Source organism: Camelina sativa, chromosome 1, assembly GCF_030686135.1.
Source record: "Camelina sativa cultivar CO46 ecotype springtype chromosome 1, ASM3068613v1".
NCBI lineage: Eukaryota > Viridiplantae > Streptophyta > Magnoliopsida > Brassicales > Brassicaceae > Camelina > Camelina sativa.
In genome coordinates, this window is record NC_141880.1 from 17,929,349 (window position 1) to 18,043,609 (window position 114,261).

At 37.2% G+C, this 114,261-nt stretch overlaps 10 protein-coding genes, 1 long non-coding RNA gene, 1 other non-coding gene and 4 pseudogenes across 16 annotated transcripts; 7 read left to right on the forward strand and 9 right to left on the reverse strand.

The window, feature by feature from the left end:
* The first annotated feature begins 4,418 nt into the window (after window positions 1-4,418).
* LOC104699236 (GCN5-related N-acetyltransferase 6, chloroplastic-like) lies at window positions 4,419-6,034 on the forward strand. Of its 2 annotated transcripts, XM_087460539.1 has the most exons (5): window positions 4,419-4,806; window positions 4,900-4,952; window positions 5,187-5,223; window positions 5,337-5,672; window positions 5,753-6,034. In XM_087460539.1, the coding sequence occupies exons 1-4, from the start codon at window positions 4,486-4,488 to the stop codon at window positions 5,475-5,477; spliced, it is 552 nt and encodes a 183-aa protein (XP_087316665.1). In that variant the 5' UTR covers window positions 4,419-4,485; the 3' UTR covers window positions 5,478-5,672; window positions 5,753-6,034. The 2 variants fall into 2 exon arrangements, with proteins under 2 accessions (XP_087316665.1, XP_087316672.1); XM_087460546.1 differs by lacking the exons at window positions 5,187-5,223; window positions 5,753-6,034 and having other exon boundaries at window positions 4,429-4,806; window positions 5,337-5,405.
* A 172-nt stretch (window positions 6,035-6,206) lies between these two features.
* Window positions 6,207-9,661, reverse strand: LOC104699259 (uncharacterized). Its single transcript, XM_087460554.1, has 6 exons — window positions 8,102-9,661; window positions 7,364-7,797; window positions 7,122-7,283; window positions 6,859-6,934; window positions 6,620-6,775; window positions 6,207-6,529 (listed from the first exon to the last, which is right to left on the reverse strand). The coding sequence occupies exons 1-6, from the start codon at window positions 9,461-9,463 to the stop codon at window positions 6,422-6,424; spliced, it is 2,298 nt and encodes a 765-aa protein (XP_087316680.1). The 5' UTR covers window positions 9,464-9,661; the 3' UTR covers window positions 6,207-6,421.
* A 12,030-nt stretch (window positions 9,662-21,691) lies between these two features.
* LOC104737602 (uncharacterized) lies at window positions 21,692-23,160 on the reverse strand. The gene is made up of 2 exons (XM_087512168.1): window positions 22,023-23,160; window positions 21,692-21,735 (listed from the first exon to the last, which is right to left on the reverse strand). The coding sequence occupies exons 1-2, from the start codon at window positions 23,158-23,160 to the stop codon at window positions 21,692-21,694; spliced, it is 1,182 nt and encodes a 393-aa protein (XP_087368294.1).
* Window positions 23,161-36,159: 12,999 nt separating this feature from the next.
* On the forward strand, window positions 36,160-38,669 carry LOC104699268 (12-oxophytodienoate reductase 3). Its single transcript, XM_010414599.2, has 5 exons — window positions 36,160-36,390; window positions 36,542-36,630; window positions 36,714-36,854; window positions 37,527-37,657; window positions 37,735-38,669. Exons 2-5 carry the CDS (start codon window positions 36,554-36,556, stop codon window positions 38,556-38,558), a joined length of 1,173 nt encoding a protein of 390 aa, XP_010412901.1. The 5' UTR covers window positions 36,160-36,390; window positions 36,542-36,553; the 3' UTR covers window positions 38,559-38,669.
* A 4,386-nt stretch (window positions 38,670-43,055) lies between these two features.
* LOC104699276 (growth-regulating factor 6-like) lies at window positions 43,056-44,382 on the forward strand. Its single transcript, XM_010414605.3, has 3 exons — window positions 43,056-43,438; window positions 43,559-43,793; window positions 43,884-44,382. Exons 1-3 carry the CDS (start codon window positions 43,102-43,104, stop codon window positions 44,200-44,202), a joined length of 891 nt encoding a protein of 296 aa, XP_010412907.2. The 5' UTR covers window positions 43,056-43,101; the 3' UTR covers window positions 44,203-44,382.
* A 999-nt stretch (window positions 44,383-45,381) lies between these two features.
* Window positions 45,382-53,957, reverse strand: LOC104699286 (protein CTR9 homolog). Its single transcript, XM_087460582.1, has 24 exons — window positions 53,461-53,957; window positions 53,246-53,312; window positions 52,972-53,166; window positions 52,618-52,718; window positions 52,175-52,228; window positions 51,942-52,058; window positions 51,780-51,843; window positions 51,458-51,672; window positions 51,081-51,168; window positions 50,807-50,907; window positions 50,603-50,695; window positions 50,179-50,247; window positions 49,964-50,056; window positions 49,629-49,889; window positions 49,068-49,148; window positions 48,821-48,979; window positions 48,267-48,362; window positions 47,639-47,740; window positions 47,453-47,560; window positions 47,130-47,354; window positions 46,563-46,829; window positions 46,373-46,444; window positions 45,850-46,173; window positions 45,382-45,769 (listed from the first exon to the last, which is right to left on the reverse strand). Exons 1-24 carry the CDS (start codon window positions 53,599-53,601, stop codon window positions 45,602-45,604), a joined length of 3,261 nt encoding a protein of 1,086 aa, XP_087316708.1. The 5' UTR covers window positions 53,602-53,957; the 3' UTR covers window positions 45,382-45,601.
* A 2,924-nt stretch (window positions 53,958-56,881) lies between these two features.
* LOC104699300 (protein ELF4-LIKE 3) lies at window positions 56,882-59,096 on the forward strand. Its single transcript, XM_010414627.2, has 2 exons — window positions 56,882-57,018; window positions 58,600-59,096. The coding sequence occupies exon 2, from the start codon at window positions 58,610-58,612 to the stop codon at window positions 58,931-58,933; it is 324 nt and encodes a 107-aa protein (XP_010412929.1). The 5' UTR covers window positions 56,882-57,018; window positions 58,600-58,609; the 3' UTR covers window positions 58,934-59,096.
* A 1,344-nt stretch (window positions 59,097-60,440) lies between these two features.
* Window positions 60,441-64,095, forward strand: LOC109124862 (replication protein A 70 kDa DNA-binding subunit A). The gene is made up of 3 exons (XM_087460591.1): window positions 60,441-60,624; window positions 60,729-61,036; window positions 61,764-64,095. The coding sequence occupies exons 2-3, from the start codon at window positions 60,765-60,767 to the stop codon at window positions 63,412-63,414; spliced, it is 1,923 nt and encodes a 640-aa protein (XP_087316717.1). The 5' UTR covers window positions 60,441-60,624; window positions 60,729-60,764; the 3' UTR covers window positions 63,415-64,095.
* Window positions 63,538-64,124, reverse strand: LOC104699329 (uncharacterized). Its single transcript, XM_010414650.3, has one exon. The coding sequence runs from the start codon at window positions 64,033-64,035 to the stop codon at window positions 63,685-63,687; it is 351 nt and encodes a 116-aa protein (XP_010412952.1). The 5' UTR covers window positions 64,036-64,124; the 3' UTR covers window positions 63,538-63,684.
* Window positions 64,125-64,472: 348 nt separating this feature from the next.
* On the reverse strand, window positions 64,473-66,582 carry LOC104699338 (vacuolar protein sorting-associated protein 2 homolog 1). The gene is made up of 5 exons (XM_010414659.2): window positions 66,225-66,582; window positions 65,682-65,812; window positions 65,315-65,419; window positions 64,941-65,201; window positions 64,473-64,776 (listed from the first exon to the last, which is right to left on the reverse strand). Exons 1-5 carry the CDS (start codon window positions 66,262-66,264, stop codon window positions 64,636-64,638), a joined length of 678 nt encoding a protein of 225 aa, XP_010412961.1. The 5' UTR covers window positions 66,265-66,582; the 3' UTR covers window positions 64,473-64,635.
* Window positions 66,583-67,767: 1,185 nt separating this feature from the next.
* Window positions 67,768-72,698, forward strand: LOC147950065 (uncharacterized; annotated as a pseudogene).
* Window positions 72,699-82,887: 10,189 nt separating this feature from the next.
* On the reverse strand, window positions 82,888-83,868 carry LOC147950066 (uncharacterized; annotated as a pseudogene).
* A 5,823-nt stretch (window positions 83,869-89,691) lies between these two features.
* On the forward strand, window positions 89,692-90,897 carry LOC147950067 (uncharacterized; annotated as a pseudogene).
* Window positions 90,898-96,878: 5,981 nt separating this feature from the next.
* Window positions 96,879-99,064, reverse strand: LOC104699348 (uncharacterized). 4 transcript variants are annotated; one of them, XR_753359.2, is made up of 5 exons: window positions 98,716-99,064; window positions 98,175-98,393; window positions 97,973-98,095; window positions 97,615-97,899; window positions 96,879-97,541 (listed from the first exon to the last, which is right to left on the reverse strand). It is a non-coding gene; the product is annotated as an uncharacterized LOC104699348 (long non-coding RNA). The 4 variants fall into 4 exon arrangements; XR_753358.3 differs by having other exon boundaries at window positions 97,649-97,899; window positions 98,716-98,975; XR_015563245.1 differs by having other exon boundaries at window positions 97,649-97,864; window positions 98,716-98,927.
* A 798-nt stretch (window positions 99,065-99,862) lies between these two features.
* LOC147950068 (uncharacterized) lies at window positions 99,863-113,651 on the reverse strand (annotated as a pseudogene).
* LOC147950069 (small nucleolar RNA R71) lies at window positions 104,816-104,922 on the reverse strand. The gene has a single exon (XR_015565774.1). It is a non-coding gene; the product is annotated as a small nucleolar RNA R71 (small nucleolar RNA).
* Window positions 113,652-114,261: the final 610 nt, after the last annotated feature.

Genomic DNA, 114,261 nt, shown 5'->3' on the forward strand with positions numbered 1-114,261 from the left:
CAAGACGCTCTTCTTTACTAAGGCAGATCAGAGATCCATATACTGTAATTCATGAAGTAGAGGTATCTTCCAAATCAACCAGTTACAATACATATCACACCCATGCTTTTCTTGAAACTCCTCCTGAACCTCAAGCAATATACAGACCAGAGATTTAGTACAAAACCACACACACACACTAGTTGCTTGCACAACCGAAAAGACATCATGGCCATAAAAATATTCTTCACCTTAAGAGTAATGTTGAGATAAATCCAGATGAATATACCTTGAGGCAACCTTTAAACAACATCTTTTGATCCCAACAGTGAACCAGTGAATAAGATAGACGATTGCAACTTCTGTAGCAGTTGTTGTTTCAGTATTTGGAACATCCATCTTCAACACACAAAAGAAGAACCTCATAAACAATCCTCAGATTTTAAAACTAGAGCAGCAACAATTTCTTGAATTTCAAAAGCGATGTCCCAACTTTCACTGACAAGACACTTCAGCTTCCTAGGTTACAACATAATCGGTTTTACTCAACTCAGAGTATTCTACCTCAGATTGATCCCAAACAACATCTCCTTGCAGATGTCACTTACGCTAACCTTGCAGAACTGAACCGGAGTTACACAACTCTGAGTATTCTACCTCAGATTGATCCCGACCATCTTATACTACTAGTGAAAGTGAATCCTTCTTTTAAACTTTAATAATTGAGCGCTCTTATTCTTCTCTTCTAACACCCAGAGGTCTTCTTGAATATTCTTTGAGGTAGTGACATAGAGGTGAATGTCTGCCTTGAACACTTCAGACTTTGGTGCAAGATATTCACCTTCAGATCAGATGACTTTCCACACTTCTTCACAAACAACTTCGTCTTACTCACTAATGGAACTTAATACTTTGATTGTGATTACCAGACCTAGGAACATTAAGAACTTCTGTTTCTTTTTACAACCATGAGGTCTTACACTGAGCTTCTTCTCCTGCATTGATGCAGAGCCTGTCTTGATGCAGAGCCTAGATGAAAAAACAAAACAGCCCAGAAAATTCCAAAATGTTGTGGGATAATCAAGGACAACAATATGAAACCACAGGAGAAAGCATATCACAATTTGGATTTACAGATTGAAAGTTAAGACCAAATTCCCAAAGCATATCCAAAATGCTAAACACCAGCGAACATCTAACTTTGGGGACAGTTTCTCATCAAATGACAAGGAACTAGAAAGATATCTCTATATCATTGGAAATATCTCGCAGTAAGGTTTCCAGAACAACTTTCAGAGTTGAAAACTGAAATCAGTAGACACCGAGAAAGCTCCACCAACCTTGAGAAAGAATCATAGCCATGACGCCCAACATCTTTAACTAGTGATTGAAGCGGATGAAGACATTTTTCACAGAACTTTGAGTCTTCATAACGGTGACATGATTCATAAGCAAACAAATTGAGTTCAACCTCACCAAGAGCTCCTTCTCTATTGAATCAACACTAATGCCAAGTTCCAATGTTTTCCATATCACATCCACCGAAACGAGAGATTTTCTTCCACTTTCTTGATCAAGGATCCAAACTTGCAAATTATTGGTTCAAGAGAAGTAGACCAGTCACAAATAAACTAACTTCCTTCATCAAACCCAGATCCATACGGCAAGAGAGATTTCCCTTTTTCTTCATCGGAGAAACACCATAAAGGCTCGACCAAAACCAACCTCACGTGAAATGAAGTACACACCAAGAAGAAATAAGTCTCAATCTCAATAGAGAAAATAAAGCTCCAATCACAGACTTTCATTCAGACGACAACACGAGATTGTTGATTTAAGAAACCCAAAAACAATCCACTTCTTCTCTGTAGAACACAACACCAACAATAACACCAACTTTGCTGCTCAACCTAAATCACCACAATTTTCAACTGACTAACCTCAGCTTCACTGCTTTTCCTTCCCTTATTCCTGAATTTCAAGTCTCGAAACAATGAATTCCTGAATTCCTTCTTTTCTTTGTCAGTGAAGGCTACCAACTAAAACCTTTTCCTCATCAGCTTCAACAAAATCATAAAACAGAAAACCCAAAACCACTCAAGTGAAATCCCTCTCAACGTAAAGCCAACTTCTTCATAAGAGACATAGACCCAGAACAACGATTTTTTTTCATTTTGAACCAGATTTCTTTGACAAAAGAATTCACACTTTCCATCAATTTCTTCTTCGTGATTCGTCGTTCTATGTTTGAGACTTTCCACAAATGTTCAACAAATTTCATATCAACCTTAACAGCCTCTGATTTGTGTAGATGCTTCAGCATGCTTGTACCCATCAACCAACTTCAAACGATCGAAGCTCATCTCTTCACATCAAAAGTAAACAATCGATTTCTTCCTCAACTGACACTACAACACCAGCTCGGAGAAACATAATACAACATCCAATCGATCTCAATGCATTTTCTGGTGAGATCTACACCCTTAAGGTCGATTCTAAGAAGCCCAGATTCTGAAAACACCGCTGGCTAAATTCTCTCTATCAACAGAACTATGATGAACAAAGAAAAAGACTCTCTATTGCACACGTGTCTAAAACTACCAAAACGACCCAAAGAAATCCTCTTTTCTTTAATGGATGTTCTGAATAATTCACACTATACTCCATAATGGGCTTTGATGGGCCTGAAATGATTCATAAAAATTAGGTCAAAAGTTTAAACCTGACCCATGTCGAAAACTCATCTTTCTTCATCCTCTTAGATACTCGACGGCAAGAAGCTTCCCAGAGACTTTCCTGAGAATTCGGGTGGACTAAACTGACAAATCCATGGACTTGACATCAATTGAGACATCAATATCTTTCTATGTTTTCTTCGTTTCTTCAATTTCACCAAACTTAAGAAAGACTCTGAAATTCCTGCTCAAACGATACAAAGCTTCTCTTCTCTCTTATCTAGCAACACATCCAAGATCTAACCTGTTAGAGATAGTAATCTCAGATCAGTTTCCCGCTCTGATACCAATTGAAATAATGAGATGCGTGCTAGATCTACAGACTTGTATGACAGATCTCTATGTGCGATGCTTAACAGAGAGATGAAAGGATATTGAAGAGACGATACAAGAGATTTGTTAACAGGGTTCGGATAACCTACATCCCCGGGACCAAGTCCAGAATCATTCAATAGAATTAGAACGCAAAAGTCACATTTGCCAATGGTATCTAGCACACACTTGTGCCTACCACTCTAATCTACATGAACTAAAGGAACCACCACTCTTTGTCTTTTCCGACGAGTGTGAACCTCTACAAAAACCACCAGCAGATTCTCTATCTTACTGGTGGGACAACACCACACACAACATGTGTGCTTCTATCAATTTTAGGTCTAGGGTGCGTAAGCTTCTCCTTGTTACCACCTCTTCCTTTTATACCTCTTAGAGTTCTCCACAAACCATAGGTTCCACAAGCTTCTTCCTCTTGCCTTTTGGGTAAAAGCTTGTTCTCTTTTTGTCAACTTGACCCATACTTTTGTTCCTGTCGTACCTAACACAAGCATGCTTCTCTGACACAGCTGTTCCACTGTTTGCTGCAACTTGACGCTTTTCCTCTCTGTTGCACTACACAACCTCTTCACGAGGTTTACCTTGTTTCCAGCTCTGTTGCACTACACAGCCACTACAGGTAGTATGCTCTGTTTTCATCTCTGTTGCACTTCAAGTATAATCAACTGCTAAAACATATTTCTGCTCTGTTGTGCTTTCAGGTTTACGCAACTGCTAATGGAAGACTTGTTCTCATGAGCTTAAAGCATGACTGGTTGTGCTCTCACTTCTTGGATCTTCTCGATAAGACTCCAAGGTGCAGCATGTCACTTCGTTCCATGTGACTTCACATTGAGCTGTCTTGGCTGAGCTAGTATTCTCTGATTCTCTTCATGAGGAATCATTTCGTCTGTGTCTGTAGCTGGTTACACATGCTCCATCTTGTTCACTGCTTCTATGTCTGAACATGTGTTTGTATCAGACTTGTTCATTGCAACGTTCAATAAATCTATGTCTATACTCTTAGTTGTATCAGGTTTACTCATTGCTTTTTGATCATCTCTCTTATATTGTATAACCAGTAATAACACCAATATATCTTTAGTTGTAGCTGTCTTTTTTGATATATATATATATATATAAAACAGACTTTCGAAAAGAAAAAAATGAAATGAGACGTCGGCAACGTTTTAGTTTATTTTCTAATTCACACTATTGATCTGTTCTTTTTAAAAATACTGTATGTGGAGGAAAAAAAAATAATGACAATTGTCAAATCAATCTACGCCTTTCCAATTAGCCAAGTCACACAATTAGGACCGTTCGATACAAACGCGGCAACTTGTCTACATGTTAAAAATGACGATCTTGCCCTTAATCGTTATCTGTCTTTTTATCCATTTTGTCTCTCTTTTCTTCTCTCTTCCGGTGGTTTAACTTCTGGGTACGGCGGCGATCGATGTCGACGATTTCGATTCATCGGAATGAGCTGCTTCGAATCACGCACAGTCGATCTCGAATTTTCCGGCAGAGATTTCGCAGAGCTACTATCCCTCTGTGGAAATCAACTACGATCAATTCGAGATCTTCTGATACGTCTAAGAAGGAAGAGCTATCTGTGAAGATATCAAAACCACCTCCTCAAGTTGATCATCAATTAAGACCTGATGGTTTGAGATTCGATCGTTTGCAGCCTGCTGAGCCAGAGTTTGGCCATGAAGATAGATTTGAATTTGGTAAATTCGTTGCAAGAGAGGCCATGCTTGATGAAGAGTATTGGGTAAGGTCTTGACCTCAGAGTCAAGTCAGTTTCGTTTATGGTTTGTTTCTTCTTCTTAATTATATTGATTTTTGTGTGTTTGGTTCGAGTTAGACTGCAGCTTGGCTTCGTGCAGAGAGCCATTGGGAAGATCGTTCCAGTGAAAGGTTAGCTTAGCCATTTTAAGAATCAGAGTTAGGAGTAATCTTAGTTGTTAAGCAAACAAAGGAATAGGTTTAAGAAATGATCTGTATTGACTATAGAGTTGATAGTAGTAGTCTTTTAGAGCCTCTAGGATGCGACTGAATGATATGCTGTAGGAAGTATTGAATAGTTTAGATTGAGTGGAGATGATTGGTATATCTGATTAATTGTTGTTCTTTTTGTAAAAAAAAACACAGATATATTGATAACTACAAAAGGAAATTTGCAGAGCAGGTAGAAAGCTAATATCAGTTTCATTTTTTTAGCTCTTTCCTTAAATGGAGTGGAGGAAGCTTTCTTCAAAGTAATGATGATATCCCCAATTACTGTCTTTTTTTACGTTTCAGGAGTTTAATGCTATAAAAAGAAGGTGTAAAGGGATGCAAGGGCAAACATGTTCCTGTATTGTTGCGGTATTATTCTACTGTTTGCACTTAATAGTGAAAACTAGAACTGAGAACGAGTTTGAAAAATTGAGTGGTAAATAATATTGACGGAAAAGAGAAAAGGCCGTCCTTGTAATGATTGTATCGAAGCCGTTAAATTAACTTTGAACATTTGTACAGAAGGGGATCTAAAACCATGTGTGGATTGTATTGGTTGCAGGAGTTGAACAAGTGTATGTTCATGTACATAAAACCAATTCAGTTGCTCAGGAGTTATACCAGAAGACCGGTTTCGAGGTAAAAAACCTCAAATTCATTACTCTAAAATTTGATAATTGATTATCTGACCTGACGCATATGTTGCGTTATTGGACCAGATCGTCGAAACTGGTAAACTTGAATCATTAGATGATACATACTTGCTCCAGTACACAAGATAACACACAAGCAACAATCTTGGTTCTCTCTGCCTTTCCTCGATTGTTTTTGTTTTTGAGAATGGGAGAGAAGAATCAAGACACAAAAGAGTGATTACTGATTATATGGCTCACTTGTTATTGCATTTGTTTGTTATGTAAAAGTACAGTGAAATGTCTTGAAGACTGTTCTGTAAAGTATAGTGAAGTGTGTGTATCAATCTTTAGTTTCCATGTACAAAATGTGCGTGCTTTGCGAAAAAGTATATATATGGTTTTGGATTCATACCTCAAACAACCAAACACGCCATGGACTTCAGAGAATTGCATAGTTCATCAGAACCCAAGATGAATAGTTTATTCGAAACCAACCGGAATGAGTCAAATGACTGATCCAAAAGCCAAACCAATATGATTTGCATTCAAAATTTGTTTTTCATTCATTATTAAAACATTTTAACCTCTAAATTCATTCGAACTCAAAAACAGAAGTAAACTTGGATTTTCGATCTTGTCGATTTAATAAATACTAGATTAGGTATCAACCAAAAACATATGTTTGGACAATTAGTAGACTCTCTCTGCTCTTCTCCAAAACCAAACAAAGCAGAGGGAGATATTGGGTTTCTTTCAGTAATCAGCAAGGTTCTTTGTAAGGTGACCCAAGAAGGGAACCATCTTCAAACCTAAGATCTTCACCGTAGGGTTTGAGTGACCTTTAACGAATACATCCGTCACCTGCAAAAGAGATAAAACAGGTTTCTTTTTCAGGGTTTGTCTGTTTCTTTGGAAAGGGGAGGATGGGATCTTGGGTTTTCAATATTTTACCTGAGTGCATCCAAAGACCTTCAACACTTTCAGAGATGAACAGTTATCGACGATGTAGCCTAATAAATCGTCTGACATATCTCGGCACCAGGATACATCCAAAATCTGCAGCTTTTCTGAATGTTTGGCAATTGCTAGGGCCGTGTTGTGGCCAACCTGAACATAAAACAAATGTGCTAGTGTCTGACTTGAGCATGACTCTGTGGATTGATGGCAAAGTGGGAAAGAGATCCATTTACCTTCTTAACATTGTTTAGTGATAGCTCCTCCAGACAATGGCCTGCAGTTTCTACAAATGCAGCTACAGCTTCATCACTACAGAGAGACATATGAAGCGTTTGTTAACTTTGACATTCAACACAACCATCACAGTTTCTCACACATAACGGGAAATAAGAAAATCATGGATCAACCTTGTGTGGTTGTACCAATATAGCATGACCATTTAAATGAGATAGTAACTTTCCAGTAAGCATGAATACATATGGGTATAGAGACTTGCCTAAAAGAGTTGCGACAAAAAATCAATTTCTCCAGAGCTTGACAGCCATTTGCAAGGTAGCCCAGAGAAGAATCCGTCAACTTACATACGTTAGCCAGGTCAAGCACGGTTAAATTGGGACAGTTTTCAGAGATGATTTTAATAGAAGAATCAGATAACTTCCTGCACCAAATTCCCAAAGCCAAATAAGAAAATAGTGACCGGATCAAAAAGGGAGAAACAAGGAAATTCATTAGGCATACCCAGAGTTGGTCAAAATTAGCTGCTTCAGGGTTTGTCCTCTAGCAGTAACAAACTCCTTCAAGAACTGACCCTTGACTGAAGGAAGATCCGCAAGGGACAATACTTCCAACTTCTCAAACTTTTTTAATGCTGGTAGAATAAGCTTCATATCAATGTTTTGGCACTCGTTGATATACAATTCCCTTAAAACTGACCCCAATGAATAAGATAACATATCAATGCTAGATGATGTTAAAAGAGAGCATTGGCTGAGGTTAATAGATGTAATCGTAGGAGCAGCAGAAACAAGTGCCTCTAGCCCCACATCGGAGAGCCGGCATGCACCACTTAAGGATAAAGAAGATAGCACCGGCAACTGTTTTGGTGACCTTGCTAAGGTAAGGTGTAGTACATAATCTGGCATACAACGTCCACACTGGTCGAGTTGAAGAACCTGTTTCAGAAAGGGGAAATGTGGACTTTAGTTACAATGTACACCTAAAAGCTCATCTTGCGAACTAAGAACTTTATCTCAAGTATGACCAGATGTTTATCATAGGATAAATCATGATTCATTCCGTTCAGTATAATCATTTTCCAGTAACGGTCAGCGAACCTCACATACGGTTCAATATAACTATAAGAATAAAATGATGCAGAAAATGCTGTCCTGACAGAATAAAAATATATATACATTCACCTAAATGCAACATATGATGCTGTAGTAAAGTAAAAATAAAACTGTAAGAGTAAGTTACCATCAAATTGCTGGTGTCACAGTTCTTAAAACATTCAGTGAATTGTTCCTCGGTCAGCCATGAGCAATCTGGAACACAAATTTCTGTTGGAGATCCACGGACAAGAAGATCAAGAAAGTGTACGTCCATTCTCCTAGAATCACATAGCGATTGACAAAGTTTAACCCTTAGTGCGTCCGGAACATAGTCAAGCGAAACGATGGCATCAGCATTCTTGACAAGAATTTGCAAAGACAGCTCTTGCAGAGATGGAGCTTTTCGAGGGGCAGAAGTATAGTTTATTCTAGGAACCCAAATAGTTGGTGAAGATCTTTCTTTGTTGGAGACACCAATACCAAAATACGAAGTCGTGTTTTCTTCCCGGTCCTTAATTATTTTCATGGCAGTGGAGAAAGGGCCAGGCCAATCTTCGACCTGTTGTTCACCCTCTCTATCAGACAAGTCCTCTTCTTCCTCCATTCGAGCATCAAAATGAGCAAATCTGGAAGCATTTCTCCTGGCAATGTCGCGAAAGTGCCGACTTCTTGAACCGTTTCCAGTTTCATTACTATTATGATTCTGCGTTGGTTCTGCATTAACTGTCGTCGCAGAAAATTCTGGTACAGAGGCATCAGGAGGATTCTCATTCTCTTTCTCAATCTCCATTTCTTCTTCATCAACTTCGACAATATCAACCGTGATTGGAGAAGAGACATTCTCCACCTGAATACCCTTTCCCTTCTCCTCCCGAGTATATCTTCTCCTAGTACCCATAGAGCTACTTAGCATCTCGTAACTCTCAACACAAATCACTTGCACATCATTCAATCCAGAGGAATCTTCCAATACACCCTTTCCTTTGTTCTTGCTCTCATTTTCTTCAGCACAATCCTCCGGTAAAGAGTCATTACCACTAGTATATCCCATCTCCTCATTAACCATTCTTCCAGACTGTGAATTGAAATCTACATTAACCACTCCATAATCTCCAGAAATCCCACTATTCTCTGATTCCTTTCTCACAATATTATTATCTTCAACCAAATCAACACAAACCTTCTTGCGTTTACTGACCCCACTCTCCAATAATACATCAAATTGGGTATCGAAATCAAATCTCCTAGACTCAATTGTTTCAATGCCATGTTCTTCAATTCCCCTCTTAGCAACTTTCTTCCCTGACCGCAAACTCAAAAACTTAACATCTAAATTATTGGACATGCTCTCGCCACAAACTGAAACACTAACCGCTTTCTCAGTGACACAGTCATCGCCGACGTCGTCGCATTGGTGTGCAAGACGAAGACTACGCCTCCGGGTGGGTTCAACAGCATGATCCGATTCGGGAGCCGAAGGGATTTTACGAGATCGAAGAATCGTCATGGAAATCAAAACTAGAGGAAAAGGGTTTATGTGGTGGGTTTAGAGGTGTGGAAGAAGAAGCGTCGGTTTGGGATAAATTAGGGTTTATTGCCCGATGTTCGCGCCAACCGATGCAATGTGTGTTTTCTTAGTAACCATCTCCTCTGCTCAAAGTGCACGAACCATTTTTTATTTTTATTTTTTAATGGAGATTTTCCCGTTTCTTTTTTTTTCCTTTGACCACTGAATTTTCCCGTTTCTTTTTTTTTTTTTTATCAAATTTTAGTAATACTATTTTACTATTTACATAATTATTTGTCAAAAAAAAAAAATATTTATACTATTAAATAGGGAACACATTTGGAATAAAACAAAAAACATGACATATATCCATGTTGCCAAACAGACCAACTTACTTACATAATTAAAAAAAAAAAAAACTTCCCTAAAACAATGGTAACAATTATTAATGAACTAATTGATTAAATTTTTTTATAATTCAAAATATTCCAGTATTTTAGGAAACTATATTAACTATAAATGATACATAAAAATACAGCCAATAAGATTACAAAATGAAAATATTAAATATTATAATAAAACGAAATTATTTATATTAACAGTTTCCTGAATTTTATATAGTTATTAAAATTGTATAAAATAATAAGAGATTTCCACAATTAATAAAACTTATCATTTAAGATTTCCATAACAACTGTATCTAATTAAATTCAAATAGTATGTATGAAAATAACTTAACTTTAATTTAAACAGATGATTTATTTCAAGATTTCTTGAAATAAATCAGTAATTAGTTTACCAAATATCTAAAATTTAGGGATTATTTCTAAAACTAATTTTATATATTTTAAATATATATAAAATATTTGGAAAGCACACTATGGGATAAAAAAAACAAAATGAAATTCCATATAAAAGGGTAATGGCAACTAATTAACCAGTCAACGAGAGCTCAAAGAATTTTAATCTATTACGCGATTGTGTGCTAACTTCTGGGAACATAATTTGAGAAAACGGGATGGAACCGGATGAGACCAAAAAATAATTAAAAAAAAAACATAGTCCAAGTTCATATTACAATTAAAATAAACTAATGCTTCCAATTTTCTATGTAACAATTTTCAATTTCTCTAACATAAAAAATGTTCAAAAAATAAAGAAGGACACAAAACTATGTTCTTTAATAGTTAACAGATTGAACAATAAAGAAATGTAATCCAATATAAATTAATCATTTGTCAAATAATAATAATAAGAAGTACTCTAATTTTGTAAAAAAAATTTATGATATGATATGCCAAGATATATAAATCTATACTATGAATTATATTTGTGTTTTTTCATCATCTGTTTGAGAGGTTTTTTATTTTTGACAGTTTTTTCTCCAGTTTGATAGATCAAAGGTTTAATAAAAAAAATTAACCCATCACTAATTGCCATGGCGATCTAAATTTTATAGAGCATTTCCAACTTCACTCAATTTTATTGTCAAAACTCTATTATAGAGTAACATTTGCTGCAACCATATTTTATATTTTACTCTTAAATAGAGGAAATGATAGGATTACTTTATATGTAAAGTAACTCTATTTTTTTACACTAATTCTATTTTATAGTCAAAAATAAAATGATACATTGAAGGATAACTATGCTCTATTGTAGAATTATTCTATTTTTAGAGTTAAAAATAGAGATTTACATTGGAGTTGGTCTAAAAATGATTACGACAACAGGTCCTTCAAAAAATAAAAACATTATTTAACTTATTTGTTTTATTAAAATGGGAAAAAGGTAACAAGAGGAGATCATAAAATTTGGATTAAATCTTAATTTCAACTTTGAAATATCAAATAATGGATACATGAACATGAGATTTAAATTGATAAATTTAATTTCAATATTCCCTATTTATTTCAAATATCGTGACATGAAATAATGCGTACGGGTAATTCAAAAAACAAAAAACAATATCTAAATTGTTTTATATAAAATACGGGTTGATAATTTTGGGTAACGTGAATTCGAGCATGATAATTGAGGACACAATGGAACAAGCTTTTTGTGGATCAAAATATTTTAATAAGTTACGTGGAAGGCACACAAAGTGGGTTTGACCCGCTTGATTCAAATATTTAGACCATCCGGTTCATGAAGTTTTAATATTTTTTGTTGTTTTTACATGGTCTGATAGTTCACAAGTTTAATATAGCTGATTACTAATCCAGTTTACACTAGATTCAGATCTTCTATAAAATTTATGGAGAAACGATTATTATTTCATTCACAAACTTGATGAAAGCAAACCAATATAAAGTTATGTTATATATGTTATACCAAATAAATATATCTACAAATAAAACCGGCGGATGTGAAACACTTACCTATTTTCTTATCTGTTGGAATAAAATATACAATATGAAATGAGTAAATTTATAATTAAAACCATAATTATGAGATTAAAAAGTTATATCTGAAACGAGACATATCACATTTCTTTTACTATTTTCTGTCCCAAATAGACATATCACTATCTCTCACAATTTTTTAATATAGTTGTCTTTTTTTTTTAATTATTAAGAGGTTCGGGGTCTACGTCTGTACATCCTCTCGCGCCAGGGACCAAAGCATTTTATATGGTCCTCCCAAGCGTCGTCCCTCAAACCAACGAACTTTAGAATTTTGCCTTTACATCTAACAAACAACAAATTTGATCATTCTTTTCTCTAAACTGAATTAAAGACAAATCGAATACTAAATTAGTATGAGTTTGAAATATGTATGTTAAGATTCCTAAAAGATAAACATAAACCTAAGTGAATATATAACCTACAGAAAAGTGAGCTAATCCAACCAATCTTGCTTGCATGATTGAAAGAGCTATTGGTTTATCTATATATACGTAATATATTATAAACATGATAATAAACTTAGTTTTTGAAATTAACCCCGCACGTACGTGCGGGTCCGAACCTAGTATATATATAATTATTGAAAACCACATATATGTTATAAAATAAGTGTGAGTATCCATCACAACAAGTGTTTCTCCTCATGTACTCTATAACAACAAGTATCTCTCCTATTGCAATGCATGTAACACTTGTTCACCACTCGTTACCAACCTCTCTATACTTTTTTAATAGGTAGTAACCCGTGCTACAACACGGGCAAAATATTTTTATATAATTGTATTATTTTAAATATCTAATTTAAGTTTGGTTTTACTTTGGATTATTACATGTATATAACCTTGAGGAACGGGAAACATGTCCCTGTCTCGTTTTATCATGTCCCGTTCCATCTCCTCTCGTCCCATATCCATGAGAATTTTTCTATCTTATTGTAACGCTCTGATCATCACCTTGCTTAGTGGGCCCACCCATGTCTATTCCCGGTCCATGGGCCCACCTCTTTTAGTGGGCTCACTTCCATTCCTGGCCAGTGGCCCATCCATATCCAACGGCCGATTTGTTATGTTTAGGAGGCTTTAAAGATTTGTTTACCATCCCTACAAATCACCACATGATCTTTCCATGTGTTTTGTCTCCACTCGCGTAGTTCCGACAATCACTTCCTAGACGGTCACCCATCCTGAAACTACTCCAGCTCTAACATGCTCAAATCTAGAGTTCTCTCAGGACCTTTTACCGAAAAGAAAACTGCACTTTGGTGACATAGGTGACCAAATCAATTTTTGTAAACCTTTCCGCAAACCGGGATGTCACAATTATGATCGTTCTCTTTTAAATAATTACTTCGTTGGCAATATTTTTAATAAAGATTGGGTAAGAAATTTAGACGGGATATCCATATTCTTCTTGAATATTTAATTTTTTATCGTTTGTACTATCCAAAAAATTACAATTTTAACAAACTATCTAATTGTTTTAAAAAAATAGTAAAATTTTGAAGTTACGTGTTCCAAAGTGGAGAATTACTTCACGAAATATATAAAGTCTCCATTTGAATATTTAATTTATATAGTTAGTGGAAATAATACTTCTCAAAACCTCTCAAAATATTTACAAAAATATCCAAAATTCTCAAAATATCCATTCATATTAGTTCTTAATATGCCACATAGTGAATTATTTAAGAAAATTGTTTAAGTGCAATCTTTTCTATTATATAAATTACCCCTTTCCATTGGACATCCACTATTTCTCATTGTAATACCTTAAATACCCCGGACTTAGTCATAATTTCATTTACATAATACATCAAATTTTTTAGTTTTATATGTTTTTTGTTTAATAGCACACAAAAAAAAGGTTTTTCTTTATTAGCTGTTTACAATAATGATTTCTCATGAAATGTAATTTATTGCATATTGGCTTTCAACAAAGAGAGTGATGATGAATCAAAAAAAAAATTAATCATGGACTGCTGATGGTGAAACAATAAGAGACTTATTTGTCATTTTTTTTTTGGTCATGAGATAGAAACGAAAATAGTTTGAGAACTGAAAGTAACCAAGAACAATAATAAACATCAACGACATTATTCCTCAACATGCACGTGACACTATTCGCGATAGCAACCGTCACTTTATTCGCCGGAACAGCAACCTTATGAAAGTCTCTAGAATTGAAGCCATCCAGCCAGCTTATTCTCAAATTTGTTTATGGTTTTGTTTTTTTCTTCTTTCAAAATTTCGATAAACATTAATAACATGATGTCATGGTTTTTTTTAATTTAAACTCTTTCATATACATTAATTTAGTATTAAATGTTCTCATATAAATTTTAAATTTGAAAAAATGAGTTAGAATCTTATTATTTTATATATATAAAACGGATTGTACAATATTGATAATAAATCTAAATATTGGATTTCAATTCGGTTTTAGATTGAATTATTGTTCATATATAATTCAGACGTATCTACTTTGTAATAAGAAACATTTCCCGTCACGTTCCATCCCATCCCGTTCCAATATGTCCCGTCTTGTCTTTCTCTCTTTATCCATCATAATTTTTTTGTCCTATGATCGTTCTCTTTCAATAACTACTCGTTAAGCAATGTTTATTAATATGTATTCAGGAAGATATTTAGACATTGATACTCGAATTCTTTTTTAGTTAGTTAGTAAAATTATCCAAAAACAAATTATAATTCTCAAAAACATCTAATTATTCTGATTAGAACTATATTAGTGTAAGTTTAGATGAAAACAGAGTTTAACTTGTTTGAGTGGTTTATGGTAGCAAAGTGTAGAGGAGCTTAAAGTGTAGTAGAGAGAATAGTGTAGAAGAAGAATTCTTACTTCTTACACGATATAAAGCCTAGATACAAACTAAATATAGACACCTTTAACAGAGAATATTCTATACAAGATGCTGCACATTTATTCTAGTATGAGAATTACCTAAGAGAACATGTGAGTAGAGGTTGACTTTCAGCTTCCCACTTGCTTGAGATCACTAACGGTTAGAATAGAAGGATCTAGAGAATATGACTCTGCTTCACATGAGCCTTGTGAAGTTTTTGTGGGCTTTCTATCTTGAGTAGCTGAGTTGTACGGACGGCCCCTTTCATGAGACTGTACGGACAGTTAGGTGATCATGGTGACAACTTATACTCCCCTTCAAGCTTAATCGTCGAACATCAAAGATTAAGCTTGCAACAATGATTACCTACCTCATTAAAAACCTCAGTATAGAAAAACCACTTGGGAAAAACTATACTTAAGGGAAAAAGAGTGTAGGAGTCTTGTTTAAAAGGGAGAGACCATGGTTTGGTGAGATCCATGAGCCCAAGTTTTGAGTGTATATATTAACACACCGGTGGACTCGCAGCTTTAGTAAAGATGTCCGCTAGTTGTTCGGAGCTTGGGGTGTGATAGGGGAGAGTGACGCCAGGTTGGATTTGTTCTCGAACCTTATGAAAATCCACCTCAATATGTTTTGTCCTTTCGTGAAAAACTGAGTTAGTGGCTATATGAATGACTGCTTCATTATCACAATGCATTGTGATAGGCTTCGGTGTCTCTACTCCAAGGTCCTTCAGTAATGCTTTTAGCCACATCAGTTCAGTAGTCAGTTTCCTCATGGCCCTATACTCGACTTCTGCGCTTGATAGTGACACCACCTTTTTTTTCTTGCTTTTCCATGTGACAAGGATGCCTTTGGTGACTTTAACGATGTCTTCTAGGAGGAGCAGAGAGAGGACGAGCTTCGACCGCTGTTGAGGAGTCTCTGATCGTCTCTAGGACTGCTTCTGGAGGCGTGGATGAAGAACTAAGAGGCAAAAAGGAAGCACACCCTGAAACCCTAGGTCTTGAAGAATATTTATAGGGTTTTGTCTTTGATTAGGGTTTGTAAGAATAAAAGCGTATTTTCTTCTTGAGTGCAGGACAAGGGACAAAGGGGGGGGGGGGCGAAAGAGGCTTCTGGACCGTGGTGGAGGCTTGGAATGGGACGTTGTCATGGTCGATGGTCAGGCCTTCAATAAAAGCCCATCGGCTGGATGGTTCTCTTTATGTCGGTTTATAACGTGTCTCGGTAAATCGGGGATATATTCTGTATGACTGAACGGATTGACTTGATTCTACTTCGAGGAGAAATATGACTCTTTCAGATTTCCATAGAAACCAAGTTTGATATAATTTGAGTTCTGGAAGTTCTTCAAAAGTGGCCCGTACTGTAAAGATCTTGATCTGTTCAAAAGTAGAAAAGTAAACTGAAAGCATTCACGCTACTCTGTTCCCGTCACTCCCCTACCCAACTCTCGTTGGAGAAACATGGCCAAGCAGGCATTACAAACCGATTCATTATTGTCAATAAACTCCTTACACATCTAATCTCATAGGATAAGTGAGTAAATCTCTAGCATTGATTAATTCAAGCATTTCAACAACATCTTTCGATGCCAAAACACCCTAGATCTAGTATCAACCTCTCGGTCTGATAATAGCATTAAGAACATCAATCTAGAAGGAAAATTATATAAAGTAAACATTTGAGCTAAGATATCCTAACTGATCAAGAACACTGTTTGTCTATCCCATCCCTAGAAACTTTATTTCACTACTCCGATCTCATGATAGAAAGCATATAAACACAAATGAAAGAAACTTACATTGTATTGAAAATGGGATAAAAGTAGTAGAGTTCAGAATCGAAAACTAGAAAAAATAGCAAAAGAAACAAAAACAAATCCTAACAAAGTGGAAAAAGTGTCTGAGTCGCTCAATCTCTCTCTCAGAAGCTCTCGCTCTCTGTTTTTTTGTGTGTCTGCGGAGTGCTAGGGTGAGAGGAAGAAGAGGGGGGTTTATATATGGAAACACTTTTAACCTAGCTGCTCAGTCCTGCCAGAGGGTCTGCTTGAGGCGGTGCACGAGGTTCAAGTTGGGTAGTTCCTCGGGTAGGTCATTGGGTTGTTCTTCCGGCTCTTAGATCCTCTTTGATCGGGTTGAGGTTCAGACTGTTCTTCCGGCACAATCGCTCCTTCGGGTACATGCTAGGGTTTGACCTCGTTTTCCCCATTTTAGGCTCTAAAGCGCTTGTCTTCATCCAAAATGCACAAATGCAACAATGCAGCACCCTAAATGGCCTAAAGGCAAATTCCTATAGTAAAGGACCTAAAAATGCTAAGGTTAGAGTATATATAATGCAAAATATAGACAATAAAGGGTGTCTAAAACATGTAAATTAGAGAGTTATCAGCAAACGAACAGTAGAAAAATATGCATGCAGATATAATTTTACCAATGCATTAAGGATTTTTTTTAGTAATATAGGTACCGACCTAGGACCTGCTTTGGTTGATTTGGAAACTAGAGCAGGTTCATACTTTCTCCGAAGAAAAAATGATATTTTTAGCCCTACAATTTCATCAATTGGTATCTTCCTCTAAATTTCTCTATGCTTTGAGATGTATCCATTTCTAGCTGGCTCAATATTGTTTCTTAACTTCTTGCTGTTATAAGTTTGTTCACTGGTCTTTCGAGCAAAGTTTGTTGTATGAACCTCTCTTTTGACTAGTTTAGGCAGTGTCTTCGTTTTTAATCAGGAAGATATATATTGTTTTTAGGATGTTTTTACTTGTTTTTTTAATGAATGTGAAATTATATTCAAATCAAAAAAATCTTTGTACGGACAGCAGCCTGAAAAACGAGCTGAAGAAGATAGCGTGTAGTCCCTTGGAAAGTTGAAACAGAGAGTAGAGATAGTATATGTGCAAAAATATTCGTATAATGGTGCCTAAAGAGGTTGTAGGTTAACGCTGACTAAATCCGAGAAGTGCAAACACAACCAAAGAAGAGATGTTCTAGTGTTTCCACTGGAGCTTGGTAAAACTCACAGGATGGATTTACCCCTCTATTCCACGCAATCATACGAGCACCCGTTGTGAGTCTGTTCCTTGCAGTAAGCCAGAGCATGAACGAGAACTTTGGGACAGAATCGGAGAACTAGATAGCCTTAGACCAGGTAACCTGTGGCTTACCGTGACGTAGATGCATCCATGTATCCGAAGAGGAGAAACAGGGTCAAAACTAAGTATTTACTTGGCGCCACAAAACGACATCTACCTTGAGAGAATGTTCCCGGCCCCAGAGTTTGTCAAGCTCATCTTCAACATGATTTAACAAAGCTTCCTTATGACGACACCTACGGTGAGTAGAAAATACTTCAGCTACAAAAGATGACGATGGAATACCAAAAGCAATAAACCCATAATGGCCTAAAACATCATATAATTGCCCCAACTCCGACCAATGATCATGCCAAAAGAATGTATGCAGTCCACTTTTAACCTCTACTAATGAGAAAACCTTTGCTTGGTCTCTGTATTTCAATAATTTCTTCCACATCCAACTACCATGGCTAGTAGTAGCACTGCCTGACCAGAAGAAAACAGAGTGAAGAAGTTCTCATTGGATCCAGTTAACCCACAAAGAATTTTTACCTAAGAGAAACCGCCAAATAAGCTTAAAACAGCTGACCTTGTTAACCTCGTCAAGGGATCGTAACCCAAGTCCACCCTCAGACTTAGGGAGGCATACATCCTGACACACCATCTTTTCTTTCTTGGTATTGATCTCTGGTCCAGACCATAAGAAAGCTGGGCAGATTTTCTCTACTTCCCGAACACAAACACTCGAAAGATGTAAAGAAGAATAGAATAATTTTGTGTGTGTATTCATCGAGGTTTGTACAAGGTATTTATACAACTTTGGTAAACCCTAAGACAAATATTGCTGACCAAGCAACTATACAAGTTGGCTAACTATCGAGGCCTTGTATACATCGGCCTAATACTCCCCCTCAAGATGGAGCGTGCAGATCACAAACGCCCATCTTGGACATCAGATTAATGAATTGAGGCTTACCCAACGCCTTAGTTAAAACATCCGCTAACTGCTCTTTAGTACCAACATGTGCTGTAGTGAGAACTCCACCTTTAATGGCATCACGTACCCGATGACAATCAATCTCGATATGCTTCGTTCTTTCGTGAAACACGGGATTAGCGGCAATATAAAGTGCAGACTTACTATCACAGAACAGGCGAGCCGGTGTCGATGATGGGAAACCCAAATCCGTAAAGAGTTGTCTTAACCACAATATCTCGCGTGTAGCAGTCGACATTGCATGATACTCAGCTTCACAAGAAGAATGCGACACTACTTTTTGTTTCTTAGTTTTCCAAGATATCGGAGACCCACCAAGCAACGCAACATAGGCTGTTAAAGATCTTCGTGACAACGGACACGTACCCCAATCAGCATCGCAATACACGGAGAGTTGTAAATCGGAACGAGACCTAAGCAAGATACCTTGCCCTGCCGTCCCTTTAAGATACGTCACTACTCGTAACGCTGCCGCCATAAGCCTTTCACGTGGCTTCTGCATGAACTGCGACAAAATGTGAACAGAGTACGAAATATCAGGACGAGTGTTAGCCAAATAAATAAGTCGTCCTACGAGTCTTCGATACGAAGCTGGTTCAGGAAGAAGAGGACTCGTATCCGAAGCAAGGTGATGATTCTGCTCCATTGGTGTTTCAGCTGGCCGTAAACCAAGAAGACCAGTTTCTTGTACTATATCCAAAGTATATTTTCTCTGTGTCAACATAAAACCTTCCTCATTACGGGCTATTTCAATACCCAAAAAATATTTGAGCTTGCCCAAATCCTTCATACGGAAACACTCGGCCATATATGTCTTGAATTTGCGGATTGCCTCACTATCATTTCCACAAACAATAAGATCATCAACATAAACTAAAACACGAATCTCGACACTCCCACGGGTATAGGTAAATAAGGAGTAATCAGAGTAAGACTGAACAAATCCGGCTTTAGTAAGAGCGGTAGAAAGCTTCTCATACCAACAGCAAGGTGCTTGTCGGAGCCCGTAAAGTGATTTATGGAGGCGACACACTTTATTTGGTTCAGGATGTGTAAAACCTTGCGGAAGCTTTATATACACTTCTTCATGAAGATCACCGTGAAAAAAAGCGTTGTGGACGTCCATTTGATGCACTTCCCAATTATTTGCAGCCACAAGACGTAACAAACTTCGAACAGTTGTCATTTTTGCCACCAGTGCAAACGTTTCAGCAAAATCTTGACCCGCAACTTGTCGATTTCCTAGCACCACAAGGCTTGCCTTATACCGTTCTATACTTCCATCAGAGTGAAACTTGATTATAAACCCACATTGTGTCAAGAGCCACTTTTCCCGGAGGTAAATCGACATAACTAAACATGTTAGTTTCCTCAAGAGCACCAACTTCTTTACCCATAGCATTCGTCCACTGTTTGTCTTGAATATCCTCTTTGTAACTTCGTGGCTCCACTGATGCACTAACCGCTGCAAGAAAAGCTTTGTGGCGGGTCGAAAAACGTGCATCAGTGATAAAATCGGTGAGTGGGTATAGTGAAGTACCTTGGACCGTGACGAGAGAATCGCAGATGGAGTGATCGGGAAGAACGTGATTAGATGGAGTGCTTGCCACAGTATTATACAACATGTAATCTTGCAATCGAACAGACGGTATCTTCGTACGCTTACCCTGTCCTAATTCAGCTTTGACGGTACTAGGATCATCATTCACAACACTAGCAGGAGAAGTTCTAGGCGACACAATGGGTCCAACTTCTAGAATTGCAACATCAAGATCAGCAGGACTAACTTCACGAACCTCTGTTTCGACAACTTTGTCCGGGGAGTCCGTCTCACTCGTAGAACCCACGACACTCCCCTTGTTTTCAATATTTCCCGATACGTCAAGAAGCCAATCAAAATCACAATTGTCTACAACACAGCTAGAGGGTTCGGATTCCAACTGAGAAGAGAAAGGAAATTCAGTTTCCTTGAATATCACATGACGAGACACAAAGAACTCATTTGTGTCCAAATCGTATAAGTTCCAGCCTTTCTTACCGTACGGGTAACCAACGAAAACACATTTTCTACTTCGTGAGACAAACTTGTCTTTGTCTCGTATCTGTTTGTGAGCATAACACAAAGAACCGAACACTCTCAGCTCATCATACGAAGGTTGTTGTCCAAACAACACCTCATGAGGACACTTATGACGTAGAAACTTTGTTGGTGTTAAATTAATAACATGAGCTGCAGTCAATACCGCTTCTCCCCAAAATTTGGTAGGCATATTTGCTTGAAATAACAACGATCTTGCAACATTTAAGAGATGACGATGCTTTCTTTCCACTCTACCATTTTGTTGCGGTGTTCCCACACAAGTGGTTTGATGTACAATACCCTTTTCTCGGAAGAAAGATGACAAACACAAGAATTCTGTTCCATTATCACTTCGAACCATTTTAACCGCCTTACCAAATTGTTTTTCTGAATAAGCACAAAAATTTTGAAGAACACTCTTAACTTCTGATTTTTCTAACAGCAAAAATGTCCACACATTACGAGAAAAATCATCCAAAATTGTCAAAAAAATATGATGCTCCGTTAGACGCTTTGATACGATAGGGACCCCAAACACCAACATGGATTAAGGCAAAACACTCACTTGTTTTATTAATACTTTCCGAAAAAGAATCTCTAGTTTGCTTAGCCCGAAAACATGTGTCACACGGACTTGGACTAGCAGAAACAGAAACACCAGAAAACAAAGGCATAGTAGCTAATACTGAAAACGAGGGATGACCTAACCGCTGATGCCACAACTGTTCATCAACCTTCCGAACTGTCTTGTTTACTCGAGCAGTTTTGTCATCCGCAAAATAATAAACTCCATCACGTTCTTTCCCGGCTCCAATCAACGTCCTCGAAAACCGGTCCTGTAAAACACACACCGCGTCGGTGAAAAACGCAAAACAATTAGAATCCTTCAAGAGTTTTGATACCGAGACTAAAGATCAATTCAAATCTGGTACATATAAAACATCATATAAACTAATACGATCCGACAAACGGAACACGCCAGTTTGTCGTGATGATGTTGTACTTCCATCTGCAAAACCAATCGTATAAGGTGATGTATCTTTGAGATTTGAAAGAACAGACAAATCTCCCGTCATGTGATGAGAAGCTCCTCTATCAAGAATCACATCTCCACATATCTTACCAATCAATTTGTCACCACCTCCACTTGATTTTTCTTTCAACATCTGAGAAAGCGCACGTAACATTTGTTCTGGAGTGAGATTAGTAGAACCCGCAACATTCGGATTGACACTTGTTGCATAGGCAATATTAACTTGTCCTCTTCCTCTTCCACCAGAAAAACCACCACGACCACCGCCTCGGTTTGAACCACGTCCTCCTCTACCATTCCTCTCGGAGAACCACTCTGGATATCCTACAATCTGCCAACATGAGTTCTTCTCATGACCAGCTCTCCCACAGTTGGAATAGAGTCGATCACGTCCTCTGTTTCCACCGAAACTTTGACCCCCAAAATTACTTTCTTCACGAGAATCACGTCGAGCTGTATTTGCATCACCACTCCCTTGTTCACGACGAGCTAGAAATCCAACAGCTTCATGTTGTTGTTCACGTACCTTTGCTGAATTCAGCCTGTCTTCTTCTCGAATCACTTTGTTGTACACTTTCCTGAGATCAGGCAACGCATCAGCCTCAATAATTGCAGTCACCACATGTCCGAATCTCGACTCGTCGAGACCCATCACGAGCTGATGAACTCTTTCATCTTCTCTCTCCTTCTCATATGCTGCTGCCGCAGAACACGTACAAGCCGGTGGTGGCCTATACGTTTGCAGCTCCTCCCACATCTTGGCAAGCCGTCCATAGTAATCAATCACCGCTTGCCCTTCTTGTCTACATGAAGCTAACTTAGCCATTAGTTGATGCACACGTACTTTATTCCCAACTGAGAAACGTTCTCGCAAATTGTCCCACAACTTGTGAGCATCGGTGATAAACGTCACCGTTGATCTAACACGTGGCTCAATCGATGTTCGCAGCCACCCAACGATCATGGAGTTCACACTAAGCCAAGATTCCAAATCAGCATGACCCTCCGGTGGTTTCGGCAAAGACCCGTCAATGAATCCAGTCTTCCTCTTGGCTTGAAGTGCGTTCAACATCTCCGTAGCCCACTCATTGTAGTTATCTCCTTTCAGCTGCACCGATGTGATCAACGCCCCTAGGTTGTCGGACGCGAACACAGAGTAAGGGGTTACGGCTACCGCTTTCTCTACAGACCCACTGGTCGCAACAGTTTTCTTATCATCTTCCCCCATCTCACCGAACGAGAGAAAGAAACAATGAACAAAGAAAAGAAACTAAGATAATTAAAAGAATCAGAAACTCAAATCGTTTAGAAAGATCGATGCTCTGATACCATGTAAAGAAGAATAGAATAATTTTGTGTGTGTATTCATCGAGGTTTGTACAAGGTATTTATACAACTTTGGTAAACCCTAAGACAAAGATTGCTGACCAAGCAACTATACAAGTCGGCTAACTATCGAGGCCTTGTATACATCGGCCCAATAAAAGACGTAAAGCCGAAATCCAAAAATTGGTGAGGCTAAAGATCATGAAACTCAATAATTGCAAACGACATGCAGATGATTGGAAATGACTCTTCCAAGAGCTGATCCGGTGCCTTATGTTCTCAATCAAAGGGAGACAATCATCAAGAGACATCCTCTTGGTGAGCAAAGGCAATCCCAAGTAATGAACTGGCACTGGCAATGAGCCACTCGTAAAAGGAAACCGAGACAGGACAGCATGCCGAGAAGAAGCAGAGACACCAGCCAAGAATAAAATTGATTTTTCCAAGCTGATACTAAGCCCCGAGAATGCTTCTAAGTCCCTGAAAACCTCTAAAATCCCCTCAAAGTAGATGTTTCTACTTGTTTCTCCCAGGGAAATTACATTGTTCAATGCGGACTAAAAAATGGAGCCATTGTGTCTCTTGATCTACGTGAGAGATCAAGGATAACTAGACACAAGATAAGACATCATCAATCATCGAGTAAAGCTGGTCAAACTACTACACATAAACTAAACAGTGGTTCGAGGTACTTCTAAGATACATCTTTTTCATATCTCTCTCTTGAGAATTCCTCACAAAAATTATGGTGATACTTATTTCTAACTATATATTACTTTTGGTAGCTCCAAGGAAACATAAATCTGTCTCACCTAATCTACATGCCCTCATCTATTACATGGTTGCGAAACGATTGAAACCATGTAGGCAACTTCTCTTTACTTTTTTTTCTTTTTCTTTTTTTGTGACTCTTTATTTCACTCATTGCTTCTCTATAGCCTGAAGATGCTGAAAACTTATGATCAGTATTTAATATATGGCAAGCTCCATAGATGGAACAATGAGTACTACCCTTACTAGCTCTAGCTTCTGCATATAGCCCCACCAATTATCTAAAGAGCAGACTTTTCTCTTATCATATATCAGGCTATACGATCAACTAATGGTAGCTATACAAACATATGAAGGATACGTAAATTCTCATACTCGTATCAAATTTGACATCGACCGTCAGAAAAATTTCTTATATCAAGTAGTAAATGGGAACCATATATGTTCGGAAGACAGAATTGTGATGTTGAATTCAATAAGATGATTTGAGTTTCCTTATTTTTGTTTGTCTTGTGTTGTTTGTTTCAGGAGGATATGACTGCTATACTCGCATTTGGAGTATCAAATCTGGTCAACTTCTGTCGGAAAACAAATTCTCCAACTCTGTCCCTTCAGTTGTGAGTTGGTCTACTGTTGCAAGTACTTGCTTTATTGATCTTTAATCCTGCTTCTTGACTTCTTTTCCTCTTTATCTCTAGTGGGAACTGAAACTTGAATTGTTGTATTTTCAGGGAAGGAGACTGGAATGCTAGAATTGTTCTGTTAAGGTTTAACTTACACAAAACTCACTCAAACCCATAAATAAGAAATAGAGGCAAAGGAAAATCAAAATTGCTTTTTAGATTGAAGATCGCTGAAAAGGGAAACAAGAAAGTAACGATTTTCAAGTAGATATTGGTTATACAACGAAACTCAGGTAGATCTCATAGCGATCACCTCCTCAAGCTCGCAGGCTTGTTCACCACACAAAGCAACAAAAAACATAAAAGGAAAAAGGCGTGAGCTTCCTCACTTCAATAGACTTCTCTTCACCTTGAAAACCTCTTAGGGAAAACAAGGCTTTTGACTCTGACTCTTTAAGTCAGACCCTCTCCTTCGTTCTGAGTCTCTTCCTTAGCGTTGGTTGACTCTCCCTCTTCAATGTTAACTTTCTTAGCACTGGTAAACCTTATCATGTTCACGAGGCATGGCTTGGATCGAGTGCAGCAATAATCGAAGTGTTTTATTAACATACAAAAGATAAGAGTAATTTAGACATAATTGAAAATTTAGTAATTTTTTTTTTTGATTTCATTAATTAATACCTTATAATTACCAACCATTTACTCGAATCAAATATCTCATCAAACAACAACAATAACTAGCGAAAAACAAACGAACAATCTTAACCAATGAAGAACTAATTATTAGATTTTCTAGGGGTACAGATTGATATTACTAATTAATAAGATTTTATAATTAAAATAAATTGAATTATACCCAACTAAAACACTCTTTCCACGAGTTCGAGTCACAATACTAAACAAAAAATTATAATACACTTCAGTTCAAAAACAAAATTATATCCAACTAAACAAATAATTTGTTTATAATTATAGGTTAGAAAATGGTTAATATCTCCTTTTAATCTAAATTCAAGAAACAAATGCTAACACAATCACAAAATCAATGAAAACACACAAAAAGTAGACACAAATAAAAAATTCATAAGCAAGAAAATATTAAATGCACAAAAAATAAATGGGCAATCTATCATTTGTTAAAGATAGTTTTTTTGGTTTTTTGATAACTCATGACCATTTGTTACCAATGCTACTCGATCCTAAGTGACAGGACTTTTCTCCCTTTACCACTGGACCATTTGTTAAAGATAATCTTCATAACACATAGTAATTTTTTTTTATCTCAACAAATTATAATATTGACATTAAGCATCCACAACCAATATCTTATCTTGCACCTGAAAAAAATATATTTCCATGTGAGTATTTGTAAAGTGCGTGCACCGATTTCTGGTTTTGAAGCTTGGTGTCAGTTGGCACTAAGGGGATGTTGCTCGACACCAAACAGTGTAAAGGTTATAGTTTCAGTTAATCTCAGGTCCAATGTGGTTTAGCGGTTTTAAAGAAACTCTACACTTACCCTATAAAAAGAGAACATTGTCTTCATGTGAGGGGTTCCTTCCCCTAGTCGTTTTCCTGCCCTAAAGAAGAGAAGGGAGATTTAGGGATCTCTGGATGTTAGGGAGGTAAAGTGAAGAGATGATTTGGTCGACCTAACACCCACATACGGACAATGTAGAATGGTCCAGAATGGCTACTTTGAGGCAACATTTGGAGGATGAAACGAAATCCGTTTTGGCTGAAATTTGGTGGAGAGCTTCGCGGTGCTACAAATGAACGGTTGGTTTCTGATTTAGTCAAGTGTTTTTATTACGGTCAGGCATAGACTATTTTGTGGTAAGGTTGGGGTGTCGAGCGACACCAAGGTGGTGTCCGTCAACATCAGCATGTTGTTGTGGTTTCAGATCGCTGGAGTTAGGTTTGGATGTGAGATTTTTGAATGAGGTGATGTCGTGGGCATCAGTGTCTGCCGACAGTAGGAGAGTGTCGATCGACACCATGTGTGTTGGATCGCAGGTGGTGCGATGGGTGAAGATCAACACTAGATGGAGGTGTCGATTGAAACTGGAGAAGTTGTTTGTGAATTGGAGTATTCCTGGGGAAGTGTTTTCCGTGGCTGGACGAAATCAATTATTCCAGCCCACCTTTCTTGTTACTCGGTCGCTAGGAGTGGTTGATTGTGCGATTCAGTAACTAGATGAGGTGGGGTTTGGTGTACTTGTAGGAGTTCTTGTAAAGAGTGATTTCTATGCTGGTTTTCTTGTTGGAATTATGGGGTTTCGGTGAGATCGTTTCTCGTGGATCCTGTGTGAGGAATAAGAATCCGGGTGCGATCATCTCAGTTTGATATTAGAGCGTATACGGTTCTAGGACAGACTCTATAATGGTTATAGACTTGTTTAGGTCGTTTAGATTCGTTAAATGCTACGAAAATTCATAGAGGAGTTGTTGAGATATTTGATCCAGATGTGACAAGTGAGAAAGAAATTGTTCGGATAAGGTCATCTGAGAACGGTGTTCGTGAAGTTAAGTTGGGAACTTACTTCATCGGAATGGTTTTAAGTACCTTAGGATAGCAGGACAGGAATTTCATGCAGCTTAAGAGGGGGTGTGAGAGTGTGGCTAGTGTGGGTTTCTATTCAATTGGTCTTGTGAGTGTGGCAGCAGGTTGCTCAGGCCCAATTGACCATATTGCGAATTTTCTGATAATGCTGGTGGGAGAGGATTTAATAAGATGATTAGTTCTTATGGATTTTTTGTCTGTGTTGGAGTCTAATGATTATGCGGTTCTGGAAATAGGAAATTTTTATGATAAGTTAGAACTATTCCATTTAGAGATAAGGCATGTGTAAACACCCAGAGTAGCTGGGATGTTAAGAGGTTAACCTGATGAGTGGTCATGGTTGTGTTGATATTCCAGTGAGGAAATATGGTAGTTGGTAAGACATTGCAATGTTTTATGCAAACCACGATAGTGACAAGATGTAGACCTCGGAGGTTGGGAGTGGTCTCCAATTTTTGTTGTACTAGCCAGTGGGGTCAGAGTGTTGTGGACTGTTGGGTTGGGTTGTGGTGTGAACCATTGCGATAGTGGAAATGTTTTGCAGTTGATTGCGGTGTTGTCATATTCGAGGACGAATCTATTATTAGAAGGGGAGAATTGTATCGCCCGTGAACCGAGTTCCGGTTTTGGAGCTTGGTGTCGACTAAACCAAGGGGGTGTCGCTCGACACCAAACAGTTTAAAGGTTACGGTTTGGTTAATCTCTGGTCTAATGTGGTTTAGCGATGTTAGAGAAATTCTAAACTTTCCCTATAAAATAATGCTCTCTTCATGTCAGGGGTTCCTTCCCCCAATCGTTTTCTTGCCCTACAGAGGAGAAGAGATATTTGGGAATCTATAGATGTTAGGGAGGTGAGGAGATGGTTTTGGGGATGGGAATGAAGGGGAGTGGTGATGTTATGGCACAAAGGAGGAAGGGGAAGCTCTGCTAGTAGTGAGGTGTTGCTCTTGTCTCAGATTCATCCCTAATCCAAGGTAACTGGTTGACGTTAGGCTTATCTAGGGTTTTGGGATGATTGTGGTGGTTTTGTGATGGGTAAGATGGTTTGAGAAGAATCCATGTGTTGTATTTATGGTTGTTGTCCTTGTAAATACATTGGTATGTGCTTAATTGTTGGGGAAAACGTATTGGTCGTGGAGTTAGGTTTTGGTGGACGAGAGGCGCTTAAAATTGACTACGGGTCGTATTTCAGGTGTTATTTCGATCGACACCATAGTGGTTTCGGTTGACACCAACACCCATATACGGACAATGTGGACTGGTCCATGATGGTTTCTTCAGGCCAACGTTTAGAGGATGAAACGAAGTCCGTTTTGACTGAAATTTGGTGGGGAGCTTCATGGTGCTACAAGCTCCATATCCAACGGTGGGTTTGTGAAATGAATGGTTGGTTTAGGATTTATTCAAGTGTTTATATTGCGGTCTGGCATAGACGGTTTTGTGGTAAGATTGGGGCGTAGAGCGACACCAAGGTGTTTTCGGTTGACACCAGCATGTTATTGTGGTTTCGGGTCATAGGAGAACGAGTGGAGTTAGGTTTGGATGAGAAAATTTTGACTGAGGTGATGTCGTAGCATCAGTGTCGACCGACACTAGAAGAGTGTCGATCGAAAACATGTGTGTTGGATCGCACCTGGTGCGATAGGTCAAAATCGGTACCAGGGAGAGGTGTCTAGGGATGGTTGGAGTGTAGAGCGACACCAAGGTGAGCTAAACGAGCTCAACGAGCTCGATGAACAAGCTAGGTCAGCTGAGCTGAGCTACACCAGCTGGAATGCTGACTAGCTCAGTTGGACGAGCTGGCCGACAGCTCAACGTAGCTCAGTGAACTGATCCGGTGTTGACCCAGCTGGGTGGTCCGGTCAGCTTACACTCGAGCTGGAGGAGTGTGGTAGCTTGGTAGTCACCATCGAAAGGGTGTGACTCTTCAAATAGACGCGACCCATCGAAAAGGGGCGAGGAATGGGCGTGTCCTTTCATGGAACACACCCATTGCGGTCCTATATAAGGGATGGACTCCCAGCCCATTCAACACACCATCATCCATCCAATTGTTCATCTTTTCCTAAGAAGAAAAGAGGGTGCGGCTCGGCGAGTACTTCGATACTCGTCCGAACTGATGCGCATGCTACCTCTCTATCGAAGGTATGATGAAACAAGCGACGTTTCGGCAATCAGGCCGACCTGATCGAAGGATAAGTTACGGTTCGATCATGGACTCGAACTTGTCAAAGGATGATCGACGGTTCAATCATAGCGTCGAACTGATCAAAAGGTCATCAACGATCTGCGCCAATGGATAGATCGATCGAGGGTTAACCGGTGATTCAATCGCTAGTCGGATCAGGTGATCAAATGATCAACGATATTAACCGTAGGTTAGATTTATCGGTCGGGTTGTTGACAAGTCGTTCGGAAGTATTGGTCTGGTCGGTGGATGATCAGCAGTTAAATTATTGGATTGGATCGTTCGATCAGACCTGGCTCTAATACCAAGACCGGTAAGTCGATGGAGTTCAATGGTATGACTGATGGGTCAACTAACGGTACGTCCAGTGCTAAGCTTCGGGGACATGAGTGATTCGGGAAGCCAATAGCGCAATCGATCACTGTGAACCAAATGGACTATAAGTCCCATCTCTAATGTGCTAAGCCTATGGGGTAGGTTGGTTGTTTGGTTAAGTGACAAAGAGATGGGTCAAGGGTAAAGTTACATTCTGTTGCGTATAAGGTTTACAAAGCAAGGCCGCAAGCCAAAGCTAAGTAAACGTGTGAAATCAATGGATGTTCGGCCGGGAATGGGGCCGAACAGAAGCCGTGATCACGGACGCTGGGACGTCCATGTCGGGGTCTTTCAATTAGGGTTTGGTGGATGAGAGGCACTTAAAATCGACTATGGGTCATACTTCAGGTGTTGTTTTGATAGACACCATAGTGGTTTTGGTTGACACCAACACCGAAATACGGACAATGTGGACTGGTTCATGAAGGTTACTTAAGGGCAACGTTTGGGGCTGAAACATAATCCGATTTTACTGAAATTTGGTGGGGAGCTTCACGGTGCTAAAAGCTCTATATCCAACAGTGGGTTTGTGAAATGAACGGTTGGTTTGGGATTTATTCAAGTGTTTATATTGTGGTCTGGCATAGACGGTTTTGTGGTAAGGTTGGGGCGTAGAGCGACACCAAGGTGTTTTCGGTTGACACCAGCATGTTATTGTGGTTTCGGGTCGTAAGAGAACGAGTGGAGTTAGGTTTGGATGAGAAAAGTTTGATTGAGGTGATGTCATAGGCATCAGTGTCGACTAACACTAGGAGAGTGTCGATTGATACCATGTGTGTTGGATCGCAGCTGGTGCGATAGGTGAAGATCGGTACCAAGTAGAGGTGTCAATCGAAACTGGAGAAGTTTTTTGTGAATTGGAGTATTCGTGGGAAAGAGTTAGCCATGGCTGAGGGAATCAAATATTCCATCCCAACTTTCTTGTTACTCAGTCGGTAGGGATGGTTGGAGTGTAGAGCGACACCAAGGTGATTTCAGTCGATACCAGCATGTTATTGTGGTTTCGGGTCGTAGGAGAACGGGTGGACTTAGGTTTGGATGAAAAAAGTTTGAATGAGGAGATGTCGTGGGCATCAATGTCGACCAACACTAGGAGATTGTCGACCAACACTAGGAGAGTGTTGATCCACACCATGTGTGTTAGATCGCAGTTGGTGCGATGGGTGAATATCGGCACCAGGTGGAGGTGTCAATCGACACTGGAGAAGTTGTTTGTAAATCGGAGTATTCGTGGAAAAGTGTTAGCCATGGCTGGAGGGAATGTAATATTAAGCCCACCTTTCTTGTTACTCGGTCGGTCGGGATGGTTGGTTGTGAGATTCTGTAACTAGATGAGGTGGGGTTTGGTGTATTTATGGAAATTTTTTGTAAGAAGAGATTTCTACACCGGTTGTGTATGGGGTTCCGGTGAGTTCGTTTCCCATGGATTCTGTGTGAGAATTAGAAATCCGGGTGTGGTCGTTTCAGTAATACTCCCTAATATCTATTTATATGTAAGGATGTTGAGGAAGTACATGAGCTTCCTACCATTCCTTATGATTTATGATTACTTAAAAACATTATCCGTAATATCTCAACTTTGTTAGATACCTTTGATTCTTTTTCTTTCATTTTAAATGAACAGTTTGTACCAAAATTTTGATAAAATGAGATTGGGTTCTCCAAAAAAAATATCCAAGTATAGAAAGCATGCAAACTCTCAAATCATATATGATTAATCATTTTCTTATCTCCTTATACCTACCTCTAGAGTTAACTATATTCATTCATATTTCCGGTTTACATTTATTTTTACTATTTTTTTGTATTCAGTGGTGTTTTTATTATGCTTGGTTCCATTCAGTGTCCCAATTGATTTTCTTGTACTTTAGAAGTCTTATAGCATATATTTATATCGCAAGAAAAATGAAGTCTTGTAGTATATTTGTGTGTTTTTGGTTTTGTATGTTTTATTTAGGTTTCTGTTTTTTTTTGTTCATTTGATGTCTACATATTGGAGGACACATCTTTTGATTAACAAAAAAGAGGATAATGTCGAATAAGTAGTTAAGTTCTATAAAAATTGATTCGAACGAAGGCCTTCTCATGATAGGATCAAGCTCAAATTTAGACAAAACATAGGATATTGAGTTAGCTTTTTTATTAGTGGTGGTCTAAGATCATTCAACAGTTATGGCCAATTTATTGGAAACGTATCAATCTGAAGCGCAGAAGAAGCTTGACCAAAAATTTCATCCAAAATTACATCGACCAAGTGTAGCGACAAAACTATTCTGCTGCAGCTCCAAAAAAAAGTTATTTTTTCTTCACTCCGACTCGATTTGTCACCATCATTAAAGTATAAAATCTTTTTCAAATCAAAAGGCATACCGATTTTGTAGAATTGTGAAATTCATTTCGGTTTAAATAGAAAAAACTTTGATAACAAAAGTAGTAGAGCTTTTCCATTTCAAGAGAAACTCCATCTTATTAAGGATCAATCATGATACATGATTTATTCAATCACATATTCAGAATCAATCATATCTTCTAATCATGATACATGATTTATTCAATCACATATTCAGAATCAATCATATCTTCTAATTATGTAAATAAGATTCTATAATTACTTACATTAGAATAGTCTAGAAATATATCTGTGTGTATATATAGGTACTCCATTGTACTCAATAAAATCATCCATTACATTAAACATTTACATGGTATCACATCCATATATGATCTCTGAGAAAAGAATTTTTTTTTGATAATGGAGGTGAGTGCATTGCCTTACGAAGCTACTTATCGTCTCATGGTATTACGCATTATACGACGCCACTTCACACACCGGAGCATAATGGTATCTCGGAGCGCAAGCATCACCACATTGTTGAAACAGGTCTCACACTCTTGTCTCGTGCTTCCATGCCTACCAAGTACTGGTCCTATGCATTTGCAACAACAGTGTATCTTATTAATCGCTTACCGACGCCAGTCCTTCACAATATCTCTCCGTATCAACGATTGTTCAACAACACGCCAAATTATCAAAAACTATGAATCTTTGGTTGTGCCTGCTTTCCTTGGTTGCATCCATATGCTTCTCATAAGCTTGAAATAAGGTCCAAACAGTGTGCTTTTCTTGGATACTCACAAACATAGAGTGCTTACTATTGCCTTGAAATTGATTATGGTCAGATTGACATGTGAAATTTCTTGAAGATAAATTCCCGTTCAAAGCACCATCAAGATTTTCGGTGTCACTGAACTCCACTGATCCCATGATGTCATCGGATTCTGCTTCTCCACTCATACATTCATTCTCCCCGGGCGAGGTCCTTCACCCTCATCCGCCGTCAATTCCATCACAACCTCTTACTCCTCCACAAGCACCACTCTCGTCGGTGCTCACCTCACCCTCCACGACGGCCTCTGCTACCTTTGATGCCTCTTGTTCCCCACAATTGACATCCTCTCAAGTAAGTTCTCACGATTCCCTCTCTTCTTCCTCTTCGTCTTCCCCCATCTTCCTCTGAGCCCACTGCTCCTACTCAAAATGGGCCGCAACCCACGACCCAGTCCAACAAACCTCCTCCCAAATCATTCCAACATCCGAATAACCCTCACCAGGCCCAAACGGAATATAATCCAACAAGAAAACTTAAGCCCAAATACACAAACCACAAACCAATCAGTTTCTCGATCGGGTGATACTACTTCATCTTCCACCTCCGCCTCCGTTCAACCCCTGCCAATAAAGCCGGTGCCTCCACCAAATCCGGCGAACACTCATTCCATGTCCACTCGTGCCAAGAGTGGTATTGCCAAACCAAACAAGCGATATCTACTCACGGCTATCATTGCCTCGTCTCCTACATCCGAACCTCGTACGGCCATTCAAGCAGTCAAAGATGACCAGTGGAGGCGCGCTTGCAGGGAAGAAATCAATGCCTAAATTTGTGAGCATACTTTGGATCTTGTTCCTCCACCTCCGAATAATGTCACCATTGTTGGCTGTCGTTGGATCTTTATGACCAAGTTTAATGCGGATGGTTCGATCAACCGGTACAAAGCTCGTTTAGTTGCCAAGGGATACAACCAACAGCCTGGTATTGACTATGCAGAGACCTTTAGTCATTTTATCAAGACAATGATGATCAGGGTTGTTCTTAATGTTGCTGGTTATTGTGGCTGGCTGATTCGTCAATTGGATGTCAACAACGCTTTCTTGCAAGGTACGCTAACTGATCAGGTATATATGGCCCAATCTCTTGGTTTTATTGATAAATACAGACCTCATTATGTGTGTGAACTACGAAAGGACATCTATGGGCTCAAACAAGCACCTCGAGCCTGGTACTCTGAGTTGCGGACATATCTTCTAGCAATCGGCTTTTCCAACTCCATGGCTGAGACATCATTATTTATCTCGCGTTAAGGCTGGTCCATTGTTTACATGTTAGTATACGTGGATGATATTATTGTCATAGGTAATGACAATTTTCTTCTCACTCGCACCCTTGATGCCTTGGCCACCAGATCCTCCGTCAAAGCTCAAGAAGACTTGTCTTATTTTCTGGGAATTGAAGCTACGCTTACGGTCACAGGTTTACATCTCAATCAACGCAAATATATACTTGATCTTCTAGGGCGCACCAACATGTTACAGGCTAAATCGGTCTCTACACCAATGGCGATCACACCAAAACTTACTCGTTACTTGGGCACTCGACTCTCAGACCCCACTGAATATCGGAGCACGGTTGGCAGTCTTCAGTAGTTGGTGTTCACTCGTCCGGATATTTCATATGCATTCAATCGTTTGTCACAGTTCATGCATGCTCCTACATCAACTCATTGGCAGGCGGTTAAATGGGTTTTCCGGTATCTACGGGGCACATACACGCATGGCATTTTCCTTAAGTGGAATAACCCTAACACTCTCAATGCATATTCAGATTCAGATTGGGCAGGAGATTCAGATGATTATGTCTCCACCAATGCATATGTTGTCTACCTTAGTCACAATCTGATATCATGGTCATCTAAAAAGCAGAAGGGTGTGGTGCGTTCTTCCACAGAGGCAGAGTATTGTTCGATCGCTAACACCTCTTCGGAGCTCACCTGGATATGTTCGTTACTTCAAGAACTTGGCATTGCTTTATCAACGATTCCAATAATATATTGTGATAATATGGGAGCCACATATCTATGTGCAAATATGGTGTTCCACTCGAGGATGAAACAAATAGCTTTGGTTACCACTTCATATGTGGTCAGGTTCAGTCTGGAGCTCTTTGTGTTGTACATGTCTCCACCAAGGATCAACTGGTAGATGCGTTAACCAAACCCTTGTCCCGTGTATCGTTTCTTCATATGTTTAGCAAGATTGGAGTTACACCGAGTCCCTCTATCTTGAATGGGCGTATTAAAGATCAATCATGATACTGTACACGATTTATTCAATCACATATTCAGAATCAATCATATTTTCTAATTATGTATTCAGAATCAATCATATCTTCTAATTATGTAAATAAGATTCTGTAATTACTTACATTAAAATAGTCTAGAAATATCCCTATGTGTATATATATATCAGTACTCGATTTTACTCAATAAAATCATCCATTACATTAAACATTTACACATCTGACTACAAAATGCTCGAAGAGAACTAAATTATCCACGTTTGACCACCCTGCAAGATAAATTGTCTAAGGGGGTGTATTAAAACCATGATTTTGGAGAATTTGATGGGATTTAAGAAATTTGAAATTTTGATAGATTTTAAGGAAGTAGATATGATTTTCTGTAAAATTCTTTCAAATCCCACATAAAAACATGAGATTTGGATTTCTGTATTTTTAACTAAACAAAGACTCTAAAATCTTCCAAAATTCCTAAAAGTCATTAAAATCCAAATCCAAATCCACAAACTTTTTTGAATAACAGTGGATTTTAAAGTAGATTTTTAAATAATCAGTTCAATAACAATAGATTTTAAAGTAGATTTTTAAATCATCAGTTCAATAACAGTAAATTTTAATAGATTTTTTAAAATTCATGATTGAATAACATAGGATTTGTAAATTTTATACAAATCATTTAAAATGTCAACTTGAATATATCCCCTAAATATTGTGTAATGATTTAAATATGGCTTACACACGTAGGTTTAAAATTTCACAATATTAATAATTTCATAATGATCGTTAAGTTTCATGTTTCAAAAAAAAAAAAAATCATGTTTCATTCCACGAACAAAATAAAGTATATTTAAATGAGATGTATTTTTTAATAAATAAATCGAAAAATTTAACATCTAAAAAAGTAGATGCCTATTTTTTGGATTTTTTTCCCCTACATATCCACCAATGGGACTGATATTTTAATTTCACGAAGCAAATATAGGAAGAAATAAATATCTCACGCGGACCAAATTTATCATAAAAATAAATAAGCACGTGAAAGTAATGGTCGGTTCGGTCTAAAAGATGCGTAGAACGTTCCTCCCCCAGTCCATCATCACCCACAACTTTTTTTTGGGTATAAAATTTAGCAACACAACAATATAATACATCCATCCACTCCAAACTTTCAATTTCCAAATAAACAACACACAAAACGGTAAACTCCTTAAGAGACTTTGTTTTAGTTTTGTGTTTTTGTCCTTATTGTGTAATGAATGTTTTTTTTTTTGGTTAACCGTTGATTTCTCAGATCTGATTTTGTCTTTTAAAAAAAAATTGTAATCCTTATTGGCCTCTTCTTCTCCCAGATCGGCGGAGACATGACGGCGGCACAAGGGAACTCCAACGAGACTCTTTTCTCTTCTTACAAGATGGGAAGATTCGATCTCTCTCATCGGTGAGTTCAGCTGAATTGATTTTTTGATGGTCTATTTAAGTGTTTGTTGTAATCTCATCACACGATTGCGTTTGCGTTTTCAGAGTGGTTCTGGCGCCGATGACGCGGTGCAGGGCGTTGAACGGAGTTCCAAATGCGGCGTTGGCGGAGTATTATGCTCAACGCACCACTCCCGGCGGCTTTCTCATCACCGAAGGCACTATGGTCTCTCCCGGATCTGCAGGGTAAGCTCGTCTTTTCAATCTTTCCTTTTCTTTCTTATTAATTTTAAGACCAAAACTTATGTACCGTCAACGACGAGATAACGTCAACTATCTATGAGATGACGTCAACTAACTGTACTGTTCGATAACATTAGTTTATGTTGTAGTTTAGAAAACAATCTGATTGTTATTATAATATTAAATCAACTCATATTATTTTTATTTGTTTATTTGGTATTTGATTTGTTTTATCATATTAGTAGTGTAATAATTCTACACGTAAAATAAAAAGGATCTGGTTTTGGATTAGAACTCTGTGATCTTTTAGTATACTATGATCTCTATTTTAATGACTTTTGCTTGTCTCGCTTTTAAAGGATATCATTTATCAGTTTTTCCACTATAAAAGAAACGTGTGCCTTTTGAATTATTTTGACATGTCATTACAAGTTATGTGTGAGTGACAGGACCCACCAATAGTTGTGTGGCGTGATTAAGAAAGGAGATTTTTAGATCTATCAGCCACATATAAAGAGAAGCAAATAAAAAGAATCATGTTATATATGAACATATTCAAAGAGCAAATGTTTCTTTGTATCTCTTAAAACAATAACTGATATATATAATGTTGCAAGGAATGAACCTTGTAATGTTGTTGTAAGGAACAAAACTGATACAAATAAAATTTTGTAGGTTCCCACATGTGCCTGGAATCTATTCGGATGAACAAGTAGAGGCATGGAAGCAAGTTGTGGAAGCAGTTCACGCTAAGGGAGGTTTCATCTTCTGTCAGTTATGGCATGTTGGACGTGCTTCTCATCCAGGTTTATATCTCTACTCATTAACCACTCCTAATTTTTTAAGGAATAGGGTAATTATAACATTTTGAGGTTTTGTACAGTGTATCAAGTTAATGGAGGGTCGCCAATATCGTCAACAAACACACCCATCTCCGAAAGGTGGCGAGTTCTTTTGCCTGATGGGTCACACGGGAAATACCCGAAACCCCGAGCATTAGAAGCTTCCGAGGTACGTCAAGTGGTGGAGGATTATAGCCGCTCTGCTCTTAATGCGATCCGAGCTGGTTTCGACGGGATTGAGATCCACGGGGCGCATGGTTACCTCATTGATCAATTTTTGAAAGATGGGATCAATGACCGTACTGACCAATACGGAGGCTCCATTGCAAACCGTTGTAGATTCTTACAAGAAGTAGTGGAAGGTGTGGTTTCAGCCATAGGAGCTAGTAAAGTTGCCGTGAGGGTCTCTCCGGCAATAGACCACATGGACGCAACTGATTCTGACCCGTTATCCCTCGGGCTAGCCGTTGTTGATTTACTCAATAAGTTACAAGTAGCTAATGGCTCGAAGCTCGCTTACCTTCATGTAACACAACCTCGCTACCACGCCTACGGCCAAACTGAGTCTGGAAGGCAAGGCAGTGATGAGGAAGAAGCTAAGCTAATGAAGAGCTTACGAACGGCTTACAATGGAACCTTTATGTCTAGTGGAGGATTCAACAAGGAACTAGGCATGCAAGCTATTCAACAAGGTGCTGCGGATTTGGTTTCATATGGCAGGCTGTTTATTGCAAACCCGGATTTGGTTTCGCGGTTCAAGATTGATGGAAAGTTGAATAAATATAATCGGAAGACGTTTTACACTCAAGATCCAGTCGTTGGTTACACGGATTATCCTTTCTTGGCTCCTTTTTCCCGCCTCTGAGTTTTATTATCGATGTTGTAAAGAGAACAATATATTGTATTATGTAAGATGACATGTGTAACATTTCGAATTTTAATATACCAGATAGTCTCTATTTGATTTAATGAAAAAGCTTAATTAGAACACGCAATACGAGTTGCATACATAATATTTATTATTATATTTTTGAAACTTCTAAAAATAAAATATTTTTCTTTTTTCTATTAACAATAACATAATCAGACAAAAAAAAATTCTTCTACAATATGAATCTCAAAATTTCTTATAGCAATGATGTGCAAGTTAAACCCTACACTTTTGGCAACATTTTTAAGTATTGTTATATATTATACAAAAATTAAAATATATAAAATGTTCTATAGAACAAAAATTAACAAATACTACAAAAAAAATTATTACCAAATTGATAAGCTATATTAATATAACTAGTAATATATATTTAAAATTTTTCCTAATATGAGTGAATCTATGTTTATCATGTTTTCTAGAGGCTAATTGTTTTAAAGAGTTTTTCTTAGTGTCATTGCAAACATAAAATTGTAGTATAGTAAAATTGAATCAAATAAAATAATCAAAAAATAACTATATATAAAAGTATTTTTTTACAAAATATTCCTCATTTCAAAGTTTAAAGCAATATAAATAGAAGATACATACATATATATATATATATATGTTTGTGTGTGTGACTATAAGTTTATCTAACCAAAAATAATAATAAAATATTAAAATTTAACCAAAACTATTTTCTCTTGAAAGATAAATAAATTAGTGGGAAGAATGAATGTAAAATTCTTAGATAGAAGTTACATTTGAGTTAAATTTAGAATTATACATGATTTTAAATATGAGTTAATTACAAATAAATATTTTAATTTGTTTTGACTTAAAAGAAAAGGAATACCAAGTGGCCTAATCAAAATTTAAACTTACAAATGTTTTGGTTGTTTGTTGATATAAACACAACACTCACACATAATAATTCAAATTCATATTATTTTTGAAGTGACAAACTAAATTAGTTTTCTTATAAAATTATATGAATTTCAATCTAAAGATTTTTTAAAACCACAAGGATAATTTCTATGTTTTTGGTTTTTTTTTTTCACTCATCAATTTAATTTACTATGCTAGATTTCATACTAATGATTTCATCTTTAGAGGATTTAATTAAATGATACTTTTAAAAATTATATTATTTTCTGAAACGATCCGACATTTTTTTGTTTTTAATTTAATATTAAACTAGTTATCCCAAACTCACTAACAACTTAACCCCTAATCATACCAAACAGTAGAAATAACCAACATTAAACCAATTAATTAAATAACCAATAACGAATAAAAAAAATAACATCTAACCAATAATGCTAATAACATAAATCAAATCATAGAACAAGGAACCAGCAACCTAAACATCCGTTCTAGATCACTACATTCCATTCTAGCAACCTATCAGCATCATAGAAAAAAACAATCGAGTCTCTAAAACATCCGCCTTTTCATTGCTTGATTCCACGATCACACTTTGCCTTTACCTGCACCACAACACAAATGAGATGCGTGAGTATTATCATAAATACTTTGTGAGGCGATCCTCCCATCTATTAGGTTATACACAAAAGCGAACAAACAATCACAAACAATACACAAAGGAAAACAAGCAAACCAGACAACTCTGAACAAGCGCGTTGACTCTACGCACTTGTATCAACCGACGCACACCTTGCGTCGATCGATGCAACATCCTTGCGTCGACCGATGCAACATCCTTGCGTCGACCGATGCAACATCCTTGCATCGACCGATGCAACATCCTTGCGTCGATCGATAAATCCTCCAAATCCCTAACTGCATAGATCGATGCACTCCTTGCATCGACTGCAATCCCAAACGTCTCCGTCAAATCCCTAATTGCATCGACCAATGCACACCTTGCATCGACCAATGCACACCTTGCATCGATCAATGCAGTCGTGCGTTGCAACGCTTCTCACAATCTCCTCCGTCTCTTCTCGACTCCAAGATGTTGAAACCAACGCCAAAGGCCACATAAACTCACAGCAAACATCCACATACAAGCACAAAAGCAAACAACACCAAAAAAAACAAAACACAATCAAACATCTAATCGCTTAGATCAGCTCATGGTCACTCACTCACCTTATCAAACTGATTATAACAACAAATACAACCAGTTGAGACTCTCCTAACATCTGCAACAGCCCAACAACGCCCTACAACAAGCCACACAACCAAAAACGACTTTATAGCAAAACTAGACAGAAACATCATAAAAGAATAGTCTCAAAGACAAAACCCTAAAATAAAAACCAACCGTTAACTATCAAATCTCTCCGGTGAAAAGCTAGCCATAGACGTCACGAAGCTTCCCACAAAATCTCGTGTCGATCAGAAATCAGACGAGACCACGATCTCAGTTACAATCCCTGATGGTCCCAACTCGCGTATAAGAAAACCTGTCTCACGAAACTGCCAATAAGTTTAAATCCAAATCAACTTGTTTTAAAAGGAGAATGATGATGAAAGGCTTGAGAATAACTCTACCACATTTTGTTACCTTTGACAACGATTTGATATGTCGAAACTGTTTCCTCCCAAACCCTAACGATTCGGTTCCTTCTGCTTCTCTCTAACACAAAGCTTTGTTGATTTCTTTCTCCTTCTCCTTCACAACAAATCGACCAAGAGCTCTCTCTTTCTCTGAGCGACCAGTGTCGACAATCACAAAAAGGAAGGAGGCGTCCTCTTAATAACAAAAAGGGGTTTTGGTTTAATTATATTAAACTGTGATTTAACTAAACCAGAATTAATTAAACCATATTTTGATTTAATTAATAAATCGATCAGCTTAGTAAACCAACCGGAAACTAAACCGACTCCACTCCAACTCTCGATGTAAACTCCAATATTTCATATTTTTTTTGGGACACGGGCGTTATACTAAAAAAAAATAACACCCAAAATTAAATTTTTATATTATATTTCTAACTTAATTATATAACTTAATTATATTTTTCATAAAATCTTTAGAATAAATTATAAGAACTTTCGGTCTTTATGGTGTGATAATAGAAAATTGATATTTTAATGATTTATACGAGTTAAATTTTAATTATTATATAAACATTTTATATATTCAAATAAAACTAAAAATATATATACTACAGAAAATTTTTAAAATTTCAAATAATATTTTTTCAATAAGTATAATAGATTTTTTTTAATAAAATTAAAATTAAAATTATTTAATAATTATTTTACTCTGTATATAGTGAAGGTTGTTTATCTAGTATGCTTTATTTCTGGATAACTAAAATGGTATTTAGAAAAACTCAAAACTACAAAAATTGGAGAAAGAGATGTGGCATGAGTGTAGTGATGGGTGTGTATGGGAGTGAGTGAGAGCTGTGAAAGGGAAGAGTCGCAGAGGGTGCAGAAGTTATCAGAGTTTGCAGACTCACTCATTATTTGCTCTCTGACTCATCCACCTCTCTCTCTCTCTCTCACTCTCACATACTTTTTTTTCTTAAAATTTTCTCATAAATTATTTAACACAAGTGGACCGTGTACACTTAATTTTATAACTGTCTATGTGTTTTCAAGTACCACGAGTCCTCTTCCTAAGTCCTAACCAAAGGATATCTAGTTCCATTACACGATATACATAAACTTAAGACAATATTAATTAATTTATAAACTTATTACAACTTTCACAAAGAAGTAATTTCTTTTAATCTTGTTTTCTTTCTCACCTATTTTATAAAGTTTTGAGGTATATAAGTTAAGACACAAAAACGAAATCAATACAATCCAATATTAGAACTTATTTCTAATTAATCTTATGGGATTACTGCTGAAATTGCCATTTTGTTTCCCACAAAATTTTAGATTTGTCATTTGCTTAATGCCTTTGTAAAAATTGTCAATTTTGCCTACCTGAAAAAACTATATTTTTGTGATTTTTTTTGATAAAATACATATTTAATAACAAATACTATAAACCCTAAAGAATGGAACCAAGAAAATCCAAAACATTATATGTAATTTGTTAAAAAAAAAACAAAACTTTAAAACGAACAAATCTTAAGTATATAAATCAAAATGATAAAATCTACAAATGCCATTTAAAAAAAAAAAGAATTTTTCCTAATTATTTCTAATTTTATATCTTGCTACACTTTTTGCCGCTTAGGTTCATAACTTGTTAGATTCTCGTTTCCGTTACCAATTTTCTCGTGTTTCAATAAAAAGTTTCTCGTAACAAAATCCAAAGTTACAAAACATCTGAATATAATACATAATAGATTAATTCATGGGAAGAGATAAACTTAAGTTACATACATACACATGCCCCTTGTCACAAAATCTAGCTTTAAGAAAGGGAAAAAAAAAACCTGAAATGGTGCTTAAGATGGAACCAAAACTAAGGTGAAAAGAAATTTAAAAGAAAAAAATAAAAAGGAATAATAAACAAGAAGAGGACATGAAGCACAGAGATTCTGCAGACTGCAGGTGACCAATGGACAACTTTATCAATAAAAACATACCTACTACTCTCTTACACTTTCAATTTTCCAATACAACCCCAATCTTTAATCTTTCTTCTTCTTCTTCTTCTTTTTCATATCTCTCTCTCTCTCTCTTCATGACAACTAGGATTCCATTCACAAAGTCACAGTGGGAAGAGCTTGAAAACCAAGCTCTTGTGTTCAAGTACTTAGCTGCAAATGTTCCAGTTCCACCTCATCTTCTTTTCCTCATCAAAAGACCTTTTCTCTTCTCTTCTTCTTCTTCTTCTTCTTCTTCTTCTTCCCCTTCACCGTCAAGCTTCTTCTCTCCCACTCTTTCTCCACACTGTAAGCAACCTTTTTTATCTTCTTTATTTTGAATTGTATGATGGTTTCTTGTTATATGAGAGTTATCAATTCTAGTATCTTTACGGTTTGGTGCTGATGTAATGAGTTTGAGTTTGGTAGTTGGGTGGAACGTGTACGAGATGGGAATGGGACGAAAGATAGATGCAGAGCCAGGAAGATGTAGAAGAACTGATGGCAAGAAATGGAGATGCTCCAAAGAAGCTTTTCCTGACTCCAAGTACTGTGAGAGGCATATGCACAGAGGCAAGAACCGTTCATCCTCAAGAAAGCCTCTTCCACTTACTCCTCAACTCACGCCAAATCTCTTTCTCGAGTCTTCTCTCTCTTCTTCCAGGTTTCAAACTCGCCTTCCTCCTCTGTTTTACTCTTAATGGCAACACAAAAATTGACCCTTTTCCTCTGAAAAAAAAAACAATGTTTGAAGGGTAAGTAGAAGAAGAAGAAGTGGATACATGGATGATTTCTTCTCCATAGAACCTTCCGGATCAATCAAAAGCTGCTCTGGCTCAGCGATGGAAGATGATGAAGGCTCATGTAGGGAGAAGCAGCCGGATCGACATTGCTTCATCCTTGGTACTGACTTGCGGACGCGTGAGAGACCATTGATGCTTGATGAGGAGAAGTTGAAACAAAGAGGCGATGATGATGAAGACGAAGAAGAGCAAAGGAGCAAGAGGCTTTATAGGTTTCTTGATGAATGGCCTTCTTCTAAGTCTTCTGTTTCTACTTCGCTCTTCATTTGATGATCATCTATTGGTAATGCAAATTTCTCTGTTTCTTTTTCTAAGTAATTAGGAGTTTTTTGTGTGTTCCATTCATAGATTCCCCCCCCCCCCTTACCATGCAATATATTAGCATAAAATATTTTAACTTGTGTAAAGTAGTTAAATTAGTATGATTTCAATGCTTATATTGTTTATACTCGTCTCTTGTTAGAAAAAGAAAGAAAAAAACACTAATGCTTATCTAAAGAAAACTGTCAACACATGTGAATAGGGGTAAAAACTTTTAGTTGGTATTAGTTATGTTGCTAACTAAAACTATATACAGATAGATTAGTGACGTGAGATGTTTTTATTTGCTTGTTAATTTTTAACCGAATAAGTAACTAAGTCATGGATTAGCAACAAATATATGGATTCAAGTTTCTATCATATATTTCTTGTAGATTTGTCAAAAACTTGTTCTTTAAACCTAATCTTTTGATTTTTTTTTAAAATATATATACAGCACTGTAGATAGTAAATAAGTAGTTTTTGTGTTGGTTAAACAGTAAATTTATTTTCTTAATGTTTATGTAACAAAAGATAAATGAAAAAAAAATGAGGAAAAATGATGAGAGAAGAGTGATGAGAAAAGACAGGTTTTGCATTCGAGTTGAGTTGAGTTCTGTTCCCTGACTGACTTTGGTCAGGTCTGAAAAAGCCACACACCCAATCAAAAGCTTTCTGCTCTGACTCAGTGAGAGAGAAAGACGACTTCTCATTCTCATCAAACTGAATTATTATTACTGCTTTAGATTTGCAATCACTTACACTCACCACAAAGCAAAATTATGTATATACTTTGTGTGTTTGTAATTTTGTTTATAAAAACAATTGTAGTCAATATGTTCTGAAAAGTTGAAAGAGATCCTTACAGTCTACAGTAGAGAGAGCAACATGAAACCTAAAAACACAAAAATTAAAGCAAAAGGGAACAGAAGAAACTGCAGAAACAGTATCAAATCCTTCAAGACCACACACCCACGTTTCTGACTCTTCCACTTCCTTCTGACAACACTCTTCTGTATTTTTTATTTCTTTATACTTATTTATTTTAAGTTACTACTACTATTTGCTTTTTCTAATTGATTTCTCTTCTTCACATACAACTGTCTATTCTAACCATTCACTATGTGTCATGTTGTTTGTATCTCTATGTTACAACCAAAACAAACAATATTACTTTTCCATTAACGATAACAATAAAAAACAAGGCTCAATATCCAGAAAGCCCAAAATTCATACTGATCATATCCTTGGCCTGTGAATGTAATTTGTCCTCACACTCTGACTTCTAGAAAAATTGAATCAATGGAATCTTTGTCACTAAAGTTACACAACACACAAGAGAGATCTGTTCGTCATGTATTGAAAGATCTCAACTGGCCTCTTCCTCCTCTTCTTCCTCCATGTTAGCACCTTCTTCTTCCCTAATGCTCTCTTCTTTCTCTCTCTGGGGGCTTGAATTTGGCTGATCCTCCATCAATTCACCTTCTTCATCTGATGATGATAGCGCCCTTCTTCGTCTCACAACCGAAGCAGGCACCTGTACCCACCAAAACAGACAGTTTGAAGACAGTTTCTTTTGCGTTTGTTCCATGATTTGGATCACAGTTTATGTATTACCTCATCATCATCAACATCAGGATCTTCGAGACCAGCAGCTGCTAGAGCATCATCATCCACAGGTTCCTCAGTTTCTTGATTCGCCATCTCATCTTCCCTGTTATAATTAGTGTTACCATCTTCATCTTCCACTTCATTGTGATCATCCATAGTAACAGCTTCTTCTTCATCATCCTCGTAGTGCCGAGCCCTTGAGCCTTTGTCCTTCTTTCTTCTCTTTCCGCCTTTCTTTCTTCTCCTCTCACTGGGCTTACCTTCCCCATCATCATCTTCCACTCTATCCTTCCGCTTATGAGATCCAGGAGTGGAGGTTTTCCATTGTTCCTAGCGCATCAATTATTACAAAACAAAATCAGTATGTCATCTTAAACATCTCTCAAGACACCATCTTGACAAAAGCACATACCCTTAAAAATAACCAAATTCAATGGATCAAAGAGTATTTTTTCCTTGACACTACACAGAAACTTTGAGAAATCTGATAATGTATATACATTGTAATGAAAAGCAAGAGACCTCCCACCTTTATACGTTGAAATTTTTCTTCTTCTTGCTTTAGGCGTCTCAGCTCATCCTCCTGTTTTCGTTTCTCCAACTGCCCAAGAGAAAGAACCCATAAAGGCATATCAATGATTTGAAAACCTTCCATAGAAATCACCATCACCAAAACAATCTTGTTGCTGCAAATGGTTAACTTGCAAGTCTATAGTTACCTGGTATTTCCTTTGTTCTTCAGCTTTACGGCGTGCTTCTTCTGCCAAAGCAGCCTGACGAGCAACTTCTAGTCTCTGTCGGTTCTGCAGCTCCTCACGCTCAGCTGCTTCACGGTGAACTTTTGCTGCTTCCAGCAGGTGCGAGCAATACTGAACGTGGGTTTGTATTTTTTTGCTATCAAACCCATGAACATGGAGGTCTGAAGCAGCAGACAATTGAGTGAATACACGAACAGCATTCTCTGCTTCTGCAACTGTTGAGCGTACCTGCGGAGTCATCAAGCAGATTCCCTTGTCAGGTGGAAATCAATTAGCATAAAACAAATTAATAGTCTAAATATCTCCTCATAAACAAATCCTAGTATCACTTCTAAGGTTTCAAAGGTTAGCCATTACTTAGCAAGGATGACCAGCACACTATGCTACTAGCGTTATCGTGAAAAGTTCTAGATACACAAGCTGTAGAAGCAAGCTCGTAATCTGATTAATTCTCAATCTAAAGGCTAGAGTTCGAAAGAAGCCAGGGAAGATATCAGTCGCTTGGAAAAAGATGATCTTTTGGCTAACCTCGTCAGCTGTTCTTTTTTTCTTTTGCAGTGTGGAAGATGATGATTTCTGCATTACAGCACCCAAATCAAATCTGAATGTGTAATTTGAAGGAGTCAAGTGAATGGCCCTTAATAGTGTCTTTTTGCACTCTTGCCACTGCTCAGCCTCATAATGGGTACGGGCTAAGTAAAGAAGAATTTGAGAGTCTGTGTTGTAAAAGAACTTCCGCAAGCAGTTTTGATACTGCCAAACAACGTAGTTAATGAACAGAATACATTAGCAAAACAAAGAAATCAACCCCAAAAAAAAAATGTATATATATATATATATATATGACAAACCATTTTCACGGCTAAGGCAAAATTCCCTTGAGCAAAGTAGACATGAGCCAGATTCACCCATACATCAGGCATCTGAAGAAATACACTTCCGCTTGCAGCTTCTTGAACCTAAAACATTCACAAAGTTTCAATAAATTGAAGAATGTAGCTAACCTAAACCATGAACAGTAAATGATAAAAGCTGACCTGAGTAAAAACATCCTTGGCAATATCAAATTGGCCTTTCTCTGCCAATACAATGCCAGAGCCGTTGGCAGCATACATGTTGGAATTATGTTGAGTCAGGACCTGTAAATTCCAACGATCAACAATGAGGAAGAAGATCAACATTGATCGAAAGATAACATCGCCTGTTTGAGAATGCAGTGCTACTAGCATAGAAAATTCCAACAATAAATTTCAGGTTTCTCCAGGCATTTTATCAAAAAGATAACTGAATTAATAGGAACCTACAGCAGATCACTTGACTCATATGGTCAGCTGACTTTTCATTGAAAGGTTGTTCATTATCTCACTCTATTTATTAAATGCACTGTGCTAGCCCAGAACTTCCTGTCCTCGAGAATTAACTAAAACACACATGTAATTTATTTCTACAACCTACACTTGACGAAATTTAATAGTAACAAAGAAGACACCTAGTGTAACAGATATGCTTTAAAATATCAGACAGCAGGAACATCGTAATTACTCTATGAAAATAATATTAAAATGTCCACCATCCACTCAACACACCCATACGCACATTTATCAGGAGATATTTTCAAATTACTACTAATGAGAAGAGAGAAAGGAAAGAATTAATATATCATACTTTTGTATAGAGTTCCTTGGCCTTCTCCAGATGTGTAGCTTCTAATTTTGGATTTCTTTTCTCATTGCGCATTGCCGCGAAATAATTCCAGTTCCCCTAAACCATTCCAGGATGAAATATTACACACACAAAAACACACATATATACATATATAACTTGAAGAATAATAGTTCCAATCATCTAAGGCCCCGCCACACTAGGTTATCAAGACAGAATCCAGTCCAAGGTAGTTTGGTATCTATCTGCTAGACAAACAGCTCTCACCAGGCTGCTGGTAAAGGAAACATACAGAATGAAGGGCTGGTCTTCCATACATATATTAAAAAGAACCCTATTGTTATCTTGACTGAAGTGTTGTACAAGAGATCCCAGATCACAGTTATAGCTGATTAGATTGGACCCACAGAAAAGGCATGGGACAACCATTTTTGGGTGTGAGGTGCTCATATAAATCGATATGTGAATATGATGTGTTTTGAACAACCCAAAAGGAACTTAATCTGATTCTTATTTATTCTGAAACGCTAAAGAAAAGTGGAACTATAGGTATATACCAGTGAAAGAATAGCATATGAGTCCTTCCCATCAGTTGCATCACTAGCAGCTCGAAAGGTTTCCTTTGCCTTAACCCAATCATCATTCTTAAGCTCCAATTCACCCAGCAGAGACAACGCATTTGGATTCTTATCGTCCACTTTCAGAGCTTCATTCACCTATAGGAGAAAGTAGGAAAACTCGGTCAGAAAGAGAAAGCAAGCTGATACAGATAAGATAAAATTAATGCTGAAGATGGTAGAACACCAGTTCAATGGCCAGAGGAAGATTGTTCTGAGCTTTTGCACTCGCAGCAAGCCTCAAATAAGCATCTATGTAGCCAGGATACTGCACCGGATAGGCAGTCAGATCAAGAGTCAGCATCAGATGTTCGTAAGAAAAAACAAAAAGATAAAGCATACATCAGAGTGGGCATTGAAGCATATTATGTAAGACATGGTAAATGTATCCAAAAACTATAGATACAGAAGAAACATAAAGCTGAAAATTATATGGCACATGTACCAAACGATGCTTTGAACTCAAACGAGCAGAAACCAGTACACTAAAACCACGGAAGTCATGCTGCCGACTCGATGTTCTCATTTTTGTATTTTTTAGTACATGAAATAACAACAAACCCCGGGAAAGAAGGGCTTAACAGAAACAAACTATTTTTGAGAAAACTCAAAATTATCTATTGAATACAAAATATCAGGAAAACGGCTCCTCACATTTTTTCCTCTTTTCTCCTCATGTCAACCTCTAGAAAATTCATCATAAAGTGAAATAGAAAATAATATCGAAATAAAGTTGTAGGAAATAAACCTTGAAAAGTACCAGCCGATACAGAAAAGTCGCTGCTTCTGTTTTGTGTAGCTGCTCAAGTAATCTAGCCAGGTTAAACAAAGTTGTAACTTTATTCCAAGGTACATCGACAGAGTGACCACTTTCAATCAGCCTATGGAAAATGCCAGTATCCTTGTATCCTAGAACAGATACACCCAACTGTTCTAAATTTTCTTTTTGATCAAGGAAGCTAATCCATATTCCATCACCCAGAGCCTCCTTAAAATTATCAAGCGCAGACTGCAAGGAAAAAGGGTATTGTAGCCAATAGTAAAAACTCAAAGCAAACAAGCAGGAACAACCTCATTACAAACCTCAAATTCTTCTCTCTCAAAATGTAAAGCACCAATATCATTTAGGACTTCTATAGGCACTTCTTGGCCTCCCTTTTTCATGAGGGTTCGTGCCTGAAAATTTTCATTTATGGTTCTCAGAAAAAAGTTACGTCTTTCTTTAATAATGTACAATAGGCTATTATGCACTAGAACATAAAATACAATTATCAATATCACACTTTAAGTAGACTTACCATTTTGAAGGCGTCAAGTGCAGCCCCTGTGTCAGACGGTATCAGCAGCTCACCAAGGCCAACAAATGCCTACAAGACCAACGTAGCATGTAAAAATAAGACAAAACAGTAACTCACGGAAGAATGGATTGCAGTAGTCAGCAGATGATCCATAGCCCAATTAAATCTTCAACCACACTTATGAGCTGTGAGTGACAAAAACACACAAGGTGTTCTAAAGATATATGGCAGAAATGTTTGCTACAATGTTTTTTCTTCCTTACTAAGGCTAAACGTGCTCGTGTTACAGGCAACAAAAGTAGAAGTGTCACTCGAAGGTGATCCACAGTAAGGCAACGGAGATCATGATTACTACTAAAAGACTTCAGGCAAGTATCAACACCTTTCGAAAGATCAGGCTTAACAATATGTAAACCAAACTAACCTGGGCATCACGTGGATCGAGTTTTGTGGCCTTCCGCATGTACTCAAGGGCCTTCTCAGTTTGTCCAAGCTGGGTGTATAAGTGTCCTAGAGCCTAAAGAAAGAAAAGAAACATGCGCATGAAGCGTTTTTCAATTTTTTTTTTTTAAATACAACAAAATACAAAATGAAAGATCAACAATGAAAACGCCTGTAGTCATTTAACCTTCAGCGTCTCGCAGTTATCAGGATAGACTTCTAATACTTTCTCAAAGTTAAATACAGATCCTTTAAGCTCCCCCAACTTTAGTTGTACTTGACCCAAACCTGCAACATCAATAAAAAGCAAATTAAATGACCATACAGGATAACTTTGCACATATAAGATCATCAATCCAAACTGAGCTACACTGGAAACTCAGGCTTTTTCATTGCTAATGACAGATGGTAACATACGAAGAATTAAGAGAAACTCAGTAGAACAGTGAAGGAAAATTTACCAAAGTAAGGAAATACAAATTCTTGTGGCTTATTATTAGTTTCTTTGATGGCTGCCATATAGTACATCCCAGCCTTTTCATAGTCCCCCTACAACAAGACCATCATCAGACATCGACAGGGAGGTTACAGAAAGGAAATAGAAAAAGATATGTTCTTCTATAACAGCCCATCGAAGAAAAAAACCATCAGATATATCTCTACTCAAATTAAATATTTCCGCATACTTCACTCAATTTTTCCTCCACTTCCTTTTCAAGGCAAGCTCATAGGTTTTTCACCCTAACGTGTACTAGGGCAGACCAGAAAGTTCTTCGCCGTACTTATCTTCGAGACAACATACGAATGGAATATACAAGAGAGGATAAAAATGTCAAACCTTGCTATGATATGACCGTGCTAAATTGTAAAAAGAATGTGACTTTGTTGGGCCATGAGTTGTGACGGCTAATGCCGTTTCAGTCAGCTGCTCAACAAGAAAATGCTGGCCGGTGAAAAAAAAGTGATTGGCCAAATAATTTAGGGCTGATGCGCAATAAGGATAAATCTCAAATGCTTGCTGCATTCTCTCCATTCCTTTCCTCATTCCTATAGCTATACATAATGTAACATCATCAGCAAAGCCCAAAAAGAAGTTTAGTTTATAGAATTTCTTCACCATACAGGCATTAACAGAAGATTTAGAACTGAGTTACACTTACAATCATTTGCTTGCAAATCCATGATCCCAAGTGCCACAAGAGCCTCAACATTATCAGGATCTAGCTGCAGATACAGAATATGGTAAATAGCACACTATTTGTTGAATCACTCAGTCTGCTGTGTAATAAGAAAGATGAGATAAACATCCCAGTCCCACTTGCCTGCAGAACACGATCAAACGCTTGCCGTGCTTTATCTAGTTGCCCCAACTTATAACGACAAAGACCAATTCCCAATCTCACAGCTGCAGGACACCCGGGAAATACTTGCAAGGCCCTCTTAAGACAGTCGATACATAGAAAAATTAAAATATTATCAATTTGTTTCATAAATAGACTAGACTGTATTATAGAAGAAGTGACAGAAAAATAGAAGGTTATAAGGAGAAGCATACCTTGTATAGTTGTAATGACTCGGAAAAACGTCCCCGGTTAAATTCTACAGAAGCCTGTATATGTGATAAGAAAAGTAAATAACAAGCTATTACTGTCTCAGGCTAGGTGGTTGGTAAGAGGGAAAGCATCAGAACCAAATTCTAATTACCATAAAATCTGATATAGCTAACCCGCTTCCAAGACATACTTAATTGTGCTTCAAGAACTAACAACGTTAAAATACATAACTGCTCCCAAAATTTTGAGTTCCTAAATTTTGACCCAGAGCTTTCTCAAGCACAATTACGCTCCAAGAAACTTGGCAAACATATATATGCTTCAAGACATTTAAGAAAATTTGATGAAATGGCCTATGGCTAAGAATTGAGATGCTGTTTATAGAATCCAACTACCTATAAATATTAAGCTAAGTGGCAGAAAATGAGAGCACAAATCGTTATACCTGACCCAGAAGAGCAGGAACATTATCAGGGGCAGTGTCTAACACAATCTTAAAAGCCTGAAGTGCATTATCTATTTCACCCTTAGCCAGTAAGAGCTGACCTGTAAAGCAGACAAATACTTGTCAGGATTCTGTATATAGTAAACATAGAGCACCACCTCCTTCAAATACTTAATGCGACATTTGTACAGAGAGAAACGGAAACGATAGGTTTTCTTTCTAAAGAATATGAAGATCATAAGTCTATTAGTAGGTCTTGCAATCAGTAAAAAAACGAGTTTTTGTTAATTATGGATCACTATAAAACGAAAATAACGAGCATTAAAACAAAACAAAGAAAGAATCTGGAAGTACCTTTCCCAACCCAAGTGGAAGGTTCATGCATATCGATTCTGGATGCTTTGTTATAATATTGTGTTGCCAAGATAAATTGCTCCTCTTTTTCTCTGTGTTTGGTCTCAGTTTTACCCAGGTAGCTGTAATACGCACCTAGAGCGTTCAAGATTGCTATTCTCTCGTACTTAACATCAGCATAGTACTCGTCAATTTCTAGCCAAGAAGGAAACAATAAAATGAGTTTCTTACTCAATTCCAAAAAAAGCAGCAAACATCTAATAATTGTGCGTACCAGAACTTGACCCTTCCTCTAGTATTTGGCGGAACTGTTCAATTTTTCCTTGCTTGAAGTACTCTCTCTGAAACCAACCAAAAAATCAGAAGAAATAGTTAAAAAAAAAAAAAAAAAAAAAAAAAACACATTGAACAGTCAAGCTCGTAGACCCTAAATAGAAAAAGCTGGAAGAAAATTCAAAATTGAGAGAAGAAGAAAAAAGAAGAACGGACCGCGATGATGAGCCAGAGATCGAGAGGAGCTTGTTCGGCTTTAAGGATATCAAGGATATCAGAAGCGTCTCGAGGGAGCTGATCAAGAACAACCCTAACTTCCTCTTCCGAATTCTGAACAGGTATGTACACACTCGCCATTGCTGGCTGGCTGGCAAGCGAAGAAACCCTAGATTTGTAAACCGACGAGAGCTCTAATGTTTGCAGTGGCAATTTTCTCGAATAAAGTATTTTATGTGTGTCTGTGTGCGCGAGCGAGAGAGAGAGAGAGAGAGAGAGAGAGACAAGCCGACGTCGCGACGATGAACTTCCGCTAAGTAAAAAAATCTTTCTTTCTTTCACCTTCGCGAAAAACCCAAAAACGATTCTCAATATTTGTTTACTTTTCTAATTTCTTCCATTTTTTTTTCGGCCAATGTTTTAATTTGGATTACATTTTTAATACTCCGCCGCGCAATATTGGAGATTGGATAAATTCTTTTTAAACGAATGTTGTTAAATTTTATTTCACAAAAATTGCGGTTATATACAGTACTTTGGCTGATATATACATAGAGCTACAGATTTGGCGTTCCAAAAAACAACATTATATAAATTTATGCAATACAAAGTATAGGAAAAAAGATGGCTAACTACACGAAGTATAGGAGAATACATGGTCATACATCCCAAGTATACTATTATATTCTCAACTATACGAAATATATGTATTACATGGTCACATGCATGAACTATATGACGTTATATGGTCAACATCATAAACATACAATCCGATACACCGGTCAATTGACTCCGGCGAAGACCGACGTTGACTAAAAAAATTGTATTCTAAATTTTAAAAAAATATATATATATTAAATCATTAATAGTTTTTCATGATTAAAAACATATTCAATTCAATATATTAATATTTTTATATATCTCTAATGTATTCATTCTTATAATTAGTTAATTTTTATTTTTAAAACATAAACTAATAGTTAAATAGAAATCATTGATAATTATTTTCAAGATGTAATATAAAGGTATTTGCAAAAATATTCTTATTTTATACCTTTTTGCAAACATACCCTCTATATTGTTTAGCTAAAATCAATTTGTTGTATGTTTATCTTTTATATATTAGAAGTAAATATTGTGAATTTATTTTGTTGTTGTATACATGTTATTAAGAGTATGCAAATTTTATAGTAAAAGTATCTAAAATTTTATACAACATTTACTATGAAAACTATAAAGTAAAGAGTCATATTCTCAATCTTTTGCATATTATTTTTATAATGAAAGTAGTTGAATTTGATTTTATGATTTTGTAGTATTTAAATAATTTTATTATCAAAGATATATATATATAGAGATATCTTGAAAATAATTATTAATCATTTATAATTAATAATTATTTTAGCTTTAAAAATAAAAATTAACTAATTATAAGAATGAATAAGTTAGAGATATATAAAAATATTTAGATATTGAATTGAATATATTTTTTAATCATGAAAAACAAACATGTTTATATATAATATTTCTTATTTTTGATTTTTAATATAAAAAAATTAATACATTTTTTTGTCAACGTCGGTTTTCGCCGGAGTCAGTCGACCGGTATACCGGATTGTATGTTTATGGTGTTGACCACATAACGTCATATAGTTCATGCATGTGGCCATATAATACATATATTTTGTGTAGTTAAGGATACAATAGTATACTTGGTATGTGTGACCATGTATTCTCCTATACTTCGTGTAATTAGCTATCTTTTTTCCTAAAGTATAGTATCAATCAACCAAATTGAATCCAACATGTATTCTATTACTTAATTTTTTTTTATTTTAACCAAATATTAATTAGAAAAATAGTTCATTAATGGTAGTTAAGTTTAAAGAGAAAACGTTAACAAGATTTTCATAAATAAATTTTAAAAATTCTAACCAAACAATCAGTCTTAATATTACAAGATCGGCTATACTGATTGAAAAAAAAGAAAAGGATCGACTATAGACTATAGTACTGCTGTCCTGAGCATTTGTTTTTAAACACATCACAATCACACGATTCTTTTATATTCTGGTTTTGTAGAAATTTACTAATATTTTATGCAAAACCCTCCTTATGAACCGTATTTACAACAACAAAACAAAAAAAAAATGACATAAATCAACATTTTACATTTTTCTACAAGGTTTTATTGTTTCTTTTGTTTTAAAAAACTAGCACTCAGTTATTTTTGTTTTAGTTAAATCAAATTTTGGTACCGCAAACTAAACTTAAATATAAATATTTTTATAGATGGAGGGTTAAATTTATTAACAGTTTTGTTTTCGATTTATTAATAATTTTTAATTATAGATTTAATTTACCAACAAAATAGTTGAGAGTTTAAAAATAGATCCGACCAATGTTGAGGAGTTGATCTTGTTAAATATTCTCAAAAAAGAACCAGCAAGTGACTAACTATTTTCTTAACAGCTAATAGTATTTTATTAATCTATCTTTTTGGTAATTATCACTTAATAAAGCTTATTGTTTCATCTACAAAAAAAATCGGAGAAATTAAACTATACACACACTCAACTTGCAGTAGCTAGCTAGCTAATATTCTTAATTAACGAATCCTTATAGAGAACTTGCTCGAGAACTTGCTCGAGAACATGCAAGTTAATGAGAAAACCAAAAGAAGATAATGCTTGTTTATATGACCTAACGTTGAGAATGAGACATATTTTGTCGCACTATCTTAGAGTTAGAGAAAGAAAGAAAAAAACAAAAAAAAACATATAATTCACGTTTCTCATCATATAGTATCTCAATGTAAACACAACTTATGTTACGTATGGTTAGGAAATAAGTCACGTATATTTCATGTGTGGCTGATAACGAAAACTACATATTTTCCCCCACTATTAATGTTTTATTTTTACAATAAATAATTCCAAGAAAAAAAGTCAATAGTTGTGATTGGTAATCCCATGTTGCTATGATATAAGGTTTACAAAAATGATAGTAAAATCGATATGCACTATTTAAAATATTTTCTTAAAAAATTGTAATGTTTTGCGTTACTGTTCGGAACCAAATATTTTAAATGAGCCAAAACGTTTTTTGTCATTGTAGGAATATCTGAAATAATAATATTATTGTTTTATAAGAAGTCGGCTAGAAAGAAAAGAACAATAATTTATATAAAATGGGATAGAATTAGAATTAAAAAAAAAAAAGAAGAAGTAAGAATTATTTAAGAATATGAAATAAATTTAAACTAGTATAGATAGAACAACTATAGAAGAGGTTGGATATATATTCCATCTTTAAGACAGTGAGGGTCCTCTTTTGCGTGACTGTCAAATCTCATTCTCTTCTCTTTCCTCTCATCATCTCTCCTCTCCTCTGTGAGAAAGAAAGAGAAAGAAAATCTGAGTTTCCGAGAAAATTTTTAAAAGGAAAATATCAAAGATTCCTCCGATCGATCTATTTTCTCGAGAAAATTCTTCTCTTTCTCTATATATATATATCATCATCATATACTAAAGACTAAGACTCTTCTTGTTGCTGCAGGTATCGTAGTTTTTCTCTTCTTTCGTCTTTCATATATATCATCATTACACACTATTCTTCATTGTTTCTAATTCTATTGTGATTTATGAGTATTTTTTTATAGCTTTGTTCTTCTATTAAATTACTCAGTGTTGAAACTTAACACAAAGATTATTATACGAGTTTGTTAATGTTTTTATCTTTTGTTGTTTGTTTTGAGTCTTCTTCTTTTTTTTTTTTCTTTTTCTTAAGTTGAATCGTCGGTATTTGTTGATTTGTTCTTATAGCCTTTTGTTTGATTTCTTTTTCCTTTTTCACTTAAATTGGTGTTTTTTTTTTTGAAGTTGGTCATTCTTATGAATAATATATATGTATATGGATATTTGTAGAATAATAGTATATTTGTTTTCAGTTTCAGATGCAAAAGTTTTCGTTTGAGGCTTTGAGCTATAAAAAAACCTTTAAAAGATAACCTTAAAAAAAATGGAAGTGTGGGTTTAATCCCTTTTGACATTTCTATATAATTCCATTTCAAATAAATAATTTAAAATCTTACATATTTCTGTCATGTTTGCGCTGAAATTTTTATATATTTCAAATAATTTTACCATAAATTAAGTTTATGATTAAATTACACTAATATTTACTAATAAAATCAAGAAAACTCTAGAATGTAAAGTATTTTGAAAGAATGATTAGTTTTTCTTGATCCAATAACATATCTGGTGACCAAAAAAACAAACCAAAAAGAATTAACCCTTGATCCAACATCACACATCTGATTTACATAATTACTTTATATGTCTAATCAATACCACTATAATTATAAAGAAAACTACTACATACATATTTAATTATTTTATTTTATTCAGTAATTCTTAATATAGTTTCAAGCTTGAAAACTAACATCAACCATTAAAAAAAATGGCCGTGATAAAATTAATATTTTTTGTCGTCAATAATATAATAATTTGAATATGTCTATATGTAAGAAATATTTTTTTTTTAATTGAATGGAGGTTCTGAAAATGAAAATGTATTAATTAAATGGTTGTTCTGTTTTCATGGTTTGGTGGGTTGTGAATAGTAATGAGGTCTGTATGAAGCAAGTAGCAGAACCCACAAATGTCTCATCCTCCCTGCTAAACATTGACTGCTAACTTTGGATCATCAGATTCTTCTTTTGGTCCCAAGGATAAAATCACAGACCCTTTTTGCTATTCTTTTTATTATTATTATAGTCCAAAATGGTCCACCAATTTTTTAAAAATGGATATTATTCTAGTTTCTGTCTTGGTTTTGTGGATAACAGTCGAGTAAATACTAAATAGTAAAAAAAAAAACCATTTTATTTGTCAAGAAAAAACACACACACCGTACCATTTTGTGTTCTTATGGGTTTTTTACAAAGAGATTTTTTTTAATTGTTTGGTTTAAGCTTTTTTTATTATGTTACTAAACCCAAGAAAAGTTGCTCTTTGTAGAAATAGTCTAATACCGTTATTTTTGTCTGCACATGACAATAATATCAATATATCATGTATATCTTCTCACAACTCTTGAGTTTGTGAATCTTATCCAATTGATAAATTTGTTTGATAGGTATCTAATAATGGAGGGAGACACAATCTCTGGGATGATGGGAAATGGAGCTGAGATGGATGGGAAGATTCTTCAAACGTTTCAGAAAAGTTTTGTTCAAGTGCAAAACATATTGGACCACAACCGATTGCTTATAAACGAGATAAACCAAAACCATGAATCCAAAATCCCAGGCAACCTAGGACGAAACGTCGGTCTGATCCGAGAATTGAACAATAACGTGAGAAAGGTTGCACATCTTTATGTTGATCTTTCCAACAACTTCTCCAAATCCATGGAAGCTTCTTCCGAAGGAGACTCAGCAGGTGGCCACAGGAGAATCAGGCCTGCTTGAAGTTGAATGAGTTTAGTTTTTTTGTGGCTTTAAATAAAAAGAAAAGTTATTGTCAAAAAAAAGAAAAAAAGTCATAGTCTGGGGGATCATAGACTAGTAGAGATCATATTTTGCTACTATCTCTTAAGTATTTTATGTACTATCTGAATTTTTCTTTCGTTTACTTTTGTTGTCAAATGTTAGATTATCTCCACTTATGCCAAGATTAGCAGCAACCATGATTTCATTGAACAACCTACTGAAAAATATTAATGATTAAGAAACATAAAAATAGTTTTAGCCACTAATTAATGATAATTATAACACTATTTTAACAATATTTCTTCACAGTTTAACAATCATTAAGTGTTATAACAATTTTTTTTGTTTATATTCATGTTGTTCAAGGATTAAGTGGTGGACATGAGATGGATAGACATAAAGTAATCTTATGATGGATATTTAACTATAGTTTAAAAATAGTTATCTACTTTATAAACAATAAAATCATTTCAGTTTTTAAGGATAATTATGAAATGTTCAAGATATAACTGATTTAGTTTTTAATTATTAGTTTGCATTTTCCTTAATAAAATACAATGATTATTCTCTATGCAAACATATATTTAACTGGTTAATCAATGTATGTTTAACAAAAAATGTCATAATACCATTACTTATGACTTAAATCATTGTAACAATTTTGTCACTGTTTGTGAAAACTTTTTGTCATAAATTAATCCATAACCGTAGTAATATGACCAAACAATTACGAACTTGTTACAATTTTTTTCCCCCAATAAAATATCAAAAAAGTCACAAATGTGTGACAAATAATTTTGTCTCAAATAGACATCACTATTTGTGACTACATAACTGTAATAAAACCGTCACACTTATTACAATTAATAAATATCGACACCATTTAGTCGCGATTTAATTCGTAATAATATTGTCACAAAACAATTACGAATTTATGACTAAAAAATGTCACAACATAGTATCTAAAATGACCTTTTTTTTCTGAAGTGATTGTTATATAGAAAAGAAGAATTAGATATTAGAGATAAATTGTTATAGAAAACAAGAATTAGAGATTAGAGACAGTGTCCTAATAAGAAATCTAGGTTTATTGTTCCATAAGTATAGGCTATAGCTCTGGTGGTTTGAAGGAACATAAAGTGAGGAACTGAGGATGAGACCATTTTATAGGAGTATTAACTAAAAACAAAGTTGTTTAACATTAGACTTGCTTAAAGGAGAAAAGGTACTATAATTCCGAGCATGTAAATTTTGTACTTTAATAAACAACAGAAATTCATTTTATACTAATTGATAATGTTGTTCTCCAAACAAAATAAATATAAGTTGTTTGACATATTTGAGGAATACAATTAAAAATCCTATATTCCTTTACTGTAAAAATAGTAATATAATTATTGCGTCATCGCTATTCGTTGAATACTTGAGAATGTATATATATATATATATATATATTTTTTTAAAGTCGGTCACAGTTACGAGTCAAGGGCAAACTAGTCATTTTGAACTGAATAGCAAAAGTTTCAAAATTGAAAAAATAAATGCTCATGAACTGTTTTGCCCGACCCGCAACCGCAACAACAACATCTTTTTTTTAAGCTTCTCCCGCAAAATTCAGCGAAGCTCTCAGAGGAATCATCTCTTAACACCACCACACCACCACCGTCTAGGTTCAAAATCTCCGTCTTCCTCACGCTCTGTTTCGCCGTATGTTTATTTCCTAATTCCTTTTCTCGGTTCATTCATCGATTTGGTTTTCTCCATTTTTTTCTAGGGTTTCGCGCCGGGATCTGAAAATTAACATTTCATTATGCCGGTGAGTTTGACTCCGAACGCAATCAAGGCGATAAACGCCGGCGACGTCAATTTGAAGCCGTTGTTGCAGGTTTTAGATATCAAAATGATAGGGAGAAGCCAAGAGAGAAGCCAGGAGAGGTATCGTTTCCTCATTTCTGATGGTGTTTCAGCTCAACATGCTATGGTCGCGGTTCAGCTTAATGATCGGGTCAAGTCTGGACAAGTTGATAAAGGATCTATCGTTCAGCTTATTGATTACATTTGCAGCGATGTCAAAGGCCGCAAGTAATTTTTTCTCCTCTCTGGCTAGATCTAGACCACCATTGTGTTGAAAGTGATCTCTGATTTGTTGTTTGGCGTGATAGTGTTTGAATTTTTAGTTCAGTAAGTGTGATTTGGAGGTTTGATAAGTATTGTTACTGATTTTTCGTATGAAGGGAGAAAATGTTTTATCTATGTGGTTTTGTTGGACGTTTGTGTTTTGTAGTCGCATCTATAGTTTTGGCATGAGAGCGAAATCTGTACACTAGTTTTGGCTTTGGATACAGCTCTTTGATTCTGTGATGTACTGAGTTTCTTATTCTGTGCCTTGATACGGAGAGTAAAAAGCCTGTAATGATTTCGAGCATTCCTAGTGTGGCATTTGTGACAAACTGACAATGAGTTTGCAAAAGCAATGATAGCTTCGCTTTTGATAGACACCTTTCACTGAGGACTATTGTAGTCAGTTGCTTTTACTGTTTCTATTTTATCTGGTATTGATGAATGATTTTGGTTAGAAAATTTACTAGTGCCAAATATTTGTGGTGTTTTTTTTGTTTGTAGTTCATAGTATTTAATGGTTGGTTGGCAGATGTTCTGGATATCTTTCAGTGATGTAAATGTAGACTATTTGTTGATTGTGTTAGTGGAAAATATAGTTTCAGATTTGATTTGTTGAGCATGATATATTTGAAGGATTTTTACTCTCTTTGATGGTTATTTTCGTATGCCTCTATGCATCTGTGTACAGGGTTATTGTGGTGCTGAACATGGAGACAGTAGTACCACATTCTGAGACAGTCGGGAACCCCACAATATTTGGAGAAACAGATACAGAAACCCAAAAGACGCTTTCAGCTGCAGGCAATATACAACCTCCGAATAGGGTTGGTTTTAATGAACCAACGGTTCAGCATTCAGTTAATAAAGCACCTCCCAGAGGCATAAACATTCATAATCCAGCCAACAGTACTTCAAGTTTCAGGCCATCTGTTCAACCTTCATATCAACCGCCTGCAAGCTACAGAAATCATGGACCCATAATGAAGAACGAGGCTCCAGCTCGAGTCATCCCTATTGCTGCTCTCAATCCATACCAAGGTCGGTGGGCTATTAAGGCTAGAGTAACTGCGAAAGGAGATATCCGACGATATAACAATGCAAAAGGAGATGGAAAAGTTTTCTCGTTTGATCTGCTTGACTCTGATGGAGGGGAGATTCGGGTTACCTGCTTTAATGCTGTTGTTGACCGATTCTATGATGTCACTGAGGTTGGGAAGGTATATTTGATTTCAAAGGGAAGTTTGAAGCCTGCACAGAAAAATTTCAACCACTTAAAGAATGAGTGGGAAATTTTCTTGGAGTCAACATCGAATGTGGAGCTTTGCCCTGATGAAGATGGCTCCATACCAAGGCAACAGTTCTCCTTCCGCCCTATAGGTGAAATTGAGAACGCTGAGAACAATACCATACTCGATGTGATTGGAGTTGTGACTTCTGTGAACCCCTCAGTGCCAATCTTGAGAAAGAATGGGATGGAAACCCATCGGAGAATCCTGAATCTGAAGGATGAATCGGGAAAAGCTGTAGAGGTAACATTATGGGGAGAATTCTGTAACCGAGATGGTCGGCAACTTGAAGAGATGGTTGATTCAGCCTCTCACCCGGTTTTAGCTATAAAAGCTGGAAAAGTAAGCGACTTCAGTGGGAAGTCTGTGGGGACAATCTCTTCAACACAGCTCTTCATAAATCCAGATTTCCCTGAAGCCCATAAACTGAGGAACTGGTTCGATCACGGGGGAAAAGATACTGCATCCTTCTCCATTTCTAGAGATACCATGCCTGGAGGAAGTTCAAGGAATGAGATAAGAAAAAGTGTTTCTCAGATAAAAGAGGAAGGCCTTGGAAGATCAGAGAAGCCTGACTGGATCACTGTGAAAGCAACTGTATCATTCATCAAAACAGATAGCTTCTGTTACACAGCTTGCCCTTTGATGATTGGAGATAAACAATGCAACAAAAAGGTGACACGGTCTGGAACAAACAGGTGGCTCTGTGACCGGTGCAACCAAGAGTCTGATGAATGCGACTACAGATACCTGCTTCAGGTGCAGATACAAGACCACACTGGGTTGACTTGGGTAACTGCGTTTCAAGAAACGGGAGAAGAAATCATGGGATGTCCGGCTAAGAAGCTTTACGCATTGAAATACGAACTAGAGAAGGAGGAAGAATTTGCAGAGATTGTTAGAGACAGACTGTTTCATCAGTATATGTTAAAGCTGAAGATCAAAGAGGAATCGTATGGGGATGAACAAAGAGTTAAGATGACAGTGGTGAAGGTAGATGCGGTGAATTATAGATCCGAAAGTAAATTCTTGCTTGATTTGCTCGTAAGGTAAGGTCTTTTATAGGTTTAACATTGAGAGATTTCATGTAACAACTCAGAATATGCAAACTTGAGTTTATTACCCTACTATATGATGAATTCTGTTGAATCTTTTTGATTCAATGAAGCTTAGGCGTTTTATGGTTTCAAATCTCATTTGTTTATTCGGATTCAAGAAACAACAAATTTTACTTTTGACAAAAGTTCATTGCTGCAACATCAAACGAATACACAGAGAAAGAGAACAGATTACAATGGTGTAAGAAAGATATATAGGTTAAGCTTAGGTTCTCTTGACAGGGTCGAAGTTGGAGACGCCGAGGACGACACCAATGATGACGGTGAGGACGAGGCCACCAGAAGCAATACTGAGCAAGAAATTCTTGAGGGAAGGAGAGATTCCAGAACCAGCAGCTTCAGCCACATCCGGGATAACCATGGAAGCAGTGAGAGCAGCCGCAGAGATTCCGGCCAAAGCTTTGTCCATCTTGAGCGCCTTAACTTGGAGCCTCTGTGCTCTGCCTCCAGGTGCAACCAAGGCCTTGGATGGTTTCAGAGTCAATGGTTTGAGGAAAGGAGATGAACGGGTCTGGTTAAGTGGCGTGACCAATGACATCGCAGAGGTAGAAGCCATATCTTCCGATCTCTTTTGGTCTCTCTAGATTGATATTGTGAGATTCTTCTCTTTCGAAATGTGTGAAGTTGCTGAGGAGAATGGTATTTGACAAGGGAGATTTGAGGAAAATAAGGTTAGGAGATTGGAGGTGTGAGATTTGAGTCTTACGTGGCAGCTTCTAAGCTTCCAAATGGCTTATTGGATAGATAACGTTATCTTCATTTGAGATTACTGTGGTTGCTATTGGGCGTGATCAAAAAAATATCGTACTGTAGTACATCGAGTCTCCGATTACATAATTGACAAATTGGTTAAGGTAAAACCGAAGTGAGAGGTGCATAGTTTTCGGTTCTATTAAGATTTTGGAAAATTTTATGAATTAAGAACATAAAAATCTGTAGTTCCAACAATTTTGGTTCTCAGTTCTCACACACTTAAATTGTATATACAAAGTGTTTGAACAAAATAATCAGTTTATAAATTCTCAGGGATCACAAATTATGAAATTATTACAAACCCACCTCCCAAAACGTAAACATATTGTTGGCAACATTTGCCTTTGAAGTTGAAAAGTAATCAACCCCTCAGTAAATATGATACAAAAAAACCCAAAAGGCCTCACATTTTTCGAAGGTTGTCCAACCTCGCCTGAAGGTCACTATCTATCCCTCCGCCATCCTCAGCTCCGGTTGCCTCAGCTTGTACCACTTTGTTCTTTGTTGCTGGTACTGCGACCGCACCAGATGGAGCACTCACCAGCTGAAACACAGATATAAAAGTCCAATCAGTTTTGTTTAAGTATGGTAACCAATGTAAAACCTAAAGGGCTCTATAACAAGTATAAAATGTGGCAGTTTATTCAGATTTAACATCCATAAGTGGAAAAGTAGAGTAAATGGTAGCTAAGACTTTGATGTATTTACCTCTTGGTTGATGTCGATTCCGATCTCGTCAAGGACTTGACTAACAAGATCTTCAGTCTCTTCTTCTTCCTCATCTCCTTCCAAAGCATCATCAATAGCATCTCCCATGACCTCAGAGACCATCTCCATTTTCTCGTTCTGCCTCTCAAATTCTTGCATGATTTTCTGGAGAGAAGGCAGGTTCATCTGCCTGTTCATCTGCCCCATTGCTTTAGTCACACCTTTCATCGCCTCACCCATCGCTTGTGTTGATTTCAGAGTCTGAAGAAAACGAAACATAAGTTTATTATCATTGCCTTTGCAGGGACATAAAGTACTGTATAATGCGTTTTCTTTCATTAAGACTTTTTTTGGTGTAAATAAAAAAAGCATACCTGGATCCTGAGAGATACACCTTGGAGTTGGGATTTAAGCTTGTAGAACTTCTCAATCTGGTGCCGCGTTCTGATAAGATCCTTTGCCATCACTTTAACAGCTCCCTGTGAGAAAGTTATCCAACAAATGATAAGTCAATTTTACACAAGTATGACCAACTGTGAAAGAACACAGCCTGTTCAGACTCCTACTTTTTAGCATCAGTGTAATCATTTAGTGATAAAGAAACTGTAGAGGGATAGCTATAAACAATGAAGGAGCAGCACAGAGTTGTCAACTAATTAAACTTCCACACAATATAGATGGTAGGTGTGGTAATGAAGAACGTAGGCTATATTATATATACTTAGAAGAGAAAAAACAAACCATCTGGCCTTGCTTAGCGGTCTTTTTAATCTCGGCGATGAGTTTCTTTTCTTGAGTTTGAAGGCCTTGCCTCTCCCTCTCTATCTCTCTGATCGACTTATCCAGCATCCGCTTGTTCTCCCGCAGTAGCTCTGCAAACAAAAATAAATGATTCAATCTCTCTTTAAGCTACACAAAACAATGCATAACATAAGATTTGAAACAGAACAACTATAGCAACTGATCAAAACTTCACTCTTTAATAAATATTTAGCCCTTTTGATTGAAACAGAACAAGTAAAGCAAAAAAGAGACAAGTCATCCTCACAAAATTATAAGCAAATCATCAAACCAATCAAATGCTATAATATCACCTCATAACCCTCAGAATCAAAACGATCGAACACATTAAAAAACCTAATTGGATCCGATTTCAAATCCAATCCTAAAACTACATGAAGTTTTCACTAAGTAAAAAATGAAATCGAGTAGCAACAACAGATCACAACAACAGACGAAAAAGAGAGAGAGAGAGAGAGAGAGATGATAAGGATTAAGAAGAACCTGCGGGAGTTTTACGCTTTCCGAAGATTGAATTCATCATGATGATTTAATACGATGAACCAAATTAATAAAAAAAAAAAAAAAAAAAACACCAAATCTCGAACCGTTGAAGAAGAAGAAGAAAGCTCCAACAAAAATTTATTGGAAATTTCTGCTAAAAAAAAAAGCTTTCAATCGGAACGACGAAACGCGTTAAAGAGAGAAAGAGATTGAGAGAAAGAGATTCTTCTTTTTCTTCGTCGTAAGTCGTAAAGAAGGTAGGAGGAACCTCAAGTTTTTCATATTTATCAAGTATAGTACAAATCTTTCTTATTATTAATATCTGACTCCTATCTTTTTGTTTGGAACAAAAACCCCCTAAAATGTAGAAACACATCAAATTTAAAGAGGGACTAGGCTGATCGTTGTGTTGGGCTCATATTCTTGGGCTGAAATGAGATGTAGAGAGATTGATCTTCAAGCCTTTTAAGATATAGAGGTTGCATTATTAATTAAAAAAAGTCCATTTTGTATTATTTAAGTAACTAGTATTAACCCCGTACTTCCTAAGGAAATTTTTATCCTTCTAATCTATACTAATAAAAAGGAGAAGCTATAAGTTGCTAAAGCTGTCCACATATAATTTAAAATAGCCAATAGGGATTCGACATCTCAATGATTAACATCTTTTAAAAAATTTCAGAATTGTCTATATTAAGATTTTTTTAAATGACCAATCGGGATCAACCATCTCAATATTTAATATTTTTGAAATTATGTAAAACTTCTATATTATAATATTTATAAATAAGGATATTACAACGTCCTACATTGGCTAGAAAAGTTTAGTCGATGGATGGAAACCATTATAAATAACACTAATATCCTTCCAACTACGAATAAACAAGAAGCTGATTTATCAGGCGTCCAAATTTAAAAATTTTATTTGGTTTATTATAGCAAATAAAAACTTCTAAAAAAAATTCAAATTATCATATATAAAAAGTTTAAAGTATAACGTTTTGTATAATTAGATTTTGAATAATTATTCAGTGGAAGAATGTGAGGAAGAGAGAAAAATAATATAACCTTTAAGTACAAATTCATGATTTTTTTTATCAGATTTGAATTTTTAAAAGATTATAACGTTATCTATTTTACATTTTTTAAAATTGTGTGTTTGAAATAATTTTTTTCTTAATAGTAATTTAATGTTTTTATAAGATAATCTTTCGTAACTATCATCAATCATATATAATATTCACCAAAATAGTCAAGAAAAATAATTCAGCGTATGGCGATTTTTGAGGCGATACAACGGTTACTAAGCAGTCATCTTCTTCTGAAGATTTAGATGGTTATTGGCGTCGGAGTGGGTTGGTTCCAACCCCACATTCGAGCGGTTTCCTCCGACATTGCAGGGAAGACCCCGCACTACGAAGCAGTTCAGTATCAATGGAGTCAAATCTATTTAAGAAATCAATTTGGGGCGGTTCTCAATCATGTCGCTCTATTCAACCTTCCAACCCTCTACCCACTAAGATTCTACCTTCCTCGTTCACTAATGGCTGATAACATCCGTCGAGCCCTTCAAAACATTGACCTTGGTATCAACGATGCCCCGGTTACCCTCCCTCAAGCAATTGTCCAACAGGTGGCCAGTGCAAACCGGTTCTTTCTGATGGGTTGCCCACTGATGCCAAGGAAACAAGATCTCCGACAGTTACTCTCAGTGCTTCCCCGATCGTGGGGATTAGTTGGTATTGTCTGTGGGTGTATTACGGAACAACGAAGGTTCCAATTCATTTTCCTTTCTGACGAATCGATGGAGACGGTGTTGCGACGAGGCCCATGGTCCTTTGCGGATCACATGATTGTTCTCCAGCGTTGGTCCCCTGATTTGGATCCAATGTCTCTCAATTTCATACCCTTTTGGATTCAAATCAGGGGAATCCCTACCCAGTATCTGAACCTTGCAGTGATCGACAGTATTGCAAGATCCTTAGGCGAGATTGTCAGTATTGACTTTGATGAGGCCTCAACTACGCGTATCCAATATGTGAGGGTGAGAATACAGTGGAATGTTGACCTACCCCTCCGCTTCCAAAGAAACTACCAATTCTCTCTAGGAGTCAATACGGTGCTCAGTTTCTTCTATGAACGCTTGAGAGGTTTCTGTGAAGTTTGTGGGATGTTAACACATGACTCGGAGGTTTGGATAACTCTGATGGTGATGATGATAGCGATGGAGAAGAGCCTCCACATGGTAATCCGGGAGTTCATATTCAGGAAATGGATGATGCTGGTAACCCTATTGGAGACAATGAAGATGAAGACATCCCAATTCCTGAAGAAGTTCCTAACACTAACGCCCCTCACGAAGAACAAGCCCTTTCCGATATTGATCCAGAGCACAATGCTTTGGACAATATCTCCTATGATGAATCTCAAACAGAAGTGTCCATAGAGGAGATTGAGTTGCTTAATCCTTTTCCCACTTTCATTAAGGAAGAAGGAGGAAGCTCAGGCATGATTGGACAGATAGCAAAAGATCTCCGCAAACACAAACATATGAATGATCCAGAAGACTTGAGCTCATCCAACAAGAGACAGATGGGTTCACAAGACAACAACAATCCAAACTCCAATGTTACTGACTATGGTAGAGCCGCGGTGGGGCCAGTACCACCACCGGTTCCATGAGAGTTGGCTTTTGGAACTGGCAAGGTATGGGACAACGCCTTACAGTTCGAAGCCTAGAAGAGATACAACGAGTGTATCTCTTGGACATGTTGTTCTTAGTGGAAACCAAGCAACAAGACAATTATATCAGAGATCTAGGTGTAAGTTTGGGCTTCAATGATATGTGTCTTGTAACACCTAGAGGTTTAAGTGGTGGTCTAGCTGTTTTCTGGCAAAAGCATATTTCAGTTCAAGTTATTTCCCATGATGTAAGACTTGTAGATCTTTATGTTGAATATAAATCTTTTAATTTCTACTTGTCTTGCATCTATGGTCATCCTATTCCAAGTGAGAGACATCATCTTTGGGAAAAACTCCAAAGACTATCCATATCACGAACTGGTCCTTGGATGATGTGTGGTGACTTCAATGAGAATTTGCAAACATCAGAGAAAACAGGAGGAAGACCACGAAGCTTAGGGAGCCTTAAGAATTTTATGACAATGATTGAGTGTTGTAATATGAAGGATCTCAAACACAAAGGAAACCCCTTCAGTTGGGTTGGTAAGAGGTAGAAGGAAACTATTTAATCATGTCTAGACAGAGTATTTGTTAATTCAGACTGGCAAACATCATATCCTGCATCAGAAACAGAATTTCTTCCAATTGCTGGTTCTGATCACGCACCTGTCATCATTGATATAGAGGAAGAGTTTATTGTTAAACGGGGTCAATTTCGTTATGACAAACGCCAAGTTACCAACGAGGATTTCATAGATGCTGTTAAAAGAGGATGGGAAAAGGGTCACACCGAGAATCAAGGAGGAATTCAGAGTAAACTACATCTCTGTAGACGGGAATTAGCCAAGTGGAAAAGAAGAACAAAGACCAACTCGGCAGAGAAGATACAAAAATTAAAGTATCAGTTGGATGCTGCAGCAATGAATCACTTGATACCATCTTCACATGTTACACAACTCAGATCAGATTTAAACAAAGCTTATGGTGAAGAAGAGGCCTTTTGGAAGCTAAAAAGCAGGGATAAATAGATGCAACTTGGTGATCGTAACACAAAATATTTTCATGCCTCTACAAAGATGCGAAAAACACGCAACAGAATCAAATCGATATTAGATGATCAAAATGTGGAGCATTTTCGTGATGATGCAATTGGAAAGGAGGCAGAAAATTATTTCAACTCCTTGTTCTCTACAACTCAGAATACATATATGGATGACATAATTGCAGATATAGAACCAAGAGTCACTGAGGATATGAACCGTAACTTGCTAGCCCAGTCACAGATAAAGAAATCAGAGACGCAGTCTTCAGAATCGGTGCAGATAGAGCCCCCGGATATGATGGTTATACAGCAGCTTTCTATCAACAGTTTTGGGATTTAATCGGTGAAGATGTTTGCTCCACGGTTCGTCGTTTCTTTGATAATGAAGCGATGGATCCTAACATCAACAGAACACAAATATGTCTTATACCCAAGATTGATGTCTCACAACACATCTCGGACTATCGACCTATCAGTCTCTGTACAGTCAGCTATAAAATCATCTCAAAGATATTGATCAATAGATTGAAAGGGTGCCTGGGTAATATTATTTCAGATTCTCAAGCAGCCTTTGTCCCGGGTCGGAATATTTCTGATAATGTCTTGGTAGCTCACGAACTCCTACACTCCTTAAAGTCTAGAAAGGATTTTCAGAATGGTTATATGGCTATCAAAACAGACATCAACAAAGCATACGACAGAGTCGAATGGAATTTTCTGGAAAATGTTATGAAAGAGATGGGTTTTGCTCCTCGTTGGGTTCAGCAAATAATGAAATGTGTTACAACAGTATCTTATGAAGTTCTGATTAATGGATCACCGTATGGGACGATCACACCAGCAAGAGGAATCTGCCAAGGTGACCCCCTTTCCCCTTATCTCTTTCTCTTTGTTGCTGAAGTCTTAAGCAATATGATACAGAAAGCAGAACAAACAAGACAAATACATGGTATCTGGTTGGCGAGAGATTGTCCTTCGATATCTCACTTATTGTTTGCAGATGATTCTCTCTTTTTCTGCCGTTCAACTAACCAGAATTGTGAGCAGCTAACCCAGATCTTTCGAAGGTATGAAGAAGCCTCAGGTCAACAAATAAACTACACAAAATCATTAGTGATTTTCGGCTTTAAAACCCCTGAAGTCAAAAGGCGACGATTACAAAACATTCTGGGAATACACACAGTTGGAGGAGGAGGTAAATATCTGGGTTTACCGGAACAGTTTGGAAGAAAGAAAGTTGAGCTATTCGAATACATAGTACAAAAGGTCAAAGAAAGAACAGAAGGGTGGAAACATAAATACTTATCTGCAGCAGGTAAGGAGATTGTGATTAAATCCATAGCTATGGCCCTTCTGGTGTACTCAATGAACTGTTTCCTTCTACCCTCTACTATATGCAATGAGATAACAAAAGTTATCTCAAACTATTGGTGGGGAGAGGAAAATGGTAAGAGAAAGATCTCTTGGGTCGCATGGAAACGTCTCACACTCCCAAAAAAGAAGGTGGTCTTGGTTTTAAGGATTTGGAAGCTTTCAACCGTGCTCTATTAGCCAAACAAGCATGGCGACTACTAAAAAATCCTTCTAGCTTACTATCAAGACTATACAAAGGTCTTTATCACCCTACGACAACTTATCTAAAGACGCAAACCGAAAATGCAGCATTTTATGGATGGAAATCTATTGAAGAAGGTAAACTACTACTTCAACAAGGACTTCAAGTACGGTTAGGGAATGGTAAAGACACTCAGATTTGGGAAGACCCTTGGCTCCCTTCATTGCCACCACGACCTGCATATGGTCCTATCCTTGATAGAGATATGAGAGTAGCGGATTTATGGATTGAGAACAAAAGAGAGTGGGATCCAGTAATTTTTGAAGGAGTACTAAACCCGGAAGACCAACTTCTAGCAAAGGAATTGTACCTCTCTCAATACGCAGAACAAGACACCTACGAATGGCCATATACTCACCATGGAAATTACACGGTACGATCAGGTTATTTGGTTGCCACACATGTTGATATACAGGAAGCATATGCTATTCAGCCACCAAATGGAAGCATTGAACTCAAACAAGCCATTTGGAAACTACCAATATCCCCAAAACTACAACACTTCCCGTGGAGATGTTTGTCGGGGGCATTAGCTACAACAACAAGATTGAGAACCATAAATATTCTTGCTGATCCGGTTTGTCAACGATGCTGCTATGGAGATGAGACAATTAATCACTTGATATTTACTTGTCAGTTTGCAGAAGCTGTATGGCATTGCGTCTCTTTTAACCTGGGTAGACAACTATTGTTCACTGATGATTTCAAAACAAATCTGCGTATAAGCAAATGAATGCTATGCAGCAACAACTCAAGCGTAAATATTCTTGCTGATCCGGTTTGTCAACGATGCTGCTATGGAGATGAGACAATTAATCACTTGATATTTACTTGTCAGTTTGCAGAAGCTGTATGGCGTTGCGTCTCTTTTAACCTGGGCAGACAACTATTGTTCATTGATGATTTCGAAACAAATCTGCGTATATTGATCCAATTCCAACTCCAAACAACGACATCTGCAGATATACAAAATCTTCCTTTCTGGATAATGTGGCGATTGTGGAAATTACGCAACGACTTTATCTTTCGAAAGATCAATCGCTCTCCACTATCTGAAGCAAATAAAGGGATACAAGAAGCAAATAAATGCTATGCAGCAACACCAGTTGGTGTCGGTCGACACTATGTTGGTTGAGTGTTGGTCGACACCGACCTAGTGTCGGTCGACACCAGTGACGCGTTAGCGTCGTTCGACACTGACTTAGTGTCGGTCGACACCATACTTAACCGAGTCTTGTTTTTCCTGGTTTGTTGTGTTGTTTGTGTTTTGGTTGTTGGCTTTAATAATAAAATCTCAGTTGTTTGTGTGTATAGCCCAGTAGATGGGAGGATGACCTCACTGAGTGTTTATTAAATACTCATGCATCTCAATTTGTGTTTGCAATGCAGGTAAAGGCAAGTGTGAACGTGGAATCAAGGCGATGAGGAGGAGGATGATCTAGGGTCTCATTTGTGTGTTGTTGGTTATTTATGGTTATGTGTTGGAACCTTGGTTAGAGTTATGTTAGGTTGTTGGATAAAATGGTTAGGAATGTTATTGTATTAATGATATGTTGGTTTGGTATTGTTTGTACGTTTCCGCTGTGTAAGATGGTTATGGCTAGTTTAAATGATGTTTTTGTGGTTTGGGTTGATTTAATTAAGTAGTATGGAATGCTTAATCATATATTGTATTTTAAAAAAAAAACTGGTCGGGTCGTTTCAACTTGGTATCAGAGCGTATACTGTTCTAGGATGGTTATGTGGAGGTTGTAGAGCGGTTTACGGATTTAATTGGTTGAATTGATTTCTATGTTGTTTGATACTTGATGTTGGGTGATGAAATTGATTATGAGTAGTTAGTCAATTTGTTTGTTGTATGGAGTCCTAGCATCATCCTCTTCGAGCCTTCAATGAGATTCCACGGTAAGATGTGTGTGTGCTCTGTGTGTGGTTTTGAATTGTGTGCTTAGCCTTCTGTTCTGTCAGTGCAAAGAGAGATGGTTAGAGAGGGTGCTGTTGCTGGTCATGGTCGTGGTCGTGGACGCCGACGTGGTCGTGGTAGGGGTAGAGTTCCAGTTGTTAGTGAGACTGCGGACCATAGTGTGACAACAGAGGGTGTTGGCGAGTCGCAGGGTGTCCGAGGGGATTCCATGAGTGTGGCTAGAGGGGGCGGTGTTGATGCTCCTATAGCCGGGGATGTTAGGGCCCCAGGTGTGGGAGTCCCAGTGGGTGGAGTCCCAGGTGTTGACCTTGCGGGTTTGCTGGCACAGTTGTTAGAGCGGTTGCCACCAGTGACACCGGCTCAGGCTGAAGTAATGCCACCAGTGGTGGCGGAGGAGCGGCAGCCAGTGGCTGCGGATGTGGGGGTACATTATCATTATGTCAGTATGCTGAGGGAGATGAACAACATCGATACTGAGCGGTTTTTGGGTGGTACTGATCCTACAGTAGCAGATGCATGGAAGACGAGAGTGGAACGTAAATTTTTGTCTCTTAGATGTCCTAAGGAGTTTTGGGTGGACATAGGGGTCCACCACTTGATTGGTGATGCTCAGTAGTGGTGGAGATCAGTGGCTGCTAGGAGAGTCCAGAGGGAGATGTCTTGGGCTGACTTCGTCGAGGAGTTCAACCGCAAGTATTTTCCTAGAGAGGCATTGGACCGGTTGGAGGGTGCAGTTTCTACAGTTATTTCAGGGGACTCGGTCGGTGCGGAAGCTGGAATTGGAGTTTAGTCGGCTTCTGATGTATGGTGGTCGGGCGATGGAGTCTGAGGTGGCTCAGATTAGGAGGTTTATGAGGGCGCTTCGTGAGGACTTGAGGGTCCACAGCAGAGGGAGGAGTTATGCTACGAGGGCGGAGCTAGTGGAGACTGCAGCAGAGATAGAGGATGACCTGAGGGGGAAGACTGTGGTGGTTAGCCCTACCGTTCAGACAGAGGAGACTTTGGAGCCAAGCATTCCGAGCAAGGGTAACAAGTTAGAACAAAGGCATAAGAGGAAGCGGGAGGAGACGGCAGTGACAAACCAAGGCGGTCAGAGATGCTACGGGTGCGGGAGCATGGATCCATGGTTGGCAAGCTGCCCCAAGAGAAATGGGACGCAAGAGAACATTCGAGTGTGCTTTTATTGCAAGGAGGATGGACATATCAGGCCACATTGTCCAAGGTTGCAGCAGTCGACAGTGGGAGGGGTGCAGCCGAGGGAGGGGCCGGGCACCAATCCCGAAGTTTAGTTTCTTTCTGTTTTCATTGGTTCTGTTAAGCTTTTGCGTTTTGGAATTGTAGACGTTTGTTGCATTTGAGAATTTAATAAGATGATTAGTTCTTATGAAATTTTGATGCGTAATGGATGAATGTTTATGTGATTTGTGAAATGTAGAGAAATTCATGATATAGAAGGTTCTATAAGAGGAAAGTTTCCAAAAGAGGAAAGTTCTAAAAATAGAAAGTTTTAGGGGAGATAGAAGTTGCCATTTTTAGCGGTAGTGAGCCTTGGAGGGGCTTGTATGGCCTTTGTGGCGGGCTGTTTAGCCAATTGTGTGGCCGATGTGCTTACTGGTGTTGTTGAAGAGGATTTAATAAGATGATTAGTTCATATGGAATCTTGAGGTATACTGGGTTGATGGCGTATTCGATTTCTATTAATGAAAGTTTCCATGAATAGAAAGTTTCTAAAAATGTGAAGTTCTATGAATAGTTAGGACTTGTCTACTTTGGAAAGGGGATGTGAAATGCCGGAGTTGCGGCTTGCAAAGCATTTGATGCGGTGAATCAGAATATGCGAACGTATGGTACTTGTCTGTTTTATTACGCTCGTACTGATGATTTGCTGTGGATAATTGCCAAGCGGAAAAAGCTATTTATGGAGATTGTGGTTGCAAACAAATAGAACGTTCTATGAATAGTTAAAACTTGTCTATTTTTGAAAAGGGTGTGTGTAAACACCCGAATGGTTAAGATGTGTTAGAGTTGGCCTGATTAGTGGTCATGATGGTGTTGATATTCCAGTGAGGGAATATGGCTTTTTTGTAGGAAATTGTGATGTTTTACGCGGACCACGGGAGGTGGTTCGGGTCAGGAGATGCTTATAGACATTAAGACTTGTTTTCTCATGAGGAGATGATTAGTTCTCCTGGGGGAGATGATTAGTTCTTCGGAGGAGATGATTAGTTCTCCTAAGGGGATGATTAGTTTCCCTAGTGCACCGCGGGCTTGACGAGTTGCGACCCTGAGAGCGGCAGAGGAGATGATTAGTTCCCCGGAGGGAATGAGTATTTCCCCTGGTACCGAGATCTCGAGGGTGACAATCCGAGAGTGAGACGGTATGGCTCGAGGACGACGGTCTGAGAGTGCAGGCCGTGTAGTTCGAAGGTTGCGACCTGAGAACGTATAAGTGAGAGAGCAAACAATGTCTAGGATGTGGGTATGAGCATAGTGGCTGGATGAGACCTCAGAGGTCGGGTTAGATCTCGTGTTGTTGTATTGTGCTGACTAGTGAGGTCAGGGTCGAGTGGACCGTTGGGTCACGTGAATGTGCAGGCTGTTGCGACAGTTGCACGGAAGGCCTTGGCTGATAATGTTCAGTCCAGTCGGAGATTGTGTGGGCCGTGGTGACGGTTTAACGGGGGTCCTTGGTGGAGGGACGATGTTGCGGGATTCGAGGACGAATCCTTATTGGTGGGGGAGAATCGTAATGCCCGCGAACCAATCGTAACACCGTTTGCTGACGGTTCGATTGGTTTGATTTTAATCGTCCGGTTTGCGTGGTTGGTTTAAGAGAAGCCCTAAACTAGAGTTTATATGGGGAACTCGACTTATTTCGTCCTTTTTAGCCATTTTTGACAGAGAAGCAGAGAGAAGAAGGATGAAACGTTTTTTAGAGAGATTTGTGAGAGCCTTTGCTGTTCTTGAGAGTTCTATTGTTGTGGAGTGAAGATCTTGTGTTAGGAACAAAGGAGAAGCTTCTAAGTGTTGGATTCGTCGTTGTTGAGTGAGAATCTTCCTGCAAAAGAGGTGAGTGCTTGACCATGGCTGATCTAAGCCTGAGATCTCTGTTGTCTTCGCTGTTTCTTTGTGTTTTGTGGTGTTTTGCTTGTGTGGGTTGGTTGTTTTCATGTTTCCATAGGTTCCTGAGAAGTTTGGAAGAGTTTGAGAAGGTTTGGAAGCGGTTTGTAACGGAGGTTCATCGGTCGGCTTCGTGCAGATCGATTCTGCGAAGGTGGTGTCGATCGACACCATGTTGGTTGAGTGTTAGTCGACACTGACCTAGTGTCGGTCGACACTAGTGACGCGTTAGCGTCAGTCGACACCGACTTAGTGTCGGTCGACACCATACTTAACCGAGTCTTGTTTTCCTGATTTGTTGTGTTGTTTGTGTTTTGGTTGTTGGCTTTAATAATAAAATCTCAGTTGTTTGTGTGTTTAGCCCAGTAGATGGGAGGATGGCCTCACTGAGTGTTTATTAAATACTCATGCATCTCAATTTGTGTTTGCAATGCAGGTAAAGGCAAGTGTGAACGTGGAATCAAGGCGATGAGGAGGAGGATGATCTAGGATCTCATTTGTGTGTTGTTGGTTATTTATGGTTATGTGTTGGAACCTTGGTTAGAGTTATGTTAGGTTGTTGGATAGAATGGTTAGGAATGTTATTGTATTAATGATATGTTGGTTTGGTATTGTTTGTACGTTTCCGTTGTGTAAGATGGTTATGGCTAGTTTAAATGATGTTTTTGTGGTTTGGGTTGATTTAATTAAGTAGTATGGGATGCTTAATTATATATTGTATTTAAAAAAAAAACGGGTCGGGTCGTTTCAGGAAGGATGGGAAGGATGATCATAGAACGTTGAACTCGTCCAAGAGGTTGGAGAAAGCGGGCCATTCATCAGGAGACTGCACCATTGCTACTAATTTTGCGCAATCCGTCTCGAAGCTCTGACAGTCAACCCCCGCCGACAGTAAGGAATCCATCGCCCAAATCAAAGCCTGAAACTCCGAATGTAGAAGGGAAGGACTGCGACGTTTACTCCGTGCTCCCAGTAATTGCGTAATATCCTCACTATTACAAAACCACCAGCCCAAACTTGCAAAAGGATCTGACGCCTTCCAAGAACCATCAACCTGACAACAACGGGAAGGAACCCGAGACTCCGCAGGCAGATGATCTAGGGCAGACAAATAGAAAGACTTAGCCTCTTCCCATAACAACTTATCATTGTCCGCCTGATTAATAACCTTGGTTGGTTCTGCCTCACAGCCCTGAAAAACTTTTTTATTCCTATCTTCCCAAATTGACCAGACAATCCATGGTAGACGAGGACGTATACTCGGGGCGTACGCCTGGGATGACACCTGCCAAAATATAAAATCTAGATTCGTATATATTGAACCAGAAGGAAAATCCCCGGAAGTAAAGTCAATAGAAGATAGATCCCAGATCCGACGAGAATGAGAACACTCAAATAGTGCATGATTGATAGTCTTCACCTCCGAATCACAACGTTTACATAGGGTATCACACTCGAACACCCCGATGAGCAAGTCGTTCCATCACTGGAAGGGAACCAGAGCCAATCTGCCAGAAAAAATGCCAGAATAAACGGTTATGGTTTATTAACCATCGGTTGTGGTTAGAAATTTTGTTTAACCTTAACTATAACCGTTTAATAAACGGTTACATTTAAATATGGTTCCGGTTCAAGCGGTTACGGTTATATACGGTTACAGTTATTTGAGAATATGATACAGTTGATATTATTTGATGATATAATATAATTGATATTATTTATTTATAATTAATATGTTCTTATAGTGTACTCATATTTATATAAATCATATGATTCATATTAAATAAATTATTATTAGTATATTTTATTATGTTTTAAAAATATTATAAACCAAGTAAGGATTTTTGTTGGAGAAGATTTTAAACATGTGGATCTAAAACCAAATAAGCATATAGATAAAATTATCAATAATTGGATTCATGTGTTGACTATGCTGCTCTTCATGAATTTCACAAATTTTATGAGAAAAGATATAATTTTTTCTTGGAGTTTGATGGGTTAACAAGTTGTGTGGTAGTCTTAAAAAAAAGTTTTTCAGTGGAAGAACGTGAAGAGTTGACGAGGAAGAAGAAGAAAAAGAGTATAACTAAAAAACAAACGGTAAAAGTAACAATGAAAATTACCACAAATTTTGACAATGAAAATGATAATACTAATTTAATTTTTTTTATAAGATAATATTTTATTACCATCTTTAATCATATATAATTTTCATTAAAATATATCTAATAAACTCACGCATAGTGTGGGTTCAAAACCTAGTTAATTAATTAATAATCAATTAGTTTGGACGTATGATTATTAATTGAAAATCATCATTTGTTAAATTGAGAGTGATATTAGGACTTTTTCATTAAAATCTTAGAGGTGTATTAGCATAATTTTAGGGGATAAATAGCATAAATTTTTAATTTTAACTATTTTGAAAACTAAAAATGTATTTTATTTTTGTTACGGCAAAATAGAAAATGTCTTTTTTTCAGAAAATTGTTTTTTGGGCTGGAAGTTGCGCCACGTTCTCTTATTATTATTTTTTAATTGTTTTTTAGTTATTTAAATTATGAAATAGAAATCTATGTGGCAAAATTGGATTGGTAAAGTGACTTGTGCTTTATAAGATAAAGGATAAATGTATAATGAATTCTTTAATATATATATATATATATATATATATATATATATAGAATATTATCTATATGTATGTAATGAGAAGAGTAGCAGAGAGGAATTTACATGTGTTTTCTTGCAATCGTAATAATGTGTATTTCATATGAACAAATACATTAGTATTTATAGATAAAAATTGAGACAAATATTATTGTGAGTTATAATGACAATTGGGCTCCGTTTTTGTTGCTATACGTAAAGTCTTGACTTTTGCAACACTCTCCCTTGGAGTCCATTGTCATTTTTCCTTCTAATGTGTTTTGTTTCCTCGTTAAAAACCTTTGTAGGAAGCTTGTTGAGAAAAACCATAGTAAGGTAAAAAAATACAATCACACATGCTCCCCCTTGAATGACTTGATGTAACACTCTAAGATCCCGTTGATGACGCATCCCAATGCTATGGACATGTTTTCTGAATATTGAAGTAGGCAATGACTTTGTGAAAAGATCTGCTGCATTGTCAGATGACCTAACATATCTTACTTCGATTACCTTCTTCTTCTCAAGCTCTTGGGTATATGAGAAGTACTTTGGAGGGATGTGTTTAGTTCTATCGCTTTTGATATATCCTTCTTTCGTCTGAGCAACACATGCGGCATTATCTTCATATAAGACAGTTGGCTCTATATTTACGTTGATCCCTCTACTTGACATTATGTGTTGACTTATTGACTTAAGCCATACACACTCTTTACTTGCCTCATGGAGTGCGATGATTTCAGCATGATTTGAGGAAGTAGCTACTAAACTCTGGTTTTGAGAGCGCCAAGATATGGCAGTGCCCCCAACAGTAAAAACATATCCAGTTTGTGATCGAGCTTTGTGTGGATCTGATAAATATCATGCATCTGCAAAACCCACCATTTTACCCTTTCAGTCTTTAGGGTAAAATAATCCTAAATCAATAGTTTTGAAGGTAACGAAAGACATGTTTTATCCCATTCCAATGCCTTTGTGTAGGGGATGAGCCGAACCTTGCCAAAAGGTTAACTGCAAATGATATATCAGGCCGAGTGCAATTTGCAAGGTACATTAGTGCTCCAATTGCACTTAGATATAGTACTTTAGGACCAAATATCTCCTCATTTTCTTCATGTGGTCGGAAGGGATCCTTTTCAATATTAAATGATCTAACGACCATTGGTGTACTGAGAGGATTTGCTTTATCCATATGAAAGCGTTTTAAAACACTTTTAGTGTATGTGGATTGGTGTACAAATATTCCCTTATGAGAATGTTCAATCTGTAAACCAAGACAAAACTTTGTTTGTCCGAGATCTTTCATCTCAAACTCTCCTTATAAATAATTTGTTGCTTTCTGTATTTCCTATTGAGTTACAATGATATTTAGATCATCAACATAGACCGCGATAATTACAAATCCGGATATTGTTTTCTTGATGATCACACAAGGGCATAGAGGATTATTCACATATCCTTCTTTAGTTAAGTGCTCACTAAGACGATTATACCACATACGCCCAGATTGCTTTAAACCATATAATGATCTTTGTAATTTTATTTCACATAATTCTTTGGGTTTAGAAGCTAACATTTTAGGCATATTAAATCCATCAGGGATTTTCATATAGATATCACTATCTAATGATCCATATAAATATGCCGTTACAACATTCATGAGACGCATCTCTAGATTTTTATCAGCTTCCAGACTTATTAAAAATTTAAACGTGATAGCATCCATTACAGGAGAATATGTTTCCTCGTAATCAATCCCAGGTCTTTGAGAAAAACCTTGGGCCACAAGACGAGCTTTGTACCTTGTTATCTCGTTTTCTTCATTACGTTTTCGGAAAAAAACCATTTATAACCAACAGGTTTTACACCCTTAGGTGTGGCCACAATTGGTCTGAATACATTTTTTTTGTTAAGAGAATCAAGTTCGACTTGTATTGCATCTTTCCATCTTATCCAGTCATGTCTATTTTGATATTCATATATGAACTTGGTTCTGGATCTTCGATTTCTTCATTTATTTCCTTTGAAACAAGATAGGAGAAAACATCATCCATTTTCTTTTGATTCCATATCTTTCCACTATAAATATAGTTGATAGAAATCTCATGATTTTCTTCAGATTCATGATGCTCTATATTGGTGGAAGAGTCATGGTTCATTTTTTCTATAATATTTTCTGACATTTTGGGAGTGTCATATTTTTCGACTTCCTTTCTTTTTCTAGGATTTTTATCCTTTGCACCAATTGGTCTACCGTGCTTTAAGCGTATTCTTGACTCATGTGTTTCATCAATTTTTCCATGTTCTTGTGCGATTTCAATTCTAGCAGGACCATTTTCTGCTGGTATATGTGATTCAGTTACTGTTTTGTTATCTACAAATGCATCAGGTAGTTGATTGCCTATACTCTGTAAATGCATAATTCATCTAACTTCTAGTTCTGTCTGCTTTGTGGGAGGATCAAGGTGTAATAGTGATGGTACACACCATTTGATATCCTTTTCCATCTTTTTATTTTCTCCCCTAGAACCGGAAATTCTTTTTCATCAAAATGACAACCTGCAGAACGTGCAGTAAATACGTCACCAGTTTGAGGTTCTAGGTATCGTATAATTGATGGAAAGTCACAACCAACATATATACCCAACCTTCTCTATGGTCCCATTTTAGTATGTTGTGGAGGTGCAATCGGTATATATACCGCACAACCAAATATTTTTAGATGAGATATATTTGGTTCTCGGCCAAATGCTAACTGTAGTGGAGAATATTTATGATATGCACTTGGCCTTATGCGTATAAGTGGTTCAGCATGCAAAATATCATGTCCCCATATTGAGGTTGGTAGTTTTAATCTCATGATCAATGGTCTTGCAGTTAATTGCAGACGTTTAATTAAAGATTCTGCCAATCCATTTTGTGTATGCACATGGGCTACATGGTGTTCAACATAGATTCCAGTTACCATACAATAATCATTGAATTCTTGGGACGTGAATTCACCATCGTTATCTAGGCTAACTCCTTTAATTGGATAATCAGGAAACATAGCTCCTTTAATTGAATTTATGTATATATGGTGTAAACCTGACTAGAGTCTTGGTAATTTTTCCAATACATGTGTTTTCCTGATTTTTTAGAAGTAATGTACATGTACTTCTTTCCATTCTCAGTTGCAGACTAAGTGTCATATCCATGAAGGTATATGACTAAGTGTCAATACATTGTTTATCAAAAAAAATTTCCCGTTAGGTAATGCAAAATTTGCTTTACCAGTCCCTTTGATTAAGTTTGTGAGACCTGATATTGTGTTAACAATAACTTTTGTTGATCTTAGATCCGAGAAATATTTTTTATGTTTCAGGATAGTGTGCGTTGTTCCACTATCTGGTATGCAAATGTCTCCAAGATTTGTCTTGGATATTGTTCCACTTGTATTGTGATCCATTTCCTTTTTTCTAAAATAAATATAATCGGTTAATTAAAAATTGAAACAATTTTATTCATGAAACATAAATCACACAATAATCATACATGATAGGTAATAGAAGCACACAATTATGAGAAATTTGAAACAAACATAGACTTATTTATGGCATAATTATTGGAAATTCGAGTTTCATAAGATAAGCATTTAGTTCTCTGCAAGGACATCCTCATCGAGGTCGTTGGTGAAGTCAGTAGCCTCGAGGTGGGTTGTACCCTCAGAATGTTCAGCAAGGTTCACTTCCTTTCCTTTGCCCTTAGCGGATTCTTTGTATAGAGCACAAATATGTGTAGGGGTTCGACATACCTGAGACCAATGTCCCTTAGTGCTACATCTGAAACAAGAACTCTCCCGTTTCTGGGAGGTGTTTGCTTGGATTTCTTTTCCTTTCAGACATTATTCAGAGCGAATCCATTGGTATGACTTCCTGCTCTGAGGGTTATAGTTTCTCCCACGTCCACGATAGTTTCGGCGGCCACGTCTTCGAAAAGCTCTATTTTCTCTCTCCGGATTTTTAACTTCCAATGCATTAACCTCAGGGAAAGCTTTGGAAACGGTGGGTCGAGACATGTGATTCTTGATGAGGAGCTCAATATTCTTTTTAGCTATTAAGAGCACCACAATCAAATCTGAGAATTTGGTGTATCAACACAACCTATATTGTTGTTGCAAAGTAATATGATTCTTGTGAAGCGTGGTGTACGTTTTCTCAAGCATTTGAAATTCAGTGATGGTTTCACCACAATATCTTAGTTTGGCGACAATCCCCAACATCTCGGAATTGTAATTCATCACCTTTTCAAAGTCTTGGAATCTTAGACTTTGCCATTCATCCCGAGCAAGTGGGAGAGTTATGTCCCTTTGATGGTCAAATCGATCCTTCAGGGACTTTCACAGCTCTTTGGGATCTCTCATGTGTGCATAGTCATATATGAATTTTTAAAATAGGTGTCTTCTAAGAAAGATCATTGATTTTGTCTTTTCTTGGTCCGTCGATTTATTAGTCTCTTTTATGATTTCAGTTAACCCATAAGACTGTAGATGTAATTCGACATTGGTAGTCCAAGATATAAAGTTAGCTCCAATGATGTCTAAGGCCGGGAATTGGAGTTTCTCGATGTTTGTCATTTTGTTTTTCTTCCTTTCTATAAAATAAAATCATAAAAACATAGTTAGAGATTTTATTTATTATAATTTTAAAACATAGGAGGTGTTTGCATAAGTAGCGCAATTACAAAAAATACAATTACATAAAACAGTAAAATAAAAACCATCAAAAACTCTTCAGGAGAAAACTCTCCAAAAATGAAACCGTAAATAGCAAGAGTTATAAAACCTATTACAAAAACTAAGAATGGATGAATCATTTTTTCTAGTAAAACAAACTTATTCTATAGGAAGATTATTGAAAGAGATGAAAATTTTGTGTAAAATAGATGAGTAAAAATGAGTGTATATAGTGAAGTGACCTTAGTGCAGTAACCAAATGTAAGTCCTTAATGCACAAGGCACCATCACACCTGGGATCGAGTCTCGCTCCCTACGAATGTAGGGATTAGGCTAATAGGTCGACCTGTTGTGGCCCAATAATTGATAAAAAAAAGAGTGTATATGTAGTTTAATTTCACTGTTCTTTAGCCTTTAAGTAGCCGTTTGAAAAGTGAAAAATATTAAAATTTATTTATTTTTTCACTTATGATCGATGAGATTTAAAATAATAAATCAAATTATTTTCTAAGAAATTTTATTTAAGTAATACATGTATAATGAATTCTGTAATATATATATGTATGTAAGAGAAGAGTAGTAGAGAGAGAGGAATTTACATATGTGACAGATTTTAGTTTTGCAAATTTTATGAATAAAATTTTTTAAAACATATATGATTCATGTCTATATGGTATTTATTATTGTACCTTAATATTATAATACAATATACAATACTCATACTGGGAGATAACTTTGTTTGATATAAGCTAATACAACAAATAAGAATTAGCTTATTTATTATTGTACCTTAAAAAAATATAGTTAACTTATTTAAGATTATATATACATAGATGCTGGTTCAAATCTTTCAATTTAAGTTTTTTTTTTACTTAAACTATTTAATATTTGTGTATTTGACATAATTTTAAACATATCCATTTCCTGTATAAACTCTTTCCATGTTTCCAAACATTTCTTCAGATCATTGTACATGTTGTCCACTTTAATATCCATCTCTTGAGCAATTAATAAACTTGGTCTTCGGGGTTCTCAACATATGTGACTGATTGACTCTATAGTTACATATGTACGTGATCCTTGTAATTTTGATTGAAACCTTGGTTTTGGTAATTCCCTTGAATGTAGCTTATCTCTTCACTCCTTTCATGTCAAACACTGACTACAAGAAAACAGCCATAAACCAACGGTCATATTTGTCGGTAACCCGTCGGAAACGACCTAAACCGATGGTTTAAAGAAGACATCAGTCCGTCGGTTCCAGAGCGTCAAGAAAATTAAATCTGTCGGGAATCCGTCAGTAGCTCCAACAGATTTCCAACAGCATATTATTACAACGAGTTACCAATGGTTTTTGTTTCCGACGAAATGGCGACAGATATTGTTGTTGAGATGTAGATGTTGAGGACCCGTCAGAATAATAAGCGACAGCCATTGATGACTTCCCGACAGATTCTTTTGCCTTGACTAGTTTCTACAGATTCTACACCCTTTGCCTTGACTAGTTTCTTTTGGATCTGCATTAGATTTCTGTAGATCTACTGTCTCCTTTCCTTCTTCTCCAAGATGTGTCTGTGGTTTATCAGACCTCTAGTAGTTTCTATGCCTCTCCGTCAAGTTCATTCTAGCTTATGCTAGGGATCCTGTCTTACTGAAGACTATGTTCACTGATCTATGAGCAACCAGGCCATGGATAAGAACTAAAGTTGTCCCTGGTTTCGCTATCTGGCCCTCTCCTCTCGCAACTTGCTAGTTCCCCAAGACGGTATCAAATCAGCTGGTTTCACCAGAAACTTCCCTGTCGATGACCATATCTCGGCAACTCATCTTGAATCACAAAGACCTATCTCCCGTTATGGGAAGGATTCTACTCTTCCTCTGCTCGTGAATGTTTCTGCTAATAAATCTGGGTATATTGTAATCGGGTTGAAGACGGAGCAGCGCCTATCCCCCGATCTGACTTTGTCTCTGGATCGAGATTTTTCTCACCTCTACGGGAAGATTTCCTTGGTGTCTCCGAACCTGCCTACTCCGACGGAACCACCAGATCTATCTGTTCCATCTCAGACTCAGATCTCCATTGTCTTTCATTCCTCACTTAGTCATCACCCCTCTCCGCTGCGACTGAGATTTATCTTACCTTGGTTCATCCTTTCTCACGCATTCAAATCCCAGCCTGGTCTCGCTTGCACCGTCGGCGTTAGACTTCTCTTGGGAGTTTCCCAAAGACTCTTACCAGCGTGTATCACTGCCGACATCGCCTCTGCATCCTCCATCGATTCAAAGCTCAGACGAAGCAATTTGCTACTGTCGACACCTGTCCTTGGATCTGTTACGGGTCTCCTGCCTCCGCCTTTTACCTCGGCTACCAGACCAGATCCATCGAATTCACCAGGTACCTTTGAACCACCTCGGAAAGCTTTGCCGACGTATGTTCTGGTGTCGCTGTTTAGTTACCGCATCCTATCGCTTACCTCTACGAAATTTTGGCGAGAAAGAAGAGCTGAAATTCTAATAGTGATGGGCCGACTTTTCACTACTTTGGTTTTGGGCCAAAGCTTAATTGTCCTTCTATTGGGCTCGTGGAATTCAATAAGGTCACTATTTGAAAGGTTCCAATTAAATGAACGGTGGTCAAGGAGTATTTCTATTCTTTTATCTCACTTCCCTCTTAATGAGGTGCTTCCGCTACTAAAATTTAGATTTATTCAAATCAATAATGTCAGTACGGTGGGGTTTGATACTCCCTCTGGAACTAACATATGAGAAATTTAGCATGGAATTTTCAAGGGGCGAGAGCTAAAGAACCTTCTCGTCGACTGAGAAAAATGTGCCACATGTACTATCCAGGTTTTATGTTTCTGTCTAAGACCAAGGATGATAAGATATTTCTGCAAACTTTGCAAGTTGAGCTAGGATTTGATAATCTGCAAACTGTTGAACCTGATGACACTAGTGGAGGTCTAGCTCTTTTCTATTCGAGATACTATCTGGTTAAGTTTTTGTTGTTAGATGATCGATTGATCGACATTGAAACTATCATTAATGAAAACCGAGTTTTTATGCCTTCATTTACTGAGATCTTGTTGGCTAATAGCGTCTATTCGTTCGACTCCGAAATTTTTTTTGCGCAAATTCATGTTTGATAAAAGATGGATTGATAAAACCAGAATAAAGGAAGCAGTTCAAAAAGGATGGAGTGTAGGGGGAACTTGGGTGAAATGCCTCTTATCGAGAAGAATCCGAAATTGTCGAAGAGTCCTGTCCATATAGCAGAAATCAACTATTACAAATTCGGAGAAGCTTATCAAGGAACTCCAGACTAAGATTGACGAAGCATATGAGGCCGAGCTTACAATGACGGAAGAAATCCTAGCGTTAAAAAGCGACTATGCGAGGCTTACAAGGAAGAGGAAATGTTTTGGTACCAAAAAAGTCGTTAAGACTGGTATGCAGAAGGAGATAAGAAAACTAAATTCTTCCACGCTTCGGTGAAGCAAAGACGTGCAAGGAATAAAATTACTGGCCTTCTTGACCGAAATGGAATTTGGGTGGATAATGAAGAAGGGTTAGAAGAAGTCGCCATTGAATATTTTGATAATTTATTCTCCTCCTATAATGTGAGAGATCATTCTCTTGTTCTTAGGGACGTCCGTTCCATGGTTACATCAGCCATGAACGACTTTTTAACTAAGGATGTTACATAAACGGAAGTTAGAAAAGCATTGTTTTCACTCAAGCCAGGAAAGGCTCCAGGGCCAGATGGGATGACCGCTCTTGTCTTTCAGTGCTTCTGGGATATAAAAAAAATGATCTCATTGATATGGTGAAGAATTTCTTCAACTCTGGTTTTTTTGATGGCAAGGCCTGGGAAAATAAATCGACCCGAAATACCCGAACCTGACCCCGACCGATTATGTCTAAATAACCAATCGGTTTTCGTTTTCAATTAACCACATATATCGGGTATTACCCGAACCGAAGATACATGTTTATTACCCGAGAACAATTATACACGATATCCCTAACATTATCACATATGATTTGATTTCATAAAATCGTTTGCCACTTTTCCTTATTCTCCTCCTTCGAATCCTTGTGAATTTTCCTAAGAAATCATAACCATGTCGAACTTGCCAGATTTTGTCTGATTTCAAGAATCTTTTGGTTTTATAAACCAAACCCTCAAACTGGTTTTGTGGGTACATTTCAGGTTTTTGTTGGTACTTTGGATACACTACAGGTTTCTTAAAGTCAATACCCAAATAACCCGAACCCGATAGGAACCGAACCTGACCCCGGCCCGAAATTATGTGAACACCTGTTCGGATCCTATATTAGTAAACCCGAAAAACCTGATCCCAAATTACCCGAATCTGAACCTGACCCGAACACCCAAATGCCCAGGCCTATAGAAATGTCAGGATTTTGTCAATAATAAAAGCAAGACCAATATATGTCTTATACCTAAGGGAGATAGACCTATGAGAAATGTCAGGATTTTGTCCCATTAGCTTATGCAATGTAAGCTATAAGGTGATATCGAAGATCTTGAGTTTTCGACTAAAAACATTTCTTCCAGAATTTATCTCTGAGACACAATCTGCTTTTGTAGCAGGACAATTAATAACCGACAACATCCTCATCGCTCAAGAAAATTTCCATGCCCTTCACTCTAACTCGGTTAATAGGAAAAAATTTATGGCTCTCAAAACGGACATGAGTAAAGCATACGATAGGGTGGAATGGCGATTCCTCCAATCTTTAATGGAGAAAATGGGTTTCAATGAGCGATGGGTGGGGTGGATCATGCAATGCATCACTTATGTGTCCTATCAGGTTCTTATCAATGGGGAACCCAAAGGTCGTATTGGACCAACGCGTGGGATTCGACAAGGGGATCCAATTTCTCCATACTTTGTTTATTTTGAGTACGGAAGCTCTCATTTATCAAATTAGAATAGCAGAGGCAGTCGGAAAAATTCAGGGACTTAGGGTCACCTGTCCAAGTCCGCGAGTCTCGCACCTCCTCTTTGTTGATGATAGTTTGTTCTTCTACAAAGCAAATATTCAACAAAGTAAAGTGGTGATTGACATAATCTGCTAATAAGGCGAGGCTTCATAACAAGAGATTAATTTTGCTAAATCTTCTATTATGTTTGGGAATGAGGTAGAATATTCGCTACGTCAAGAAATTAAATCAGTTCTGGAAATTTCCCAAGAAGGAGGTATGGGGACATACTTGGGTCTCCCTGAAAAGATTCATGGGTCAAAAGCCCAAGTTTTTGCTTTTGTGAGGGATAGATTAGATAAATGAGTAAATCCATGGTTTTCAAAATTCCTCTCTAAAGGAGGGAAATAAATTCTTATTAAGGCGCAAGCACAAGCCCTTCCGACATATGTAATGTCGTGTTTTCTATTGCCAAAAGCAATATATGTTCCAAATCAACTAGTGCGCTAGCTGATTTCTGGTGGAGTAGTAAGACGGATAGTAGGGGTATACATTGGATATCTTGGGACCAATTATGCTCGCCACTTTGAGATGGAGGCCTAGGATTCAAAGCATTAGAAGACTTTAATCTCGCATTATTGACGAAGCAATTGTGGAGACTATTAAGATTTCCTAATTCTCTCCTTAGTCGTGTCCTAAAAGGAAGGTATTTTAAGTACAGTAGCCCATTAGAGATAATGGTATCCAACCGACCATCATATGGATGGAGAAGTATGTTGGCTGCTAAAGAAGTTTTGAAACACGGAATTCGGAAGACTATAGGCTCGGGGTTTGGCACATACCTTTGGGCAGATCTGTGGATACCTGATTCCCCTACGCGCCCTCCAAAAGGACTTTCAGATGTCCGAGATCCTTTGATCTGCGTGAACACCTTGATTGACTTCGAGATAAAACAATGGAAGCTGGATCGTCTCTGGGAACACTTTCCCCAGAAGAAATTAGGCTCATTTTAGGGCTACAACCGAGTTGTACTGCATCAAATGATGGATATTGCTGGACTATGACTAAGTCTGGGAACTATTCAGTCAAGTCTGGATATGAGGCCGCGAGATTCATTTCTCGTCCTGCTTGTGAACTCCCTCTTCAAAGGCCTAGTGTTACGGTACTAAAAACACAAGTTTGGAAATTTAAAACTACACGGAAGTTGAAACATTTCTTGTGGCAATGTATTGCTGGGTGCTTGGCAACAAGCCAAAAAATACATTATTGCTATATTGGTAGAGACAAAGGATGTTCAAGATGTGGAGCAGACGAAGAAACCATCAATCATGTGATCTTCGAATGTCCCCCAGCTAGACAAGTCTGGGCTTTGTCGAATATCCCTTCTTCACCTATGTTGTTCCCGTCATCTTCGATATACAATAATTTTTATTATTTATATTGGCAGGGCAAGGACGTGGGAGCGAACGAGGAGAGCTTCAGATTATTTCCATGGATTATATGGTATAATTGAAAGGCGCGAAATAAAAAAAATCTTCGAGAATATTTCAGAACCACTGCAAGAAACTCTTGATATCGCTATTCAAGAGGAAGAAGCGTGGAGGCGAACAAATAGGAGAGAAGATCCCTTAGCAGGGACAAAGCCCATAGTGGAGATCATATCAGTTCCATTTGATGTTCCTGTTTGTTTTATTGATGGGTCTTGGCACGCGTCAGATTCACGAAGTGGACACGGTTAGATTGTGTCTAGTGGAGGGAGTTTGAGGCATTTAGGATTGAAGGGCTCGCGCAGAAGTCTTTCCCCTCTTCATTCCGAGTTGGAGACCCTTTTATGGGCAAAGAAGTGCTTATTGACGATTTCCTTGACAAGTATCCTCATTATGATAGATTGTTTGGACCTTCTTGCTATAAATTCAAACCCAGAGGCATGGCCTGCATTTGCGGCAGAGCTGAAGGATTTTGTGTATTATTGGGACTGATTCTCTTCATTGATTATTAGATATATCCCTCGAAGTGGTAACACCTCTGCTGATCATCTTGCGAAATGTGCAAGAGGTCATGGGTTTTGTTTTTCCCATGTGAGTTCGACGGTTCCTCACTGGCTCTCTCTAGAAGAGAGTTCTTAACCGTGAACTAGTATCTAGAGTTTAGACGACAAAAAAAAAAAAAAACTATTTCCTTCAAAAAAATACATAAACTATTGTTTTGGTACATAAAACTACGCATCTAATTAATTTGTAATCAACATACCTAAACCGTTTTAACCATAAAATAGCGTTTAATGTATCGTGATTCTACTAATCTCAAAACACAAAACAAAACGACGTCGTTTTGTTATTTACCTTTTTTCTTAAACCAAAATTGATTTGGGGGTTTAGGTTTTGTTCATCAAATTTCTCATGGTGTTCCCGATCTCATGTTGGTGTGATGGGGATGTTATTGTATACACCTCCACGACAAAGGAGAATCCATATCGATGATTTTACCGATGGTCAATTGGAAGGAAAGTACAATTGTTCTTAGCATTCTTAAACGAAATTAACATGGTCAAAGAGAATGTTAGTGATTTGAAGAAGCAAGTGGGATTGAGAAGAAATTGTTTGTGACAATGGAGGAAGAGATAGTTAAGAAGATGAATGAGAAGATTGATTAAGTCATCTTTGAAGACCATTGGTTTTGCGGCTGTACTTGCAGTCTTTTTTGGTTGGCTATGGAGAAAGATGTAGACTCTTGCTTTGTTCATTATTTAGTCGTATGTGTTGGTGTCTATGTGTATGACTTTCTAATTGTTGCGTAATGCCAAATCCAAATTAAAGTAAAGATTAAACACAAATCCAAAAGAAAAAGATTGAAAACATAACTATGACTCCCATTGGCTACTTTCTTGTGTGAGTGTTTCAGGTCCATGAGTTTGTGTGAGGTTTTCAGGTTCTTGTGTTGTTTGTGTGAGTGTTTCAACTCCTAAACTTAAAACCTGCAGCGGCCACAAAAAATAGGGTAAGTGACACTACACAAAAACCTGCAGAGAATAAAAACAAACACAGAAAACCTGCAAACACAACAACAGACATAAAAAAAAAAAAAAAAACAGAGACAACAAAACCTGCAGACAAAAAAAAACAGACACAAAAAATCTGCAACCACAAAAACAGACTTGCAAACACAAAAAACAGACACAACAAAACCTGCAAAAAAAATAGTAATATATATATATACACAACACAAACCTGCAAACCAGAAACAAAAAAATTAGAAACATGCCTCGGCCGGTTGAATTGTGTCCTCCTTCTTACTCTTTCTCACTTTTCTTACTCTTCTTCTCCTTAGGAAATTTCACACATCCAGTTGCATTGTGTCCTGCTTCACCGCATCACTTACAGTGCATTATAATTCCAATCCTTCCTAGTTTGAGTATCTCTGGTTCCCATTTCTTCTTCTTCTTCTTTGAGCTCGAGCTTACCCTTGATTCAATCATACTTCTTATTCTGTCATTTATTTCTACTAGGTGGAATTGGTTCTGGAGGTGCTTTCACTAAGACATACTTGTTTGTCATCCAAAATCGTTGACCTCTCACAGGATCATGACATGTCTCATATTGTTCCAACCATACTAGAGAGCTAATGCATGGAGCAACAAAATCTTCAACATTCTTACCAACATCTATGATTGCTTCATAAGCATGTTCACATGGAATTCCTGTGACTTGCCACTTGCAGCATGAGCATTCCCATTTCCCAGTACTCAAACACACACCTTGTGAATTCCCATCTATCAGAACTTCAAACTTCTGATGTGTTCCTTTTGTGACTTCACATTTCATAGCTTCTTCCTCCTCTTTTTCCAATATATCTGATACATACTCATATATCTTCTTCTTCCATTTTAGTATTTTCTTTTTTTCTCTTAGTTATACGTGTCATCGCTTGCCTTCTTATTGTTTTCATCACTGGAACCAATACTTTTGCCCTTGCTTTGACGATGGTGGCATTAAAGGACTCATTTGCATTGTTTTCTACATCCTCACAACAATTGTGAATCTTGAAAAAAGGTTTACACCAAGTATTTGGTTTCTCCTTCATCACATCTTCATACAACGACATGTTATATGCTCTCAAATCATCCAAAGTAACTTCATAGGCATAATGGTTGTAGCTCCAAGCGAAGTTCCATACAAACTTCTTCAAATAGTCTTTATTTGCATGTTTCTTCTTCAAGTTCTCCACAATATGCTTGACACACGGTCTATGCTCAGCTTTTGGTAATGCACTTTTAACTGCACTTATGATTCCCTTCAAAAATCAAACACAAAAGTGACATTATACAACAAGAAAATCTGATTAAACTATACCACATCATTATACTACAAATAAAAAAGATTTACCTTACAACGGTCTGATAAGACAACATAATCACTGCCATCTTTTAGATTCAAGTCAACACTAAGCTAATTCAGAAACCAAAGCCAGTTGTCTGCAGTTTCAGCTTGAACACAAGCCCAAGCAACTGGAAAATCTGATTATTAGCATCATGACCTATAGCAGTCAATAAACAACATTTAACAACACACTTCAAGTAGGTTCCATCAATCCCAACGATTGGCCTACAATAGTAAAATACATTCTTCATTGCTCCAAGACATTCATAGATTCGGTTGAGCACATCTTCTCCAGCTGCATTAGAAATGGTGTGTGCTGTTGATCACTTATTTGAGTCTATAATTTCAGCAACATAACCTCGGATGTGAGAAAATTGCTTGTCATATTATTATTTTAGCTACTTCAATGCTAGAAGTCTTCCTCTTTGCACTTGTCCAATAGTGCTGCATATTTTCCATTGCTCCTTAATATGCCGTTGAATTTTAAGAGGCATAATATTAGCTTCAATCTCAGCTTGTCCATGAATAACCTTCCAATAAGTGGACTCTTAAGCAACTTGCATTTCCCATTAGAAGTACAACTATGATCGGTGCATATAGTCTTCAAAACCCACATTTGCTTCAACTCTTCGTATGCACAGTACACATACCAACCACCACCCTTCTTAATAGCACACCTAAAACTGATTTTATCTTTTTCCCACTTATCTTGTCTAAGATTTTCCCTATTCTTCAATGCATAATGCAAAACAATCTCTTTGAACTCAAAACCAATAATAAAAGTTTTACCAATAGCCAATTTATCATTTGTTCACAACCTAATCTTCCTATCTTTAGTAATTACCAGATCTTCATCTTCATCCGAGCTATCATGTATGGTATTACGACAAATCTGAAATTGTAACACCCGCGAACCAAAACACAGCGTTTTGGGGGTGGGTGTCGATCGACACTCATGGGGTGTCGGTCGACACCACTTATTCTGGTTCGACCATATCAATTTAATTATCGATTTGAACCGGTTTGGTTTAGGGAAAACCATTGAACCGAACTATTTAGGTGTTTTGTCGCAGAAGAGGGTTTTGACAAGTATTGTTTGTCGTCGTTCTCTTGTTTTTGAGAGAAAAGAGAGAAAAACTTTATTCTTGAGATTTTGGTGATTTTTGAGAAGATTGTTGGCTGTTCTTGAGAAATATAAGGCTACGGGGGAGATAGAAGCTTGCTAGGAGGGTTGGATTCGTTGATATTGGTCTGAATCATCCTGCAAAGAGGTGAGTGCATGACCATGGCTAATCTAAGCTCTTGATTTCCTTCTTCTTGCTTGTTTGTTGTTGTTTTGTGTGTTTTATTTCTGGGGATTGGATTATACAGGTTCCTAGTGATGTTTCTGGCATGGGTTTTATTGGATGATTTGGAGGAGATTGGAAAGCCAGATTCGACTCTCGACTTCGTGCGGATCGCAGTTGCAGGTGGAGTGTCGATCGACACCAGCAAAATAGGCATCGATCGACACTGTAGGGTAGTGTCGGTCGACACCAATGCCAGTGTTGGTCGACACTAGGCTGGTGTCGGTCGACACCTCCCTTACAGTGTGACGATGTTCGTTTTCCTGGTTTGTGTGTTTTGTTTGTTGATTGTTTGGAACATTGGAGTCATTGTTGCTTGTGTGTATAGCCCAGTAGATGGGAGGATTGCCTCACTGAGTATTTATCAAATACTTATGCATCTCAATTTGTGTTTGTGGTTCAGGTAAAGGCAAAGTGTGATCGTGGAATCAAGGCAATGAAGAGGAAGATGTTCTAGGGACTCGATTGGATGTTGTCTGGCATTGCTAGGTTGCTAGAGTTGGGTCATTAGAAACATTGTTAGGATTGTCGGTTTAGTGTTTCTTGTTGTTGGTATTTGGATATTGTTATGATTATGATATTGGTTTATTATCGGTTATTTATTGGTATTGGTTATTCCGCTGTTGTTTGTGTTTGTGGTTAGGTGGCTAGTGGATATGGGATCACTAGTTGTAATTTATTATTATTATTATATTATTATTAGAAAAAAAACGGGTCAGGTCGTTTCAGAAACTCATTGAACCAGTCCGCTACAGCTTCCTCTACCTCATACTCAAACCTTTCCATCACGTCATCTTCACCTTCTTGTTTGGATCTCTTCTTTACTTCTTATTCTCAACATCTCTAGCATCCTCTTGATCATCTTTTCCATCATCTTTTGCTGGAGATTCGTTTCTACTCCTCTTTCTTAGCCTCTCTGGAGTCGATGATGTCTTTGTCGTCTCTTGTCCATCATCGTCTCTTTCGTTTTCCCCATCATCTCTATCATCGTCTTTGTCGTCGTCCCCATCATCTCCACTTTCTCTATCATTCTTATCTATCATTCTGATCTTGTGAGGTGTTTTTTTCTTTAACTTGGAATCAAAGTCTGGATTAAGAACCCTAATTTTGATTTTGTCTAGATTATTAAAGAGCTAAACGGTGTTGATTGATTTCTTTTAGTTTTTAAAAAAAACAAATAACAAAACGACGTTATATTGTTTTTGTGTTTTGAGATTAGTATAATCAAGATACAAAAAATGCTATTTTATGGTTAAACACGGTTTATGTATCATAAATTACAAATTGATTGGAGATGTAGTTTTAAGGATAAAAAAAAAAGTTGATGTAGTTTAATGAAGGAAATACTTTTTGATGGTGATAGTTTCACTACAAAAAAACCTGCATTTTGGGACTCCAAGTTGTGACTCTTTTTTTGGTCACAAAAAAATGTGACGCTTATGTGACTACTTTGAGACGCATAAACGACTGTAGTACAAACAGAGGGAAAAGCGTTGCTAATTAACGACGAAATAAAGTGGTCGCACAAAAGTCTCATCTGAGCGACTAAATTGCTATTCGTTCGCGATGAAAATTGTTTGGTCGCAAAATGATCGCAATTTGAGACCAATGTGCAACTATTATTTTAATAAGTAAAATAGTCGCGAGTTAGTTGCAAATGTGCGACTCTTTTGCAACTAACACCTGAAGGATATGCGACTAATCTTTCAGGTGTCACTATTTTTGCTACTTTTTTGGGACTTCTGTTATATGTCACTATTTACTACTGTATAATGACGACTTTGCGACCTATTTTGTGACTATTTACCAATATATCATATAGTCGCAATTGTGCCACAAACTAATGACAATTTTGCTAATATAGTGTGACTTCTTTGCTACTTTTTACTAACTCTGGGAATTTTAATTCTCAAATTTACCATATATAATGTTAATATGTTAAGTTACTTGTTTCTACATTGATTTGAACTGATACATACACAAAATATATATATATATATATATCTTTTATATATTATATATTTTTTATATATGATAGTCTGTGATATTATTATGTCACAAAATGGTCGTAAATTTGTGACTATATTGGGATTTACTTATTTTGCGACCATTTTTTTAGCTACCATCTATAATAGTCATTAAATAGTTGCAAAATACGTTTGCAACTGTTTTGTGACGAATTTTGGGAGTCGTAAATGATGTGTTTTCTTGTAATATTTAAAAAATAAAAAATTCATGTTGAAAAACTGAGAAACTGATAAATATAGGGAGAAAAAGCCGTCAACCTTTTTTTTTTGACACCAATTACTAATTAGTTAATAATATTTAAATTCATAAATTCTTATATATCTAAGAACTTGAATTCACGGAGAACTTTGATCGCATCTCTGCCATGAACGAAGCAAGCTCCTCATCTCTCAGCTTGTTCCTCTCATTCTATGTTTCCATCATCTTTTCAAGAACTTCGATATGGTCATCTTTCTCTTGGAGGGCTTGCACAAGTTAAACATCACGATCATATATTAGTGATGAAGATGATAAACAAGTACGAAGTCTTTTTGCAACTTTTCCTAATCCAAAGATTCGACCCTTGGTTTGGAGAGTTTTCTGAAATTTAGAACAATTCGAACAAAATATATAAAAAGAATCATAAGCAAAAAATAATTTGAATCAAAAAGTAAAGAACTCAAGAACGAATTGGTTAATCATGTCGACAGGGATTGGTGTTGGTAAGCCATTTCCATCGACTGAAGGTTGGGATAAACTAAACCCCTCCATCCTCTTACAAGAATTGCCAATCACTTCCTTAGCTAAAGGGTCTTGAATTAGCTTGGTCTTTTTGTTGGCGTGGGTGTCTTCCATCAATGTTAAGTGATTAGAAGCCACACCATCTCTTTTAGTCTGTAAAAAGAATTTTAGTTTTAACTTACTGAAGTTAAGTTTTGAATTATGCTACAAAATGTTGAAAACTTACAAGTTGTAGTCCAGAGGTATAGAAGCTTGTTTACCTGGCATTGTGCGTTGCTCACACTTTGCCACCTCGATTGCTATTCCGGTTTTTAGATTTCTGGGTAGAAGTTTTGTTTGTCTTGGGATGTGCCCACTACTCTTGCAACCCTTTGTACACCTTGTCGTTTATTCCCTTTGGAGTTTCTCCGCGCTTCCACTCACTTAACATGTTGTAATATTGAGTCGCTGTCTCTTTGTCAAACTCTCGACAGACTCTAGATGTCATTTGTGGCTCCCAGTTAAAATCTTGCTACAAGATTAAAATGTATGTTAAATTAAACTTGCCATTAAAGAAAATAACTCTTGAAACCATGTAGTATTACCGCAAACTGTTTCAACCAAAGGTCACGGTCATCACTTGGCATTGACGAGTATATTTCATAAGGTTCTTTGAGGAGTCCATACATCATCCGATTTAGAGATTTGCTAATGTCGTTTCCAGATGCCTCAAACATGCAAAAGTTTGATATATATAACAAAAATAATAATAAGAAATCATAATTATATAAAAAGTTTGACATTTACCATGTAGAATCTCTGATGTAGTTGGGATGGAGTTTTGAGATAAGTTCTCGTCCCGGTTGAGAAACGAAATCCTCAATGGTCATTAGGATAGGAGGTGAGGCAGTTGTAGGCGATCCCGAGACTCTTCTAGAGGGGGTTTGAATCTCAGACCCACAACCACTCGGTTCTTGTCAGTATTGGGTGGAGCGGTTTCCACGAGAACAATATGCTTCATAGTCCCTTTGTGTAAAAAACGAAATATTACAGTTATACAAAAATCCAAAAACTCAATAAAAGATCAACTGAATACCCATATAAATTGTAACTAATAGATCAAGTAAACAGATATATAACATCAACAATATATCTGATTTTTAATTTTAGGAAAACTAAACTTTTACCCAATTCTTAAAAATTAAAAAAGCAAATCATAGTATCTAACCTAACAACCCCTTAATCTAACATAACGAACACCTAATCTTACATATTTGAACCCAAAATCTTTACTTTTTGAATAAGCCACAGATACTCAAAACCAAACATTGCAAATTCCAAATCTTACATAGTTGAGAAAAAGGCTAAAAATCTTTCATAGTTGAGTGGTTGTGGTTGATATGAGAAACAAAATCTGGGGTTTAGAAGAGAGAAAGAGGGAGATATGGGAAAAAGAAGAAGTAAAATGGTGAAGAAAAAATTTGGGGTGAGGAAGAAGAAGTGCGTCGGTGGAAATGAAAGAGAAGGTGAAAGGTTTTTGTGGTTTAAGCTAAGTAACCCAAAAGAATTAAATAATCCTTCCCGAAATATCCAAAAGATTTGGGAAAATTATTTCCCGGGGTAAATTTTGTGTTTTATCCAACGGAATCCTGACAGAATTTTTTTTAATTTTTCATTACTCCTGACAGTTTCCCGATGGATCTATGAAAAAAGTTCAAAAAACTTCATATATAGTTAGAAAAATATCTTTATTACTCAATTAGCATTACAATAAGTATACTACATAGCTTGCAAATCTGTTCCATTAAAAAAAACTATGTGTATATAGAAACACTTATGATGATATCATGTTAAATTTTGAAAATTTAAACTCATAGTAATATAATAGACCAAAACCGATTATAAGTGTTTTAAGACATAAGAAATAGTGTTTGTGAATGTGTTAAGTTATAAAGTTTCATATCCTAAATCTATCGGTAATCTATTGGTATATCCCCAATGGCTGATGGTTTTCCGATGGAGTTTAAAACACGTGTTAAATGCAGTTGAATTCATAACTCCGAGAAAATTCTTAGGGCTGTCGAGGATCTGTCGGGATTTCCCGACAGATTATCAAAAAAATATGATTTTTTCAGGTTTTATATATTTATATTTCAATTTTATTTGACAAACTCAATTGGCATGTAGTGTTTTGTTAGACCTAATTTATTAAAAAAAAAATTAATGATGTGTTTTGTTAGATTTCAAATTATTAAATTTTTAATATTTTTTAAATTGAATTTTGTTATCCAGAATCTTTATAATTTATTTAGTAATATATTGTCAAATTCGTTTTTAATTTTTTTTGTTAGATCTCATTATTTATTTATAATTATATACTGTATGTACATTTTCATTTCTCTTATCATTAAATAAATCTTTTATAATGAAATTAATTAATTTATTATAAAACATACAATACCATATAGTGTTTGATCTTTAATTTTTATTCAATACTATATAAAATTAACATTTATTTTCAACTCTGAGTCTGTTGAATAATCAGAAGAAATTGAGTTTGTATCATCCTCAAATTCTCCAATTGCTTCCTCTGACCCTGAATGCACTGCTTCATCTCCGTACAAGGCGAAGTCAACCACAATATCAACTTTAAGGGAATGTTCAACCGAAGCCATCTGACAACATTCGCTTGCATGCAAAGGATTGTGAGCTGCAACTCCATATACTTGACCTCTTGGGTTTACCGACGTAACTATGATCCATGGGTCGTTCAAGTTTGTAACTCGAGGATAGTTTAAGTAGCATACCTGTAACAAGTAATGAAAAATGATTAGTTATATATATTATATAATGATGCTTTTCTAATTGAATGTTAAGAAATGAGCATACCTGGTCGCTTGTGATGCAAGAATAAAAGGGTCATATTTTAATAACCTTCGTACTGAATTTATTGATGTAATACCAAATTGGTCACCTCATATGTCATCACCAATTGTGGGATCGTACCATTCAACACAAGTGCAACCTTAGGTTCAACATTCCTGGATAGCTAATTTCCATTATTTTTAAGGATACCGTAGTACACAACATCGTCGGCTTTAATAGATATACAAGAATTAATTGTTGTCCTCCTATCTCCATCATCATGAATCCTAGTAGAAGCATACCCTCTAGTGCAATATCTCGGGTACGCCGTTGCAATGTAGTTTGGTCCATTAGAGATCTCTACTAACCATGTTGGAAATGATTGACCTTTTGAAATTTCATCTGATACCTATAAATATTTTAGAATAATTAATCAATATATCATTTTCTATTAATTATAAAAGTTACTTATATAACTTACATAAAATTGCAACCAAGAAACGAAATCCTTCTCTTTAAGCTGCTCAAGTTTATCCTCTGTATATTCTGGATAGTAGGAGCGTATTACAGCCATGTAAATCCTGTAAAACAAAATTATTTAATACTAATCAAATTATTTATTTGAAAACAATTTAATTTTATATACATAAGCATGTTTTTAATACATACCTCTCATATTCAAGAATATCCTCACAGTTGGTGAGAATATACATGTGCAAGTGAGTATAAATTTTAAAATTCTTCCATTTTCCACTAAGGTGGCCAATTTGAGTAAACAAGCATGAAACATATATGGGATATGTTGGTTCCTCATCGTCATGACGAGAAGGATGTCGACTCCTTGCACGAACTTGCTAAGATAAGTAATATTCCCCAAAGTGTGAGCCTTCTTCATTAATGCTTTGTGCCACAATAGAACCCTCGACTTTGCTTAAAATTTTAACTTTTTTCTTTAGGTGAAACATGTACCGCTCAAGAGGATACATCCATCGATATTGAACACACCACCAAGTGGTGCTTCTCGCAGTAGATGAATAGGTAGATGTTCCATAACATCAAAACAAGACGGTGGAAATATCTTCTCAAGATTTCAAAGAAGAATGGGTATATTTTGTCCAAATTGTGGATATCGTCAACAGTAAGTGTTCTTGTGGATAAGTCCCGAAAGAAAGCACCAATTCCTATTAATTATTAATAGATAGAAAATATGTTCATCGTTAACAACTAAAATGTACCTACAATTGCTTCGTGCACATTTGTTGCTAGAGGATTGGCAAAAGCAAATGGAAGAAGTCGCTGCATAACAACATGACAATCATGACTCTTCATTCTATAAATTTTTCTTCTCTAATTTCAACTTAATTACGCAAGTTAGATGTGTAACCGTCAAGAAACTTCACTCTACGGGTAATCCAGTTGAAAAAAGCCACCTTTGAAGCCGTATTTAATCGATATATCGGAACTAGGCATCTCTCGTTTGCCATTATCTTAAGCTCAGCCGTAGAGCAAATATCTGGCAAGTCTAATCTAGACTTCAAATTTTCCTTTGTCTTCCTTGGAATGTTTAGGACGGTGTTCATGAGGTTGTCAAATAAGTTCTTCTCAGTGTGCATGACATCAAGATTATGCTTTAACAAAAGGTCTTTCCAATGTGGAAAATCAAAAAGAATGCTCTGTTTATGCCAATTGTGATTAACACCAGCACCGTCAACAGGATCATGTCCTTTATCACTGACGTTAGGAGTCCTTGCTGCTCCAAAATCTCTAAACTGAGTCAACGTAGTCTCACCATCTATAACAGGAGGTGGATCATCATACACTTTCTTATTCTTCTTAAACAAATTTATTGAACGACGATAAGATTGATCAGGTGGTAGAAATCTTTGGTGACAATCAAACCAATATGTCTTGTGTCCGTTCTTTAATTGGAATGCATATGTGTTATCTTGACAATACGAACATGATAATCGTCTGTTAGTGGTCCATCAAGATAACATACATATGCTGGAAAATCGCTTATGGTCCACATTAATGCCGCTCGCATCGGAAAATTTTGTTGAGTTAATACATAATATGCTTCAACATTGTGCTCCCATAACGTTTGCAACTCATAAACCAATGGATGGAGGAAGATATCAAGTGACCTCTTTGGATGTTATGGACCAGGAACAAAAACTGAGAGGAACAAAACTCTCGACGCATGCACAACGATGGTGGTAGATTGTAAGTGATGTTCACATATTTTACCTTGTTTTACCTTAGTTTTTAACACATTTTGCATGATTCACTAGCTTGTTAGGTCATCATTGAGTATTTTTAGGGTTGTTTATGCATTAGAGTTGATTTGCATTGCATTGCATTGTTTCTTGCATAAACAGGTGATTTAGGACCCAATGGAGCATGGATAAGTGTTGAGGGAGAGTGAAGCCATCAAGAGAAGCAGACAAAGGAGATAGAGCAGAGGAGAGTCAAGGTCAGGAAGTCCACTCGACCGTGTGTTGAGAGGGACTCGACCAACTGAAAGGAGCAGAAGAAGACCTGACTCGACCATGCACTCGACCGAGCACATGGTCGAGTCAACCGAGCCGCCTCTTTATTTCGTCCTGTAGCCATTTTAGGGCTTCCCTACTTTTCTATATATACCCCTTGTACTCTATGGCTGCTGACAAGCCACTTTAGAGAGATAAAATATCAGAAAACCTAGTATTTACCCTTTTTGGGATTTTAGCTTTTAAGTTTACATCATCAGCCATTTTTAAGCTTTTTCTCTAGATTTTCATACTTTGTTGCTTCTGTAACTTTTTGGGTATTGAGAATCTAAGTTTATTTCTTTGAACAAAGTTGTAGATCTTCATCTTATCTTTCTAATCATGCAAGTTTCATTGATTTCTGGGTTTATGATTTTGTTCATCATGTGTTGTTCATCTGAGTAGTGTGTTACGATCTTACGGATGGATTAGGCTGGATGAGAGTTATGGTCGTTTAGACTGATCAAGCTTGATTGTTTAAATATCTCTTCTAGATTTGGCATGTGATGATCTGGATCTTTATGCCTGCTTTTATACGCAATGGCTAGTGAGAACTAGATCTAGGAGTATCTAAGCTTGATTGTTATTGTCATGAGAATGGATTAACAAGTATTAGAGGATCATTATCCAGAGATAGCTCACTGTTGATTGAGGTTTGTTGATCAGTTTAAATTAGTATAGCTCAAGTCCAGCCCATGAATCCATCCCTAGGACCTTCTGTGTTATTGATTTCTCTATTTGATTACTTTTATCCGCTTTCTGTTTGATCTACTTTCGTTCTGCTCTGTTTGATTGTTAAGTTTGATCTTTGTTCTTCGTAGCTTTCCACTCGACCCTGTACTCGATCGAGCATACGATCGAGTGCATGCTTGAGTCCATTTCCAAGTTCTTACTTTATGTCATGCATCTTTCTAGTTTCATTCCTGTTTCATTACATATCTTAGTTTCAGTTATTATCTTGCATTTAGTCTTTTATCTTAGTAATTTATATTCTGCATTTACATTTCTGTCAACAACTGTTACATCAAAACCATTTTCATACTTAGCTTAACTTAAATAAGTGTTTACATCTTGACTGCTTGCATCATACTCATTATGGATTGACATCTCTTATACTGCAACTGCATAAGAGTAATTGAAACCTCTTTCATCCCACCTGATCATACATCTTAGGGTCTTAGCTTGTGTCTGTTGTCTGATTGCATCATTCATACATTCATAAGTATATTCAAACCCAGAGAAAAAACATGTTTCAATTTGGTGTTGTTGCCATTTGAGTAGTTGTTTGTGACAGTCTTGATTTACACAAGTTTAAGATTAAGTTCTATTGTTACACTTGATCATTACTGACTTGAATCTTCATCTGCTTGGTTGTTTTGTGTTTCATGTACCAACTTGACCCAGCACTCGACCGTCTGCACGTATGAGTGATCGATCGAGTCACCAAGCCGGATTCAGTCATTCTTCTAGTTTCATTCAGTTCGATCCTCAACTCAAGTTTGTGCTCGACCGTCTGTCAGTTCGAGTAGGTGATCGGATCAGTACATGCAAACCAGGTCGAAAGGAAACAAGAACCTTGAGAGATACATTGAGCACATCAACCGTTTACCAAGGGGTTTAAGGCAACAGAGAACCAAAATCCTTCAGAAACAAGAACAACAGCTGATCATGGATCCACCTATGCAGAGACCAAGACAGATTGGAGCTGGTGATGCTCCAAACACCCACACACAAAGGGCTGGAATTGTCCCACCTGTAGTAGCAAATAATAATTTTGAGATAAAGAATGGGTTGATTACTATGATACAGTCAAACAAGTTCCATGGTCTGCCTATGGAGGATCCCTTAGACCATCTTAATGAGTTTGATAGGTTATGTGGCCTGACCAAGATTAATGGAGTAAGTGAAGACAGTTTCAAGCTCAGACTCTTCCCATTTTCACTTGGAGACAAAGCTCATTTGTGGGAGAAGACTTTACCAACAGGAACAATCACAACCTGGGATGGCTGCAAAAAGGCTTTCCTGGCCAAGTTCTTCTGTAATGCAAGGACTGCTAGACTGAGGAATGAGATATCAAGTTTTGCCCAGAAGAATAATGGGACTTTTTGTGAAGCATGGGAAAGATTCAAAGGCTACCAAACTCAATGTCCTCATCATGGGTTTAGTAATGAGTCCTTACTTAGCACATTGTACAGAGGAGTTCTACCAAAGATCAGAATGTTGTTGGACAATGCATAAAATGGGAACTTTCTCAACAAACATGTGGATGAAGGATGGGAACTGGTAGAAAACTTGGCTCAATCAGATGGGAACTATAATGAAGACTATGATAGGACTATCAGATTTGTTGAACCTGCCTAGGATGAGAAGTACAAGAAATATTTGAAGACTGTGCATGACAAGTTAGACAAGATTCTCCTTAGTCATCAGACAAACATTCACTTTCTTGCTGATGAAGATACAACAGTTCAAGCTGGGGAGAATGACATGGCTGAGCTGTGTTATGTACAAAACCAAGGTGGTTTCAAGCCTTACAACCAGTTTAAGAACAATAATCTGTCCTACAGAAGTACTAATGTGGCAAACCCATAAGACCAAGTATATCCAGCTCAACAGCCCCAACAACATAACAATTATGTGCCCAAGCAGCAACACCAAGGTTTACAGGCTTCAATATGTCCCCCACCAGGGTTTCAGACTAACCAAAGCCAGAAACAAGATCTAAGAGCTATGATGCAGAAGATGTTACTTGGACAGGCAAATGGGCAGCTTGAGACAGCAAAGAAGTTGGTTGAGCTTAATCAGAGGCTGGATTGTTCTTACAATGATCTGAATATTAAGTTTGAGAGCTTGAATTCAAAAGTCAAGTTCATGGAGAGAAACATTGCTTCTACATCAGCTCCTAAGCCAAACCAGCTACCTAGTAAGGCTGTTCAAAATCCAAGGGAGTTCACAGCTAAAGCTATCCAGTTCTATAAGGAAATTGACACTGAGGACAGTGAGGTTCAAGCTAGGGAGGATCTATCACAAGGCAAATCTCAGAGTGAAAGTTTTACACAGAAAACAGAAACCGGAGTACCACTTGACCGTACACTCGACCTGACACACGATCCAGTACATGATCGAGTGACTTATCGAGCTGATCCCGAAGAAGCTGTTAAACCTGTTAGATACATCCCTCCTGCTTACAAGCCTCCTCTACCATTCCCAGGGTGTTTCAAGGAACAAAAACTGAAGGAACTCAGGGAAATAATTGAAAAGAAGGAATTGATGGCTTTGAAAGAAGAGGTAGTCATTCAATACAAAGAAGAAAAGAGGGGACCTGCTTTGGAACAGTATGCTCCATATCCTCTCTACCAAGGCATGCTACTTGAGATATAACAACAGAAGGCTCAAAATCAGGATAAGAAGGATCTTGAAGAGTTTGAAGGAGCCATCATTCCAACCAAACTTGAAGACCCAGGTCCATTTGATTTGCCTTGCTCTTTTAGCTACTTGCATTTCAACAAATACTTGTGTGACCTAGGGGCATCTATCAATGTAATGCCCTACTCCATTGCACAGAAGCTTGGGCATACTGACTTCAAGCCCGGTAACCTCTACTTATGTCTAGCTGATGGATCACATAAGGATGTGGTTGGTAAGTTGGAGAATTTCCTAGTCAAGATAGGCAAGGCTAGAATTCCCAGTGATTTCCTCATTATAGACATGGATAAGGAGTTGGAAGACTCTATCATCCTAGGAAGACCATTCCTAGCCACTGCTGGAGCTGTAATTGATGCTAAGAAAGGGTTGATAACCTTGAACATAGCTGAGAGTTTGATCATGAAATTTGATATCAACAACCCAACCAACTTGCCTTCTATAGGTCAGCCTTTTGCTCTTAAAGACAAGAGAGATCATGGAGTCTCAAGTGAAGTGGAAACTTCAAGGACTAAGTTCTCTTCTCATGAGAAATCAGATGAAAATCTCAAGGGTTCAGTTCAAGATTTGACTAGCTTGGTGAAGGATCTTCAGCTTCAGATCAACAAGAGGTCATTGAAGAAAGCAAGGCCAAGATTCAAGCTTAAGCAGAAACACGGTTCAAGTTTAAAGGGTGAAGTGATTAAGAATTAGCTTCACATTGATCAAGTTACACCAGGGAGGATCCCATCATCTCCTTGGTCTCCAAACCAAGCCTGAGAAGGCATCAAAAGTCAAAGCTTAGTGACTTTAAACAAGCTCACTAGGGAGGAAGTCCCAAAGGTATCATTGTACATAAGTTTTATTTTCCTTGTAGTTTTGATATTTTTCTTTCATGTTCGTGTTGGGCAGGCCTTTATTAGGGAAGTATAGATGAGTTTGAGATGAATGGAACTTGTAGAAAGGAGTTTTTGGGGTCACTCGACCAGCCCATGAGAGGTACTCGATCGAGTGATAGCAAGCCCAGGCCCACTCGGTTCAAATTTTCTTTTGCTCGATCGAGTGGAGCGAGAAGCAATTTTAAAATTTGAATTTTGGTCAAGCACTCGACCACGTGGGGTCGAGTGACATCAAAAGTGAGTCAAAGATTGCCAATTCAAATTTGAATGGTATGGACGCTCCACTCTTGTCTCCTTGTTCCCTTTAGCCTCTTTATAAAGAGCAAACTCGATTTTAGTCTCTCACACTTTCTCCTTTGCTAAAAACACTAAAAATCTAGCTAGAAATCTCTCTCAAGTTTTATCTTCTTGCTCTAGCTTAGTTCTTTTGGTTTTTGGGTTACTAACCTATTAACTTTGAGCTTTGAGTCTATCTCTTTCAGTTCGTTTTCAAAATGACTTCAAGGTCTAGAGAGACATCACAACAAGCTGCTATTCATGAAGCTGAAGGAAAGAAGGTTGTTGATCGATTCATGGATCGCTGTGATGCATCCTTGGTCATACAGAAAGAAACTAGTGAACGCACTCGACCGCGTACTCGAGGGGGCAAACGATCGAGTGCTAGCTCGAGTAGGGGGTCGAGTGGCTTTTCGAAGAAGAAAAACCAACATGTTGAGGAAGATCCAGAGCGTACAGAGAGTGATGAGGAGATGGAGGTTACTCTTAAAGAGCACATAAGAAAACACAAGGCAAAAGGGAAGAGGCCAGCCCAAGAACTCCAAGAAGAAGAGAGTGAAAGTGAAGAAGAAGAGGAGGTGGAAGAAGAATCTGATTCCCAAACCCAAGCCAACTCTATGAAGCTTTCATGAAGATGAACTTTCAAGGAACAAGATATCCACATAAAGAAACCATGGAGAAGCTGGGTATTGTTGAAGATGTTGAGTTTCTGTTTGAGAAATGCAACCTAAGCAAATTCATGGGTTTGTGCTTGGAGGGGTATAGGGAAGAAAGTTGTGAATTCCTATCCACCATCAAGCTTCATCTCTTCACAAGCATGGACCAAGACATGGGAGCTGGTTACATTGAATTCACCATCAAGGGCAAGAAGTATGAGCTGTCACTGAAGCAACTAGCCACACTCTGTGGGTTTGAAGTTGGAAGTGAAGAGGACATGGTCATACCTAAGGAGGAACTCTTTGCTGTTTGGGAAACAATTGGAGACAACAAGCTTTATTCTTCTTCCAAGACCAAGAGTTCAAGGATAAGGAGTCCAGTCCTAAGGTACTTCCACAAAGCTTTAGCAAACACATTCTTTGCTAGGAAGGAAACTGGAAACTTGAATGAAAGAGAGCTTAAGATGATTGATGTAGCACTCTATGGGATCATCACACAAGCAAGAGATGGAACTGTTATCCTTGGGAGCAGTGTAGATACAGATTTGGCTATGGTCCTCATTGACCAATTCATCTATTATAGAAGCTGGGTGAGCAAGCTGCACAAGAGGAACTCAAATGGAGTTCTAACCATTGGAGGCATCATCACTCGATTCCTTGTAGCTGCAAATGTACCACTTCAAGGAGAGAAAGCCAAACAAAGATGGATAGACACCCAATATCTCACTTCCACCCTCATTCTAGCAAAGGAGTTTCACCATGGGAAGCACCTCTTCAACTTTGAACATCACACAGTGGGAAAGAATCAGCTTATTCTGCCTAATCAAGCGCTCACCACCATTAGAGAAGGGTTGAACATTGACTTTCGGCCAGCTGCTGAATTCTTGTTTGATGGTATAGCCAAAGTAAGAGAGGATCAATCTAGAGATGTGGAGATGGCTGATGGGGAAGAACAGTTTTATTTTGAAGAATATGAACCAAGACCAAGAGATAGTAGAGGGGTTAGAGAGACAAGCAAAAGGGTAACACTTTTACAAAAGTGGAACAAATGGCATGGGAAGACTGTGCATAAATTGAAGAAGAAGATGGAGAAGATGGCTAAGTCCATAAAAGGTTTAAAGAAGGAAATTTCTGAGCTAAAGAGTGTAGATTCATCACCAGCACCATCAAGTCCTTTGAGGAGGAGCAGCTCAACTAGAGCATTGTCCAGAGCTGAAAACCCGGTGATATCAGCTAGAGCTTCACTGCATGAGCCAATTCAGAGGGAGAGAGGTTCAGGCCGCACAGAACTTCAGTTTCCGAGGCATTCGACCGGTGCCCTCGATCCCCCACTCGACCGATCACCTCCGATGTACTCGACCGAGCACCTGCCCAGACCTCCTTATGGCTTCCCAGCTCCAACAGGTTATCCACCTTACCCCATTAGTCCAGCTTACCCACCCTTTCCACCTCAGTACTTCATGGACCCAGCCCATCTGCACAATACTATGAGCACCAAGGTCAGCCATTCTACCCACAATAGACCACTCGACCAGCCAGCTCGACTTAGCACTCGACCGATCACTCGATCAAGTCGCAATCGATGGCCATAGTCGAGTACCCTGTTTCTCCACCTCCAAGTGAAAGTCAAGACCCTAACTACACCTATGACAACATGATTAATGCTGTAGAGAACTTATTCAACAATCCATAAGGTACCACGATCACCATCTCATTGTAAATACCATTGCATTTCTTGTTTTATTTTATTTTATGTCTTGAATCCTCTTTCAAATTTCTCTTACACAAGGGACTTGTGTAATTTAAGTTTGGGGGAGGGTTTGAGATAGCATTTGACATTGTTTTCTATTTTCTTATTTCAAATTTTTAGCACAATCATGTTAGTATTTGCATTTCATCTAAGGCATATATAGAAAAGACCAAAAAATTTGAAAAATTTTCACAAAAATCTTTAAAAAAAAAAGAGTGTTCATGTAGTTTGCATTGCATAATAGGATCATGTTTAGCATATTTCATACAGGATTGTTTCATATTTGCATTAGGGATCTATGATGAGTTTAGCCTTGTTAACTTGCTTGAATTCACTAAAATAGGATCAATGCCCAAGTTATTAGTACTTTGATGCTAGTTGAGTGGTTAGAAACATAAGATTGAACCAAGTCTAGAATTCCTAAATTGCATTCTGTCCAAACTGAAGCATGTTGTGATATTAAACCATTTCCTGTTTATAAGAACCTAATATTGACTTTTAATATCAGTTTGTGCATTGCTTTAAACTCATGGATACTTTATACGTATTTGGATCATCTTTTCCCATTTTCACCACTCTTGTTGATCCAAGTAGCTGATTTCATCATTGAATCAGTTTCCCCTACCCTTAACCAACCCTTGTTTCAAGCCATGTTATATCTTGTGTGTGTGAGGCCTATTTTGGGATTGAGCTTGGTAGAAAGTGTTAGGTTTGAACTGACATGAATAAAACCTTGTGTAGTTCTAGTTTGCATTTTTCAAACTATATAGGACTAGGAGGTTTAAATTCTGGGTTTGGGACTTGGTGAGTTCAAAAAGAAAAGAAAAGAGTGAAAAGAGAAAGAAAAGGATAAAGTCCTTAGGAGGGAAATGTTTTAAAGAAAATTCAAACTCTAAGTGAAAGAATGGGAGCATTAAAAGTTCTAAGTAAGGTTCTGGTCAAAGAAAAGAAAGAAAGAAAAGAAGAGTCTAGTGAAAAGCTTTATGACTTGGAAAACAAGTTAGAGTAAGAACCTTAGCAAATAAGAAAGAAACCCCATTTCACTAAGAGAAATCAAGTAGAAATCCCTCCTAGGACAGAAAAGCAAAGAGAAAAAGGGCAAAAGATAAAAGATGAAGTTAAAGGGTAGAAATAGGACATCATGGGTTTAGAATGATTAGGAACAATTACTTTGGATACTTTTGGGTAGACAAGGTTCTGTTCTTGTATGTGTATAAGTGATCTTACCTTTAGCCTTCTTCTAAACCTCAATCCACTTTTTGTGAGGGAACCCGTGTTATTGATAAGTCCCACTCAAAAGAGAGACTGTTTCTGTCTCTAAACCCTTATTACCAAGCCTAATGAGTTTAAGCATTGCATAATCTGATTCATGTTCTTTTTTAATGAATGTTAAAGGAAATTGTTGATTTGAATGCATATGGAAGTCTAAGGCTTGAATCAGTTAAGGTTGTGAAAGGCTTGTCTAAAATCTTTAAGTATAGCTCATTCACTTTGCATCCTAGTACTAGTAACTTTGACATTGATTCTAGCTAGTATATTAGCATGTTTAAGGTTTTGAGATCCCATTTTCAAACCTCACTTTCTTACTCATGTCTAGTTTGTTTGCTTGAGGACAAGCAAAGGCTAAGTTTGGGGGTGTTGATGTTCACATATTTTACCTTGTTTTACCTTAGTTTATTTACACATATTGCATGATTCACTAGCTTGTTAGGTCATCATTGAGTATTTTTAGGGCTGTTTGTGCATTAGAGTAGATTTGCAATGCATTGCATTGTTTCTTGCATAAATAGGTGATTTAGGACCCAATGGAGCATGGATAAGTGTTGTGGGAGAGTGAAGCCATCAAGAGAAGCAGACAAAGGAGCTAGAGCAGAGGAGAGTCAAGGTCCGGAATTCCACTCAACCAGACACTCGACCGTGTGCTGAGAGGGACTCGACCGACTGAAAGGAGCAGAAGAAGACATGACTCGACCATGCACTCGACCGAGCACATGGTCGAGTCAACCGAGCTGCCTCTCTATTTTGTCTTGTAGCCATTTTAGGGGTTCCCTACTTTTCTATATATACCCCTTGTACTCTATGGCCGCTGACAAGCCACTTTAGAGAGATAAAATATCAGAAAACCTAGTATTTACCCTTTTTGGGATTTTAGCTTTTAAGTTTACATCATCAGCCACTTTTAAGCTTTTTCTCTAGATTTTCATACTTTGTTGCTTCTGTAACTTTTTGGGTATTGAGAATCTAAGTTTATTTCTTTGAACAAAGTTGTATATCTTCATCTTATCTTTCTAATCATGCAAGTTTCATTGATTTCTGGGTTTATGATGTTGTTCATCATGTGTTGTTCATCTGAGTAGTGTGTTAGGATCTTAGGGATGGATTAGGCTGGATGAGAGTTATCGTAGTTTAGATTGATCAAGCTTGATTGTTTAAATATCTCTTCTAGATTAGGCATGCTCTATGTTGTTCTTATATCTGAGAGGGTAAGAACAAATCCTAGGTTGCTTAGCATCATACCAATGTTTATGTTTTTGGATAATACTAATGCTGGAGATTATTGTGCCTATCCCAAGAGATTGGTTGTATAGGATGGTTTTTGACATGTGATGATCTGGATCTTTATGCCTGCTTTTATACGCAATAGCTAGTGAGAACTAGATCTAGGAGTATCTAAGCTTGATTGTTATTGTCATGAGAATGGATTAACAAGTATTAGAGGATCATTGTCCAGAGATAGCTCACTGTTGATTGAGGTTTGTTGATCAGTTTAAATTAGTATAGCTCAAGTCCAGCCCATGAATCCATCCCTAGGACCTTCTGTGTTATTGATTTCTCTATTTGATTACTTTTATCCGCTTTCTGTTTGATCTACTTTCGTTCTGCTCTGTTTGATTGTTAAGTTTGATCTTTGTTCTTCGTAGCTTTCCACTCAACCCTGTACTCGATCGAGCATACGATCGAGTGCATGCTTGAGTCCATTTCCAAGTTCTTACTTTATGTCCTGCATCTTTCTAGTTTCATTCTTGTTTCATTACATATCTTAGTTTCAGTTATTATCTTGCATTTAGTCTTTTATCTTAGTAATTTATATTCTGCATTTACATTTCTGTCAACAACTGTTACATCAAAACCATTTTCATACTTAGCTTAACTTAAATAAGTGTTTACATCTTGACTGCTTGCATCATACTCATTATGGATTGACATCTCTTATACTGCAACTGCATAAGAGTAATTGAAACCTCTTGCATTCCACCTGATCAGACATCTTAGGGTCTTAGCTTGTGTCTGTTGTCTGATTGCATCATTCATACATTCATAAGTATATTCAAACCCACAGAAAAACCATGTTTCAGTAAGGTGTTACGATTACCGGCCACAATGAATATTGCCTTTTGTGCTTCCCAAATGGGTTGAAACCACCTGTACAGAGTCCTAAGTAAACATTTCGTCGCTCAAACGCAAAATCCAAATACACTGATTGAAAATGTCTCCATGCTTCTGCTTCTGAAGGATGTGTGATCTTTCCTTCTTCTCTTCTATGTTATGCATGCCATCTCATTGGCTCAGCTGTACGTTCAGATTGGTATAACCACTTTAATCTGTCTGCTAAGGGTAAATACCACATTCGTTTATAATGAACGGGAACCCTGCCACTTGTTTCTTAAAACCGTGGTTCGCGACAGCATTTACATCTTTTACGTTTTTCGTCTTGTCTCATGTATATCATGCAATTGTCGACGCACACATCTATTATCTGATATGGTAACCCAATACCATCAACCATTTTTTAAAACCTCGTAGTATGAAGCTGGTGAAATATTATCTTCAGGCAAAATGTCTTTCACAAAATCTGTTATCGCATCCACACAGTCCTCAACTAAATTGTAATCTATCTTAATCATCATCAATTTACTTGCACATGATAAAGGAGAATGACCCTCTCTACATCTTGGGTATAGTGGTTGTTTTGCTGCATCTAACATTCCAAAAAACGTTTGTGCTTCTAAATCAGGTTCATCTATCCTATCTCCATCACCACCAGTCGACTGAATATTTTCCCTATATGCATCATTCACCATCTGAAAAGTCCCTACACTAAAATCTATATCCATTCTCTGTTTTTCTAAGCTAACAACAATATTTGGTTCGCTAGTACTAGCATAATCTGACCGTTCTCCATGTAGAAACCAAATCTTATAATATATCATAAACCCATTGCAATACAAGTGATTACACACTAAATCAATCCTAATATTATGAGAATTTCGGCAAAGAGAACATGGACATTTTAACTTATGTGTTTTCTTGGCTTCCGGTTGCTGACAAGCCAATTCCATGAACTCGTCTACGCCTCTTGCATATTCATCTCTTTAATAAGTTGATTCTGGATCCATCATTTGTTCGTCCATCCACGATCTAAAATAAGAAGACATTTTTTTCTTGCATATTCATCTCTTAATGAGTGCCGATACTTATTTATAGAAATCATGTCCATCGGGAATCAGTCGAAAATTT

Coding starts and splice junctions, on each gene's coding strand:
- LOC104699236 (XM_087460539.1), top strand. CDS start 4,486: ATGTCGACGATTTCGATTCATCGGAATGAGCTGCTTCGAATCACGCAC. Junction 4,807..4,899: donor TGCTTGATGAAGAGTATTGG/GTAAGGTCTTGA, acceptor GGTTCGAGTTAG/ACTGCAGCTTGGCTTCGTGC. Junction 5,224..5,336: donor AAAGGAAATTTGCAGAGCAG/GTAGAAAGCTAA, acceptor TTTACGTTTCAG/GAGTTTAATGCTATAAAAAG.
- LOC104699259 (XM_087460554.1), bottom strand. CDS start 9,463: ATGACGATTCTTCGATCTCGTAAAATCCCTTCGGCTCCCGAATCGGAT. Junction 7,798..8,101: donor GTGACACCAGCAATTTGATG/GTAACTTACTCT, acceptor TTTCTGAAACAG/GTTCTTCAACTCGACCAGTG. Junction 6,776..6,858: donor CACTAAACAATGTTAAGAAG/GTAAATGGATCT, acceptor TTTTATGTTCAG/GTTGGCCACAACACGGCCCT.
- LOC104737602 (XM_087512168.1), bottom strand. CDS start 23,160: ATGGGGGAAGATGATAAGAAAACTGTTGCGACCAGTGGGTCTGTAGAG. Junction 21,736..22,022: donor AGGTGGTGACAAATTGATTG/GTAAGATATGTG, acceptor TGTGTTTTACAG/GACCGGTTTTCGAGGACGTT.
- LOC104699268 (XM_010414599.2), top strand. CDS start 36,554: ATGACGGCGGCACAAGGGAACTCCAACGAGACTCTTTTCTCTTCTTAC. Junction 36,855..37,526: donor GTCTCTCCCGGATCTGCAGG/GTAAGCTCGTCT, acceptor AAAATTTTGTAG/GTTCCCACATGTGCCTGGAA. Junction 37,658..37,734: donor TGGACGTGCTTCTCATCCAG/GTTTATATCTCT, acceptor GGTTTTGTACAG/TGTATCAAGTTAATGGAGGG.
- LOC104699276 (XM_010414605.3), top strand. CDS start 43,102: ATGGACAACTTTATCAATAAAAACATACCTACTACTCTCTTACACTTT. Junction 43,439..43,558: donor TCCCACTCTTTCTCCACACT/GTAAGCAACCTT, acceptor TGAGTTTGGTAG/TTGGGTGGAACGTGTACGAG. Junction 43,794..43,883: donor TCTTCTCTCTCTTCTTCCAG/GTTTCAAACTCG, acceptor CAATGTTTGAAG/GGTAAGTAGAAGAAGAAGAA.
- LOC104699286 (XM_087460582.1), bottom strand. CDS start 53,601: ATGGCGAGTGTGTACATACCTGTTCAGAATTCGGAAGAGGAAGTTAGG. Junction 48,363..48,820: donor CATATGCTATTCTTTCACTG/GTATATACCTAT, acceptor GGAATGGTTTAG/GGGAACTGGAATTATTTCGC. Junction 47,561..47,638: donor CCAAGGATGTTTTTACTCAG/GTCAGCTTTTAT, acceptor TGAATGTTTTAG/GTTCAAGAAGCTGCAAGCGG.
- LOC104699300 (XM_010414627.2), top strand. CDS start 58,610: ATGGAGGGAGACACAATCTCTGGGATGATGGGAAATGGAGCTGAGATG.
- LOC109124862 (XM_087460591.1), top strand. CDS start 60,765: ATGCCGGTGAGTTTGACTCCGAACGCAATCAAGGCGATAAACGCCGGC. Junction 61,037..61,763: donor AGCGATGTCAAAGGCCGCAA/GTAATTTTTTCT, acceptor ATCTGTGTACAG/GGTTATTGTGGTGCTGAACA.
- LOC104699329 (XM_010414650.3), bottom strand. CDS start 64,035: ATGGCTTCTACCTCTGCGATGTCATTGGTCACGCCACTTAACCAGACC.
- LOC104699338 (XM_010414659.2), bottom strand. CDS start 66,264: ATGATGAATTCAATCTTCGGAAAGCGTAAAACTCCCGCAG. Junction 65,813..66,224: donor AAAGCGTAAAACTCCCGCAG/GTTCTTCTTAAT, acceptor TTTTGTTTGCAG/AGCTACTGCGGGAGAACAAG. Junction 65,420..65,681: donor CCGCTAAGCAAGGCCAGATG/GTTTGTTTTTTC, acceptor ACTTTCTCACAG/GGAGCTGTTAAAGTGATGGC.